Raw genomic sequence first — 114,150 nt, 5'->3', positions numbered from 1 at the left:
GTTATTACAGTTGAAAGTTGAAAAAATACCCGGCCCAAGCGCCACATATTAATCTCAAACGACTGGAAACTCAAATATCCATAGAAAAAAATGAAAGCTCCATAGTTTCACTGATTTGCTCAATAGATGACGAACTACAGTAGAACGTCGATTATCCGGGGGCGGATTAACCGGCGGGCGCCTTAACCGTGCGCATAAATGAGACAGCTATTCAAACGTACAGCGAACATTTGCAGCAATAGTCAAGTGAACAACCAGTTTTTGTGCAGCTCTGTAGTGTCTAGTTGTATTTTCGAAATTCATTTTTGGTCATGAAAAGTTGTTCAACCTTTAGTTATTGATTAAAATAATATTCTACTAACGATTTATTGATTAATTCAAGATAAATTAATCATAAAACTAGTGGATTTTATAATTTTTATATGAATTTGACATTTCTTGGACCATTATCCGTGCAAATCGATTAACCGGCAACCGTCCGGTCCCAAGCTGTCCGGATAATCGACGTTCTACTGTATAACGCTCCACTGGTTGGGTATCCCATCAACAGATGGCGCCACCAGCTTTTGTTTTAGAATGGCTATTTTTAGAATGCATGAGTCGTTCACCGACTGTTAGACGAAGTCTTTCTATATTCCGTTTGGGTAGAGAGCTTGGGTCGTTTAGAATACGTTCAGTGGTCGTTTAGTGGATTTGTGGCACTTGAGGTGTATCTAAGGGACCGCCTGTTTTAGGTTTAGCCTAAAAATCTAATGAAAGGAAAAATGAATGTAGTTTTGATAATTGCGAAATAAAATTCGAGAAAAGTGATACGAGGGTTCTCGAATAACCAGCTGTCAGAAGTGCTATTCCACCACCTGGTGTCATATAACTTAGCTCCTACACAAAGCTGTTCTTGGGCATGTTGGTCCTTGGGAATTTTTCCATAATTTATCGCTACCGTGGCCTCGCACCTATACACATTGTCATGTGCGAGCAAGGTGGATTTAACCGTAGAGTTGGCAACCAGATTTACACACGTAAGTTGGCAACCGGCATACCCGGGTATTCCACACGTTTTGATGCAAAAAATTAACGATTTTCATAGGTAAACAATGCTTTCTATATTTTAATGCTGTAAGCAAGTAGTGCCGACCATATATTCTCTTCTATTTCATTTATTCATTAAGTTTTTTCATTTTATTATAAAAATAACGGTCAAATTGAAATTTGGAATCGCTTGAATTTGACTCGAAAATAAGCACAATACGAAAAGAGGAAGAAGAGAAACGTCATTCTCTATACAAAATGTATGGAATACCCGGGTATGCTGGTTGCCAACTTACGTGGTAAAGTTTAAAAAAAATCAAAATAAAATACTTGCAGGCTGTTTAAAATTACAACTTTTGCACCAAAAAATCATAAATTAAAAGTTGATGGGCTACGGAAAATTTCAGGTGAATAAAAGCAATGAATCAAAAGTTATTGCAGTTCGAAGTTGAAAAAAATACCCGGGTATCCGGTTGCCAACTTAAAGGTTAAAAATATCACGTGTGGACTCTAGTGCATTTTGACTATTCGTCACTTGACGTAAGGTCCCCAGGATTCAAACTTTGTTTACATTTATTAAATTTGTTCATAAAATTTATCTACCCCATTTTTTGATGAAATATTCTTTCAAAATATATTTTGGACTTTGCCAGTTCTTATTTAACATTATAACATGGATTAAAGTGTGTTATTTTGTGTTATTCCGTGAATTTATTCTATAAATCATTGTGTTTTCGACATTTTTGATAATAAAAACTAAGAAATCATATTTTTTTTAAATTTTCATATAGATTCCTCATTATCTACGAGCCGCATGGACAATTTACGTGAGATTAGAACTCTTACTCACATGATTTTAAATTTCGTGCATGAACAAATCATCAAATCTTTTGTTAATATATCTCATTTTTTTCGATAAATTCAATAGACACACAAAAATGCACGTAATAACAAAGAAATCTGTTCTATTTGCTATGCTTTGTGTGCGGAAACCATTGGTTAACGGTTTTAAAATGACGTAAAGTCCCTCAAGTATGGCGACCCCCCAAAGGCCCTTATCCACCACCTGATATTTTTAGTCCACCTTGATGTGCGAGGTATTGAATGTCAGCGCGTTGTCAAAAAGTGCTATATGATCCATTCCTTTCTATTCAACATCTTTCTTCCCTTTCTGCAGCGATCTTTCTGCTGTAAAAATAAATTCACGTTGTTGTTGTTAATCCCGATATTGGGGTATAACATTCGATTTGGAGATTAAAGAACAATGTATTAACATAGACTTGCAATCGGTAGTGACAAACTCTTTATCGCTGTAGTGAAACCCCTTTTTTTGCGATTTGGCAGCATAGTTACTAGTTACGAAGCGGCGTCATTGAATGAGATTTTCAGAACCTTTAACAAGCTATTCATAGGTTGCAAGAAAATAGAAATCCTTGCGTGTATGGCAGTAAATTCATCATTACCAAAATATAGTAAAATATAGCGAATGGCTATATGTTTGGTCGAATGAAAAGGAACCAATGCGTTCCTGTTACATGGAAATCAGACAGCTGTGCTTACTGGGACAGCAGTAAATTTTTGTCATCTTCGCCTTCGTTTTTGTGTTGTTGTAAAAGAACAGATGTTTTCTTTTTACACAAAGAATATATGAACCAGAAGGAATAGGAGGAAAATAGCAACAAAAATGTCGTATTCCGTAGTAGAATACTATGGCGAAAATTCAAAGTATCAGTGTGGATATTGTAAGCAGTCGAGTTCGTGCTCATCTTACGGTAAAACAATCATGTTCTCTTACATGGAAATGCACACGAAGTTCATTGGCATTGACTATTTATCTATTCCGTAGGGATGTGGGCTCATAAGCTTAGTTGTCAAGACTACCAGGAGCTGATTGACCGGGGTTGGCGCCGGTCTGGATGTTACTGTTACAAACCCATGATGGACGTAACATGCTGTCCCTCGTACACAATAAAATGTGATGCGATTAATTTTCGGTTGAACAAGTCTCATAAGAAAATCATAAAACGAATGAACAAGTTTTTGCGAGACGGAATAAAGGAAACGTCCGAGCAGGAAGCCCAATCGAACATCAACGATATAGGTACCCATCTTGGGAGTGCATGTGATCAAGAGCATACAGAAGTACCTAGCATGCAACCGCACGTACTTGATCCGGATGTGTTGAACACGCTTACACATGTTAACAGCGAAAAGCGATCATCCTCTGCTGACGACAAAACGAGCGCATTACCTATCCCTACCTTAAGTGGGGTGGTAAATTCATCAACGCATACGAGCGATTCAAGCATAAGTAATCAGCCAAAGAAAGCAAAACTAAGGCGCATTGAACGCAAGCGTGAAAAATTGCAGAAAAAAGGACTATCTGGCGCAGACATTGAACAGCTGATGCAATCCAATAACCAAAAAAGTGCGGAAAAATCTTTAGAAGAGTTTCTTTCGGAATCCCCACAGGATAATGACAGTCCAGCGCATCGCTTAAAGGTAGGCACAAATGAGTACATAAAATGCAACGTCATCGTTGAGCTAGTCTCATTTCACTTGCTGATGATCTTAATAGTGTTAATTGATTTTTTGTTAGAAATAGCTGTTGGTAGTCATAATACGCAACAGTTAGCATTCAATACTGTATCGAAGAATTATTAAAACATTCAATTCATTCAATTAAAATAGTCAATTTAGCACATCTTCGAAGATTCGCTATGGCGCTGAACTTTTATTTGTTTTTAATATTCTTTTTATTGTTTTCAGGTAAAACAAGTAAATGCAAATGATGGTGCTACCGCCGCAACATTCAAACTTTACAGTTTATACCAACAAAGCATCCACAATGATCCAGCATCCAAATTGAGCATGGATCGCTTTAAGCGGTTTCTTGTAAAGTCTCCCCTGAAGGTAATTTGTGGTAGTACGATGTGTTTTAATTTAGAATATTTGTTTTGTTTTCTTCTTTTCTTTAAAAAACAATCGCCTAATGTTGCATAGATCGTGACGCTTCTTACTTCGGGAGTAAAATTCCAAGAGAGCTTGCATGTTTCTTTTAATCTGTATAAAAAGTATCAGACGGCCATTCACAATGACCCACCCGGTGCGATTGAAGACTATCTGGACTTTTTGGTGAAATCGCCATTAAAGGTACTATTTGGTTTATTTGCACTCTTTTGTTTGTAATTCTATGCTCTGTGTTTGATGCTTTCCATCATTACAACATTGTTTCTAAATTTTTGAATACGATTTTAAATTATTCTAGATTGTATGTGAATCTGGTTTTATAATGCTCTTTTTTTCAATGATGAACGCCATGTGGATCGTAATCGAGCAATATATTGAGAGTTATTTTACCAAAAAGGGTCACAACCACAAGTCAGATTTTAGGTGCCACAAACAATCCATGTGGCTTAAATATGACTAGACTAGGAGCATATTGCGTTCAGTAGTGACAGTTTATGCCTTTGGCGACTATTACGTCACTTTGAAATAACAAAAAAAAAAAACGAAAATAACATGCAAAACTTTTAGTCAAGCCGTAATACTGAACATCCATGTCTGTTCCCGACGTACGTCGATTTGTAGAAAAATAGTTTTCCTAATAGGGCTCTATTTCTAACTTTTTCAAAGTTGAAATATAATTAAGGAATATATTAAGGACGAAGCTTTAAGGATCTAGCTTCAATAATAGACAGCTGTAGAAATTGGACATATTCAGTTAGTAATTTCTTATCAAAACGAGATTTTTTATCATCGGATAACATTAGATACCATGTGGAATGGGGTTATCCCTGGTCTCGTTGTGGTAATAATTCGTCATAGTTCATAGTTTCAAATCTTCATAGAGTGTCAGTGTGTTGTTATATGTACAAAAGTACAATCCGTTCCTCGATTTATGTGGATATTAAAGCTACACGAATACCTCGACAACGTATAAATTTCGTAGCTCAGCGACAGACGGTATAAAAAGCAACAATTTAATTTAAAATATGAAATTTTCGGAACTGCTTTTAAATTCTATTTTTACTGGTGTTATTCTTTGGCAAACAAGTGCATTTAATGGGTATATACATTGTTTTTTTTAATGGATTCCATGTTAAACATAAAACTTTAACAATACAATATGATAATCAGTTAATTAACATTCTTTCTGCCTATGTTGTCATAAATATTAGGTAAAAGTATTTTTTAACTGCTAATATTTGTTGGAGTCGTGCAATTTGCTCTTGGATGAAAAATTTAATGGTGATATTATTTTCTTTTTTGCGTATTCATTTAGTATGCATATTCAAATGCTTAGTCAATTAGTTTCACTAGGTAAATGTTTCGTGAATGGTTATACTTACTTTGCTATCAGATGCTACAACCGCTTCGCGTTGTAGGTCTTTTGCAAGAGTGTCAAAAATTGCTTTCGATTTTGCGCCCCCCCCACTACCCCCCATCATTCCCTTCGACAGTCTAGCCAAGCCTATATTTCGGTTATAGTCCTAGTCTCACAGGAAAAGGGTAACATTCCATTTCACTGATTATTTTATTACATACGTTGCATTATATATGATCATAGCATTATATATGAGACTAGTGGTCTGCAAACTTTGTCCGAAAAAGACCCAGAATCTGTAAATTAAACTCGTAGGGTGCTACGCAAGAGCCAAAAAGTGTTGTTGTGATGTTGTTGTTGTTGGAATAGTTTAGAGCGGCTTTGGCTCCTACGGAGTTCTTTCGCTTCTAGTAAAAGCCATGTGATGTCAAAAAGATCCGTTATTTTAAATAAAAAGAACCCCACGCGGCTCACGACCCGTACTTTGCATATCAATGTCATAGACCCTTCCTACTGACGTTTGGTTTAATCTAGAAAGGTTACCATTGATAAGATTGTCTGAGTTAAATTCAAAACAAAACGGATCAATTTGAACTGAAAAGGAGCTTTCAGGGTAAGACTACGTAAAAAACAACTTGAAAACAATTTGTTTTCAAGTTGTTTTGTTTGTTGTGGATTTAACCGTAGAGTTGGCAACCAGATTTACACACGTAAGTTGGCAACCGGCATACCCGGGTATTCCACACGTTTTGATGCAAAAAATTAACGATTTTCATAGGTAAACAATGCTTTCTATATTTTAATGCTGTAAGCAAGTAGTGCCGACCATATATTCTCTTCTATTTCATTTATTCATTAAGTTTTTTCATTTTATTATAAAAATAACGGTCAAATTGAAATTTGGAATCGCTTGAATTTGACTCGAAAATAAGCACAATACGAAAAGAGGAAGAAGAGAAACGTCATTCTCTATACAAAATGTATGGAATACCCGGGTATGCTGGTTGCCAACTTACGTGGTAAAGTTTAAAAAAAATCAAAATAAAATACTTGCAGGCTGTTTAAAATTACAACTTTTGCACCAAAAAATCATAAATTAAAAGTTGATGGGCTACGGAAAATTTCAGGTGAATAAAAGCAATGAATCAAAAGTTATTGCAGTTCGAAGTTGAAAAAAATACCCGGGTATCCGGTTGCCAACTTAAAGGTTAAAAATATCACGTGTGGACTCTAGTGCATTTTGACTATTCGTCACTTGACGTAAGGTCCCCAGGATTCAAACTTTGTTTACATTTATTAAATTTGTTCATAAAATTTATCTACCCCATTTTTTGATGAAATATTCTTTCAAAATATATTTTGGACTTTGCCAGTTCTTATTTAACATTATAACATGGATTAAAGTGTGTTATTTTGTGTTATTCCGTGAATTTATTCTATAAATCATTGTGTTTTCGACATTTTTGATAATAAAAACTAAGAAATCATATTTTTTTTAAATTTTCATATAGATTCCTCATTATCTACGAGCCGCATGGACAATTTACGTGAGATTAGAACTCTTACTCACATGATTTTAAATTTCGTGCATGAACAAATCATCAAATCTTTTGTTAATATATCTCATTTTTTTCGATAAATTCAATAGACACACAAAAATGCACGTAATAACAAAGAAATCTGTTCTATTTGCTATGCTTTGTGTGCGGAAACCATTGGTTAACGGTTTTAAAATGACGTAAAGTCCCTCAAGTATGGCGACCCCCCAAAGGCCCTTATCCACCACCTGATATTTTTAGTCCACCTTGATGTGCGAGGTATTGAATGTCAGCGCGTTGTCAAAAAGTGCTATATGATCCATTCCTTTCTATTCAACATCTTTCTTCCCTTTCTGCAGCGATCTTTCTGCTGTAAAAATAAATTCACGTTGTTGTTGTTAATCCCGATATTGGGGTATAACATTCGATTTGGAGATTAAAGAACAATGTATTAACATAGACTTGCAATCGGTAGTGACAAACTCTTTATCGCTGTAGTGAAACCCCTTTTTTTGCGATTTGGCAGCATAGTTACTAGTTACGAAGCGGCGTCATTGAATGAGATTTTCAGAACCTTTAACAAGCTATTCATAGGTTGCAAGAAAATAGAAATCCTTGCGTGTATGGCAGTAAATTCATCATTACCAAAATATAGTAAAATATAGCGAATGGCTATATGTTTGGTCGAATGAAAAGGAACCAATGCGTTCCTGTTACATGGAAATCAGACAGCTGTGCTTACTGGGACAGCAGTAAATTTTTGTCATCTTCGCCTTCGTTTTTGTGTTGTTGTAAAAGAACAGATGTTTTCTTTTTACACAAAGAATATATGAACCAGAAGGAATAGGAGGAAAATAGCAACAAAAATGTCGTATTCCGTAGTAGAATACTATGGCGAAAATTCAAAGTATCAGTGTGGATATTGTAAGCAGTCGAGTTCGTGCTCATCTTACGGTAAAACAATCATGTTCTCTTACATGGAAATGCACACGAAGTTCATTGGCATTGACTATTTATCTATTCCGTAGGGATGTGGGCTCATAAGCTTAGTTGTCAAGACTACCAGGAGCTGATTGACCGGGGTTGGCGCCGGTCTGGATGTTACTGTTACAAACCCATGATGGACGTAACATGCTGTCCCTCGTACACAATAAAATGTGATGCGATTAATTTTCGGTTGAACAAGTCTCATAAGAAAATCATAAAACGAATGAACAAGTTTTTGCGAGACGGAATAAAGGAAACGTCCGAGCAGGAAGCCCAATCGAACATCAACGATATAGGTACCCATCTTGGGAGTGCATGTGATCAAGAGCATACAGAAGTACCTAGCATGCAACCGCACGTACTTGATCCGGATGTGTTGAACACGCTTACACATGTTAACAGCGAAAAGCGATCATCCTCTGCTGACGACAAAACGAGCGCATTACCTATCCCTACCTTAAGTGGGGTGGTAAATTCATCAACGCATACGAGCGATTCAAGCATAAGTAATCAGCCAAAGAAAGCAAAACTAAGGCGCATTGAACGCAAGCGTGAAAAATTGCAGAAAAAAGGACTATCTGGCGCAGACATTGAACAGCTGATGCAATCCAATAACCAAAAAAGTGCGGAAAAATCTTTAGAAGAGTTTCTTTCGGAATCCCCACAGGATAATGACAGTCCAGCGCATCGCTTAAAGGTAGGCACAAATGAGTACATAAAATGCAACGTCATCGTTGAGCTAGTCTCATTTCACTTGCTGATGATCTTAATAGTGTTAATTGATTTTTTGTTAGAAATAGCTGTTGGTAGTCATAATACGCAACAGTTAGCATTCAATACTGTATCGAAGAATTATTAAAACATTCAATTCATTCAATTAAAATAGTCAATTTAGCACATCTTCGAAGATTCGCTATGGCGCTGAACTTTTATTTGTTTTTAATATTCTTTTTATTGTTTTCAGGTAAAACAAGTAAATGCAAATGATGGTGCTACCGCCGCAACATTCAAACTTTACAGTTTATACCAACAAAGCATCCACAATGATCCAGCATCCAAATTGAGCATGGATCGCTTTAAGCGGTTTCTTGTAAAGTCTCCCCTGAAGGTAATTTGTGGTAGTACGATGTGTTTTAATTTAGAATATTTGTTTTGTTTTCTTCTTTTCTTTAAAAAACAATCGCCTAATGTTGCATAGATCGTGACGCTTCTTACTTCGGGAGTAAAATTCCAAGAGAGCTTGCATGTTTCTTTTAATCTGTATAAAAAGTATCAGACGGCCATTCACAATGACCCACCCGGTGCGATTGAAGACTATCTGGACTTTTTGGTGAAATCGCCATTAAAGGTACTATTTGGTTTATTTGCACTCTTTTGTTTGTAATTCTATGCTCTGTGTTTGATGCTTTCCATCATTACAACATTGTTTCTAAATTTTTGAATACGATTTTAAATTATTCTAGATTGTATGTGAATCTGGTTTTATAATGCTCTTTTTTTCAATGATGAACGCCATGTGGATCGTAATCGAGCAATATATTGAGAGTTATTTTACCAAAAAGGGTCACAACCACAAGTCAGATTTTAGGTGCCACAAACAATCCATGTGGCTTAAATATGACTAGACTAGGAGCATATTGCGTTCAGTAGTGACAGTTTATGCCTTTGGCGACTATTACGTCACTTTGAAATAACAAAAAAAAAAAACGAAAATAACATGCAAAACTTTTAGTCAAGCCGTAATACTGAACATCCATGTCTGTTCCCGACGTACGTCGATTTGTAGAAAAATAGTTTTCCTAATAGGGCTCTATTTCTAACTTTTTCAAAGTTGAAATATAATTAAGGAATATATTAAGGACGAAGCTTTAAGGATCTAGCTTCAATAATAGACAGCTGTAGAAATTGGACATATTCAGTTAGTAATTTCTTATCAAAACGAGATTTTTTATCATCGGATAACATTAGATACCATGTGGAATGGGGTTATCCCTGGTCTCGTTGTGGTAATAATTCGTCATAGTTCATAGTTTCAAATCTTCATAGAGTGTCAGTGTGTTGTTATATGTACAAAAGTACAATCCGTTCCTCGATTTATGTGGATATTAAAGCTACACGAATACCTCGACAACGTATAAATTTCGTAGCTCAGCGACAGACGGTATAAAAAGCAACAATTTAATTTAAAATATGAAATTTTCGGAACTGCTTTTAAATTCTATTTTTACTGGTGTTATTCTTTGGCAAACAAGTGCATTTAATGGGTATATACATTGTTTTTTTTAATGGATTCCATGTTAAACATAAAACTTTAACAATACAATATGATAATCAGTTAATTAACATTCTTTCTGCCTATGTTGTCATAAATATTAGGTAAAAGTATTTTTTAACTGCTAATATTTGTTGGAGTCGTGCAATTTGCTCTTGGATGAAAAATTTAATGGTGATATTATTTTCTTTTTTGCGTATTCATTTAGTATGCATATTCAAATGCTTAGTCAATTAGTTTCACTAGGTAAATGTTTCGTGAATGGTTATACTTACTTTGCTATCAGATGCTACAACCGCTTCGCGTTGTAGGTCTTTTGCAAGAGTGTCAAAAATTGCTTTCGATTTTGCGCCCCCCCCACTACCCCCCATCATTCCCTTCGACAGTCTAGCCAAGCCTATATTTCGGTTATAGTCCTAGTCTCACAGGAAAAGGGTAACATTCCATTTCACTGATTATTTTATTACATACGTTGCATTATATATGATCATAGCATTATATATGAGACTAGTGGTCTGCAAACTTTGTCCGAAAAAGACCCAGAATCTGTAAATTAAACTCGTAGGGTGCTACGCAAGAGCCAAAAAGTGTTGTTGTGATGTTGTTGTTGTTGGAATAGTTTAGAGCGGCTTTGGCTCCTACGGAGTTCTTTCGCTTCTAGTAAAAGCCATGTGATGTCAAAAAGATCCGTTATTTTAAATAAAAAGAACCCCACGCGGCTCACGACCCGTACTTTGCATATCAATGTCATAGACCCTTCCTACTGACGTTTGGTTTAATCTAGAAAGGTTACCATTGATAAGATTGTCTGAGTTAAATTCAAAACAAAACGGATCAATTTGAACTGAAAAGGAGCTTTCAGGGTAAGACTACGTAAAAAACAACTTGAAAACAAATTCAAACACTGATTGTTAAAATAAACCAGTGTGGCAGATATAATTAACAATTTTCCTTAATATAAGCTACTTTAGTAGTATTTATCTTGTTTTTAAATCAGCACCAGTAAACGTCGTTCCTTTTAATCATGAAAACAGTAACATTATTCAAAACGCGATGTAAAATTATACATCCCCCCTCCTTCTCTGATTCGTAGCCTTACCAAGGATTCGGGACTTTTCATCAACAGTATTGGCTGGACGATCGTTTGATAGCTGTTGGAGTGATTGATGTGCTACCCAATTGCGTCAGCTCGGTATATTTCTTCTACGATCCTGAATATAAATTTCTATCGCTTGGTACTTATGGATCATTGCGGTAAGTTTTGGTAACTTATACGCTTATATCAAAGTATCATATGCAAACTAACTTGTAATACTACCTTCCCCGGTATTCCAGTGAACTAGCGTATACACGCTCGCTCTATAAAGAATATCCTAGCATTTCAAACTATTACATGGGGTTCTATATTCACTCTTGTCCTAAGATGCGTTACAAAAGCAATCTTCAGTTTTCGTATTTACTTTGTCCGGAAGCATACACTTGGCATTTGCTTGATAGAACAGTTGTAGCGAAGCTAGATGAAAACAAGTATAGCCGGCTTAACGATGATCCTACAGCGCAAGATACAAACAAAGCTACCGAACAGGACGTGAACGATGTGCTCCTAATTTTTGGTAGATCCTGCATGACTTATACTCAGTATCTGGTAATTTATGTGGTTTAATTATGTGTTTTTCTGTTGAGTATTTCATTTGATGTTTATCATTACAGACGGTCGTGGGCAAGGAATTGCCTATATTGTTCGAATATGCTCGCCTGGTGGGAAAAAGTTGCGCAAAGAAAATGATGCTTTATAGGGTATAGAAATGTGCATGACACCGAAGAATGATGAAAACTGCATTGCTTGCATAAGCTGTTCCTTAAAGTGTGTTGAATTTCAAATAAAACCTAAATGGAATGTTTACCGTATTGAGCATTTTTTATTGCTAAATGTTGTTGCAATTGTGATGACATGAAACCAATTATGAACACAATTCTTATGATTTTCGGTAGGCAACGTAGTGGAATATCATATATTATTACATAATATTACACAAAAAGGGGTAATTTACAAAGTTTTGTCTATTACTTTACACTTAGGACTTCAGGCTCTGTAGATACTGCAGCTGGTTGTTGTTTAATTTCGTTCCATTTCTGAACTTTACCGGAGCCAAATGCAATAAAAAAGATACCGGAAACGATGTAAAACCCAGCGGTAAGCAGAAACACATACTTCCATTCGTCCATAGTATTCTAAAAATACAGATATAGGTAATAAATATGATCTACTAAACGAACAACAAGGTATGTAAATACAGGTATTACCTTTTCCGATGTGAAGAAAGCTACTGTCATGGGTGCTAGGAATCCTGCCGTCGTTGCAAGAAAGTTCATCATGCCATACAAAGTGGCAGCAAAGTTCGGTGCCAAATCCTGTGCATTCACTAAATTAGTAATCGTTGAAGCACCGTTAAAACCGAGACAAGCTATAATGCATGACACGGTGACGATTGGATTCTGTGCGATAAAAGGAAGTGCGATCAAGAATGCTCCTGGCAGGAAATGTGCTGTAAAAGACGACTCAATCATAATTAAGTATGTCCAATATAAGCAGTTTAAGATGACTTACAAAACACGATGAATGATTTTCGTAGAGCAGTGACAGTCATTGTTTCATTCCGTCGCAAACCATCACCTATGATTCCGAAGAAAAATCCCGAAAACATGCGTGCCAAATAGGGTAAGCTTGAGAGGAAACCAGCGTTGGTTAGGTTAAAGCCAAGTACTTCGTTAATAAACTTGGGTGCCTGTGTAACGAAAAAGTTAAGCCCCCAAAAACTACTGTAATGCGATAGAACAAGTGCTGCGAATGGTAAAGATGTGACAACTTTTCCCAGCGGTGGCTTTGCCTTAGTTTTCGATACTGTACTACCAAACGATGCTTCTATTAGATCTCGTTCCTCCTTTGTGATTGTTTTATGATCTCTTGGAGAGTCAGCAATCAGCCAAAACCAAATAACTCCAACCAAGGCAGACAACAAAGCAGGAACGTAAAATGCGTAAACCCAACCGAAGTGTTCTGTTAGCAGGCCAGCAAACGGCCATGTAATGACAGTGCCAAAGGTGCTTCCTCCTGCAATACAAGCCACAGCTTTGCTTTTCTCATTCGGTGGAATCCAGCGTGAGATAACGTTGTGCAGCGTGGGATACACAAATCCGCTGAGAAAACCAATCATAAAACGTCCAGCTATGACACACCACACATCGATGGCGGCAAGTAGAGGAAACAATGCGGTAACAATCGCACAGAGAAGGAATGAATATCCAATCAAGCGCTGAGGACCATATCGCTCTGCAAGCGGTCCAGCAGGAAGGGAAGTCAACAGGTAGCCATAGAAGTAGGATCCAAGGATGTGGCTTTGTATGTTTTGTTTCCAATCGTAACGAGGACCGTAGTCGGGCACGGCTAGAGTAGGTACGACAAGATTATCATCTTTGGTGAATGTTTCATTGGAGTGTTCCTGATTTGAGGAGATCGCGATTGTACTGCTCGTTATAATGAAACTGTCGTTTGATACGGTTGGTTGTATCATTGCCAGAAGATTTATCGACATATGCACACGTAGCATGAACGATGCCGTACATGCAACAAATATCATTACTGTTACTATCATTCGTTTCGGGAACGATCCTTCATAAAACGGGATTAAAGAGTAAGAGAGAATTTATTAGTCAAATGTAATATAATGCTGTATTTATGGTACATACCCTTGAAAACATTGGTACTAACTATCATGTTCGCTTCGGTTGAATGTGATTAAAGGTGTAAAATCAAAACTTAAAAATACATTCCTGCAAAGGGAAAGTGCAATGTTAATATCAAATTTGTGTTGATGTTTATACAGCTGATCAAGACATGTAAAGATATGTTCCTCATTGTAATCAGTTTTCTTCTTCTGCTTCTTCTTCGTCTATTGAGTCTATTGTAATTATAACTATTATTGTTATTATTATTATTATTATTATTATTATTATTATTATTATTATTATTTATTATTATTATTATTATTATTTATTATTATTATTATTTATTATTATTATTATTATTATTATTATTATTATTATTATTATTATTATTATTATTATTATTATTATTATTATTATTATTATTATTATTATTATTATTATTTTTTTTTTTTTTTATATTATTATTATGATTATTATTATTATTATTATTATTATTATTATTATTTTTATTATTATTATTATTATTATTATTATATATTTTTTATTTTCATTGTTTATTTGATTATTATTTATTATTTATATTATTACTTTGTTACCAAATTGCTTATTTTGCGACAAAAGAACTTTAGAAGCTAATGTTTCTCTAAATTAAATTAAAAATATGTTTTTTTTATCCTTGTTTAGCTGGATTCCAAAAATTTCAATCGAAACTTGGCGTGTTTTACACCAAAAGCGTGTACAATTGCGTGTTTGCGTGTTTAACATATTCACATTTAAATTTATACAATTCGCTATAAACAAATGCTGGCGATGCGTTCACGGTGATGTTATTTGAAGTATATTATTATTGCATGTGTTGCAAATAGTTGTCCTTTCCTTTCATTTGGCATCTTTTATTTGTTCAAATTTACATTACAAGGTTTCCAACGATTTTTTGGTCAGTTCCCATGATTTTTTGGTGCGTTCCCACGATTTTTTTTATCGTATCCCATAGATTTTTGGTTCGTTCCCATAATTTGTTGGTATTATCCGATAGGATATCAATACAATTGGACCAAAAAATCTGAGAAACGGCCAAAAAATCGTGGGAACGCACCAAAAAAATATGGGAACCCACCAAAAATTGATGGGAACCAACCAATAAATCGTGGGAAACCCTGTATTACGGTTTTGACCGTATTTTTGGTAACTGATGCATAATATATTTAAAAAATTGAGATACATCATCACAACAGAAAACACAAAATTGCATCACTAAAGGCAGTGATTACCGAGCGTTAAAATACAAAGAGAAAAAAATACGTTTTCAGTAACTTGTTATTTTATGCATCAAATGAAAGGTACTTGATGCTTTTCAATAAATGTTTGTACAGTTCGTATCAGTATTTCATAAGCTCATATATTGTATAATTGTAGTTACAGATAATTTATTAGTCGTAAGAACGATTCTGAAACCTTTGAAACAGTTAATTTAGCGTATTGTGGAATGCAGCTCGTTTAAAAAAAGGCTGATCAATTTTTACAATATATGTTGGACATTGGCAGTATTAATATATAAATGTGCTGCCATTATTTTCAATGTCATTGTCGTATATAATAACTAAGTGCAAAACATTGAATAGGTCAATCAATCACTTGCTCAAATTTGATTGTTAGTTGTGGTGAAATTTGTCATAGCCACTAACGGATGAAGCATGACCAAACAACGTTCGACATAAACGATGGTATAATGTAGAAACCTCTAGCGTACAGTATGACTCGGACACAGACTGTAAAAACTGTACAGACTGTATTAAATCTCTCTTCTAAAAATGGATTTATATGATACCTAATGACATGATTTCGATGCATAGCACGACTTATTGCACGATTTGGTGCTTGCTGGTGTAATAATTGTTGTAGCATTTTATGCTGAGTTATCAGATTCTAATGACGTGTACCATATTGTTCAGCAATACAATATGGCCGAAACCATTCTAATATTATTTTCAAAAATACACAATAGACTGCTGTTTTCTGGGATATTTTTATGAAAACGTAAGGGGGTTGCTGTAAGTGAGTTCTTTTATTTTTTTATGTATGTATGTACAGTAACTTTTATTCTAGGATTGTAGGAGATATAAATTTTTGGATTCACAGTCTGCCGGTGCTGAAATTAATGTACCCAGTATGATAACAATGTACGATACATATATAATTAGTAATTAGCACCTTCCAAGTTTCACGAACCAACATTTTGATGGCAAAATTGATGAACGTTTTGTTTAATCATTATACATCACACCTTAAACCAACAAGTAGTTTCATATGTTGAAATGCACATCAGTAACTCATTCCAAATATGACAGTATTGCGAAATATTCGTACTTGAATAAATACTTAAGTAAAAGGAGAAACGGCCATTACGGCAGGGCGCTTTTGTATCATGTTATCGGTAGGACTTCTTATTATTTTTTTTTCTAAAATATCACATTAAACTATTCTCTCTGATATTTTTTAAATATCTCATTTTATTAAATCAAACAAAAACGATTGGTAAGTTTTATGCACATCTTCGTCAGCACTATCCAATGCAACAATGCAGGTTCAATGGACGTATGTAGCCGATTAAATTGACATAACATGCATATATGGTCACTAAAAAAACTGGATCCTGCAAAGACTTACGTAACCTCATCCTTGAAGATCGTGGGACGATGGAGGTCAATCTTGTTTAATGATTTGCAAATCAAAAGCAAAGAAGCAAATCAAAAGCAAAGCGAAAACAAATGTAGAAGCAGATTTTATAAAAAAAAAACTGTACTAAAATGTTGTTTCCAGTCTGAGATTGTATTCAATGGCATGCTGTTAATGACCAGTGAATACGTCGACATTTAATTCCAGTTCCGGTGCAGAATTTATAAAGGGTAAGGCCTTTCGCTTCACTAGCCCGTGGCAGTTAGCTTGACCTCCATTCATTTTGGTTACGTTGTCAACAGCCGCTGATATCTCTAAGTGAATGCCTATAATATAACTTAATCGTTTGCAAATTTCAGTTAAAGGCTTCGTATATTGTTCATGTTTTGGCGAAGATAGCAGAGAAAAACACAAATAACTGTTCGGGAACATCTCACAAGACGAAACATAAGATATTAAAAACATTAAAAACAAACAATACAACATGGTTTTATGAGCTTACACGAAGTGATTCGTAATTCACTTATCCAACAGTCTGGGTGTATTCACACACTACATTAAGCGACACTACCATAGAAGCATTGTATTCACTATTTCCCACCGTTTTGCAGTGATCGAAGATCCACAATATGTACTTGAAATCAACTGAATGGCGTGTAAAAACGATTCACCCTGGTTATTACTGAAACGTACGACGCACGGAACCGTTTGTTGGCGCGTTCGGTAGAGCAATTGATCGGGCACGCATCGCAATCCGCAACATGATCATTTTCCAATGATTTGCTGCTCTCTCGTTCGACTGTTGATACGCGCTTCTCTCTTCTCTCTGGTGTGATGCGCATGGTACTCTGAGCAACGTTATTAAAAGTTAAAATTATTTGAAAATTTTAACTCGTTGCTACGGAATGCTAGAAGCGATAATATTGTTGTGTATGTCAAATATTTTAGACAGATTAGTTTAGTTTTAGTTTTTACCTCCGCTCGGAAGCAAATTTTTGCCATAATAATATCTCTTAAGTTGAAAATCTCTCTATCAAAGCTTAAGTTTGCAGTAGAGCCTATTCATTAGTGTGATCGGTTAGGGATTTTACTATTGTTAATATGCCTCTTTTAGTTAAGACCTTTTTTGAAATTCTATATTTTTACATAAAACTATAGGCACAAATTGGATCCAGATAAATTTTGGTGCTGTTTTTGTAAGTATTATACTGTGATATTCTATAACGTAATGTTCAACGTATTGCTAAATATAAAAAAGGTTTTTTTTGATTGAACATTTTTCCACTGTTCTCACTGAGTATATGCGGCAAAAAGAGAGAAGAGAGTATTACTAGTCGATTGAGAGAATAGCAAACGACTGGAAAAAGCTCATGTTGTGGATTCAGCGTTCTGCCGAATGCGCTAACAAACGGTTTCGTGAGTCGTACGTTTCAGTAATAGCCAGGGTGAATCGCTTTTACAGGCTATGCAGTTGGTTTCAAGTGAATATTGTGGATCTTCCATCACTGCAAAACCGTGGGTAATAGTGAATACAAACATTTACGCCAGTATCTCTAGATATCGATTAAAAAGCCTAGGTGGCCAAATGGTGACACGCTACCCTATAGAACAAGATGCTTATTGTTAGGTGAAGAGCCGTTAGAGAAGCGGCGTGAAAAGGCTAAAACAATCTTTATGGCCAAACTGATAAAAGGAGAAATTGACGCACATCGCTTATTAAGCAAAGTGAACATACACGTTCCCCGCTCTAGTCCTCGTTTATCGTCCCTTTTGTATGTTGATAGGCATGACAATAATTATGCGGCAAATGAACCGATATCAGCAATGGCACGCAGTTTTAATTTATTCTATTCAGGAGTTGATTTTCACACATTTATGTCCACTATTAGTGAAGGTCTGCGCTACCATTGCGGGGCCATCATTGGCGGACAAGAATTATATAATAAAATAAAATAAATATAGTGTCTCAGTAGAGACTATTCCACCATTGTGATCGGCAACTATAAAGTAAAAAAACTTCAAAGTTCATGGCATTATTCTTTGGGATACATAAGTGTGCATAGGAATAGATTTTTTACCTTCTATTGATTTATGAATACGAGAGTTTTTGAGCCGGAGGACGATGTAAAGTTTATCTTTTAGTATTCTGAATTTAAAATATACAATAATCAAACTATCAATCCAGTGGGTATTAATTGTCACGGGTTTAACGGTAGGTGGACTGAGTCGATTTGGCCCCCGTAGACAATAGCTTGAACCGGTCTGGTACGACTCGTACGACTTAACGACATTGCCGTCTTGGGTTCAAGCTCTGAATGGACCGTGCACTCATATGCGTAGGACTTTTGCCTATCCTGCTATGTGTAATAATTCACTGAAAGCCAAGCCTACTAGTTATGTACAGAGACATGCCTTGGCCGGATGTATTGGATCTATAAACTCATTGATAACATTCCCTTGATAATCATAATATAAATAAATTTTAATTTTAAGATTTCTTTGTATTGATCTATGGACTAATAGAGCTATTTTAGAGGAAAGGAATTTCGTGCAAAATTTGAACCTCATTATATTTATATTCATATTCATATTAAATTTTTATGTATCTACCTTTTGGTTACACAAATACTTAAATAATACGTATCACCTATGTTTAGTTTTAAAATGATATTCGAGGACCTCAGGTTATCAGGAGGCAGGTACGTGCCGGTAATTATTGCTGATGAAATATGTTTTGACTAATTACGAAGCGAGGCGAAATGCTAAGCTCCTGAAAGTTATGCAATTTCTGAAATTTCACCATTTAGAAAAGGTGTTTGAATTTTGGCCTAAAAAATCGCCCTTGTACGTAGTTCTTAGGAGCTCCACTTGATAAGTTTTTTTTGTTTAATATTTTTTAATTTAGTTTATTTATCCATTATAATTTACAAACCACGTATTGTTGCGAAAGCGATAACGGTGTAAAAAATCCAATAGATGGCGCGGCTTCTTGAAACTTCGACGCCGGCTTACGTTCGAAAAAGCTTGCTAAAGGTAATCTTTCTCCCGCTCTTGGCATTCTTATTTGTGTTAAAAAGTGTAAAAGGATGGAAAAAGGCAGGCCCTCTCGGCACCAAGAGTTTACATAAAGCACAGATCGTTTTTTTATCATTAATTACCAATAAATTGGGGTTCACCCTTAATACTAAAAGAGCCATTTTTCGACCAGCTTCTTATGTAACATAATTTAACGCTACAGCGCCTACCACAACTATATGGACAGTCGTTTTTCGCGATTTGCAGAAAATACATAAGAGATAGATAAAAACTTTTTTCAAAAAAATTTCAAAAATTATTTTGAAACTGCCATGAGAACCTTATCAATTTTGTGAACAACAGTTCAAAACTGATCCGATCAAACAAAAGCGACACAAAAAGCTCAACAACGATTTTTAGCAGAATCTAAAAATTTGCTGCTGTTACATGCATAGTTAAGGAATATAATCTTAACCTGATATATTTTTCCTTTCACCATCCACTTCACCATCGATGTTCTCTTAGACCGCTACAAAGTCGCCGATAGCCGTCTGGTTGTAGAGTTTAGTCGTGAATTCGTCGCGCCGTTTATGCGGTTACCTTTCATCCGGATCTCCGTATATCCGTGCTGGTCAGATATGATAGTCAAAATTAATGGTGACTTATTGTGTTGACAATTGGTGATAAGTAAGTAAGTAAGTATTGTGTTGACACTTGTACTTATTGTCCTTGTAATCTGAGTATCCCAGTGAGGTCAAGTCCCAATGAGCCCGGATAAATGGTGTTTTAAATTGTAATCTCCTCTGTTACGCTGGATAGGTTCAACTTGTGATGTTGGAGTGTTTACTTCGATGGTAGATTGTAACAGGCACTTAATGACCTAGAGAACAGTTTTTTAACTAGGATATGGCACCAAGACTTTCTAAACATATTCTGAAATAAGATCAGATCAGAACATTTTCAAATGTCAACAGAAACAGATCGTTAATTCTTGATGCCAATGAACATTTATAATAAAATATGAATTTGCTAGAATCAGAAGGTGGAGGAGTGCTAGATAATTGAATTATTTGACTAAATCTCAAAAGCTATATCAAAGTCACCGTTATTTTGAATGTGAAGCATGTAATAGACATAAGCGTGCTGATAGGATTGTGATATCCATTATTTGAGTTTGGTAACAACAGTTATATAGGATTGGTTTGGTCGTCAAATCGCACGACTAAACAACCAACATGGTCGTCATAGATTCAAGCCCCGTGGGGAGCGAGCCCCTACGCGGTCCCGTGGTACAGTCGTCAACTCGAACGACTCAATAACATGCCCGTCATGGGCTCAAGCCCAGAATGGACCGTCCTTCCGTAGCAAGGATTGACTATCCGGCTACGTGGTAATGAATTAAGTCTCGAAAGCCGGTATAGGCCGGCACGTCCGCGTAGGACATTACGCCAAATAGAAGAAGAAGAAGGGAGCGAGCCCCATACGCTGCACTGACTATGAGTATAGCCATCAAACCTCATCGATGGCTTAGGCAGGCCAAGAACGGCTAAGATAGTTAGGCTTAATTTAAAAAAAGGAATAATTATAATTTAAAGAAAAATGTTACAAAGTGTTACAATAAACAATGTAGAAACATAATAAGTTAACATTTAATTGCAATAGTCCCTAAGCGAAAATTTGGCTTACCATGTACGTGTGGTATACAAGGAACAAGGAATAACATGTGTTCCTGAATAGAAGTCTAATTGACAAATTAACAGGATGGGTTAAACTAATGACATCCCAGAACAAATAGTGCAAATAAACACTAAAAAAATTAATAAATAAATAAAGAACCATATAAAGTTAAGAATAAGTAGAAAACCCGCTTACCGCAGTAGAATAGAAAAAGTTATCAAATATGCATTTGAACATAAAGCTGCTACAGTATATTGCGGAGTTGTTATAGCTTGCCTAAAATTATCTCCCAAAAACTCGACCAACGGAATTCCAACGAGTGTTATCGACATTAAACATACGCTCAAATATGCCACATTAAGACGTGCGTAAACTGCAGTTTTTTTAGTTGGTAGAGCAACATGATAATTATTAACCACGTTGGAAAGTGGTTGATCTGTTCAGCGGTACAAAACCTCTTATACGATTATTGTTAACCAGATATGACGTTTCATTTGTTTTCGCTGCAACCATTTACCGGAGTGTTATCGGTGTATAGTACATACAGAAGAAACAAATGTTTAGGTACATCACATTCTATCCGTAATTGAAGTAGAGTAGAAAAAAGGTCGGTAGTTTTCGGAAGAGCTTTGCACCTTTCCTTCTCGTAAACGGGATCTCCTGGGGTTTCAAGGAAACGGGTGCGAATCGTCAAAAATCCGAATTGCACGTTCCGCACGCAGTTCAAGGCACGTTGTTTGTTTTCTTTATACGGGTGAGAACAGTGTGTATCGTTTTGCACGTCGCATTGCATGAATACAACACACGACAGACAGTTTGAAAACAAAACAAAAAAGTCGAGAAAAGTGTCGTACGGGCTTTCATCGCTGCAAAAGCTTGCAGTTAAAACACTCAGGTTTGACCCTTCGCACAGCGAGATAGCTTGTGGTTTATAAAAGCCCTTGCAATCCAGCGTGTACATTTTAGTTTGAAGTCGCATGGTTTGGCCTACACGGTGCAACTGGCCGGGACGGTGCGTAACTGCAGACAGAGCGATAGAAATTATTCGGTGTGCTGCAACAAGACAACGATGATGGGTGCGAAACAATATTCTACGTGCTTAGCTCTATTGGCAGGTGTAATAGCAGCCTGGTTGGTTCTTGGTGACATTGGGGTGAATAGTGCTCAAACGGCGCCGGTTTTGTTTCTTACTGTGAAAAGTTGCAACTTTGGTATGACGAAAGTCGATCATTTGAAGTGTGGTTATTTGATTGTGACAGACATTTTAATAAGTCCTGATGGAGTGCCGCTACCATTTTTCCACGATAACAGTGAGTTTTTTTCATTTATTATAATAATAGTGTTGTGTAAAAGTACGACATTTCAAATCATTCTCTCTCCATTTCAAAAGGAATCAATATCAAGAAGTCCGGTCTGAAGATAATTGCGTCCTTTGGGGGGTCAGTAGTCCCTTCTGAGCTGTTTGCTTTTCTAACGTGTGATGATCAACGGCGAGCTGCATTTGTGAATAATTTGGTCGAGTTTACACTAGCTCATGGATTCCATGGAATTGATTTGGGCTGGCTCTATCCAGCACCTCAGGAAAGGGTATGGCAGTACACTACAAAATCGGTTCCGCCAGTATGCTTACGAACTTTTCTTTACAGGATCAGTACGTCCGATTGTTAAGGGATTTGAGACTTGCTTGCGATCTGAATGGATTGGTGTTAACGGTGACTGTGCCTAGCCGACCGTCCGTGATTGAGGTGAATTATCCGGTGGAAAAACTGGATAAGTATGCAGATTACGTTATCTTGAGTACGACGGAATTTAGAAAACTACGCAAAACATCATTCATAGCACCGTTGTACTCATGCAGTCCAGGGTCTTCCAATAGCATTGTGAGCATCAACTTATGAATGACCATTGCAATCAATTGCAACGTATAAGCACATTCTTATTATTACAGGATTACCATGTGGATCGATGGAAGATGGCTGGTCTGAGCTGCGGGAAAATTGTCATTGTAATTCAAACAATGACATTAACGTACAAGTTGTATATTCAGAATGAGTATCGGGTGGGTACACCAGCTCTGCAGCTAAAGATTCGTCCGTACTATAAAATCTGTCGGAAACTGTACAGTGGGTCGCTAGAGATTTGGGACAGCAATGTTCGAAGCCCTTATGCATTCCGTGATTTATCCTGGTACTCATACGAAAATGAAAAGTCCGTTAAAGAAAAGGTGTGTTTTGTAGTGCAGCAGGGTCTTGGCGGGTTGGCTGTGTTCTATTACGATGAAGATGATCCGATCAATATATGTGGAGATGGGCAGTATCCTCTTACAGCTATAGTGGTAGCGGCAATGAATTCACAGTACCATCCGCCTTCAGTGATTACTGATTCACAGATCTATCATTACGATTCGCCATCGTTAACGCCACTATCACAACTAGACTACCACCAATACAGTGAGGTTAACAGCAAAGACCCACTGGTTGTTTATGTAGAAGAAGAGAACCCATATGGAAAGACAGTATTGCCCTCCAAACCAAGCACTGGAACGTATTTTCCATCTAGCAATGTTCAACACAAATCGGGTCCACTGAATTACAGCATAAATAAGACGTCGTTAACAAGAGAAATGAATGATCAATTTTCTACAGATGGGTTTGAAGCGTTTTATGGTGCCACAGACTCAGGATCTGATGAGTATCATGAAGATTTTATGGATACGATTTACGGTTTAATGGAAATTGGTCAGGGTGTAGATATGACTCCTCCCCAATTATCTACAAGCAATATGCCTTCTATGGTGTTTAGCGAACCAAACCCCGTATCGCCCACCGTACAACTGTTCTCGGAAAATGTTCCCGTAGACAACTCACGGGCATGCAAATTGTTTTCAGAACATACCAATAACCATCCTCCGGGACACACTGCATGCACTGGGTGCAAAGGGTTTGGTACTTCCAAGCCATGTACACATTGCGCCTCTACGCCAGTCGAGCATCACCGAGCATGCTGTCCGTGCAAGCTGTCAGGAATTAAAATAGTCGCTACAGGAAATGCACCGACAACAACAACTACTACAACTACAACGACGACAACTACAATGGCGCCACCTGTCATTCACTTTTTCCCCATGATTCCACCAACAATGAAGCCACCTACATGTTGCCAGGGGTGTGAAAAGTGTGTCAAAATTATGGCGACCGGTAATGCCGAGGCTCCGAAAGAGGTAGTACATCCTGTACATTGCCCTTGTACAACGCCTGCCCAACATCTGAATGCTCAGCTATACTCAGAGCATTCATGCATGCCGGGAGCCAAAACTGCTGGAGTAAAAATTCAAGCACAAGCTGTTGGAGCGCAGCCAATTGTTCCATCTGCACCTTTCGGAGTGAAGATTTGTCCTCGCGATGGAATCCTTCACGATCCGCATGATCGACGCTCATATTATCTTTGCAAACGTGGCTTGTGAGTATACATGGTTAAAATATGCTACAATTTACAACCAACTTTACAAAAAAACAATAATAATACAAATAATCTTTTCTGTTACCGTTTATATTGCAGGCCCATGTGTGATGAAAATAAGTTCAGCTGCGCACACGGTTACATATTTAACGAAATGAGTAAAAAATGTGTACCGGAAGGATTGTCGAAATAGCTGCATCGCTGATTTTATTACGTTTATAATTGCTTTCTAGAGTCTGTTGATGTCACCTTCCTACGTTTGCGAAAAAAGCTTGCGTGCTGCTTAAACAATCCAGTGATTGTGTCGGTCTGTTTAGGTGAGCGTTTGCAAGTAATGTGTAAAGATAGCTGTAGATAATAAATAGTTTTACAAATATTAAACATCCTGTATCGTCTTTGAAATAAGCTGCACTACCTAACATGCATTGTTTCACAATCACTAAACAAACCATAAAGTGATATGATTTTCTTCCGTGTTATCAATGCTCTGGTCACGTAGCAATACTTTTTACCAAAAAAGTTTCAAACGTGCTCTTCGTGTGAAACATGTGGCTTTCACAGTATAACAAACAGTACTCCAACAATGGTGCCTGGAAATATGATAGACCGGATGTATTGCTTGATTAGAGCGAAAGTGATATGACTGGTAAATGTTAACGGCATACTGTACAGATGTGTATAATTTACCTTCATTTGATAAGTTGATTCGCTCACAGAGCAATACAACAAAACTCTAGAATTAGACTTGTGCCTGATGGGCACAAATTTGCTGATGTACGGCCATCCAATAAACACAAAAAAGAAACATCCATATCCATCGATACGATCCACATCCATTGGAGAACGATGAATCAAATTGTTTTTTTTTTTTTTTTTTATTTATAGGGCATACTAGACGGCGAATTTTATTAAAAAAGATTTGCTTTTTTTCATTACATTCGCCGTCTGTTAAACCACAGTAAGTAAGAACACAGCCTACTGAATTTGAATGCAGTTATCGAACTAGTATGCTAACACCAAACCTACTAAACCTACTGAACTCGTATGAACTAACCAGAATCGTATGAACCTATTGAACTCGTTGCATTCACGGACCGGGATCTCATATGCTCATATGCAGTAAGTGCTATGGAACCTACTGGAACCAAAGTAACGAGCTGGAGTGTTCCGGGTTGCATTTGATATGCCGGTAGGTTCGGGTCGACCCGCCCATCACAAGCGTACACACATGTACTAATAGCTAATGTGTATCAAGCACTCAAGAGGAATAAATGGCTTGGATCTTCACATTGGAAATTCCTATTGAATTTTTCTGTTCCATACAGGGTGCCGTAGACTACACTTCCCATCTTGTAAAATTCACTGCCTGTGTCAGTGACTTACTGGTTATATACATCAGTATAGTTAGTCCTGCTATGGGGGCAATATAAATTTGTGGTTTGAGCCCATGACCCATGACAAATTAGTTTAAACAAAATTAAAATCCAAGTAAAACAACTTTGCTAATATTACGAATTTGATTCCAATCAAATTTGGTTTTCTGTTTTTTTTAGGCACAAATGGTTTCATTTTATGAATTTCAATCCCCAATTTATAACCCACACGATCAATTATCTTCTTAGTTTCAAAAGATCTCTTTTTCCTTATGTATTTTTAGCAACACATCTTACTCGTTCCAGTATAATCCTTGTGGATACCCATATACATGACTATCTTTGTATGCTATCGAATGTAATGTCTCAAGTGTAATGGGTTATCCATCTATTACGTAACGCAAATTTTTCCAATTTTCGACCCCCTCTGCCCCTAGTGCAACAAACTGTAACATGCAAGAAACCCCACTAGTGATGGGCAAAACGGCTCCGAAGGCGGATCCGGCTCCGACCGGCTTCAGACAATTTCGAAACCGAATCCACTCCAACGACCCCAAAGCCGGCCCGGAGCCGACTCCGCTTCAATGGCTCCTGAGTCGGCTCCGCACCAACGGCTCCGCACCCACGGCTCCGGATCCGGTTTTACCACAGTGCACTAACAAAAAAACCTTTTTAATAAAGTTTTAATTGAGAAGTTCCGTAAATAGCTGAGTAAATCATGTTGAAAGGAATCGATAAGTTTTTAACATTGTGACCAAACTATAGACTTGTATGAATGTCAATAGTGCAATCATATCGGGTGTTAGCTTCTACACTTGCGAGAATGTAGATTCGTTTTTTTTGCGCTATCATACAATGCCGTTTCTATTGAACCGTTAGTCCTAACCTGTTGATCCGGAGCCGTTGATTCGCGGGCAGCTCCGATGCCGTGAATGCGAAGCCGTTGGTGCAGAGCCGGCTCCGGAGCCGTTCGAGCGGAGCCGGCTACAGAGCCGTTGGTGCGCTCCAAAACGCCCATCACCCCCCCCCCCCCCACCCACACATAAAAAATTACGTAATAGATTGAAACCTCTCTCATTTTTCTTTTTTTGATATAATTGTTTTTGAATTGAAACAAGATAACATTATATTATATTTTACATAAAGAAAAGATATCCCATACAACAATCGAATAGGCTCTGTTCCGTTTCTTTTTCAAATTTAACTACTTCGGTTCCATTCCTATATTTTCAAAACCTAAATTTGGAGGAACCACAAACATTGTTGGAGGTGTTAGCGCATTTGGACATATTTAGACTTATTTAAAGGAGTTCTGGTACTTTTTGTTGTTGTTGTTTTATTTTTTTACGAGGCTTTTTAGCATTCGCCTCTCTGGTCCTTTTGTACAATTTAGTTATGTTTTAAAAATTTCTCAATTATATATTTGGTAGCATAATTTAAGATCCCCTTTTTATTTCTCGGAACCATTTTACGGGTATTTCATTGTTATTTTGCATACACATTTTTTTATGGGATGTTCTACTGTTGTTATTTCCAAACTATGTTTATTATTTTAGAGTATTTTTGCATTGTTTTCATTATTTTTTTTCTCAAATGAGCCACTTTGAATATTTTTAATTGTACTATGTTTAAATACAAGTTACGCAATTAGCAGGTCGTGAATTATTTTTATGAAATCGATAAATAATTATCTTCTATCATAGTATTTTTTTGTAAAATACTTAATTGGACAATTTATTTGCATAAAAAATATTTTGATCATGAGATACTTATATATTCTAAATTTTGTTTTGTACGAAAGTGAAGTTCTCCATATATTAGAGTGGCCTAATTCTATTATTCCATGTTAAACCAGTTTAGTTCGTTTGGAACAAAGAAGATGGGATTCACCAAAAGTATCACGGGATTCTCAAACGACGGCAAAAATGCGAAGTTTTTGAACAATTTTTTTATGTTTTTATGTTATTATATCGACGCTAACATAACTGACATACGTTTGATACAAATATACAAATAACCAAGACTTAGGGGACTGGTTTGAATGCATATATAAATGAATCTAATATAAGTCATATAGCTAAATTTAATTCATGAGCACCATCATGAGCATGAGTTTGCCTTTCGTAGCTAATAATACTTTTTCGTTAGTATGGTTGGGAGTGTTACCGTATGACGGTAGGGTTCGATTTATCGACAGTAAATTGTCCTGAGATTCGATAGAAGAAGGAAAGAGTGTGGCAAAAGAAAGAGTTGTGTGGGAATGTAGCTTCGGGGGGTTTGTCGTAAACTTAGGTGTGTTGGAACTCTGCATTCGCTTGCGTTTGTTTCGGTTCGTTCCATTTCTGTACCTGTCCTGAACCAAAGACGATAAATATGAGCGCAGGAACGATGTAAGCCGCGGCACCAATTATGAAAACATATTGCCATTCTTCCATAGTACTCTGCTGAACGGTAAAGTGAGCTACGAGGATGGGCGAGATGAAGCCGCTAGACGTTCCGACAAAGTTAATGATACCGTACAGCGTTCCGGCAAAGTTAGGCGCCAGGTCCTGGGAGTTTTGGAGATTGGTCATCGTAGATGCACCGTTAAACCCGAGCGAGAGTGTAATGATGGCGACACAAACGTATGGATCGAAGCCAATGTAGATTAGCCCAACGAGAAACAGGCCGGGTATTATGTGAGCTGCAATTAAAATGGAATCAGTAGTTGCTCAGTCAGTCAGAAACGCACGATGGAGTGTACGAATGTACACGCACGATGGAGTGTATGGTGTATGCGAAAGGCGCACTATGGCCGATCGATCGCCTATATCGCTCCACTAAACATGGGGCTATTTATAGGTCGTCAAAGCAACTGAAAGCTGTACACTGGAATGTTTATGTTGGCAATTTCCTTGCAAAAATTGGCACCAATTATGCGTGCAAGTGGAAAGATGAGTGGTGAGTGAATTTACTATTCCATAACGATATCCGCAGCTCACTGTATATGAATTTGTTTGAAGGTATCGCTTGAGATACCGATCGAAATGCATCGGCACGAACTATATGAGTATTAAAAAGATGGGTTTCTCCGGAAAACAAGATATCAACTATGTCAAGAAACATTGTACATTTGTGCAAATGTTAGCTTATATTGTGGCACGGAAATTCTACAGCCTCGTGCCGGTGTCATTGTATACAAAACAACCGAAATGTTTGTAAAATAGCTTGAACTTGTTGTCGAGCGCCAGTTTGAGGGAGTTTTCTGGAAAAAAGCACTTGAACCTGAACTGGTTCAAGGTGCTTCACCTCATACAACATTTTCATTGACAGGTCGAAACCACGATCGTAACACGGCATGGCAACAGTATGGTTTTTTTTTGCCGTATGGTCCGTTTACAAGTTGGTTAGGATGGCGTGGATTTTAAAATGTAAATGAGCTATGAATGACCTAATGATGTTGATAAAGTATATCTTTCAGACAAAAGCGAGACAACCAGCCTTGTGATGTAGTTGGTGATATGAAACGATATGCGTAATCAACCAAATTTGCTAATTAATAATCATGGATATATGAAACATTAATTTGTTTTTTTTGATATTTCATTTTATGTATATAGTGTTATTGCGGCGTGAGACAGTCGTCGTCAACTCGCACGATTTAACAATAGGCCCGAAGATAAAGTGTAACTGTTCTGTTATTATGAAATGAGTTCTTATAAGACACTTACAGAATAAGCAGAAGGATTTGCGTATTGCAGTGACGCGCATAATCGAATTTTTACGAAGCAAATCACCCACTGTTCCGAATAAAAATGCTGCCAATGATCTTGCTAGATATGGTAGTGCCGCTAGGAATCCTGCTTTGGCAAGCTTAAATCCAAGTACCTGTTGGATGAAGAAATCATTAAGACAGTGAACAAATTGCTAAACCCGTAGATGTTTAGAGGGCTTACCTCACTCATAAATTTAGGTGCTGCAGTTATCAAGAAGTACAAGCCCCACAGGTTGCCAAAATGCAACACTAGCAAGGCCAAAAATGGTGGCGATGTAGCAAGTGATGCAATTGGTGGTAAGAGCTTCGATTTCGAGATTGTGTCGCCGAGTGACTTTTCTATATAGTCTTTCTCTTCCGCTTTTATGCGAGGATGGGTTGATGGACTGTCGGCTACAATAATGTACCATAGCACTGCTACGATGGCAGAGATTACTGCTGGAATGTAGAATGCAAAGGACCATCCGAGCGTCTCAATTAGAACGCCGACCAGGGGCCACGTGATAACCGTGCCAAATGTTCCACCCATGAGAGCCGATACGAACTTTCCCTTCTCGTCTGGGGGTGCCCATTTAGAGATGAGGTTGTGTAATGCCGGATACAAAAAGCCCTGATATAATACAATTTATAATGAAAACAAAACAAAACAAAATTAGATCATAAGTAAAAGTTATGTGAATGCAAAAATAGCAACAATGCAAGCACAGCTATTCTACTCGTATTTGATATAGCTGCGATTAGAATTAAACACTGTACACTCTTGAGGCTAAGAACAAAATAGCAGCTTATTTCGCTTTGGGCCAACCTCACTTTCACAAACATTTACAATTCACTTTGCTGTGAAATAGCTGTATAATTACGCATACAAAGAAACATGCATGTGAATGCGAGCATATTGAACTGTTTCCAAGATAAACAACAACAAAATCCAATCTTAAAGGACGGTAATGAGTATTTGAATAATTTAGTAGCAATTTCCCATAGTGTGCTACAATAATAATATCGCAGCGGCTTTCAACCGGTGGAGAATTTCGGATAAAAAAATCGCTAAATATCATGGATGGCCACGCTCTCCCCCACTCATGAACTTGTAAGGGGGGAATGCAATCCTACATGCACCCTACATGGGAAGAAAAGCTGCAAAAAGGTTGAAAACCACTGATTTATCGAGATCAAATTAAACAATCAAATTAGAAACAAAAATATAAAACATTGGTGCTATAATCATGAGTTCGTTAGGTAATTTTTACTTTCACTTATATTGTCGCTGTGCATTGCTGTTCAAATCCGACGCGATTTGGTTAAATATATTTGCTATCGAAGCCTTCAAAGAGAGTTACGATCCATTTTTGTTTGGAAATAATATCGAGCATTCAGATAGATTGAAACCATGTTTACTTACACCCAAAATTCCTAGCGCCACGCGATTGGCAATAGTGGCCCACATGCCATTGTCAGCGGCTAGGGGAGTTAATGCGGTTAGGAGTGCACTAAATGCCAACGACAGTCCAACCATATTACGTCCGCCAAAGCGTTCCGCAAAAATACCGGCCGGCAGCGACGATATCAGATAACCGTAGAAATAGGCGCCCAAGATGATGCTTTGATCGTGAGAGCTCCAATTATATCGTGGACCATACTAAAATAATAGAGAAAGAAAAGGCTATTGAATAAAATCACACACATACACACACACAAACAACCACACGCTTTGTACGGAAAAATGATATTTCGTAGAAATCATATACAAGATGAAGAAATCACCTACATCGGGGACTTTTGAATTTTCGATCATTGTTTGATTAGTTGCTCCATCAGATATGTTGTTATGGTCCAAGGGTGCAGATTGTTTGATGTTGCTTTGAATTGGCTGCACCATTGCCAATATATTGACAGACATGTTTACTCGTAACATATAGCTGATGAGACATGCCATAAACAACATAATAGACACGTTGAACCGGGTCGGTATGCGATCTGCGAGTTTATAAAAGAAAATACACGGAATGGATTAATTTAAAAGATAAGCATGATTTTTTTAACGATTTCTGCATGATGCAAAATCATGGTCGGAGTAGAATATACGTAATTGTGTGCTGGAAAGCGAGCTTTAGGAGATTGTGATTGTGGATGGTGGAGAAGGAGATTTGTGCATTTAATGGCTTTAGTTCGTTGTATTGTTTGGTTATGGCAACCTTAGCTACTGTTCTCCCTCATCTAAAGCGATATAAATTTGTGCCAATACACGTGCCAACTATAAAAAATCCATAGCAATCAGTAACAGTCACGATTTAAAACAGTAAACACGATATAGTAACAAATAACAAGTATTGACTATGTACAATACTTGTATAAATAGTGTAAATATGTCTGCATGGCTTTTTATAACGTAATTAAATGTACTATGAGTTTTATATTATACTTCTTTATATTTTTGAGGACTTTCATAAAAATGAATTACTAGTTTTGATTTTTGGTAATACTGACTCATTATTGGGGAATGGAAGGGTAAACTTAAAATGCCAAATGCCAATTGACTATTTCTGTTATTATTTCGATTATAACGTAACACGTTTTTTGTATGAGCTGTGTTATTGCCATGATTTGATTTCAAAGAACGATGCAACTGCCACTTGAATAATACTTGAATGCCACTTGACCAATACCTGTATTTACTAAATGAACACCTGTATTTACTAAATAAACACAAATACATCCTGAATTTTGTTGCTGCACAAGTTTATCACGCACTTAAAAAATGTCGATATTTTTCAAGCCGCGCAAAGCCTAAAACCGGGCTCGTGCACGTCTCACGGGATGTTGCAAGTATGTGTCTACATTCATACCGGTATACATAAATGATTCTTCGTTGCGTAAGCTTGTTTAGCCGATCATTGCCTCCGGATGACAAGTTTACGGTCACTGGTGTGCTATCAATTTGATTGCTCAAATCGAAATAACACGAACTTTGAATAGTATGTGTATGTTTGAATAGCCAGTTAAAGTGAAGGCTAGTTTGAGCTTCGTCGAGCTAGTTTTGCTAAAGAAAACGGGAAGCTGATGCCAAAGTTGCCAATGTCCGGAATGTCGTAAGAACGATATGTAATGTGATTTAAGTCAAGCAAGCACTGTTTGCAGAGATGAACTGCTGTACACAATAAGATTTACAATAATCAAAATGAAAGGATTACGAGTATAAGATGATTGCTAAATTAAACTTAGTAGAAAAATGTAACCGTAGTTTACACAGTCTTGTCGTTGTAGATGTAAGAGCTCTCGCATGATGAGGGCAATAATAGGCTTCAGCACTTCTATTCAGCACATTCTTTGTTTGTACTTCTGTTTGTGTTGGCACGGTTGATTGACCCTATTCTAATCACTTACAACGATCATAAGCTGATGCCTTTGGGATAATGTTCGGTTAATGCTTAAACTATGTTTCGTTATTGGAACAAATGAATGGAATTGGCCATAATTTCTTCCAAACTAAGCATTAAGCAAAAGTATAAATGTTGAGTGTTGAGCAACTCATAGCATCAGTCAATAAGTTGAATCAGTCCATCATGCACCTGATTTTAGGTACTCTTCTTACGTTTGCGGTGCTAATCCACGCTGCACCCGGTCCGTGTGAATTGCCAAGCTTATCGGAAGTTGGCAGCCAGTATTTGGTATTTGGGCAGGATTGCAGACAGTACGCGTATGGCTACAATGCTGGATCATCGGCTAAGGTGGAATTGAAGAGCGCAGATGGCACGGTATACGGTGCCTATCACTATATCGATGCCAACAACGTTACCCAGAAAGTGAACTACACGGTAAATGACGTGGATGGGTTTGTGGTGGAAGCATCTAACTTGCCTGCGCCAGTAAAAGATGATGTTTCCGATGCTTTAACAACAACAGAAGTGCCAACCACACTGCCGTCTGTTGTTCCGGAGCAAGAAACAACTCCGTTCAAACTAGTGCGCGAGTCTAGTGTCAATCAATCCAAGGATCGTGATATATATTTGAAACCAATCCTTTCCGTATGGTTTCCTGCCAGTTCGTACAACCCTGACCATGTCGTAGTGCAGCACGCTGAACTTTCAGCATCGATGCAAGAACACGATAAAAGAGTTTGAAGGATTGTCCTGGGTATAGTACACCACGGTGTTACAAACAAAACAAATATATAATTCAATAAATTGTATGGTCAATGTTCATGTAGTACGAATATAGAAATTGTATCGTGAATTGTTTAATAACGATTTAATGCATTCGAAAATGCAAAATATGTTATTCCAGTTTCAATATATGTTAAAAATATAAATTTTATACAATAATAAATTAAAACATCATAAATAAATGTTTGATCTTACCTATCGCTTTAATGAAATGGACTAGCAGCCCGTACATGCTTAAGGTGTTGTTGCTTTACAGATGATTGAAGTTTGTAAAAAATAATATTAACGCTAAATGTTCCACTAAAAAGAATATACACCTTTTTGTATGTATGCGTTCACTTGTTTAACACAATTTTTTCACACTTTTAACGAACTACGAATGATCAGTCACGCACGGAACGTGTCACACTTGAACGCAGTTTATATACCTCTCTCAGCCATGAACTGACGGAAGATTCACCATCACGTGCGTTATATTATTTTATTTTGCGAACCATTCAATTCAAACGCGTTTAGAATTGATATTAAACGAACGCGCGTTCGGATCCGAACCAGCTGCCCATGGCTCCTCACGCTTTACCGGCAATTCGCACAGTTGAGGTCAGTTGCCTCGATCATAGCATGAACTAGTCGATGTTGGCAGATTGTCGCAAAGTACTTGGCTGGTGCACTCTACTGTGACAAGGCGTAGGTAGTGGAAGTTTCTGAAAAAAAGAAAACATAGGACAAGGAAATATTAGCAATACTTAGCACCTTGCGGTTTCATGTTGTCTGCGTTTGATGAATGTTGTTTTCCTTAGGCTATGCTAATAAACTGTTTCTCAATCAAACCATAATCTTTGCATCTGAAGGAAGCTAAAAGCACGCTACCTACTAACAGGTCCAACCGATGGCTTGGATTTTTGGCAAAGGTAACAACATTTTGACGTTATTGTAGGGCACAAGCTTTGTTACTACATTTACGAGGCTGAATGCAATGGTGTATAGCGATGCCATCGTAGCCAGGGTAGATAAGCGAACAGGTAATACAGGAAGCTAGCAAAGAAGCGTAAAAATGTCATTAGAAACGAAGGTTTTTGCTGTTACCCGTAGGCACAACGCATCTTTGCAATGTTAACCTTGCAGGTTAGGTAAAACCTTATTACAGCCTTGTTATTGTGTGTGGCATTGCAGAGCAGATTATTTAGATGAGTACGGTCCCGATGCGACAATCGTATGATAACGAGTGGTAATTCGAGCATGTGTGTAGCAATTACTTTGGAGCAATGGGCTTCACGGTTTCACGCACCGGATGAATGTTTCCGTAGACGCTCAAAAGTATGAAGTGTTGAATGTATCGTTCATTAAGAACACTGGTATAATGTTATAACTAATTTTCAACACTTCATGTCAAGCGTTTACCACAAACTTATTGTATCATGTACAACCATTTTACTTTTAATAAGGGTATTTAACAACGATAACGCATATTTCGTCACCTAGATTAATACGTGCAAGTATACAAAGATTACACTGTGCACTATGTAATGGCTTGCGTTACTAGACATTTCCATAAAGCTGAATAAACAAACAGCATTATGGTCATAAAAGAGAGACACTAACGAGATTACCACAGAGTACCAAACCATCCGTGATCAACCAAAGATTCATGTTAAGGACAACTAGGCAGTAAACGTACAACAATACGAAGGCCAGTTTAATCTAATAGACAACTTATTAAGCAAATTTGTCATACACTGTAAACTATTACGAAAAATTTGTAACGGACAAGGCAAAAACATTGTAAATATGTGTGTTTGGTTTGTAATGAATGATTTAGTAAACTATGTAGGACTGGGAGTTTATTTATACTGAGTGATGAGGTTGCAAATAACAGCTTTTCTGTTTAATGAACGGGTCAAATGCGACTGAATATTAGTAGTATGCCGGAAGCCCACCCTAGTTGCTAATTAAATTATCGGTATCACAAGCTTGAATGGCTCCCGAACAGGAAGATGAGTGAATCAGTAGCAGTAGATAATCGCAGCTATGGTCGATGATAATCTTTAGACCGTTGCAAATAACTTTTAGAGTGCTTTCCCAGCTTTGTGTTTTCCGCGACCGTGATCGTTCGTTAAATTTAACTACAATGGCGAACGTGATATACACTGGAATGTTTTGCTTCCAGAACTATTCACGCAGAAATCACAAACAAAATGTACGGTAGGAAAGTAATGTTACATTTTTTTTTTGTTCGCAGAAGGAAATATCTTATCATTTAGCAATCATTTTTGGAAAGCAAGCTCACTAATTTCGGCTTATAAATAACATAATGAATCACAAACGTTACCACAAAGCTGCTGAATGATTAGTTATAGAAAAAAACGTATTGCCCTACAAAATCTGAAGCACTTCAAACGCACACTTCATGTTAACACAATTGTCACTCTAACAATCTCACTAACGGATCGCAACGATCGTACAATGTAGCGTGCTGATCACAAACAGACTGATAGCGAAAACTTGCTACCAGACAGTTATATTGGCGAAAAAGCTTTCACGTGTGCGATCTTCGCTGGTTGCTGTCGTTGTGGCACTGAATGTGCTAACCGATATCGCCGTGAGCGAATGTTTATTTTTTTCTTCGCGAAACTGGCTACGGACCTAGTCTGTGGAGTTGTCATACACACATAGGACATCGAATGAACCCACAGCGTGGAGTGCGATTTTTAAATATAACACTAGCTTCCTACGCTTCCATGCTTTATTTTCGAAAGAAAGTTTTTACGAGAAAATCAGGGTTAAAGTTTCATTTAAAAATAAGTTAATCACTTTTATTTCATTACGTGCCATATTTGTGATTTGTATTGATTTACAAATTTGTTTGAATAAGAGAATATTTTATGATAAAATATCACATATGTAGCATTCGAATAAAGATAGCTATTATTAAGATATTATGCAATACAAGCAGATAATAATTAATTTACAAGCAATTAATTATTGATGGACAACAAACATGTTCCTCTTTAGTGTGTGGGCTACCTAGTCGTGATGAACACACATGTTTTAATAAAAATAAAACTTGGATTGAATTAACTGGCCGGTGATATCAGCTAGTAGCAATTCATAACCACTCAATGCCAAATCATGCGCGTTTTGGAAGCGAACCTAGTATATTCGTTCCGTTCCTTAAACAAATTTTTGAACGTTTAGCAGGTTCGGTAGAAACGGTAGCTTCAGTCAAAACGGTTGGAGCGATACGTTTTCAAGCTTCATACCGCAGTCTTGGCATTGGCTAAGACAGATTCGGGAAGGGGTCCCGCGGTCTTGAGATAAAGTGTGAAACCCTGGAAGATCAGTTGGAACCAGTATTGCACACGGAAACCTAAATTTTGTGCCACTCTTTGCATTCGATGCACGTGATATAGACGAACGTATCAACCGAACGTATTGAACCTACCCGTTCCGTTTCGTTTTGAAAAAAATCTAATTCCGTTCCTATTTTGTGGTTAAAAATTTCCCATCACTACCGCTAACACAGTGTTAACAAGCAATGCGATCTTTTCTATCAGTGACATGATTGGTTTGCCCATAGTGCTACCACAACAGGTAGTACGCGAATCCTATTGCAAACGGATTTTGAGATGGAAATGTGTCTAAATTTGACAGTTGGTTTCATTATTTAGATTTTTAGATTAGAAAAATTCATTTTGATGAATGTTAAATTAGTTTATAAATAACAAAAAATATCATACAATGGTGCAATTATAGTTAATGTTGTGGTTAAAGCTTACCACTTCAAGCAAAATTATACAAATAGTGAAATTTCTCGAAGAGCATTTATCATTTTAATTTCATGTGATATCAACACCACAACACATGGATATCAACACCATCGACCATTATTCAAATCTCTCTTGCTTCGGTGCTGGTGGTTTCCATTGGAGTTTAGTATTTAACACTTGAACCGACGGGCTTTTCAACCTCACTAGAACCGCCAGATGGGACAATTTTGTCCCATTAGTTATGTGTAAATATTTGGACATGTTTATTATTACGTAAGGGTTTCTTGTGGATAGTTAATTAATTAACATTATAATAAGGTATAATGAAGCTTCATTAGTAACTCAATCAATGATAAAATTGAATTGTGATCATATGAACCGCATACCAAATATATCAAAGCCAGTTTTCTGTAGAATAATATAACATTACAGAGCTTCTAGTGATAAACTCCTTATGATAATTATATTATAGATAATTATTGCTTACAGGGTTGAACCACAGTAAATCTAGGCTTACAGCTATACATTATTTAAACAATCTTATCAGTTGATTTTATGCAGTAGGGTTTTATGATAATGAAACAAGTCTAATGTTCAAAGTTGTTTGGGTATAGGCAAACGTATATGACTGGCTTTAGAAACAGGACAAGGTTTTTTTCGAAAACAAAAGGTACACCTAGATTAATTACTTCAATCATCTAAAACACATCTTTGTTTCATCAGAACCTGGCTCACATGAAACATGAAAGTTCTTTGCCTAGCTTGATAAGAAAATCGCGTCTAGATATCTTTTCTGTTGTAAGTTCTTTGCACAAAACCCAATCATTGATTCCCGCCAAATCCATCCGGCCATCTTCTACTAGCACTATTCACGGAGTACTGTCTACGTATACTTTCTACCCAGTGCTGCCAAACTTGCCAAAATGACGGATGTGCCACTCGTTGACAGCAGATATACCAGCCACTACTACGTATTTTGCCTATGGGACAAAAATGTCCCATATGGAGGTTCTAGAATAAAAAGGATTTTTAAAGAACCATATGGGATGCAATTATTTTTATTAGCGCATTCGAAAGATCGTTCAAAATAAATAAAAGTCAGAAAATCTCAATCGTTTGTCACGACGGCAAGCGGAATAACACACCTTTTTCGAGTGTGATGGGACAAAAAAGTCCCAACGGCGGTTCTAGTGTTAAACAATCGTATCCCAAGTGCCACAAATCCACTAAACGACCACTAAACGGCTTCTAAACGACTCAAGTTCTCTACCTAAACGGAATATAGAAAGACTTCGTTTAGCAGACGCCAAACGACTCATGCATTCTAAAAATAGCAAAAAAGCTGGTGGCGCTATCTGTTGGTGGGATACCCCAACCAGTTGGAGCTTCATCGCTTGGAGGAGAGCTTTCTCATTTCCTCTGTACTGTTGTATGGTTTCGCATTGAAGTTATGCATCGCTAGAACTAGAACGGCGATACGATTGTTTAAATACTAAACTCCAACGGAAACCACCAGCACTGAAGCAAGTGAGATTTGAGCAATGGTCATTGGTGTTGATACCCACGTATCTAACCACACGACCATTTATATAGATTTTTGCTCAGAAAGTTAGAAGGCTATATAGGTCATAATAAAATGCAACTTGTCGAAACACATTGCAAGAAAAGGATAGCAATATAATGATGAGTTGTAATACGCCATCTATTGATCAAACCAATGAAGCTGTGGAGCTTTCATTTTTTTTTTCTATGGATATTCAATTTTCCAGTCGTTTAAGCTTAATCTGTGGCGCTTGGGATCACTGTTCTAGTTCTAGCGATGCATAACTTCAATGCGAAACCATAAAACAGTACAGAGCGAATGGGAAAGCTCTCCAAGCGAGGAAACTCCACTGGTTTGAGTATCTCACAAACAGAAGGCGCCACCAGCTTTTTGCTATTTTTAGAATGCATGAGTCGTTTGCCGTCTGCTAAACGAAGTATTTTTATATTCCGTTTGGGTTGAAAGCTTGAGTCGTTTAGAAGCCGTTTAGTGGTCGTTTAGTGGATTTGTGGCACTTGGATTTATTGGCATTTAAGAACTTAATAATGCTGGTTAAAATAATAACCATTTTCAATATAGTGAAATAGCTCAGGGCTTCAGAGATCATAACAGCTATCGAAACTCATGCTCATATCTGAGAATACTGCAGTGTTGAAGACGTTTGTAAGGTTTTCTTTTGGCAGTTGCAAATTCAAATTTCAAATTCAAAACGAAATTGTTTATGGAAATATTTCAAAGGCATCTAATTACTGCTAAATGCACTGCTAATCGCCTACAATTCGCCTTCAATTCGCCGGCGATTAGAAGGCATTTAAAGGAAATTTGCGGGAAGGTTACGAAATCCGGAAATACGAAAATTCGAGATACGCGGTATTTTGCGACCGTTCGGTTCTCATTAACATCTTAACGACCGCCTGTATTCTCATGGTATGGAACTTTGGTTTTGCAGATTAGCATCCCCTCCTCTACCTCATCTGTAAACCTACCGAAGACATCTGAAACTCCTACCGAAAAATACCCTACCCGCAAATTTCCGTTGAATGCCTTCCAATCGCCTTGTAATCGCTGGCAAATTGAAGGCGATCAGCAGTGCATTGTGCAACTGTCACAAGAAAACCTTACAAGCGTCTTCAGCACTGCACTGTTGTAGTGTTCCCATATATATGAGCGTGAGATTCGATAGCACGATTTATGTGTTATGTTCTCTTGCGCCAAGATATAGATAGCTTGCCACCATCTTAGCTCTTAGCCACCGTTACAGCCGTGAAAGTTTCGGTTGAAATCTTTATTCGCCTTTTAAGACGACTAAGGCCTTAAATGCCTTCTGTATGCCTTCAAAGCCGTTTAATGCTGAAAGGGTACTCGTTTTAAGTGATTATCGAAAGCGGATGTTATATCTCCCCCAACCCTTTAGCTTTACCTGTGAAATATGTCGCTTGTCAAATAGTTCATTTCGCTGTATATTTTACCTCTTTTGTCCTTGCGGTAACTGCCAAATAGAGCAGTGACATCGCTTTTGGTTCCGAACCGAGAAAGCGTGTGTTCAAATCCTGATTTTTATGATCTTTTTTCTGTGTTTATTTCTTTTTAAATTAATATTTTCTTACTATAATTAATATAAACAAAATTTATGTCAAGCAAAATTAAAATAATACCTTTGTAGCAGATGTACTGCTAACAGTAGGTCAAATCTAACTTAGCATTGCCAAACGCCAGGTAAAAAGACGTTAACCACCAGAAGCGCAAGCGCATAGCCAGCAGACAGGTAAAGAAACGTTAAACACCAGAAGCGTAAACGTTCTCGTGTTTTACCCCAGAATATAAATAAGGAAAACGCGCCACAGATAAGCACAGATAAACTTCCGTAAAAACCCAGGCATAAACAGGAAATCGTTCGCTGCATACACAATGCACGGATAGTTGATAAAACACAGGCACGCTAGGTATAAATTAAGAAACCCCTGTAAAAAACCCAAATCCGGAAAACCAAACGAAAGCTCACATTTGACAAACATCTGGTTGCCAAATGTGTCACAACTTTCACACCATATTTCTTATAAATAAAGCTCGAACTGATGGCGAAGTCAGTTCACCTTCCATAGACACGTAGATCACTCGTGTTCTGGTGCATCTCACCAATTTGCAGATTCCGCCGAAGGCTCTGCCCAATTTGATAACCACTTTTGGTTATCAGCTGTTCAGTCAGTTGACCGATCAGCATTACCCTCATCGAAGTAAAGTGCACGTTTGCACTAGTTCCACCCAACTTCTCCCACGGTGTCCGATTCCGCCTCGGTCATCAACTCGACGCGCAAGGTCGATTCAGTCCGCGATTCCGCCGACATAGCAAGTGCTTCTTTTCGAACTTACCCGGCGCTCTAGCACCAATCGAACACGACATCGAACATGAAAAATGTATGGGATTTGACATGTTTGTCTTGTTTGTTTTGTTTGTGTCTGACAGTGCACCTCCATATGATTATATGGGTTTGTTCGTGTCGGATGTCGTGTTCGATTGCTGCTAGAGCGCCGCCTAAGTTGGCAACCGGATACCCGGGTATTTTTTCAGCTTCGAACTGCAATGACTTTTGATTCATTGCTTTTATTGACCTGAAATTTTCCGTAGCCTCCCAACTTTTAATTTATGATTTTTTGGTGCATAAGTTGTAATTTTAAACAGCCTGTAAGTATTTTATTTTGAATTTTGTTTAACTTTACCACGTAAGTTGGCAATCAGCATACCCGGGTATTCCATACATTTTGTATGGAGAATGACGTTTCTCTTCTTCCTCTTTTCGTATTGTGCTTATTTTCGAGTCAAATTCAAGCGATTCCAAATTTCAATTTGACCGTTATTTTTATCAAAAACTGAAAAAAACTTATAACTTACTATATAACTATATAACTTACAGCATTAAAATATAGAAAGCATTGTTTACCTATGAAAATAATAATACCGGGAGGAATACCCGGGTATGCGGAATGGGAAATACGGGAATACCCGCGTATGCCGGTTGCCAACTTACGTGTGTAAATCTGGTTGCCAACTCTACGGTTAAGGGTGGTGGCAACACTGATCAGATGCGATTTTATCGGACGAGATTTATATGGGATTTGACAGATAACGTCGGACGTGCGATTTCGATGTCCGACGTTATTTGTCAAATCCCATATAAAAATTTGACAGGCCGTCCGATAAAATCGCTTGCAAAAAAGTGTTGCCATCGCCCTAAGAGAGCGGTACTTGTTCCGACGCAATGCGTTGCGATTTTGCCAAAATGTATGGTATTTCACAGACGCGTGCGTTAACGACGCCCGACGCAGCGTCAAAGTAGAAAAAATTCTATTCCGACGCACGACGTGATGTGTCTGTCAAAATAATTTAACCATATCGGGTGAAAATCGATATTTTTTCACGTTAAATTGTTTCGAGCGCAATTTTGCTTGTAATTGGACTACTAAATAATTTTATAAACAAAACAAAATAAATGTAGAGAAAATAATTGCGTAATTTCTGCAAAACAGGTGTGTGCGGGTCAGTACACAATATGCAAAAAACGTGAACATGCTTTGCACTATTTTTGGTACAACTGGAAAGGATTTTACAGTTGTTATTAAACATTATAATCAGTTGTAAAGCCTATAAATAATAGGCATTATTGCTGTTTGTTAATGTTTTTCTTTGTAAAATGCGTTGACACATCCATGCAGAACGCAGCGAACAGATACCAGCTTGCGTCACGCAATGCGTTGCGATACGCTGCGTCGGAACAAGTACCAAGCCCTAAGTGCTCCCACCGAAAACCGCAAATAAAAGATCTGGCCACACTGTCTGCCACTGTGCCATCATCTAGCTCTTTATGAAGTCAGCAACGATTTGACAGTTGCTGGTTGGGATGGAATCAAAACAAGAAATTTGTCTTTAGTGATTTACGCCTTTAGGTAATCTACAAAAAAAAAAAAACTGCGCTACAGCGAATTGCTGTTCGTTTGTGTGAGGTGCAGTGTTTGTGATAATTTGTGTACTGCTTCGAATAAAGCCGTAGTTGCCTGAATATTCGCCTTGTCATATCGCCGCCCGTATGAGGCTAGGCCAATCTCATGAAAACAGATAAGGGGTCTTATTTTACTTCATTACTGCCCGGTTTAACATTTCAGTTGTATGGTAAAGCTCTTTGAACGCAGGCCATTTAAGAATTGAAGGATTGAAGAATTCTACATATAATTGTGTAAAATATATTTGAAGTTTTTTAAAGTTTGCTTTGAATTTTGCAAGGAAATGGAATTAGACGGAAACGCAGTGTTGGCTAAGTCGTTACGGGAACAGGTAAGTCACGATATCCAGAGCATGAACGAATGATTTAAGATTGAAAGTCTATCGTATTCATCACACGTATTCCTTCCCATACCATACGAAACGTACTCCTGTTATCGGGCAGTAACGGCTCCCTTGCGGTATGCATGCTAATCTTTCTGATAACGTAAAATAGGCTGAGTTAGTGTGTAGAAAACAAAATTGTCAAAGGCCCCGTTATTAATTGTTCTTTTTTGTATTTGTTTTTTTTTCGTAAGAACGAATTTTTCTGACCGTTTATTGTTAACTGCACTATTGTAAACTATAATTTAGTTTACTTGCAGTAATTTGCATTAAATGTTCTAATTGATTTACAATTGTTTGGCAATTTAGGGCATTGAATATGTGTTCGGGATTGTCGGAATTCCAGTTGTGGAGCTGTCAATGGCGATGCAGGCCGAAGGGTTGAAATATATCGGAATGCGGAACGAACAGGCAGCATGTTATGCGGCACAAGTATGTGATGGACCCAAATAATAAAAAAATGGATTCAATAACAGTTACATTTACTTTGCAGGCTATTGGTTATTTGACCGGCAAACCGGGAGTGTGCCTTGTTGTATCCGGACCTGGTTTGTTGCATGTAACTGGTGGCATGGCGAACGCGCAGGTAAACTGTTGGCCTCTATTGGTAATCGGGGGATCGACCTCGCAAGACCACGAAGGTATAGGTGGATTCCAAGAGTGTCCTCAAGTGGAATTGAGTCGACCATACTGTAAATATGCGGCAAGACCACCAAGTGTGGCCTTAATACCGATGCACGTCGAAAAGGCCGTACGATTAGCCTGTTATGGAAGACCCGGCGCCGCTTACCTAGATTTTCCCGGCAATCTGTTAACGGCAAAGATAATGGATGAAGTGTTACCGGTGCAGTACACCCACTCGCCTCCACCAGTACCATTTCCAGACCCAAAGCTTGTTGCAGAAGCGGCACATCTTCTATGTACCGCAAAGCGTCCTTTAGTGATCGTAGGGAAAGGAGCAGCATATGCGCGTTCAGAGCTGCAAGTTCGTCAATTAATACACCAAACTAATCTTCCCTTCCTTCCTACACCCATGGGAAAAGGAGTCGTGCCAGATCTTGATCCACAGTGCATTGCACCTGCTCGTACCTTAGCATTGCAAAAAGCCGACGTCGTGCTATTACTAGGCGCGCGTCTGAACTGGATATTGCATTTCGGTAGACCACCGCGTTATAGTTCGGATGTAAAAATTATTCAAGTAGATGTAAATGCAGAAGAAATGCATAACAGCGTACCGAGCAAAGTAGCGATTCAATCACACATCACACCTTTTACTGAGCAATTAATTGACGCACTTGCCAAAAATCATTTCCGTTTTGGTTACGAAAATGCATGGTGGAAGGATCTGAAGGCAAAGTGTGAGACTAACCGGAAAATAGTCGATGCAATGGCACTAAATGTGGAAACTCCTCTGAATTATTACGCAGTATTTCATCATTTGCAGCAGTACATTCCCAAGGATGCCATCATCGTTAGCGAGGGTGCCAACACGATGGATATTGGCCGAACCCTTTTGCATAACAAGTTCGCCCGGCATCGTCTGGACGCTGGTACCTTTGGAACAATGGGAGTAGGACCTGGTTTTGCAATTGCTGCAGCTCTTTACTGCAGGGATCATTGCCCAGGCAAGAAAGTGATTTGTGTGGAAGGAGATTCTGCTTTCGGATTTTCAGGAATGGAAATTGAAACGATGGTACGATATCAGCTTCCAATAGTGATAGTAATAGTGAACAACGGAGGAATATACGCGGGATTTGATAAGCAAACATATGATGATATGCGTTCTGGAGGAGATCTGACGCAAGTGTGAGTATCTACAGTAAACAGTATAAATCTTATGTTAGATGTAGGAAGTAAAGAGATATTAAACCAATTGTTTTCCAAATTTAGAACTCCAGCATCAGCATTGACGCATGAAACACGTTACGAAAATATGATGAGTATGTTTGGTATGAAAGGCAATTTCGTGCGCACCATTGCAGAGCTGCGGGCTGCCGTCAAGGATGCACTAACGGCAACAGACCGTCCACATATTCTCAATATTGCAATCAGTCCGCAAGCGGACCGCAAACCGCAAGATTTTAAGTGGCTTACAGAATCGAAGCTTTAATCAGGGAAAGAGTGACTATATGGCATATGTTAATCGTTGGTGTTGGGAACTATTATTAACTGGTGGGTACTGATGGGAAAAGTACTAAAATTGTGAATGATGAAAGTGGTTAGAAAGCGAGTGGGAGAGGGTTGCTAGGTGGTTGATTTTTTTTATTGCGACTGAACCAATCTCGATATATTTAATCTACTATTTTATGTGGCCTAAATTAGCCGAACATATTCGTTTTGCTAGGTGCGGCAGATTTTTTTATCACTTTAGTTGGGTTAGTTGAACAGAACAGTTTTAATTGGGATTAAAAGGAGTCAGTATAATAGAATGTATAAAAAATCAAAAGGAAATAAAGGATATTAAATTTGAAATTTGGCACCATACTTTGCCCAGTTTCTAAGACGTTCTACGTTCATTTGACCCATACGCCATCGTTGAGATTCTTGTTTACGGTTGCAGCGATTAAGAATAAGCTTGCCATTCATCCCATCGGCATCAAAACAAAAGCTTTTGTCTTTTCCAACATAGATTTGTCGTGTGTCCTGTTTTGTGAGAAACGTAAAAATATCAGAATAGTGTAGCGTTGCGCAGTGGGAATGGTTTATAACAATGTTAATGCGAATATGATTATCACAATGAAAATTGATTTTTAGTTAGATATAAGTATCAGGGAAGCAAATTATTTTTGTTCAAGTGAAAGTAGTGTGTGCAATGCTCTTACCACGTCATACTGAAATAATTGATTGCCTTGGAGATTATGGCATTGAAATAACTGCAATTCGGCGCCAACTGAATGATTAGAAGCATCAACACAGTTCGACGATCGCATGGCTTTGATGTCACGGCGCCAAGTGAATCGAAAGTGCTGTTCGGCTCGCTCTGGCATTGTCTTATTTTTGACACATAATGCTAAATTGACACTGTTTAAACTATTACTTTCTTCCACGCAAAGGTTCATAAAAGCTACATTTTGTATAGCACCGGAGGCGAAATCGTCCGGCTCTACTGGAGGGTAGTGATCAACCAAATCAGGAACGACTTCCTTCATGAACCACCGAAAAGGCTTACAATGCAGCTCTCTGCGCAATTGTTTCATCTTTGAGAGATCTCCTGCGTCTATGGCGTACCGGATAGGATTTTTGGCATACACATATTGTTTATATTCGTCCATCCATACTTCGGCGACTCGTTTATGATTTTTAGCCACAAAATCGTACGTTTTCGTGCTAGGAAACGGCGAATAGCTGCGATAAATATGCCCGACTCTGGAGCAAGGGGCATCCACCATGCGACCACCGCACATCCATATTTTAAAGCTTAGCTCATACTGTTCGGCACCCCATATTTCGAGCATGTCATCATACCCTCCTAACTCCCAGAAAAATCGTGCACTGATTGCAAAGAGCCCCCCGGCCATTACAGGGCTGGGGAATGGTTGGGTTGGATCTTTCTTATCTTCCGGCCGTAACGGCAATCGTTTGTACAACATGTTCCAGTCGAACGCACCGCGGGCTCCTTCGTCCTGTGCTACGAACTCAAATGTATCGTCTTTAATAACATCTATGAAGGGACATACGCAGGTTCGATAGCTTTCAGTGATAGGTTCAAGTAACGGTGGTAGCCAGTTAATACCGACTTCGACATGTGAATCCAGGAACAGCAACACTTCTCCTTTGGCAACTTTTGCTCCCGATAGTCGCGCTGTGATAAGTCCGTTGCGCTGCGGTAGATGAATGACGCGAACCAAGGAATGAAGGTGTTTTGCAATGTAATCGTCCAGAGGCTGTTTGAGAAAAGGTTTCGTACTACCATCGTCAACAAGAATGATTTCTTTAAGCAAAACTGGTGGTGTCTGGCGTAAGACACTGTACACGGTACGCTGTAGTGTGGACCAATGTTCGTCGAAAAATGGTACTATAATACTTGTCTGTGGCAATTGTTTTGAGTAGTTAATGCGATGACACCTGTAACATGAAAGAAATGAGTCATTAATGAAATGATTGTAGTTGTGGAACGATGTATTATAATAATTTTGGAATAAAAAGCTGTGAAATGTTATCGCTTTGTGTGCTCAATCATCGGCAGGAAATTATTGAAGCCTACATATTTCAAACGAGACATACAGAATAATTTACAAATTTTATTGGTAATACTGTTTTACATTTATCACATAAAATTCGCCCCGTAAGTCTTCCATTGCTTTAACAGTTTCAAATTAATCGAGCCAAACCTCCATCGCTGTGTGATACTTTTCGTGTCACAAGGATTCACATACACTTCTTTAGCGTAAGGATTACTATCGATGCACACACCGTTCCGCTTGATTTGCTGAGTTTTCTGCAATGACATATTTAATGGATTACAAGGTATAAGTAAAATATTTCCAACCAACTAACTTACATGATCGTATTGGAAAAATTGGTTTCCCTGATGCATGTGGCACGTAAAAATGGTTACCGGCGAACCTGGTTTACTTTGTGGTACATCGAAGCAGCCTTCACCATATTTATGCTGGATATCACGATGCCAGCTATGTACAAAATACTGATTATGATTGGTAGGTTCAATTAAGCTGTTGGAACAAGGATACAATCCAATAGGCTCACCACGACCTCTTTGCATCGTGTCGATGCACAGGCTAGAGTCCGCCACGCTTTGGATGGACCCAGAAGCATATGGTTCCGGTTCAACAGGAGGATACAGCTCAATGATTTCTGGGGCCACTTCCTCCAGAAACCATTTGAAGGGTTTGCACATAAGCTTTTCCCGAATCGTTTTCATCTTAGTCATGTCTCCGGCATCTGTTTTAGCATAGCGTTCTGGATCACGATCGTAAATGTATTGCTTGTATTCATCCATCCATATTTCAGCGACCCGTTTGTGATTTCTTGTGATAAAATCGTATTTTCTAGAGTTTGGAAATGGGCTATACGTTCTGTAGATATGACCGAAACGAGAACAGGGCGCATCAAGCATACGGCCACCACACTGCCATATTTTAAAACTAATCTCGTACTGCTCCGCACCCCATATGTCAAGTTCCTCATCGTAACCACCAAGTTCCCAGAAGAAATCAGCTCCAATAGCGAACAGCCCACCGGCCATGACGGGGCTCGGGAATGGTTCCGTCGGTGAGATTCTGTCTTTGTTCTTGATCACAATGCGCTTATAATGAAACGTCCAGTCAAATAGTCCCCGGCCTCCTTCATCCTGAGGATGCACGTCGAACGTTTGGTCATCGATGACGTCGATTAACGGGCAGACGCATGTTTTGGGGTTTTCAGCTATTGGTTCTAACAGCGGGGGCAACCAATTGTATCCAGCTTCGGTGTGAGAGTCGAGAAAGATAAGCACATCACTAGAAGCAATCTTCGCCCCGGCAAGCCGTGCCTTGATCAAACCGGTACGTTCGGGCTGCCGAACAAGCTTCACCTTCGGGAGGTTTTGCTTAATGTAATCTTCGAGTTTGTTGTGCAGGAACTCCTTCGTGCTACCATCGTCTACGATAATAATTTCCTTCAGTAGATAGGGCGGCGATCTGTTAAGCACGCTGTGTATAGTTCTAAGTAAGGTACTCCAGTGTTCTTCATAGAAAGGCACTACAACACTGGCGATTGGAAGGTGACTGCGGTAAGATTTCAATTTACAGCTAAAATAAAATATTCGATAATAAAATGTGTTACCTACAATGAAACCATCTGTAATCAACACTTACGTATGTACTTATTTATGTATATATATATATATATATATATATATATATATATATATATATATATATATATATATATATATATATATATATATATATATATATATATATATATATGTGTATGTAGTCCACGGTCGTCGTTAGGAGGTGTTTTGTTGTGGTTTTGTAAATAATACAATATTACAGCAGTTATGCATGTTTGAATAGGTTAAACTTAGACACTCAATCAATAAACGATCAATCTGATAAACTAGGTGACACGTTTTATAAACATTTAAAATAATTGTAGGCTGTCTCTTTATACGCTGCGAATCGTTTACAATAATAATAATAATAATATAAAAGTATGATAATAATATATATATATATATATATATATATATATATATATATATATATATATATATATATATATATATATATATATAATAATAATAAAAGAATTAAGTTTTTTTAATTCAATTGAATTCAATCTAACAGTTCAAGTGATTTCTTGATACGTTTTGTTTGCAACTAGATTGTTCCCATTAACAAAAGCTTCTATTAGAGCACAATTAAAATATTAAACTGAATATTACTTCTAAATTTATAATAATACCGCACTCACTTCTTAATTTTTTTTCACATTACACAGGTTGTTTGTTCGGAAAACTGGGATGTCTTCTAATACTGCATGGGCTTGAATAAACACGATTGAAAGTGGTACTGCACTTGAAAGAAATCAATTGTTCGCATTCGTGCGATCGTTAGCTCTATCTAAGTAAATAGAATGGTGTTTTATGTTACAAAAAAACCTTCGAAAAATGTATTTTTGCAGCAAAACACGTTTAAAGTACTAATGATTGATTGTCCACGTAAACAATTTTTGTCGGTATGGGTCTTGAGTGCTGAACTTGTTGCATTGATAAGCGTGAAATGTTGAAATCAAAGATACCACCTACCTCGGATGTCTTAAATCGGCTATCGAGCGATTAATGCTGATCTTATCGCTGAGTAGAGCGTTAAAGCCATTCTTGTAGTATAGCTCTTTCCGAAGTTCGCTAGTGCTTTCTTCTGGGCTGAGGGAAGCCGGCTTGCCTTGCTCACCAGGGCCAACACGATTCAAATCATTCTGAATTTGCTCGTAGTTGTGGTAATCAATTTTCTTAAACTCGCGACTTTTGTGTGTCACATCAGCAAAATTCTCCTCAAAATGCCCAAACAAAGTTTGCTGCTTTCTATGACGAAGCAATAAAACTAATAACACAGTGGCAGCGATCAACAGCAAATATCTGAGCGGGTAGAGAAATGTGAATGCTGAACGAATGATAGATCTTATTCGTGCTTTACGAGCTTTGAGGAGTTTGTCATCCATCCTGAAACTGGAAAAATGGCAAATTGAATACTTTGTGTAGATCGTGTATTGTTTATGCGGTGAACACTAAACCACAAATGACTTCGGCCGCAACTCGCGCAAACCATTCGACTCGACACGATACATGCTAGGAACAGTTATGTCGTTCTGTTACGTCGACGATAGCACACTGATAATGTTTTTGTGTGATAGCTACGCATACCAGATATTCGGACAGCTGTTTTAAAGTGCTTGTTACCACATCTACTCGCGACAAGCTGATGTTGGATATCGGGCACGAGTTAGTGATAGTGTTTACGTAGCCCTTCACATTTAACATCCAGAACCGACGAAGTAAGCTGAAAGAACACGTTGGCTTTTTGTACATGTGGTTATTGTTGTGCTTTATTTTTAAATTAAGAACCGCGTTAGTTATGTATTTACTATACTCACTTTTTTGCATGATTGCAAATGTGTACGTGATACCCAGTGGATAATAAAAATTCAAATGGAGCATCTGCCAAAAATATGAATGGAAAATATGAGTTATTGCTTTATGTATAAATTTTGTGTTGCATGTGTCGTTACAAGTTCATTTTAATTGTGGTTATAGGATGTATAAAAATGTATATAAAATATTTAATCGATTAATTATAACCTGAATAAGAGAAACTCCTTTAAACTGAAAAAATTGAATGTGAGGGAATATAAACTGATGATTCTGATCATTGTTATTAGAAAAGTTTTTAATGTCTAGTAAAAATTATATTTATCTAATAGATTAGATATACAAAATACAAACACACTGAAATAATCAACGGCTCTGAAATATAACTTGATAGGAACAAATTCGCAAAGACAATTTTTCGTGTGTGGCTAAAAAGAAGAAGAAGTATATTGTTAATAAATAAGTATCACTGTAAAATGCTTGCGTCATTAGTAGCGACTGTCGCATGGGTAGACGCTAGTTGGGTGCATTTCATCATTACAGTTTTCGTAAGAAACGTGGTATGGATATATTGAATCTCGTATCATGTAATTCCCAATGAGCATAATTATGTTCTGCATGATTGTTCCTGATAATCAAAATCCCTAGAGATGCATGAATGTATCGTGTCTGATCTAACAATATAAAATGGTTTCGATTACGTTTCATTTAAAGCTTGTTATTATTCCTACAGTATACGAAAGACCAACGTATCGAATCAAATCATTGAAACCCAATAATAATCGCAAGAGCTATTTTAGATTCTTATGACACATATGATCATCTTTAAAAAAAAATCCCACTCATATATTTGTTGTGTATTAATACATTCTCTGTATGAAAGTCATCGATGAAAGTCATCAAACGACCAGTGTATCTGAAAAATATTATAATGAATTCTGTAGAATATAGTATAATAATATAAATAATATAATAATAAAAATATTAATAATAATAATAAATAAATAAAGTTACTGAGAGCCGAGCCCATTAGTGGCACAGGCAGGCCTAGACCGACAACGTTTAAGTATTTTTGAAAAGGAAATATTTATTGTCGGATCGTTCTCTCTAATAAAAAAAACAGATTCTAAAATTTTAACTTCCAGATGAATTTAACATTAAGATTAAACAAGAATGTTATACACAATGAAAGTACAAAAGTTATTTGATATTATTAATAATAGAACATATTTTTTCTATTCACAAAGAAACGGCCGTATTGCATAAAAAATGACTATAGAATGTAGAAAATATAAATTATTAGAAGATTTGTATAACTTTTTAAATTGTTACGATAATGCTTTTAGAATCCACGCATAAAAGAAGGAAATCAATATTGCAAAATCGGACAGCTCTATTAGAATTGCAAAATCTTCTATTAAGCCACTTGTATAATCTTGGAATACCGATAGTACCAGGACACCCTTTACACGGTTTAACTTTTGTTGTTCATGTCTTAAAATTCTGTACCATTGTTCTGGTAAAGTACAATTTAAATGAACGACTCACACAACAAAATGCCCGTTGAGGGTTCAAGTCTAGAAAGGACCTTTCCCCCGTAACAAGGACTGACTATGCAGCAGCGTGGTACTGAATAAATCTCGAAATCCTATACAGGCCAGCATGCCCACTGTAGGACGTTACGCCAAAGAAAAAAGCCAGGCTTTTCTTAGGCTATGAACATTTTCATATCTTCATTTGAAGACATCATCTTTTTATCTCTAAAGACACCAATTTCTCTTACATATATCGTGCAACCAGAGTCATTCTATCAAAGTTGTCAATCGATTTACACTTTGCTGCAGCGGCTATGTAAAATTTATGCATTGCTTAACTTCCTTGTGAGATTCGTAAATAAATTCAAAGATATTGCTCATGAGTTGTATTAAAGCATAATGTTTTATTCGTTCGCAAAATTTCACCTAATATTTAACCACAAATTTTATTTAGTCGTGAACCTTGTATGCCGTTGGTTTGGGTACTGTAAACCCTACCTTTTGTCCGTTTATAACTTTGTTAACCTCCCCCAGTGCAAGTTGTACAGCAATAAATATGGTTTCAATCCAGTTCAGCTCATTTTGTGCGATTGGGCAGGTTGAAACTCTATTTGTGCTGGGGTCGGTAGCATGAGTTTGATGTAATACCAGCTTTTGGTAATGGGCCGAATTGTAGTTTGTGACCCTGGCATCGGTTTGAATTGAGCGCTTTCCCCTTTGGGTTCCCATTGCGCCTAGAACTTTTCCTAGCAATTTTCGAGCCACTGCAACACAATAGATAGTTAGAAAAATATTTTGTTAAATGGAAATACAATAAATGATACAATGTACTGATTAATTGTTTACGAGGTGCCTGTTTTACATTCAGTAGCATGAAAATGTAAGTGAAATATCAATAAAAAAAGTGATTAACAGACCTTCACTATTTTTCAGTTTTTCAACGACAGAACCAGCAAAAACCATGCCCTTCTCCGCAATTTTCTCCACGATTGCACTTGCCTGGTTATTGGCTGCTCGCTTTTCCTTGTGCTGGACATTATTCTCCGCTGCCGCCTGTTGTGGATGGATGTGAGGCAAGGAACAATAAAATAAAAACAAAAAAAAAAATGAATGAAAGGCAGTCCGACCAGTAAGATTTTCAGGATCAACCATTAATCAAACTAACATGTAACTAGATTGGAAAGTCCAACTTACCAGCAGGATCAACGCTCCAAGCATTAATAGTGCAATCGTTGCCTTCATAGTTGCAAAAACTCTTTCGGAATGTTTGGTGTAACTGTTTGGAAGGTGTTGTCTCACTTTATATAGAGAAAATAATCAAAGAGTTATGAGGTACCATCGTGATATTGACACCGCGAGTAATTGAATTATTCCGTTCGATACGGTTTCTACTTAAAATGATCGAAGCATGAAGGCAGCAATTAAAACTCACATGTTTTACGTAAGCCTGGAAAGAGATGTAATCTTATGTATGCGAAAACTACTAGCCTGTTGTTTTATTCGCCTGACATCACAATGTAGGTTAGATGGTAGTTTCTAAACCTACGAAAAGGTAGTTTTAAAGATATGAATGAATACAAATAAAGCAGTTCATGGCAATAATATGAGCCAAACAGTAATTTATAAATTAGTCCAGTACACCTTTAAAGTTGACAGAAAACTTTAATTATATATTTGAAGTAATTAATAGCTTTCGTCATGATTTGAATATTATTTTCCGAGTTCAACACAAATGATAGCTAGTATTTTAAAATAATTTAATAATATACTTCACCTATAATGAATTAACAATGTTTTACTCTGTTGCTATCAGTGAAATGCTGAACCAAGCGACTTTAAAACATTCGGCGTACTCATAATTGCGAACAGGCACAACTTTAAAAATATTCGGCGTCAAAACGTCTCCCATTCTTGCGACCAAAATGTACGAAAAAGTATTTTTTGTTGGATAAAACCAGTTCATGTCATGACCACTGTACAGGAGCCTGCTGTGTTCGTACATGTGTCCACTATGTGCGCTCTTTTCTATTTGATAGCATTTTTAAGCAATGTTTTATGACCGTGCCTGAAAAATGAGCCCCTTTTAGGGACAATGCACTAAAATGACCGGGAAGTGGCACTGGTTTTCATATAAGCTCAAAAGTTGAACAAACCCTTTGTCTAGACTCTTGAGTAAGCCGTTACGTCGACGTGTATGTGATTGCATCGATTTAATTATCACGAGGCCTAATTTGGATAGTATTTGGATTTTAAGTAACTGAGCTGCACAGCGTAAATGTTTGGAATGTTATAACCGAATATGAGACATTTAATCTCACACTTATCATCGCTAAGTTAATGTTAAATTGATATATTTTGATGAATATAGTAATTACCGATTACACGCGACAGACGACAGAAGATATCAACCTTCTACCCAATAGTTTCTCATTCGTGAGGTAAATACTGGTGTACATAGATTTACCTTACCTTTCTTCCTTCTTACCTCACAAGCATAAGCTTCTTCTATTTGGCATAACGTCCTACGCGGACATGCCGGCCTATACAGGCTTTCGCTAAAAGTTCCGCTAAAAGTTACGCTGCGGTAATACCTAGCCAAAGCCTAAGGAATTTCTGTCGGTGGTATGATGGTGTCTCGTGGTACAGTCGTCAACTCGTACAACTTAACAACATGCCCGTCATGGGATCAAGCCCCGAATGGATCGTGCCGCCATACGTAGGACTGACTATCCTGCTATGGAGGAAATCAATAAGCCCACTGGTAGTTGTACAGGCAAGCCTTGACCGACAACAGCCAAAGAAGAAGAAGGAATAATGGTGTTGCATGCTTTAAGAATAATAACTGGTGTGGATTTCTGGTTTCTACCAGATAAAATTGCTGCGATTTGGAATATTAATTTGGTAGTCATTTTTGGGTTAATATTAAAAGACTAGTTCATAGCGTCTGGTCCTCCGGGGCTGGTGTTGGTCGAGAATAATTTTGCATGGAATAATGGAACATTACCTAGGTCTGAGTTGTTTCCTTGGTATGTAATAGACCAAGAGCTAATGATTAACAGAAGTAGACGGGGGCATTGGTATTACGGCGCGAGAGGTGAAATTCGTAGACCGTTGATTAAAGATGTCCAAGTCGTGGAAAGATATTGGGTTTCGTGAAGTGTCCAGCGTGGAGCGAGTAATAGCATAACGCATGACTGCTATTTTTACCGGTGTCAAAAAATAAAAAAAATGTATTGCTTTCGTTCTCGTTCTTTCACCAGTTGTTTGCTTAATAATCACGACAACTCATTCATGTAATATAACTTCTGAAAATATAAACAATACAAGTTACAGAGCTTAAGATCGGCAGTAGTCATATTAGATCCACAAGGATGCGCACGATTGACCATTTATTTTGTTCGTGAATTTAACCAATTTTGTATATATTATGCCAAAAATGTTCTCAAATGCGTTGTTTTACTTTCAGTTTCGATGCTGAATTGTTGAATTATTCGAAAATTACCCTTTTAGTGCATGAGAAGTGCCCATCTTATCATTTACAGTGTCCGTCTTTACCTACCTTTCTCAACTTTTTTTTTAAATTAGATAAACAACAGTTAAACAAGAGCGCAGTTTATTTAAAACAGCTTCCTCTTATGTTTTGTCGATTATTTTTTATTCAGGAGAAACGTTCCAAAAAGGCCGTTTTGCTAACTTATTGATGTCAGATATATAATCATCAAAATTGAATTAAAATACATAAAACATATTTGAATTAATGTAAATATAAATGCACCTGTATTCCGTTGTGTATAGCCAGCCTTAGGATGAACGTAGTTCACGAATGATGCAAATGAACAGTTGCGCATTCATTTATTTATTGTTTGTGTCGTCGGCATGGGAATACAATTATCACAGATAGATAAAAGTAAATCGTTTCCTTTCATTACGAATAAAATTCGTGTTGGACACTTTTAATTATATTGCTTAACAAATGGCAAATGCTTCGCGGCATGTGTTTGCAATAGGTTTCTTAATAATAATAGTTTTTGAAATTATATTGAACTCATAATACAAATTAATAATTATCTATCTATTGGTGTATTGTTATAAAATTGTATGAGGTTGATATTTCTTATATAAGTACCAAACAGGCAAAAAGTAATAAGAATCTGGATACTCTCTACAAGTGTCCGGGTAATTCTCTTTTGCAATGCGTTAATGGTGTGGGTGGTCTAAAGAGTTCTAAAAAAAAAGAAAAAAAAAGCCATTGCGAAAAATGCTGTTGCTTCTTCTGAATCATTCAGTTTACGAAAGCGTCGGTATCGATGTGTTGCTCAATGTTCGTGAATCGAAGCTGGAGCATCCTTGAGTTTGACGTATGTTAGCAAATGAGAAGGCAAGCGATAATGTTGGGTAGGAGATTGTCATGCTGTCAAGAAAGGTCGCTCTCAGCAAATTTGCTCCAGATATACAAATGCGCATGCGCTTACGCTCGGGTTCCCGTTCATTCATATAAAAGGATTGCTGAATCTGGCTGTAAAGGACATCAGGATATAAGGAGGTTTGTGCTGCTGGTCAGGTTATTCCAGTCACGACGCTGAGTGGTTTGCACAGTGGATTCCAGCTGCTTAGCGGTAGTGTTTCGTTTAACGTGCAAGTGCATGTCCTTTTATTATATTTGAAATGCTCTGTATCTGTTGTATAAAATAATAGTGATATATAATTTACGTGGAAAAAGTGAGAATACGGAAATATGAAAAAGTGCGCCGAGATTTTGTGAAAATACGAAAGGTACAGGGGCTCATGGATTAGCTTTTGAGAACGCGCTATTGTAATTGTCATGCCGGTGAAATATAAAGGCAAAGAAGGAAAATCTTTTTTTATCAAGTAGCAACAGTGCTCGGAGATGGTCATTATCCAGACGTTAAAAGTATTTCGATTAAAGAATATGTATGTGTATGATGCACTCGTTTCAATTATCTACAAAACCTTATCATTGGGAGGTGTCATGTTGCTACTAGATACGTAGTCTACGTCAGACACATATACCAGCAGATTTTTATCATCCCGATTGTATTTCCGTGCTCGAAGTGGTAAATCAATGATGTGCTTGTATTAGCGATAAAATGTTGGGCTACGGTTTCTGTGGTAAGTTTAGATGACCTTTACGCGGATACGCTCTTTGGTGTGACACTTTGCAAGTGAATGAATTTGCATTTCTTTAAAAGCGATTTTAACTCGTGAATCGTGTATATATAAAACTAATATGACGTGCGGAATATATAGCGGTGCTATCTTAACAATTTTCTTCGAACAAACCAAATCGATTCAGCAAATGTGTAACAAAAAATGCAATACAATCCAGATCCAGTGAAATAGATGTGATTTTTTTTTACATTTTTACCTTACAGTTTAGTGTTTCAGTCGGTTGTGATATATTTGTATTATTTGAAGTGTAGAAAAAAGTTTGGTGCATATCTACTGCGGAAAACGATCAAGAAATATAATGGTGCGGTGCGAAATGATTTTGCCGCCAAAGCTGTTTTTTGTTCGAGCGTCGCTGCTGTTTTTCTTCGTTCTTCATAATGTAAGTGCATACACTATGAAAATTACTATACATGCTAGCGAGACAAGTCGCTTCACGAGTCTATGTTTTACCGAGGTAGAAAATATTCCTATAAAAAACACTGTATTTTGTTTGAGGACTTGAATCAACTATAGAGTAGTATTTGGATCATGAGATTTACATGACTGCATTAAATTATCATAATCATGACAGGGAGTTTACCACATGTTCTAATTAACGCCACATTTATGATAATTATAAAAAAGTACTGTTGAGATAATCATTGTCATAGAAGAAGAAGAAGAAGAAGAAGAAGAAGAACAACAACAACAACAAGAACTATTGAGATTGGGGTTTTGAGGTTTTCGATAAAAAAGGTTATTTATAATGTTAAGAAACATGGAAGGTAATGTTTTTTTGTTCGAACATTTATTATTCATCAACACTATCGAGGTTACTGAATTCATTATAAATTCCTTGTTTTTATTTATTGCTAAATTCAAACTCAGACAATCTTTAAACAATTAAACGAATGAATGAATCTATTTGTCTATCAAATGTTTATCAATACATGGTTTTACATGTGGGATTTTTGGTTGAATTCCGAGGATGTTTAGACTCTTACAGAATTTTGGATTTTTGTTGGTTTTCAATTTGTTGGAAATAGTCCGATGATTTATTTTATTGCGTATTGGTATTGATATTGATATTTTTTCGTCTTTCGTTTAAAAAATGCTAACATTGTGAGACAAAAAAGAAATAAAAATTAATAATCAAAAAGCTAACAAAAAATAAAAAAACGGATCTGTTTTCGTAGCACTTGAGACTACAAAACAAATAAAATAATATAAAAAGAAATAAAACTAAAATATATAAAAAATAGACATATTTTTACATAATTTAAATATGTTTCACTATAGGTAACCTCTCAAAATTATGAAGGAAGACGTTTAAAGCCTTGTGAACTTGAATCACTGCTAAGAGATTTGACTTATCCCGAAGAAGGGTATGAAATGCACGCTGTAGCACTTCGTAACCAGTTGAGACATATTTTGGAGCATGATCCTTCTGATCGCGAAAGTTATCAAAATCTCGAGGACAGTTCCGAAGCCACCCGTGGGCCATACGAAGACAAACGATCTTATCGTGCACTTTTGCGTGATGGTGCCGTATTCGGAAAGCGAAACGTGGGCGCGCTTGCTCGTGCGGGATTATTGCGAAACCAACCGGAATACCTCAAACGTAGCTTGGCAACACTCGCCAAGAATGGACAGCTACCATCACGTGACACAGAGTCTGAGGATACTACACCTGATGGTGAATGGAATGAGGATAAGCGAAATGTAGCTTCTGCGTTGCAATCAGGTTATATGCTAAATGGCAAACGCAACATTGCTTCCCTGGCCAGAAAGTATGAACTGCCTGGTAAACGAAACATTCAATCATTACTACGCACAGGAATGCTTCCTTCTATAGCTCCGAAACGAAACATACAGTCACTTGCACGGGAAAATGTGCTCACCGGTTATGGAAGTATATATAAGCGGAATATTCAGACCTTGGTACGCGATTGGAGTTTACCGAAGCAGCATAATAAACTATCGGAAAGTAGTGGCTCAACAAGTGACAATGGTGAGTACTGGTGTAAAATAGCTACTATAATATTTGGCAATGGGGCCTTTTTTTAATAGCGCAATCGTAATCGAATTTGCTACGATTTGATAATAATAATCATGACAATGATTGGTAACGGGGTCATGATGTAAAATAAATTCTTTATCCATTCACAGAGAAACGAAACATTCAATCATTGAAGAATGCGCAGGGACGTAAAAAAGGTCTTTGTACTACGATGAAATGGAGGAGAGCAGTCCTGAAGTTTTGGAACCTGTTTTCCAAACGGCTCCACTTGACTACGAGGAGCTTATGGACGCAATGGTGCAAACATATCCTTTACATAATACCGACAATCATCTCGAAGAAAAACGTTTTCTTGGTAAGTGTTTACTAGTGTTGTTTTTATTTTGTCATTTTTTAGCCGAAAAGTGTAAAAACAACTCGAAAATGGACTAGGGTCTGACATTATGTAGGGACATTAACAACGGCAATGTGCTAGTGATGGCACATAAAGTGAAAAGCTTCCGGACTGTATATGAACGAGTATACTAGTATACTAGTATACTAGTATTCTATACTTCTCAGTATATTTATTTGGAGGAATCTATAAAAAACAAGTATACATTTTTATTGAATTGTTACTATCCAATAGTGCACTAAAACAAAGATTGGTTAGTGAAGGACGTTATGTATGCTTGGGAAATGTTTATAACGCGTCGGATTAAAACTGGTGGTTTAATCAATTTTCTGGTCAATACAGGCCTCAGAAGAAGCGAAGACACCACCAATTATGAAGATGATAGAACGGACACGGATCTGCCATTGCGAAGCAAGCCGTTCGTAAAGCGTCACATTGCCTCGATTGTGCGCTCGGGCTGGACTCCATCGTTCCGGCCGTCGCGTGGAAATCGCTTCAGTCGGGCCGGCAGGGCGAGGTCTCACATAGTAGGAAGTTGAAACGATTCATTGTTCGTAGATGTTTAATCAAAGGAATGAACTGGATGATGGTCATGATGATGTTTGATTCTGTATGCGTAAAATTACCCTCCTTGTCCTGAAAATCCTTGCTGGAAAGAATGCTACATGCTTCCCAATGTGCCCTATATCTAGAGGAGTCAAATTGAAACCCTTGTTATGAGTGTTTCCTTAGACACCTTTTGGTCATCTTCGCAAGTTAAGCGTATAGTTCTATCTATTATCTGATGTATAGTCAGTCCGTCAGACGCTCCTTCATTGTTGAATGTGAAATTGGATTAGGTAGTAATCTTTCAAAAGCCTCGTGAATGCAAACCATACTTGGCCATTTCCTGTATATTGCTGAATGTTTATATTTTTCAATGCCTCAATACTGCCGTCACTACTAATTATTACTCTCTTTAATCTTAATGAAACACGATGTATTTGGGTTCCATAGTTGCTCTTAATTATCTGAGATTGCTGTCAATTTTTTGTGGCATCAGTTGTTGGTTAAAAATCATGGCGAGTTTAAGGTTCTTTACTGAAAATCTACTTGCCTTTCTAAAGAAACCCTCTCAAACACCCTTTTGATTAATAAACTGCTGCATCGATTGTAACTTTGCCAGACTGAATTGTCCAAATATCTATGCAACCTATGCTAGATACAACATTTTGATTATGTTTATGTTTGAAACCTCAAATGAATAATAATGTACATTCGTCTTAATAAGGTGTAAATTTACCCTTTCTCAGTTTTAGTAACGATACACACACACGGTCACGAAAACCAATAAACTAAACATTCGTTACATTAGCCCCATTGCCTAAAAATAATGTTATCGATGACACGTTTGGAAACATAGTTTAAAACTACCTTAACTCCTAGCGTTTTCAGGTATGGAAAGGCTAAATGATAGTGACAATTAAAAAAGATTTTTTGGTAGCTGGTATATTTCAGCATTCTTTTTCATCAAGCTGGTTTGGGATTTTTCTTTTTAGTGATTCATAGCAAAATGCTATTGTTCAATATCACCTGCGTTTATGATGCCACCACATGCTTGTGTTAACACTACTTTTTAAAATATTCCAACCTTCAAAAGAGGAATCCTTTAATCCCAGTAATTGTTTATTGCTAGGTTTTGTTTTACAGTCAATTGCAAGCAAATGTATTCAGAAGTATATGACTTTGAAGACGAATTCTAACTTTTTCTCAAAAATTTTCAACATTTTTGATCATGATATACAATTGATTAATGTTTAAATGGTTTTTTATTCCTCTTTTTTTGTGATTTGATGTATCATAAAATCACAAAATCAACGAAAATAAACCTCAGCACGACCTCGGAGCAGGTGATCAGCGCTTTCACTTAAATTACGATTTCATAGTTTATTACGTTATTCCTTAACATGGATGACAGAAAATAGTATATGATTAATAAAAATACGTTCGGTGTTTATAAGTGTATATTTAATTCATGATTATTTGTTTCAAATTTTAGATATATGCATGACGCTTGTAGTTATTAGTTGAAATTTTCCAACAAATACATTTTTAAGCTATGGTGCTGTGTAACCCAGTAATAGTGTAATTATGTTAAAATGTTAATATAAAAAAACATCGCAAAAATTATAGCTTCGAAAATAAGTATGTAGCTGCTATATCAGGATATTATTGTATTATGCAGAATTTGTTCAATTGCATGCGGTATAATTTATTTTTAGAAGTATGGTTAAAACTAAATCCTTTGTGTACATCCCTGTGATATGAAATAGACACTAGTTTCAAAATGTTGTAATGTTCCCACTATACAGTTGATAGTATTTGTATCCCTAAATTTGTTTAACACCGAGTAACTGGAAACTATACTAACAAACCAATATGGTGCTTCGTTTGTGTTTATTTATTTTTATTTTGTAAAACTGAAATAGGGCGAATATTACTCCCGACCCGAGCCACTACGACAACCAACCAGCGGCGTATGTAGACAATGCATACATGGATTCAGAGGTACCAATAGTTGGGGAGCTCCAGGGCTACAGTCCACGTGGGGTGCCGCGCCGCCTAGAGTTGCCGCGTTACACTGGCGAGGCCTTCGCCAGCCACCCGTACGTGCACGACGAGTTCAGTGAACGCGTAAATCCGTTCTACACGGATGATGAATATCGCTGTGCCAATCGTCTCCGTAAATTGCTATATTATCTGAAAAAGCAGTATTATCTTGACAATAAGTATATTCAAGCAACGTATGGAAGAAATTTAGGTTACTATCAATAAGAGTTTTATAACTAATTTCAACACTAAAAAACACGCACACAATTTCGTGTTGCCAAAAGTATTCGATAGCTTCGGTAGTCTACCTTTTCTTTTTAAGACAACATAATTCAACTGTTTAAAATTTGAAAAAAGATACAATTTGCATTAAAGTCTAGCTCTCTGTAATTTTCAGTTTTGAAATTATCCAATGTAATGGAAAATCTTGCCTTTATGTAAATGGTTGAGTTAGAGACTAGTGTAATCAAACTTTAGTTTCGACGGCATTAAACTGAATGTCACATAAGGTGTAACAAGAATTTGGATCCAAATTTACTGAGGCAACAAAATATCCTACTCTTTCATATCCCTTTGCTCATATCAATCCAATACAATGGTTAATAATGTAATACAAATGGTAGTGAAGGACTTTAAACATTATTAAACTGTAAAAGAAATTGGAATGGAACATTTTATTGTATAATCTACATTTTGTGGTACTTAAAATGTTTACTATAAGAACTTGAATAATAGATAAGACAAACAAACCATACTGGCTCTTTCAACAAGATGGCAATAGTGCATAGACCTATAGCGTATTACAAGAACTTTTGCAGCAACATCTGAGAAACAAGCTGAGAACAATATAACTGAAAAGCTATCATATAAAAATGTTATCTTTTCGCGATGTAAGATTCGTGTGCAATTGAATGGAATTCTAATGAAATGATAGACCTTTGAGCGGAGTCTGTCTTCCTTGGTCAAAGAAAAGGAATAAAAAGTTCAATTACTTGTGAATCAAACAACATACCAATACCGTACAAGGTTTCAATGTTGTATTTGGTGAACATCTACTCAATGGAATGTAAGTTTGTAGCGTGTGTCGAAGAAAACTAAATAGCAAAATCCTTTAAACATACCACAACGGGAAACGGTAATTGTGTTTTACAAAGTAAAAGGATTTGGTAATTTTGTTATTTAGAAGTTCTGACAACTGCTAACAGTAGCTGCTGAACAATTCGCTCAGGTCTATGAGCTAGAAGAATCTTATGCCTAAACAAATGAAACAGAAGACAATTAGTTGATGTTCTGCTCGTATTGAAATGATAATTATTCATTTGTGGTAATTCTTTGTTACAAATTTCTCAATAAGTTTGGAATTGTTTAAAAATTGTATTATTAAAATAATAATTTTTAAAAATTACATGTTTTGCCATTAACGCTTTGCATACAATGTTGTTTAATAGTTTCACGTTTGAAAATTTACATCTTTACAACATATTATGGAAGTAAATACGAGTGCTGCATCTAATGTTGTGAAACTAAAATATATAGAAAACCAATAGCGAAGAAAAGTGCTCCAAAATGAAATCAAAGTGACAATAATCACTGTAAGTATGTGTTCGAAAGCTTTACCAAGCTTTATTTAAAATGATCGAAATAATAACTGAAACAAGAAATTTAGATAGCTTAGCCAGAAAATCTACTGACTATATAAGTTTTAACACACCATCAAAGGATGTTACAGACTACTGGAAAACATAAGGATTTATAGAGCAGGAGAAAATATTGTGCATGGGAATGTATGTCTTAAAGTTAGCTGAAACATATACTTTTATATTTGTATTATATTTATATTATTTATCAATCTATAGCAGCAGTCGCCAAAGTATTGAAAAATTAATTTGTATCAAGATCATTATTTCTATAATGATCTTTTCAACTTTCTTCTTTTCAACAAAAATATCAACGTTTGTAGATCGGAAAATATAAAGCCAACACATTAATAAGGATTTAAGACAATACTGAAGGCTGAAAGTAAATCAATGTTGGTTGGTGTGTAATATGAGTAAACTGATGTGTACTTTACCAATGAAAGACAATAAATAAACTACAATATATTAATGACAAATAATAACAAAAAAGGTGAAGGTGAGCTAAGAAAATTTCCAAACAACTAGTATTAAAATTGTATGCAGTGCAAACCAGACAATAATATTTAAAATAAAACACTAAGAAAAGCATGCACAAATCCATGCAAACATGTTAGTGTTTCAAACATTGTTTATACTTGTATGTCAAGCCCCAAAAACCTCTGTATGCTGCTTATTCGTAAAGCTCTCAATTAACACAAATGGGTTGAAGGTAAACAATTTCATATATCAGCATAAGCAGTGAGTTTAAAGTATTCGATACAAATAAAAGTAAACAACGGACCTTTCTCTAAGCTAACCCAGCAATGTTTAACATTGGTTTGTCAACAAGATATTCAAAAGAAGGTGTTGATTGTGTTAGAAACAAGTGAAGAACATAACGCGCTTTGAAGGCTAACAAATGATTAACAAGGGCTGAACAGTTATCTGAAGACATGAACAATATATTATCACCACAAATATTCTTATACATATATACACATTATATACATAAAGTCAAATCAAAATCGAATATATTTATTAAACTCTTTCTTCCTAATTATATGTGCTAAGTAAATTCCAGATAAGGAACATGATCAAAACCTATGTAAGAAAACATAAAATCAAGGAATAAAAGTGCATGAAAGCAGAGACAATTACGTGTGCACATCTATTTACGAATGTATACACTTTTCAGTAATGTTTGAAAGCAGGTCTGTATAATTTTATCAAACAGGTGCTGCAATAACTTTATGCGTGTATGGCACGGATATGGTTGTAACGTTCGGCAATGTTGTCGGGGAGGCAGTTGAAACAAGTGGAAAAATTCCATCAGTTACCTCGAATTCGTTTAATCCGTGTGTTCCCCATACTGGTTTGCGATTTGAAGGTAAGGTATCATCATCTTCAGCACTGTAATCTTTTGGCAAGCTAGGTGGCATTGCAGGCTCATTCGATTTTCCCAGCAATATTGTAGGTGCTTTGTTGGCGCCGTTACCTCCTATCCAATCGAACATAGATGGGTTATTGTTACCAGAGCTGCTGACAATGCTGAATACTCGATTGTTGTTGTTTTCTCCGGGAAAATTAATCGTGATATCACTGCCATTAGCAACCAATACCAGCACAGGAGAGCAATTGGTATCCTGAAACTGAACCGAAATAAAAATGAAATAATTGGTTCGTTAGTGTTTTAATTATTACCAACCCTTCGAAAATAATTATTGTCTTTTAGCAATTTTAGTTATTTAGATAACTAAATTAGTCTTTTCGAGTATTACCAAACCAGCACAGTAACATAAGGTAAAATATGTTAAAAAATGAAGCCGCCAACGTAACATCTTTGGTTTTAATGTTTGACTTTTATTTTGAAAAAATTCTGACGGTTCTGACAAATACACTCTTTATTCTGCTTTCATTTATTATTTTACACCCTATAAACTCGAACTCAACGATGCTATGCCTTAGAAGACGGACCTAGTACTGGATAAATGATGTACAATTTCACGAGATAAAGAATAGCAGAGTGTGTATCTGTGTAACGGCGAAGATTTCTCTACCTTGATCTAGGAACAGAGCTCCGACAAAGGGTGAGTAAACTAGTAATGCAAACACAAGTAATAGGCAAATGCATAGAAACGCTTCTGGTACACATACGTTATCCGCGGCCTTGAAGATAATATGGTTTGTATTGCCGGAAGTAGTCTGACAGATTTACGTTTTAACTTTCTCTGAATAGACCCACTAAAATTTGTTTTAGATATTTTTTTGCGATTTCTAAATGCTAAATAGCAATTGCACAAAGTCTGGTCTTATGTAGTTCAGTCATTTAAGATGCTCTACTAAAACTTATGAGCATCATCGATCAAGAGAGCATTAAGAATTAATAAGATGAAATAATAATATGAGTTTGAGAACAGTGTGCTTTTGTGATATTAATAACGTTATTCATTACATTTTACTAATAGATATGTTTTTTTTTCTGTTAGTTTTCTTTTTTTATTTAGTAATTATATTTTTGTTTCAATATGTTTGTATAACATTGTATTTTATTATAGTATACATCCTGTTATGAAGATTGTTTAAATAACTATTGGGTACGGTGCGTTCCTGATGGGCAATCTATTGTTAGACTTACTCCTACTCTCGCAAAAACATGATTACAAGTTATGAGTTCTCTACAAAAAAAATTATTTAATTTTTTCGTTTCATGTTTTTCTTGGTTATAGTTTTAATGCGAGCTTCTCTTACCCTTGTACAAAAACACACCACCGAATAGCGTCGCGTCGCGAAGCTTGAAGCCAACATCGATGACATTCGATGATATTTTATGGGAAATCCATAGAAAAACTGAAAGTTTTTGATACACCGAACATTTTCACACTTCACGTTATGTCTAAAAGCATGGAAAGATTGTAGTCATACGATTTGAGAATAATTTTTTTTTTGAAATTTTCATATGCAATATTGCAATCGGCTGTTAAAAATTAAACCAACAGGGCAATGCACTAAATTGTATCGCAGTCGTCGATTTGCCCAAAAACATTGAAAGTATGTTGCGGGATCGTTACTGTTGGGATAGTTTCCTTGTGCCGGGCACAAGTAAGAACATTCGCCAAATGTGGAATCCGCTATGAAGGCAAAGTTTGCTCGCATCGGACACTTATAGATGATTGGAGCCTGACCAGTGCCATCGCATAGGCCGTAGAATCGCTGAGATTGGCCATATCGTACATGTCCAACGAAATTTCCCGAGCATTGCAGTGTAACACACCGAGAAAACGCATTCTCCAAGGCGCACAGCTCCAAAACGGCATTAAATACGTATCCAGTGGGGCATGTATAGATCGACGAGGTCTGCCCCACACTGGAACATCCGTGGTAGATGCGACAGTTGGTAGGATCTATTTTTGAATAAAAAATGGAAACAGAGTGTAGATCAAGTATTGCGACATTTTAAATTAATTCGTTACCTGGAAAAGTTCCAATGGCAGGGCATGTAAATATTGCGTTTTGTGATGCGTCGGTACAAATGTTTGGAATTGGAATAGTGGAGCAATAGTCCGTTGTCGCTCCATAGTTACAATAAGGCTGATCAGTGGGACAAGCAATCGTCAGCTCTTGCCCATTTACGGTTCCCAAGCAAACGCGAAAAGTGCTACAAGAATCACATACTAGTTGTTTCACACCGTCACACACACCGGTAATTGATGGCTGACGATGCAGATAGGCGAGTTCAGTGGGGTCCTGTCCAGTGCCAAATATACCTGGACTCACTTCATCCGTAGAATTTAAAGACTCGTCTGTAAGCTCCAGGTATTCGACAGCTTGTGATAAACGCACCACGATGGTGATAAATACCGTACTAAACAGCATTTTGCAATGGACTGAACGTAGTTGGTAATGATACCTAGTTTATAAAATGCAACCAACGCTACTTTTCATTGACATTTCTTAATCCTGTTTTCGCGGAGATGCTCACAACGCTTATCTACACGAATTGCCAGTTGAAGCGCTGTTTGTTAATTCTGTAAAGAAGGTTATAACCGCAGTGTGTAGTTGCTAAGATTGAATTTGCTATTTGCAAAACATGTATGAATTCATTGTACTTTAAAATGAAAAGTACAGCTGTTCATTTGTGCTTGAATAACTATTGTTACTATAAAAACATAGAACTCATCAAAGCTTCATAGTTAGATACTTTAGAACAGTTTACTCGGATAATCTATGTATACATACAGTATACATATATATACCTTACACTTGTAAAACACACGGCCTAAACCGAAGAGAGCTTCCAATAATGTCAAATAAGAAGAAAGGAAATGGAACAATTAAACTGAAGACACTACCTCACTTGCTCCACCTGTGGATAAGCGCAGCAAAACTTTCAGCTACACTATCTGATCTGAACCGATATATCTGGACGTGGAGTAAATGCGCCCATGGTCGGCCTCGGCTTTTTTCGATTTTTGTATGATTTCGTGAGTTTTGGACTGGCAGTGGACGTTAATGTGTCACCTCCCTGACACTATTTCTTATAATCCTATTCACTACTCGTTTTGGAAATAGCATGATATTTAATGGTTCTTAGTATTGAAACACTTAGAACGATCAAGATTTCTTATGTTGTAGAGCATTTAGATTTGTTTGTTAAGTGAAAACTCGCTATACAGAGTTTTTCAGGGGTTTTCATAGTTGTGGGATATTTTTTGACTCTTTCTTTTTGGAAATGAATTTTATATGATGGGAATTGTGAGAATCAAATTCCTTTAACATAAAATTCATTTCGTGTAAGAAATAAACTTTGCCCACACCTTATGGTGGCATGAGAATAGGTTTTAAGACTTACAACATTTTCAGATATTACACTTTACTTAATTTGATTGCATTTTTTTAACCCCACACAAACCGCAAGATTGTTGTTATTGTTTTATACAAATGCTGTATGCACTTTGACACTTGATGTAAGGTGTTTAGTGGTTTACACTCGATGTAAAATATCTCAAATATCTCAACAAAGCATATATAGTATATTTTAGTTACTTGGGAATATCTAGGTTTACCGGGCTAGCTAGTAATACATATGGTAATATCGTAAAATAATTTCCTAAATTACGACGTTATGACGCGTTCAAGTAACACTACAACTTGTTTTAATACTTGGTCGCAACTTATACAAAGTATAATATATTATACTTTGTATAAACGAAAAGTATTTGGAGATCTCTCATCATGCTATTATAATATTATTCTTAAATAAATCTGAAATGTTGCGCGTCTTGCTTTTTAATTCTATTTAAGCCGAGCAGCCTTCCAGGTTTAGATTAATAGCCTCCATGTCTAAAGTAATGTACTTTGTATATGTACTGTTAAAAAAGGGATAAAATGTTGTTCCATCAAATTGAAGAAATGTCAAACATATAAAAACTTTACCTAGATTAAAAATAGATACGTTTTCCTGATTACATGTTGCTAAATGCATTTTTCCATGAAATCTTATTTTGTAGCAACCTAAATAACTACGTCAGAGATCAGTTAAAAAATACTATCATGACTAAAATATTATTTTCCATGCTATTACATTCTCTAATCTAGTTTGGGGTATTTAAACTAATGTTACTTAAAAGTTGTATTGATTAATATTTTTTTTATTTAACCAAAAGTAGCATCTTTGACTGGTAGTAATCATCAATTTCTACAAGTATTACGTTCCTTGTCAGAATTATTGGTGAAAATGGTTTTATAAAATATTAAGTTGCTCGTGAAATACGCTTACTGCCTCGTACAATAACGCAGGGTTTGATTAAATATAGTACCTGATGGACAATCGAGCTCGTTATACACCAAACGACCATTAGATATATAGCATTGGAAATAGGAGCTAGGATTGTTGCTATTTTGATAATTACCCTGCCCTGAACAAGTGTATACACATTCACCGAAACGCGTACTAGAAGAGAAAAACGTAAATAGAGCGCCGTTTGGACACCGTAATACCTCGGTGGGTAGATTAATGCCATCACATACGACGTAATACACTCTACTCGTGCCGTAAAGAACGTAGCTAGGAACTGCTACTGGACAGGTCACCGTAACACAATTTGCTGCCGATATTTGACGAATGCATGATGTAGTGACGATATTAAAGACGTAACCCGGCGGACATGTATACACCGTTGAGGACTCACTAGCGGCTAAACATACATGATAGTTCTGACAGTTGTTGGGATCTACGGAAAAAGATACAAATTAACATGAAATGAAACTACTCATCTTACGTACACACACCTGGAAAAAGTCCACTAGCGGAGCAAGTGAACGGCCTGCTTTCTGTTGATGTTACACAAACATCCGAAGGTCGATCAGATGCGGTACCCTCGATACAGAATAAACCAGTACCACAAGTAAATGTCGTTTCAATTTCCTGCGTGCCAAAGCAAGGCCTCCGCGAAGTGCACGAATCACAAATATATGTTTTTATTCCATCACATTCCTTCTTTACAAATGCTCTTGTGTTGAGAGCAGTGCTAGTGCCATTGTCCAGCTGGCAAAATGATTCTTTGCGAATAAGAGTAACTAAAATGAAAGTTTGGAGAATGTGTAACTGCATTTTCAGACCACTCAAATACGTTTGGATACTCTTTCCCAGCTGCCTTTTAAATAAACCATATCGTTAGAATTTAAATGTCAACGTCATGTAAGATTTGTACTCTTATCTGTGCACAAGATCAATGGAGATTAACTTCTGAGAAAATGAACAGTTCAGTAAACAAAATAAATATACCGCGGTTTGCTTTGCAAAACATCGTACTGCATCGTGATGATCTGGCCTTCCAGATGCTTTATTTAATCTATTTAAGTTTGTTTGCATAACGTGCATCATGTGGATCACGTGCTACTTATTAGAGAAATGACGTTTCTCTATGTGAGATAGTAAAATAATTATGTACAATTGTGTCGGTAAGACAAATATTAAGATAAATTAGCAATCACCACGTTATCAAAAAGATGGCTTCAGTTGCCATCAGCCACGCATTACCAAAATATACTGCAAAACGGTTTAGTTAATGCTTTTTGTACACAACATATCTCTTTTTTTATTTTGTTTATCAATGTACTATTTATCTTGAATTACATTAACTGATTTATACGAATGGATGCACTAAGCGGTCACACGAGTACTACATTCGTACATTTTTGAATTGTCAAGCGAGAAATTGTATTATTAAATTGAAACTAGAACAGGATTAACAAGTAAAATTAATCAAGGATTAACAATTAATTAACAATTAATTGATTGTTAGCGGAGAGTTCTTGGTGGCCCCACGGAGCTGCTTAGTTTGCGTAGTACTTAATGCGCCCCTGATTCTTTTTCTTCTTATTTGGCACAACATCCGCTGTCGGTCAAGGCCTGCCTATACCCACTAGTGAAGTGAGCTTGGCTTTCAGTGACTTATTGTTAGCATAGCAGCATAGTCAGTCCTACGTATGGCGGCACGGTCTATGGGCTTGAACCCATGACGGGCATGTTGTTAAGTCGTACGAGTTGACGACGGTACCACCAGACCAGACCCCGCCCCTTATTACATTGGAATAAAAAGATGAAACAAGATTGAACAATTATGTCCAATGTTAGGGTGCGATGGTATATCATCTTTTATTTGGATGCCGGCCTATACAGGCTTTGCCGGTGGTGCCGATAATAAAATATGGTTTCGAGATTTATCGAGACCGCACTCTTGGATAGTCAGTCCTTGTTACGGAGTGACGGTCGATGTGAGGCTTAAACCCTCGTCATCTTAAACATGTGAACGAAACTACACTTTATATTAATAAAAGAAACTAGTTTTTTAATCGTTACACCGTGTTAATTTCAAATTTTATTCCACCTTCTAGCTTCCCGTCCACCGAGTTAATGATCTTCGTATTCCAAGTTTGCCACCACTTGACCTCTCTCCCGAGGAGGAATGACCGGACGACCCCCCCCCCTTCTTCTGCTTCTTCTCAATTGCTCTATTTTTGACAATCTTTCGTCGATCCTAGCGTTGTCCTCCGCGGGATCACTAACGCGCCGCTTTGTCTTATCCTAGCGTTGCGCTTTATAGCGTGAGCGGAACGCTTCACAAGTCGCGTGAGCTAACGACTGTACTATGAGATGATAGTATATGTAGAAATGCAGAAATGGAAGAGCCTTGAAGGTAGGTATTTTTTTAAAATTATTACTTGTTTTAGTCATCAGAAATATTCTGCTTCTATTTGGCCATATGGTCATGGCCACCAGAAGTGTAAGCAGTATTATTCTTCATTTTTTACATGTACTGCAACTGAAAATCTGATTACATTTCAAAATAATGCTAGTTAAACGTATAAAATTGCGTGCGAGCATGTTTATTGTTTCTCTCAAATATAATCAAAAACTCACCACCATGAATTTACAACAGTCACAGTGTATGCGTATTGCTTAAGTCTCAAGGTTACGACTGTATCTTTTTCGGCAAATAAATAAAAGATCTGGGATGAGATAAGAGGATTACATACTTTGATCATCTTATCTAAAAGATTCTTGTCCCTCACGACAAAACTTATAAAGCCGGTTTGCCAAATATTCTTTGTAGTTTCGCTTCAATTACCAAGGCGAGTACGACGTGATAGCAACACTAGTTTAGCACCATGGGGACAATGGTTTGGATTCTAGCGTTGTGCTGTGTAATTGCAACGGGGCTTCAGGTAAGACAATCTTTTAAATATTATTATTTATTTTACAAACTATTGACTTTATTGCTTCAGACGATAAATGCGGATGAAAACTTACCAATAGTTGTTCGAATGCATAGAACTGTGGTTGATAATACTAACACAAATCTAATCGATTCCGACGATTCTAAAAAAGAATGCAAAGCCCGTGGCATCACTTGTGGTAGCTGTACAAGCGTAATGGTAAGCATTAAAGCAGTATCATACAGTGCACTGCATATGTGTAGATTCATTTAAAAAAACATCTGTTTTTCTAATACTGTTTTAGCTTTGTAACCATGAGAATAAAATAGTTGCCTCATATGAGTGCAGTTCTGTCGATGCTCAACGACCTTACTGTGTGGGCAATGGAATGTGTACAAATATCATGGATGCACAATGTAACACGCCTAGCGAACTATGCCCTCCAGAACAATCCTATACATTTTATCCAGGTAGGTGCTGTTTTAGATGAATGTTTTAGCAGCTGATTATTTCCCCCTTTATTGGACTTATTTACAGTTCCCGGCAATTGTAGTGAATCGGTATATTGCAACGATAAAAAGTTCGCAATGAAGCAAAGCGCTCCTAGCTCATCGTACGTGTTCAATTCTTTAGTCCAATCATGGACTTTGCGTAAAACTACTGCCGATTGTTTCCAAATTAACTGTCTGAGCTCAACGATGCAGAACAAATTTTATGTATATAAACCAAATCCTCGGTTATATTTTTATTGCGCCACCTTCGGGCCGATGACGTTCGAATGTAGTGAAAATGAAGAATTCAATGAAACTAAGAGAAGGTGTGAGTTTGCTTGCAAAAAAGAAGGCAAATTTGCAATTCCGGACGGAAATGGAGGATCGCAAACGGATCGCTACTATTTATGTTTGGCGGGACTGAACGGATCGGTAAGCTCCCCGTAGATAGAAACTTTATATTACACTTAATCTATATAAATCATATCTATTACAGTACCAATTGTTTGAAACTCCCTGTCCTACTGGGCTGACTTTTCAAACGGACGATTGCAAACTACCACCGCCACCAGCTACATCATAAAATAATCTAACATTGTTGCTTAATAAATTGCATGTTTAAAAATGCGCTAGCTAGAATGCTAAGAATGATGACAAAAATACTTATGCATTTACTTGTCCTGCACTACAACTGCTTTGTGGACCGGGCTGTATCAGAAGTGACCGAAATCGGTCACGGTCTCGCTTCTCCCAAAACATTATCGCAGCCTCAACGGCGGACTCCACCGTGCCATCTTACCACCTACTACTGCTCCCCTCTGTTTGGACGGCATAAAAGGACTTGGCGGACTCGGATTGGTTTCCAAGCAGACATTATTATTATTATTATTATTATTATTATTATTATTATTATTATTATTGTTTGCTAAATCATTAGACAATGCAGGTCCCTGTGGATGATCTTAATACATACAGTGGCGGCCACCTAAAGTCGGACACCTCATATTTTCACCTTTTATCCTTTTACCACGAAAATGTTCAAACAATTTTAAGCAGTAATAATTCCATCTAAATAATGAACAACGGCATTGAGGCAATTAGGTCTTAAATGACCGGCTAGACAGTTAATTTTCACTAATAATTCATTCCGCATACTTCTAAAAGATTAAATAACTCTAAAATTACTATAATACTTCTTTTGGAACCTAGCAGCAACGGTATTTGGCAGATTAAGGCCATAGAGCGCTTGGCCAAGGTTATGTAATACGTAGATGACCACCCAAAATAGTCGATTGGCCAATAATCAAATGATTTTGGCATCATATAAGCTAATATTGGCAAGTTACGTGGTCAGTTTGCTATGCAATGGGGACTGCCCGATACTCAGTGGACCACATACTGCATAGAGATCCGAGGTTTTGCTTGCTGCTTTTAGTTGGCTTTTTAGTTGGCACGTTTTTCCATACACAAAAATCAAAGTCTATATAATACAGAGGTCGATTTTGGTCCACCATTTTGAAAGCTTGTTTTAGACAGTTAGATGAAAAAGCGTTCACAAACGATTTCAAACAACCAAACACTTTTCAGGACTAATTGTACATTTTGTGCACAAAACTTAGTGTAACTATACATTTCTTTCTCATCAACATGGCATGGAGTAGTTTTTTCAGTAATTAATCACTTAAAAACGACCACAATCAAAAATCTAGCCTCTTAGCTTTGGTCCTCTTGAACTGCACAAGATTACGTCGTAATTTCGGGCACTGATCTTGTTGTAATTGATAATTACACTATAATTCTATCTTTTTTACATTCATCAACTTTTTCAAACACGAAAGCCATTTTATTACACGGCTTTCAAGGGAGTTTTTGCGTCGTTTTGTTTTGTAAATCATTTATATAAGTTATATAACATTATTGCAACTTGTTTAAGTCGTAGGAAATATTTTCTTGGATTGCAGTCAACATATTGTGTATTTGTATGCAAATATTATCTTTCGTAATAACTCAAACTCATTTAAAGCAATTTGCACCACTACAAATAGCGTCTCTATTGGAACATTTACCCTACTCTCTTGAAATGATACTGTTTGATAATAGTCTTTTGGAGATATCTTATCTTATACATGCAATTAAGTTGTAAAAGATGTGTTGCATAATAAAAGCAAAACAGTATAAAACAAAACATTTAGATTCGGTAAAAGCTCATTGTGTTCATAAAGTGAATGTAAAAAGTGGTAATGTTACGTTCAGTTGTTTTGGTTCTTTTGATTATTGCAGTATACGGCGAGGTTTGTAAAGAAGAATGGCAAAATGTATTGTAGAATGTATCGAAAGAAGTTTCACTAACTTAAACTGATTCTAATTTCAGGAGCAAAATGCACTTCGTCAACTGATTTCGAAGCGCGGTCCTGTAGCTTTAAGTCGTGCAATATCATCTTGCAAACAGGGACGTCGACAGGATTGTGAGGACTGTTCTACAGTAAAAATTTGTAGCTACGATCAGACAGCTCTTACATCCTATCGCTGTCAAGATGTAGATCCGGCTAAGCCTTATTGTACAGGTGAAGGAATATGCTCAGAAACGCAAGAAGATGGTGCTGTGTGCAACGAAGCGAATGAATTGTGTCCGATGAATTCTCCTGGGTTCTATCCTGGTATGTTTTGGGGTACATTTAGTAGATTCTATAGATATATGAGTAACTGTTTACGAATTTTATTTACAGACCCTTCAAATTGCACTAGATATTTGTATTGTGATTCTGAAATGTTAGGATATGAGCAAAACTGTTTAGCGGTCAATAATGTGTACAATCAAACTACGGCTGCTTGCTTCCTTAAGCGCCGTTCATCTGATTGCTTCCAGGTGGATTGTAAAAATTCTCGAAACATAAATAAGTGGTTTGTATACACACCTTTCCCACAGCTGTATTTTCTGTGCTCGTCAAATGGTGCAATCATGTTCAAATGCCCGCGTGAAACTGATGTTTTTGATTTGGACCTAAAACGATGCGAGTTTGAATGTCGCCAAGCTGGAAGATTCGCTCATCCTAATGTCAGAATGTACTACGAATGTGCATTTGTTAGCACCAGCAAGGTAAGTACAAATTAAAGTATAAATGAGCATACATGGCTTATACATTCTTTTTTCCACAGCTCCAGAAGTTTGAACAAACTTGTCCACCTTTACTGGAGTTTAATGCAAAGGAACAAAAATGTCTTGAAAAAAAATGACTTGATGAGTTAATAAAGATTGATGGGATTTTTTGATGTTATTATTGAAATTGGCTACTTGTGAATAAGAGTAACACATGAATAAATGCAAAGCAAACTGTGAAAAATATGTATTTGCAGATATTTTTATTGTATTTGATTGTATTCTTAATCATAAAGAAACAGAAACATCTTTATCATAAGTTTATCATTATTACTTAGTATATATGTTTCTTTTTGTCTTTGGCACAACATCTGCTATCGGTCAAGGCTAATCTGAAACACTATCTGAAACTTACTATCAGTAACTTTTTAATTTCCTAATGCAGGATAGTCAGTCCTACTAAGTGGCTTGAATATTTTTTTTATTAAAAGCATGTTATTTAGTCTTACGAGATCATTGAACTACTGACCCGACGCTAGTCAGGAGTTTATGCTCAGAAAAATCTGAAAGAAAGTTTTGGTAGGAAAAGTATTGAAATGCATGAGAAATGTTTAAATTAAGAACTATTGAATTTTAATTTTCAAGTTGTTTATTTTTTATAGCGGATTCATATGAAAAATTCAAAATTGTATGTTCAATTATTAGTAATGCTCCGAGATTAGTTGCAAGATTTATTTTACATAGACGCTGCAGCACTAATGTTTTCTACCTTAAAGTCGTGAGCGCTCTTATAACCCTACATGTATGGCGTGCGTATAGTAGTAAATCAGACATTCAAAGTTCATTATATCCTGTACAAAAAATTGTCAACATCAAGACGATTTTGTTTCAAATGCAGCCCATCTCAAGAAAAGGTGACTCATCCCCTGCACCACATTGAGATGCGACAAAAATTATTCTGCTTAAATCAAGACGACCCAAAAAATCTTCCATGAATTTTTTTTTGCGACATTGCATCTGTCAAATCGTCTTTGTTTTAGCACGAAAGTATGTCAAACCTCGATCGTAATGTCGCGAAACGCGAGCGTTGCCTTTATGTGAAAAATTCATAAACCCGCGCACAAACCAAAAATCACGGTTGCCTCTGATTTTGTTCTAAAATTGAGAAGTTGTTTTAGAACAAAGTGCTCGCAGAAAATTTGTCGCGGTACATAAGTTGGTCGTCTAAAAGCACTGTGACTGGCAGATCGTCCTCTCATACCGTACCATCAAATATTGTTTTGTTTTACTGCATAAAGTGTAAAGTTATTTATTTTTATTTTTTTATGTAAAGTTATTTATTATTTTTTTAAAAGTTAACTTTATTAATGTCCATATTTAATGTTTTGAATACCATTATCGCAAAATGACCATCGCAAACAAGCGATAAATTATATTGGCATGTGAGAGAGCCTCCACATGTACCGGGCTCATACGGTACTGTCAAACTCTCCATTCAAAAACGAACGGTACGGTACGCTAGTCAGTGACGTGTGAAGGTCCGCTAAGTATGCCAAGCTTAGGCACGGGTCTATAAAAATGTTGCGGGAACATTTTTTGCCAAATCGTATGAACGAACTGTCAAACTAATGTTGCGGGAATATTTTGTTGCAAGAGAAACAAATCGATTTGTTTCATGTTTATTTGTTGCAGGAATATTTTCGGTCTTGTTTGTATACCAAAACGGATAAAACATAATTTCAACTTAATTTTACAATGTTTTTGTGAGCAAATCCGTGCACATTAAAAAAAAAACAGAGAAATCCAGAAAAGTTGTCATTGAACAAATCTTGCCGCAACATGTATATAAACCCGGGCCTTATTGAGTGCCGAGCGTCGCACGATCAGATAGTGTGGAACACAGCCGATCGAGCAGAAGCTCCCGGCAGGGGCGCTCGGTGCAGCTGGTGCGCGGCCCGCACGTATCATTTTAAAGTGTTTGCTTATTATATATTTTTTATTATTGTACGTATTATTAGTGTTGTAAACAAAGTATAAAGAGCAAAACCTCAAATCTAACACATTCTATATAACCAACCGTGAAAGCATGACTGGTTACACCTCTCTGATTCGACTCACGTTTTGGATACGACCACTCTTATCTATTAAGCCGTATGTACAATGTACATATAGCATATTTGATCGCAATATGTCTAATCGTATGGATGTATATGCTAGTGAGGTGCATATTCCATATTAAACTTAACACCTCGCGCTTATCATTTGGATGCAGCTTTAGCGATTGTAAAGTTCATTCGAAGATGATGATGTAAATATAGCTGGCTCCCTCATTCGGAACAAAATCGGTATTATACAATCTTGATAGAGACAACTCTAGATTCGTTCAAAATTTTGCTGACTCGAGACATTGATTACAAATTGATCTGAAATAGCTTGGAATGTTAAAACAAACTGCAATGTGAAACGCAATATCTTATCTTACTATTAAAAAAAATAAAATAATTTTGAATATTTCTACGCATGGTGTATTATTGTTCTTTAAATGTTTTGGCGATGTTATGGAAGGTAGCGCTTGTGTAATGTTTCTCTTCTTCCATTTTGTGCATTTTGTTATTCCCAGAAATTTTACATAAATACATGATAAAAATCCAATCTGAATGTAATTACATACAATTCTTAAGGATTAAAAATATTTGTTAATTGTGATTAAATATTATAAGTAGTAAAACTCTAAAGTAAATCTCTTTCCGTAGCTGTAGTCTGACGCTTTGGAAAGCTGCTCGACAAAAAATGGTCTCCTTTTGAGACAGATAATGCAAATGTCCTTTCGATCAGTTAGATATTTCAAACGAGAGACAAATCAAGATGTTCAATACGAATTATAATAGAAAATCAGCTTTTTTGCAACTTTTTCCGTAAGGGCTTTGGCATCACTTCATGGATATCGATTTTATCGGAAGGCCTTTCAAAATTTTGTATGGAATTTGATAGATAACGTTGGACGTGCGATTCCTTTGCACGACGGAGTCAAAATGTTTTGATTCCATTAGAGGCTACGCAGTTATTATGGTAAATATAAAAAAATGGTAAATATAACAACATGTCCGTCATGGGTCCAAGCCTGACTTACTATCCTGCTATCGATTCAATTATATAAGTCACTGATAACCCAACCCATTAGTGGCACAGGTTGGCCTTGACCCACAATAGTTGTAGATCCAACGAAAAAGAGAAAAGTATATCAAACCTAATAACATAAAATGTTACAAAGTAATGAAATAATGAAAAATACATTATTAAATCCAAAATCAGAATTTGCATTGCATTGCAACAACAACAATTTTTTTTCGAAGCCTGATAAAACCTCGTTTTTTTACTAATGATACACCCACCATTTCACATTTGAAAAAAATTTCCTATATTAAATTTTATAAGCTGTTATATATAAAAATGTAACAAACTGTAATAACTGTATTCAAATAGGAATTCAAAGTAATTAAATTAACAAATAGTAGAAGTAAAATACTAAGTTTATTTTTTCCTCTAAATGCTGATGTACTGCTGATAATGAACATACCTGTTATCTTATCAAGTCATGTTAGTCCATAATGCTAACATCATCTTGATGCATCGGCCAAGTAGTTGCTATAAAATAGATTGAGTGCGAGGGTATATTGACAAGTCAAATTTGGTGAAGCACATGAATGATGTGGAGTGAACGAACAATTTGGTGGTGTATTGTTTTTTTATGCGTGAAACAGGTGAGTGCAAATTGGTAATGCTTTCAATAGTACCTTAGGTTTTGATAGTTTCTTATTACCTATATTTTAAAAGGGAGTTTCGCAGAATGTTTCGAGCTTGAGTAAAGTGAGTGAAAACTGTGAATCCGGAAAACGACAAGACTGTGCTGATTGTCGCACAGTGAAAATTTGTAGCTATGATCAAACCGTTTTAACAAGTTACAAATGTCAAGATGTGGAGCCTGATAAGCCTTATTGTGTTGGAAGTGGTATATGTTCTTCAGAATATGATTCAGAAAGCGCCTGTGGTGTGGCAGATGATCTGTGTCCTTCAACAAAAGCTGGATTTTATCCAGGTTTGTCTAACGCAATATCAGGAATGATCAAAAAGTTGATAATAGTAGCTAATTTTGTTCAAATATTTTCCCCCTAGACCCTTCCAACTGTACGCAGTATATTTATTGCGATGAGAAAAAAATAGCAACGCCTGTGAGTTGTCTTGCTGCCAATAATGCCTATAACCATTCGTCTTCATCGTGTTTCCTTCGAAAAGTGCTAGACGATTGCTTCCAAGTGAATTGTGAATTGCTGCAGAATCGTAATAAATGGTTTATTTATAAACCATTTCCTCAATTTTACTTCTTTTGCTCAATGAGTGGCCTGCCTGTGATGTTTGAATGTCCTCGCGAGTTCGAGGTGTATGATGTGAAACTGCAACGATGCAAGTTTGAATGTCGAGAAAGTGGTCGTTTTCCGTATCCGGGAGATAACAAAAAATACTACGAATGTGTCTACGTCACACCTTTCAAGGTAAGTGAGCATGACTAGACAGAGCGTATAATTTTGTTACTGATCAATGTTGTCCTCTTTATTTTCCGGGCATTTTTTTTTAGTTGGAATTGTTCGAGCAGCGGTGTCCATTGCAGCTTACATATGACGAAGAAAAAAGGATCTGCAATGTAAAGTGAAATGACAATTAAATAAATTGTGTTCATGGGTAATAAACCTAACGTTACGATACCTTCGTAAAATATTGTTGTTAATTAATATAGTTAATCTACAATATGGTGGTACAATTGTTAAATGGTATCCGTTGATTTAATGTGCGTTGCACGGCACTCAATAATCTGATATTATATAAATCTATGGACAGGTCATGAAGATTTCACAATATATATTATTCATCATTTTAACAAAGGAGCCCCTTTAATCTTCAATTTACACGACTCAATATTCTGATTTCTAAAAACGCTTCCATGTTTGTCAGAATGATTAGAAACAATTCACACATACTTATTGCGATGTAAAAGTAGGGCTGACGGCAATTTCAACGCAAACAAACGGGCGAATAAATAGCGTTTGTAGCGCTTTTTCCGCTGATTTGAATGATTTCAGGTTTCAATATCAGAAAGCATTCACATCGTCAATAACCATGGTGAAATATAGAACGGTGTGCCTGTGCCTAGTACGTGATTTGAGTTCGATCGTGATGGAATAGTTTAACTTTCATAGAATAACAGTTCTTTTTTATTCTGCAGATGCTCGTACTAGGTGCATCCGACGGGCAAGGTATTTATTCGGACTATCTGGATACAAATCTTTTTGACCCGCAAAGCTCTTCTGAGGAAATGATATCGCCGGATAATGACGTGCCAAGTTCATTATGGTACAGTACTTCATACAGTTTACCACTCTCGCCACAATTTATAGATAGAAACTTGACTGGAAGCTGTACTAATACTTCCACGATCGTGTGTACCGGATGTCGACGCGTGCGCGTCTGCATTCCAGGGATCAGTGATCAGTCATTGCTGCCGGAAAACAATTGTCCCTCGGGCACGTTCTGTAATTCGATCGATGCTGGTACCAGTGGAGCATGCCTGGCTACTGTAGATCCCTTGTTTCCAGAGTGCAGATATACAACAGGAATCGGCGAGGGTAATGGAGCAAATAGTGGCAACAAAGTTGGTTTACTTTGCACGGGATTGGGAGTATTTCCCGATCCCCAGGATTGCATGAAATTCCACTACTGTACATCTGTTGGAAGCTACGCCCGGTTGTTCAAATGTCCGTCGGGTTACGTATATAACTCGAAAAAGAAAACCTGCAGCAGAAACACTCAATGTCAAACGATACGATGTCGTCCAAATGGAAGATCTATATTTATACCGTTTCCACAGGATCCTACATACTATGCGTATTGCAATTACAACCGTCACCGAAATCGACCAGTGTTGAGGAACGTGGTGGTGTACAAATGTACCGATGGCTCGGAATTTAATGCATTGTCTAATAGCTGCGTATTTAAGTGCTCGAGGGAAGGTTTTTTGCCAAAACCCGGCGATCCCACGAAATTTTACTGGTGTCGAAGAGTTAGTGGCAATTTGTTTGGGTATGAGCAAGTGTGTCCAGGTCTGGGATCTTTATTTAGTGCCAAGCTTGGAATTTGTTTACCACCACTTGTCACCACCACTACGGAGATGTCGCAAATGATGAGTGAAAGTAGTTCCACTACTGAATTAATCGAGCAGCAAACAGAGAGTTCAAATTTACCAACCGGGTCAGACGAACCAGTGCAGTTTCCCCCTTGGCCTCAATGGTCCTCATTTCCCGTATTGTTGTAATATGTAATGTTACCATTGTGAAATTGATAGTATATAAATGAAATAATGGTGGATAATGGATAATGGATTCTTTCGTCTCATCTAATACCAATTATCTAGTCTGGACAGTTCCTCCGTTAGCAAGGATTGAGTATCTGGATGCTTAGGAAAATAAGTTTATTGATCAATGTGTAAGTCTAGTATTTGCGCGTTGAAGCCATCAAGAAATTAAAAAAATGATTTAGTAGTGCTGCTCATTTAAATTCTATGCAATATTATCAGTTTTTATATTCATCACCAGATTAAGTTGTTCTATCTATTATCATGGGCTAAGTGCACAATACAATAAACAATTTGAATTCATTGTATTTTGTGTAGGATTTATGCTGATGTTTATCACTCCTTTCAGAAAAAAAGATAAAATAAATATGTTGTCAGAGATTTACAATTATTTTATAATTACCGTTCCAATCGAAACAAAAAAGAAAAGAGAAATCTTGTTCCCGCATTATCCATAATTGGAGCGTGTAGTTGTCAAATGATGAAATCGACTTAAATCTATCGGTGTGATAAAAAGTTTCTCTTAAAAAAGTCATTCAATGTAATCGATGCACTTTATAAAATTTGGGAACTAGATAGTCGTGGGTCATACAATTCATTTCAAGATCCGACCCGGAGTCGGTTTCGAGACTGTTGGAATAAATTCGGCCCCGGCGATCCAGCGGGTGCGCTAGGTCGGTGTCGGAATCAAATCCAACCGGCGGATGCAACGAGTTCGGGTCAACCGAATGATCAGTGAAGTGCAAGTGCAATCCGTGCAATCCGTTGGTGCAGCGAGTTTGGGTCACGCTAAGGAAGTTTCAGTCTGACCCGTGTTTACGTCAAAATGGTTAAAATTGTACAGACGGCCTTACCTAACCGATCAGCACCATATTTAGTCGAAATCTGATCACATAATTATTATAGTTCCATCAACCAGTTTATATAAATAAATACGAAAAAAGAGCAATATTTTAGGAGAAAATAGTTAATTTCGACATACGCTGAAATTCGACACACGGTTTCTTCGCGGTCAGCTTTTATATCGATTGTCGGGGACACCCTGTGTGATGAGCTGCACATGGTTTATGCAATACTGCTATGAATGATCGTTTGCATACTTTTAGGCGTTTCATTGTGAATATTGTCCAATTCAGTCGTGTCAAACATTCTTGTGTGACACTACTAGTTACTAAAGGGAAGGATTAAAACAACTATTACAGAATTAATATTTTTTATTTTCTTTAACGTTTGACTTACGATTTATAACCTATTTTCAAAACCTGCTTTTTTATAAAACCCGCGATTTATAGACTGTTTCGCAAATCTTTTTTCGACATTTTAAAAATGTTGGCACATTGCCAATACATTTTGGAAACTATTCAAAAAATTGTGGACAACATTTGTGATACTAATCAGTACTTAGTAATAACTAAGCAATCCTTCTGTTGGAGTTGGAGGTATAAGTTATCGTCATCAATTAATTATGAGACGGATTCAAGCATGTAAAAATCATTGGAAAACTACTACATAATCCATTGAAACCAGGTATTTCTTTGAAAGGGAAAGATTAGACTAAAATTTGTTACCGAGCTACACAGTTCACCGCTTTTACATATTCAGAAAACGGTAGTTTTCTGAGTTTAAAAGTTCTCGGAGAAAATTATACCTTTTTGACTCATGAATAGACAACAGTAAAAAAAGTTTTTTTACACCTTAAAATCGTGTAATGCTTCAAAATATATTTACTTTAAGCAAAAATTGTAATAAAATTTTGATTGAATAAAATTTTGACCAATAAATTTCATCAAAGTTACTTTTTATGCACAAACCAAATTTTCTTTTTGTTGAAAAGCATGACATACAAATTATGCAAAAATTCGAATTTTCGGTGCGCATCAATGACGTAACTCGATAACAGATGCATCAAATGGGTCAAATTTTCCACAGCAAATTATAAAAGCTTTATTTGTAATTTGTTGGAATTTTATTTCCCTTGGTAAAGTTTTTCAACTAAATGAAAATAATTATTTTTATTCAAAAATTTCTTTTGTCAAGACTGAGGTGCTATGATGAAACGTTTAATTAAACTGGTGGGGTGCAAATGATTTATTTGTTTCCATTTCGTATGCTAGGTTTTATTTTGTTATCGCGATAAGGAATATTTGGAACTTACTTTAAGCTAAGTGCTAACACTTAAAGCTAAGTGTACAGTAGGACAACCGTGCTGGAGCTACGTATGAGACAACTTTATCCTAGAGGCAAAATAAATTAAAAATTGCCAAATTTGGCTAATTATATTCTAGAGAGTCCTAATGCAAACGCTATCACTTTAATGTCAAGTAATTGGTATTTGTCCCAAATCGGGTTCTCGGAAAGGATGTGGCAACCTTTGTATATAGTCTACTTGTCAGGATCTCAATTTGACAATAAGGAGGTGGGAATTGACATTATCGTGGCTAAATGATATTTTAGTCAATAATGGTTGATGTATTGCGATGCGAGCGTAAGAGTAGCGAATATCACGATAGCTGATCATGACCAGTATTTGTTTGGATAGGCGGTTGGTGCTTGCTGCATTGGGTGATATTCTGCTGCGGTCGTTGTCGTGACTGGTGGTGGGCAGCCAACCAAATTGGTGGCATACGCTTGCCCTGGATGATGTGGTGGATAGGACTGACTCCATGGAGTTTCCTGTGGCGCAATAGATGCTGTTACCGGGGCTGCAGGAGGTACTTTAACATAGTTTTCAGCCTGATTACCAGAGGGGCTTAATTTGATGGAATTTTCATGCGCCGGCTTAATATACTCTTCACTCATCATTTTGGTGTATTCTGATGGAAGGAATTCTGTAAATAGAACAACATTTTATCTTACTTAGTGCACTCATGCGATCAATAGAGAGTCAAAGCTTTGTATTGAAAATCCTTAGGAAAATCGTTACCTTGATTATTTTGGTGGAAGCCCATATGGTTAGTAGAAAAGTTTTGTCCTCCAAAGTGACCGTGCTGGAAGTGACCAGAGGTAAATGTCGATGGATTTTGTGCAACAAACTCATAGTTAGCTGCTGCCGCCATTTGGTATGAATCATTCGACGCTACTCCTGGGTGGTATTGTGACATTGGCAAAGAGCCCAAGCTACTTAGCGGTGTGGACATTTGTGCTCCAGCATGCTTGCGTAGCCGTGCGCGGCGATTGCTAAACCACACCTGAATACGCGCCTCGGTTAGGTTGGTGGTGGAGGCCAGTTCCTCACGTGTATACACATCCGGATATTGCGTGCGCGTGAAGGCCTTTTCCAGTGCTTCCAGTTGTTCACTCGTGAAGGTGGTCCTCGAACGCCGTTGTTTCCGCTTCAGTAGTATTCCCGGTTCCGATTCGGTGTCGCTAGAGTCCGATCCGCGTCCTAGCCGTTGACGAAATAACGAATATATGACAACCGGCACCGAGATGAAATGAAAAGAGAAAAGAGAAAAAAGTGTATACGAAATTAGTCACTGATATGGACGAATGGTTGTGCTTGTACGGTAGCATAATGTGGCGTGTAATTGAAATCAGTTTGAATTTTAGCCCACCAACAACTCAACCTCAACATCGCCAGATGCCAGATGGATAGTATTTTAGGAAACAAGAAGAAGAACACTATACTGCTGTTGCCGTTAGTGGTTTCTATGTCGTTGGTGAGTGGTTATCCAAGGTAATAAAACTGTGGTAATAAAACTGTATTAAGCTGTTACAGAGCTCGTTGTAGTGTAATTTGAAAGATTTTTTTTCAAATAAATAAAAAAAAACTAACAGAATTTGTATTTTTTAAATAAAAAAAAAAACTACTACTAATGTGATTATGTAAGGATATCTTTTACTATTTGTGAATCTTAGACTATTTGATATCTTAGACGAATAAAATAATACGAAAGACGTACATTCCTGTCGTTCCTTATCACCTGCGCTTCCTAATCTTGCCGGTGCAATGTAAACACAGAAGATCATTGATGACAACTATTGAGATATCACAAATGGTAAATTGCATTCGAGAAAAAATGTATGCAACAATCTTCATTTGCGTGAACATGCTATGTTTTGTATGCATACATACAAGATAATTACAGATATATTTTAACATATGTATTGAACAATCAAGGCACTCATTGTCGTTATCAACAATGTGGGAATGTAGTTGTGAAAAACAACCTTAGAACAGATATTCATTGTTCCCCAGCGAAAATATATTCCGTACTAATTCCGGCTAGTTCTGGAAATCAAAGACTATGGATCAAAAAGGGATTTCCTGGAGCTATTCTACTTGTTTTATATTTACAACATCTTTTTTAACACTTAAAATTTGATTACCAATCTTCTTATTTGCTACAAAAAAACGGAGTAATTGGGATCTTTTTGGGAATCACGTTATCATGGCGCGTAATCACAATAAATCTGGAGGTGGTCCCGTAGTACAGTTGTCAACTGCCATGATTCATAAAAACATAAAACATAAAGTATGTGCATATTACAAAATAAATCTAAAAGAAACATTTTTTTTATTTTTGCTCCAAAAGATACTTTGCGATCGATTGTGAAAAGAAATAACAGAATGATTGGCTTCAGTTAATAACTCATATCAGGGGGATGGCTTGTGAGCCACGATTTTCCATTCAGGTTAAGTATGTTGGATGTTGATACACACTTGTGATCTGTAAAAGCTCCTTTTTGTATAAGAAACAACAGCAGTATCATTAGAGTGTCACAATATTCATGAATCACCTTTAAAGGCTCTCCGATTTTTATGATCCTTTTTTGGCTGTGATGGCTTTGTTGCAGCCTTCATCAGCGGTCAGGATGGCGTGTTCGTTAAAAAGCTATAAAAACGAGCGGACCATTAGTGTTAGCTGGTCGGTTTACGAAACAAAACAAAATTTAAGACTTTCTGTGTTTGTGGTGCAGCAGTTGCAGCTACGCGATCAATAGCAAATGATCAGTGACAGACAGAACGCTTCCCGCCAACAACGGCCGTTACTATCGTCCTGAGAAGAACCTGAGCACGTTAGAGTTAATCTGGAAGCAAAATAGCTTTTTCAGATAAGAACACTCAAAACAAGCGACAGAAAAGAAAAAGCAAATTGGTTTGCCCAGACTGCATGGCATTAGGCGTGATGTTAAGAAGTTTTGTCAGAAATAAGACGCGCTGAAAGTGTTTGTTATATTCACCATATTTACACAAGTAATCTATACGCAGCCTACATCCAAGAACAACATGTGATTTTTACTTTGGAGTTGAAAGAGAGTGTAAAGCTTATGGCTGTCTATTATTGTATGTGTATCAAGGAGTGAAATATAGTTACTGCTGACAAAATGTTTCTATAACAATACATAGAATACTCACTGAATGAAAAGTAATAAATACAATATGCGTTACTTGAAATTGTTGGCTATTTTTCAAACATTGATGTGTACATGTGGATGTAATAACATAGTAATACTACAAAATGTATTTCAAAGTATTTAGGATTGTTGTGCAACTAATATATTCAATCAAATTAGAAATAATAATATAACTCAACAGTAATCAAACGAATAAATAAAATACACAGAACGAAGATATAAAAGAACTTAGTAATACCACAAACTGTATTTTAAAATATGTAGGATAATTGTGCATCTAATTACATATACTGCATCTAATTCTACATGCATATATATAATATATAATTGAACAGTAATCAAATGAATAAATAAAAATGTTCAGCACATTTTTAAAGATACTCTTTCGTTGCTATATTGTGTATTGGCTTCATTACATGAAGTTGAACAACGTAAAGGCATTCGAAATACATCATAAACATTCGAAGAAACAGCGAGCGAGTCATAATCGGATATTGGATGTCATTTTTCAGTAATCAGTGCAGCAAGTACAGGAAGTTGTGACCAGCCCTGCAACCATGTGGGACACCATCCCGCACAACACCTTCGGTGTCTGATCGTTTGGCTTTTTTTATTCTTTGGCATTCTCTTCGAAACATCATCCTTGGCACCAAGACATCGGGTACAAGCGTCACTAGGTCTGACGGTCGGAATCCCCTTAATAAATTATTATAAGGCTAAAAGGTTTCGTTTACCAATTTTTCATTCCATTTCGCCGCGACGGTCCGTCTATGGCGATGGCGGATGAGCCCTCTGCACTTGAGCAGTCTTGGACCTAAGCTTTTGAAAACGAAGTACCTTCATTTATTAGGCTGTTCGTCGGCTCTCTGGCTGATTCGGACATTCCATCGCGTAAAGTACGAACAATCGAATAGCAGGTCCGAAGAAAGAGATCGCTTTTGAAGTTCACCGCCCAAGTAATATTGGCTTCGGTATCATGTGACCCATTGTGTCGGTTGACACTTAGGTACAATTTTGCGGTATTAGCTGCTGTAAACTCACACTCATTTGTTAGTTGGTTCCTTTCATGAAAGGATTTTTCCTCATTTGTTCAGCATTGGGGGGGGGGGGGGGGGGGGGGCAGAAATAGGAGTAGTATCGCACGGTATGATCAACACAGGAGGATAGACAAGTGTCCAAGGAACACAAAAAGAAACAACGCCGTGTTAGTATAGTTGGAAGTAACGATAAAGGTCGGTATCTTTTGACCTAATTTTAGGAAATGGTTTACATTGGATCGATTGCGGAAGTGTAGTGAAATCTAGATAAATCAGACTCTTGAATTTGTTTAATTATGACGAAATACCGTTAATGTTGTTACAAGGTTTAAAATACACAAAATTTCTATTACTAATTACTTTTTCTTTTACTAAAGTCTTTAGAGTCCAATAAGTCTGGACTAACATATATTTTAACGTATGAATTAAATATTTTACAAATTAAGATCAAGTCTAGTGAATTCTAAAAATAAATAACATGTAACAAATATTGTGATAAACGTTGTTAATACCGATATTGAATAGAAGAAGCTTGATTTTTGAATGAAGTTTGATCTTTAAATGACAAAACAAAAATGTTTTTTACGAAAATTATCGTCAAAGGTATTACTAAAAAAGGTGTTACACGTTAGGGTTAAATATTATTCACACAATAGTTCAAGTATTTATCTTTCGATATGACTATTGCTGTACTGTGTAGCTACCATTATTAAGATCAAAGTTGTTTCCCGTCATAGAACTTTTGACCTGGTTTCAAAATATGTTACCGACACTCTTCAAAGGGCGAGAATTTAATTTACAACTTTGTTGAATATGTGATCCTGCTCCATAACAGAAAAGGTTGGTTGAGCAACTGGATACATATCCTTAATGCTCGAGACATCAGAATCTACGAAAAAAGCGTGATGCAGGTTGCGATAGTTCGGTTGATGCGCGATGTTGTAGCAGGTGCGGCGAGTCACTCTAAGATTAATGGTTCTACGATTACTCATCAAAATGTCTGACCAAATTCTGTTCTGTTCGCGATGTGTGGAATTAAAATAATAAAAATTCTACAATATCTTACAAGTTGAATAAGTAATCAGATAGACTATACGAAAAGTTGTTCCTATTTCTTTCACACTGTTGAATAACAAAGAGAAACGCTGTTAAATAGTCAATGTTTTTTCTCTCTTAATTTTGTTTATGGTCTTTGCTTTACAGGAAAGTTACTTATGTTTTACTAGAAGTGCAGTTTACTGTACAATGCAGTTGAACGAACTACGATGTTTTGCAATAGCTAGAAGGTAATACATATAAACATTTAAACTATCAATTTGAGCATTTATTACATGGAAACAAGAAATTTTTAAAAAGATTTTTAGAGATTTTGTTGAAATAGCCTACGTTATCCAGATAGGAGAGACAATCCTGTTAGGAGAGACATGTACTAATTTATTATCATGTGTTTTTTTTCGACCACCGACGCGTTTCTTACAGTAGCTCTTCTTCGTTTGCAGTAGAGCAGTCGTTTTATGCTAGCCGCATCGTACCTTTTGCATTTGATTGTTAAAGAATTCTAGACACAAAACCATCCGTTTGTCGTCATACCGTCTCGTATTTCTATTACAGGATCCTCTTATGTTCCGTTACATCACACATCAACCACCGAAAGTCGAAGTCAACCACCGAAACGAAAGTGTATCCATCGTTCAAGAGCATTAGGCTGTGTTACTGCTCTAGTTTTCAAAGTTCTATCTGCAGCAATGCCGCATCAAAGAGGTTTGCCGCTGAAGGATACTATCGGTTACAAAAATCGGGAAATGATGTTGTACGACAACCTTTTGATTATTGTCACCCTTCCCGGGTGACTTTTGAGTAAAAGATCCCTAGAAAAAAAAAAAAAAACGCCCTAACATCGTTGGAGGTAAATGACGAAAAGAGAAAGAATCGGGCCTTTGCCACAAATCGTTGTTTGAACCAGGAATCCGAATCACGAAGAGGGACTGTTTTCACCGCACAGGAATATTTGAAAAAGGAGAGGAAAAGAAAATAAATGAAGAACATGAAAAGAAAAGTAAAACTTGTCATTCGGGTGTGAGCCTCTTCGTGTACCCTAATAGCCGCTTTGTGGTGTGACACTTTTCGTGTTTTATGTATCGTAGGCGCATTTCATAAAGGGACAAGTATAGTACAAAAGCCAAACATGTGAATGTTTGGCAGATAATTGCTACTGTAGTCGGTGTAGATCAATGATCGAGATGCATTGATTGATTATTTTCCCAATAAAAAGGCCTTTTGTTAGAGGAATGTTATGAATATATGGATCAAGAATAAACACTTCTTCCCTAACTTTATTTTTTTACACGTATGCTGCACATTCAGTGTTGCAACAATTATTTAAACGCCCAACCAAAGATACTCATTCATGGCTAAGACAAGGAGGATGTTGAATAAAATAAAACCTCGTCCAAACTAGTAACAGTCGGAGCATCTATCGCAAAGCTCACCCATTCAGTCGCAATCGACTGGTCGGAAAGAAACCAAGAAACAGTTATACATATTTGTATATTTGTGTGGATGTATGGAGAACTAAAAATACGCAAGTGTTGTGGTCGAAGAAGACGGTTATATTATACGTACGGTTATATTTCATTTTGTACGAATTTATTAGTAAACAACCAATAAAACCTAGCTTTATTTTTAACGATTAAAATTATGTAAAAATTTTAATCATGAAATGTTTGTAAATAATACATTGTTGTACTGAATTGTTTTTTCTCTGTTTCTTAGATTTTTTGAGCAGATGCAGCCAGTCGCATCCTCGTATTATGTACAAGGAAGCTGCTTGATGTAGAATGCAATAAAACATTTGTTTTACTTCCCAGCTGTGCCGTACAAGGTTTCTCTTCGGTTTTTATGTTTGTGATACCACCATGATAGGCGAATCATAGTAGGAACCTAGACAGGTGTTTCAAGCTGCAACTGTTCGACAAATCAACTTCCGGACATCCGGAGTAAAGGTGAAACAATTCAGAAGGGGAACCGATTTGTTTAAATGAAAAGTATGGTCTTCTCAATTGTTCATCGTGCTTATGTGACATACAAATGCTCTGCGGGAGGGTCGGAAAGAAACAAAGATTAAATGGACTAAGAACACAAGCCGCATGAATTGTTTGCCTTCATGTGGCAATAAGCATTGTTTTTCAATGCCATCATAACAAACGAATAGTTGAAATTAGTCAATGCCTAGCCTTTGTCGGTTGATATTATTTCAACAAGAGATGAAGAGCCAGTTTTACTCGCAGAAGATGTCGATAAGAATAACAACAATTACTCAGGAAACTCAGCAATAGGTTGTGCTTATATCCATAAAACCAACAACCAGCTGTGGACCACCCAGTAATAATAACAGTAAAGACAGTTAAACATTCCATTTTCCATCTTGAGAAGCGTAGAAGCGTATTAACCATGTTGATTCAGTTTGATGATAGCAAAATTGAATATAATTCAAGTCTAATCTAAATCCGAGTATAATTAAAACGATCGTAAGTATCTACATGGATTTAAAAAAATAATGTATGTTGGTACGAGAAACGTTGCTTTGAATACTTAATACTTCAACATGTGTTCATCACGTAACAAACAAAGGTATTTATGCAATGGCTGCTACCCCACATGACATTATGAGTTCTATTTGCGGCAAAAACTTTGTTTATCTCAAATCTATTCTCATTCAACTCTCGTTTTCAAAAGATGCATTCAGCGAGGGATGTGCGGGGACGTTAAGCGATGAAGGCAGTTCGTGCTCAGAATTTTAGTGCAAAAGCAAGTATACTACCGACTAAAATACATATGTATAAGAAAGCCTTGAAGAAAATTAAGTACCACCTAAAGTGCATAATGCTATCACTGAGGTCTTGTCACTCAATGACGTCAGAGGCAGAGGAATGTTATATGAGTAAGTTTTCTGAATGTTGCTTTATTTTTTAATATACTTTTCATTCCTGAATAACAAAAGCCTTGTATTTCAAATGCACATTTTTGTACATTTAAAGGTGTATGTTTTATTTTGTGCGTTATTTAATAAACATTCACACGTGTTATTGCAGTTTTCCTATTTTAGGTTAAAAAAAAATTATCCTATTCTAATGCGCTGCGATGTCATATGCTTAATTTTATTATAATTATGTTATTAACGTGATATTTCATAACGTAACATATGTAAAATATGCGTGAAAGATCGTAGTTATTAAAAAAAATCATTTCGTAGCCATCATGCAATTGTGCTGGTGTGTACAACTCATTACACATTTTTTTGTGAAATGTATTTTGGTATCAATTTTGCTGAAAGTGCTGAATCTTTCATAACGATGGTGCTATGAATGTTACCTCTATAAAACAATAAACACTCCCAGGTAATGTATTACTTACCCCCAAGAATACCGTGTATGCTGTAATCCTTTCGACCATCGTCGTCTTTCCGTCCTGGATCAACGCCACCCCCTCTCAGAAGTCGGCTTATTGAAGAAACACTGGGAGGATCCGTTACTCCTTCCTGAAATGAATCCAACCAAAGGGTAAATCATTAAATCGTTTCAAAGCAAACAAGCATGCTACCTATAAAGTTTGTTCTATTTGATTCTCATTATTCTGTTTTCAAATTTACGTATTTTTCAAACTGTTCATGTCAAATCAAATGAAAAATATTTACTTTTTCTTGCATGGAGAATTCTTCACGTTACCTAAAAAATGTATTGTTTTACGCCACCGTCCGGGATGAAGTAAGACAAAAAAGAACACTTCGGATAGAAACCGTATATTTGTAGGTGCTAAACCTTTTCACAGCTTATAATTAAATTTTCCCACTTTTCAACAGCACCATCATGAAGCTGCTCAGGATTGTTTTCCTCGATTGTTTGGCTTGCTTCCCATTCCGGTTTGTTTCATGTTATGTCTTCAATGGCGTAGGTTTTATGCTTATTATTTACTTTACGAATTATAGAATCATTTTACAGCCATTCTATTTAGAAGGTTTATGATTTTTTTTTCTTCTCTTTTCTTCTTCATATTACTAAAGCTATGAATGCTTAGGATGTCTGTTATCACCATAAAATGTTACTGAAATGGAACAGAATAATCTACACTTATATTTTACTACTTGTGTTCTATTACTATTACTATATACTATTGATTACAAGTAATCTTAGATAGTAATTAGTAACAAAAAGTGATACACAGACAAATTACACATTTACATCTCGTACCAAACGATGATCAAGCACCTGTAGGTTGTGTGGCTCTTTGGCGGTAAATATTTCAATTAAATACTACAATCGGGGTTAGATCCGTTGTCAAATTCATTTCGGCCAGACGGCTCTAGGAAAGCGAAAGGATGTTAACCCAACATTTCGAATCCAACACGAACCAAAGATTTATACCGTGGCACTTCTAGTGCTTCTCTGTAATGCGCCTCTACAAAAGAAGTTTTCGAAATACCTCGTGCCTTTTCTGTTATCCTTCCGTTTGGATCTCACGTTCGGTAATTAAATGATAGTCACGATAACACCTATTTGGTATTCATCGGGCAGGTAGGAAAGTCAATCAATGATGAAAAGAAGAACGAAAACAGTCAAAATGCTGTGGATAAAGACACAGAGCAATAAAGCGAAAACGAGACTGAAAGTGTGAAACAAAGAGTTTGAGATTTTAATCGTCTTAAACTCAATATATAGTTAGAAATTTCTAAAACAAGCAAGTAAATTAAAATAGGAACATGGTGTTAAGCACGCCTAGAATACAAAACGTTCTTGATTGAACGCTTAGATCCAATGAATTTGGTCTAATTTTTTAATCCTTAGGCAATGAAAACATGAACATGAAAATATTGTTATTTTGTTGTATGATCAGATAAGTTATCTTTAGGAAATGTCTAATCTATCAATCATTATGTGTTAATTACTTCTTAAGTATGTTAAGTATGTTTCAGGTTTATAATTGCAATAAGGCGCATTAGTACCTCTATTTTCACGTCAACACATTGCAATGGTTCGTGTTCATAATTATAGGTTCTTTTTTACGTACATCTCAATCCAAAACGTATCAGCTGTGGTCGATGCTGGTTAATCCATACCAATCAACTCGCCAACTCTCTTCAAGAAAAGGCTGTACAAGCGTAAGGAAAAATAATTGCTTAATAAACTACAGAAATTCACATGGGTGTCACAATGTTGTGTCCTTGATACAATTTTGAATTATAATGCGGTATACAACAGTAGCATTTGGATAAGTTTTTTTATGAATTAGTCAATCAAACAAGTTATGTGAAGTATAAAATGCTTAAATAAAGAAATAAATATATTCATAAAACGAAGGTGAAACATTATTATTAATTGTTGTTGTTTTTTTATTTTATGATTCGACAAATAACTTTACACATTAATATTCTTTTCTAATGCTGAAATCTGTATCTTTTAGTAAATGTACATTCGCTAACATTGCTTGACTTACTATTTCAATTAAATAAATTGAGAATCACTATCGCTTTAGAAAGCAAAGTGAAAAACAAGGGAATATGAATGAATTGGCAATTATTTAATAGCTTGAGTAAAATCCTAAGTTTGTATTATAGTACAAGATACTGATAAAACAATTAAACAAGGCAAAGGCCAATAACTCAAGTCGAAATCTGTTCAAAGCGACCTACCTAATTAAGTTGTTAATAGTGACAATACTGGCTCAACGGATGAAGGGATCAAAAAGATCGAAACAACATAAGAAAAAAATATCTCCGGTCTATCTGGCATACGATGGATAATGTGCCTGAACATGCAGAGCGCGATTGTCATCTTAAATATATTTTCATACTCGATGATGGAACGCGTTATGAAGGTTAAGTTCTCATGTCGGATTTAATTTTTCTTTGTTTTTTGTGTTTGTCCTTCACTCTTTTTATCTTTGAAAACGCTGCAGCAGAGCATGAGCAAGTATTTGAGGAAGAAACATGCGGATTTGCGTAAAAGAGTTTGCTGTACATGAAATATACCGTTTTCCTTCATTCTGGCAATCGTAAGCTGTCCGTAAAATTACGATCGGCGATGAGTAGAAACGCGGTACGGTGCACATATTACCGAATGACTGCTTTTTGATGGCACCAGCGAAGCTGTCGCTTAATGTAACTAAGTGTTATTTATTTTGCGACGCATTTCAATAATTTCTTTGGAATTAGTGACAGATTGGCAAGATATTAGCAGCAACACCGTTCTTTAGTTTGTGACGGCTTTAATTGCAGAACTAAATTACTTTCTTTGAGAATATGCTGGGTTAATAAGGTTGATGTGTGCAATTACCCATCATGAGTAATAGTTCACAATGAAAGATGAAACTGCTATTTCTATATCAAGATCCCATTATATGCAAAGAATTATTTAATTTACAGCTAAATTTCATGTCAAAATGTGATAATTTCGTATGACACATAAATAAATCGAGAAATGTGACAGTTTACAATTCATAGTTCAATATTTGTTAATATACATTAAAATAGTTAATATTGAAATGTAAAATATTGATTTCCAGTAAGTGGATGGTTTAGAATAAAGAGGCATTTACCTGCCGGTAGCCCACATCAGGTCCTAGTTGACCAGAATGTTTATTATCGCTGGGGTCGTCCGAGCCGGCCGTCTAGAATGGTAAAAGAGCAGAAAGGGAAAAGTTCTATTCCATAATCTTATTTTTTCCTTCATTTTATAATTTATTGTTTGTTGTCTTGCACTGCCTTTCTCTACCTATTCACTGAAAGGTTTGATGATTCTTTTGGTGTTGCCGACTGTACGCACTCCCACCAACCACACACAAACTCGTGAAGTAGAAGGCGCGAGATTGACATGACAGCTCGAAAAAAACTTATCTCACCAGCTAAGATCAATGCGAACCAACGAGACTAAAATACCTTTGCTCCAATTCATCGAACCATGCACGAGGAGCCACCGCCAAAATGCTAGTTTGGTGTGTGAATGCCAGCATCGTCGAGGTGTCTCGTTGACGTTGTGTGCCTATCATTTCAGGTTGATAGAAAACAAATTTCCTTAATCGGATCATCGTAGTGTAATTTCTTATGTACACTGCGCGACTCGTGAAACTGGTGTGTGCCTGGTAGCGGTATCAGAGACTTTCTTGGAATGATTGTCAGTAGTCGGCAGATTATGTGTTTGATCGGTGATGTGTGATCGCGACCGTTCAATTCCCATCTGGTTACACACTAAAACTAGCGGTGGCAGTTTCATTCATTTACAGGAATTGGAACGGCTTGTAAATTCCTTTAGAAAATATCAAAAATAGCCGTATATCTAAAGGACGGCATAGATTAAAGTTGAATCTGTTCGATCTGTTTATAAAGATAAGCCTCGCAGGGCGGGTCGATCCATATGCGATGGGAGTGGAATAAATTAAACTGTTCACACAGAATCTCATTTAGAATCAATCAAATTCAACGGATCGATTCTAGAGAGCGAGCGACTCTTAAGTTTTCTTCTCCCATTTTGCCAGCTGTTTTACCTCTGATCAATCCTACCTAACATGGTATGTAGAGCGTGTAGACGAATATCGGGATCCGGCGAACAATTGGATGTATGTATTTTTAAACAATCCGTGACTAAATATCAGATACGCTACCGGAATTTCCTTTGGGTGAGAAATGTAACACGTTTCGGTGTTAGACGTAATACATCCCTCCCAGGAGATCGTTTTAATGGGTCGCATTGACTGGAATTGGTGGAGCTTTTACGCCTTTAGACCTTCAGACCGAAACCGTGCACAAAGAATTTCATTCACCACTTCATACATCTGGATGAATGTTACGTCATGATGAGTCACGGTAGTAGATTGAAGTTTCATTGTCGAAACACTTTGCTCTGGAAAACAAATTATGTTTACTTCAAACAGCCGCCACAGGTCGTGTGGCGGTGCACGGCATAGCTCCGGTGGATTGATCGAGTGGTTGTGAATGATGTTTGTATCAGTTAAATTGCAAAAGTCTGTGTGGATAGACGGCAGCTTTGGCTGAAATGATGAGCTTTTTTGTCAATTTTCAGCTCGTCTTACGTCTCATTCTCGCTGTTGTAATGTGTCCTACTCTTTGGGAGCATTTTCTCACCTTTTTCTTCCCTTCGGTAGCAATGATGATCTTCCATATCATCATTCATCACAATTCGCCGGGTAAACCTAATATTCCACATGTAGCTCCAACCCGTCCATTCACGGAAGGAGCGTAGTACTGATCAGCCGCCAAAAGGGACTTTCGACTACCGAAAGCGACCCCAAGAGCTATTCATCATTGACGAAAGTCATTAGCGGTATCTGGGAAGTAGTAGATTCGGGCACCCCAGCAAATTAACACTCGAAAATGATTCCTAATTTTGGTTCCCTCCCCGTAGCTTCTTACGCAGCTAAAGCGATTGCTGGCATGATGGCTACCAAGACCTCCAACCGCAAGCACGGAAGAGATTGATCAACAGAAAGCATCATTGGACATTTGTGTGGGGCTTTGCCACGTTTTCTTGCTTCATTGTAATTATACGGCGCAACCTATGTGTTAGACAACAGCGGGGAAAAAATAACTTGATATTTGGATCAAATGCTCGGTATCGGTGGTAGAATTGACTGTGTTTATTTGAATGGAAATTAAAATATGACAAATGACGAATAATAATTGAACTTCAACAAATCTGCACCACCATCCAAACAATGCAGGTCGATCTGTCCAGTATAATTCGACATACCTTCATTTGATAGCAGCCAGGAGAACAAACAAACTGTTTTCCCCTCCTGACAATCTGCATAGAAAGCTCCATCCTAATAGATGGATATCAAATTCAAAATCATAAACCCACCTGTAGTCTTTCTAGCCACCTTGTGACCCCGCATTCAGATAAAACAAAATTAATAGAGCAAACGGCGAGTTTAGTACCGGTCATTATGTTCAAGCAGCTTCGTTACTTTCAAGTACATGAGTTGAATATTCGATCAAACTATGTAGAATGGTTTGTTTTAGTAACACAAGTATCAGAAAAAGATCCAAGGTAACGTTTGCATACTGTGGATATTACCAGCATATTAATTGATGACGAACAAAATGTACTGTTGTGTTTTTGTACCATTTCTGTTACATTTGTGTAACCTGTGTGTTATTTATGTTTTTAACATTATCATATGTGTCCATTGTATGAAGAGAGAATCGATTAAAACAGAATAATGACAGCAGCATGACTGGGCTATTCGTATTATTCTAAAAAGCAACTGCTCATGAATAACCTTCTATGATGATTCAAAGAGTGTTACTTTATTTCGGTGCTTTTATTTTGGTTTGTATTTTTATATTCAATAACTATCAATAGCTATGCCGGTGGTACATTATTGCAAGTAATCTTTTTTTATTTCAAATTTATGAATGAAATTAAGAAAATGAAAATTTTTTAAATGTAGCGTAAGAAAAACATAAGAAAATCTGAATTTGGTTGTTTTAAAAATGTTTGAAGCTTTATATTTTTTATTAACTCAGGAGGGACGGCTTTGCTGTATTGCTTAGTTTGTTGCTATATTATGTTGTTGTCAAATATTATTTTAATGACAAACAAATTATAATTGAGTGTCCGAACACCGAACACTGAAATAAAAAAAAAAAACAATTTTTAGCGCTCACGCAATAACGAAAATAGGATCGTAGCTGTTAGTATTTTTATGACAAGAAAGTTAAAAATATTAGGCGTATATTTCAAACAACTATAGTGTCCGTGATGCTTACCTTTATCAACTTTTCACGTATTTCCCAGCTGAAAATTCCTGGATTCATTTTTTTCATATCTTCGATTCTAGCTTCCACTTCCGGTGTCGCTACTTTTGGTTTAGATCCCCCTATTACTCCGGGACGAATTGAACCGGTTTCTTGGTAGCGGTTTAGGATTTTAGATACACATCCATGAGAAACGCGCAGTTGGCGTGAAATCACACAGGGTCTCACCCCAGAAGCGGCCATCTCGACGATTTTCAGCCTAATGTGATTTGGCAACGGACGTCCGTTGATAAATACTCCTCCCAACTGGTTCACACGGCCTTGACCTGAGAACGAAAACGAGGAAAGAAAAACACACTGTGACTAGAGAAATGCTCAGTGAAAAATGTAAATCGCTTGCAATTTGTGGAGGATAGTTAGGTTTGGGTTCGCCGGTTGTAATACTTGTACGATATTGATGAAAGTGTTAGATGCTAGTTATTAGTGATCCCAAGGTACCTGTACAATCATTTTGACGAAATATCATATTTTATTCCAGCAACTCATTAACTAAAACGGAAACGAAGGATCCCTTCAAATAATTACATCAAATTCAATATTTGTGTATATGTTTTTCCCTTTTTTACAATGGGAAATATTCGAAAGACTCCTGTTGTCGCACAGGATTCAGGAACATAGGATTCTTACATAAACCCCCAGTAAACCCCCTCTTTGGGCCATCTACACTTTCCCATGGGTTCATCTTTCGGTATGCTTCTTGAGAAAGGGCTGTGCATTAGCATTACATCTCGCTATTGCAACATGGACCAAATTCGCGAGACAGAATAACAGTCCTGAATGTAAGTACAATAAATTTATCAACTGTTACAAATATTGTCTAGAAGTCATATTATTATTTTGCTTTATGACCTACGAAGCCCGATTTCACAAAGTTTCTTCAAACATTCTTAAAGTTCGGTAATCATATTTATAAAAAATTATTTACACAATCATTCCTTCACATTCATCACAATATTACTTTTAGATTGAGATTGCTTTTATGTGGTAAGAAAATGGCAGTTCCTTTGCTTATGTTCATCCACGCCTTATATTGTTTGATACAGTTTTTATACTGTGTACTGTAAAAACAAGTTTATTGATTATTTAAGCGCTCATGAACATTTCGAAGCTCATGAACATATCAGCAAGCACATTACCTGATTAATTGTAACTGAGATTTTAAGCATCGAAACGGCTTCTAATTGTTTTAAAGCAGTCTTACTGGTCCTACAAATGCCACCTAAAATATTCTAAGGAATAAGGTGAAATATTTTTTTTGTACTCCAAGAATAATTGGACATCGTGTTATGTGTTCGGTTATTGTCCTGATGCACAGATCGATTAGACAAAATGGATTAATGCGTTTTCAGTATCGCTAGTTATTCACAAGTTTTGCCGGTTTTCAGTAACATTTTTAATACTGAAAGGCATACAGTAAATGGTTGCACTGAAAATCAGTAATAAAAAGTCATTAATAATCAGTAATATTATCTATTAATGAACTGTTTTCTTCACCTTACTGTAACAGGAAGAGAAAAATTGCTATATAGACTTCTAAACGGCGGTACTCTGGTACAGTCGTTCCGTTGAGAACACGACTTAAAAACATGCCCGTCATGGGTTCTAGTCCGTCCGTAAGAGGTGAGTATCCAATTGCGTGTTACTTAATAAGTGTTGAAAGTTGGTGAAAGCACATATGGGATAGTAAACAATGAACCATTCGTTGATCACTGCGGAGCATTGCTTTTTCTATACACTTTTTTATACATCCTACTGTATTATTACTTTTTACGCAAGGAACGATTACAGCCATATTTCCCTCCTACTTTAGTTATATTCAAGTACTGTTGAGGTAAGTAATGACAAATAATTTGGTATCATACACACATGCAAGACTTTTTAAATTTTTCTTTTTTTAACTCAAACCGCAATTGCGAACACTTAAGATTGAGCTCTAACGTTAGCACGTTTATGAGACACTAAGTTAAAAATAATCCCTACAATCATTTGTTGTAAAATAATACATCAATATTAAGGACTAATCTTTACTCGCTACAAAATTGCGTGCTGATGATCATCGATTAGCAGTTGTTTCAGCAGACAATTTTCAGCTGCCGCACGCCTGGTGTGTAGAAAATTGGAAAATGTATATGCATTCTTCCATCTATTCTTTACATCACATTGTATCTGTAAAAGCTGACACGAGCGACGTGAAAGATGCAAAAGCACTTAATTGACAACTGTTCTATGACGTCACGTATGGACGAGAGAAACTTGGGTATACATTCCCTCTCTTTCTGCTCTCCTATGCTCAGTGTGTGAAAAACGATTGTGTATGCGTGTGTAGAAAAAGATGATCTTATTCCAGGAGCCATCATCGATCGAACCGGATCGATCGATGCAGGAAAACATCTGGTCCAAGCGTGAAAAATTTTGATTTTCCGGTTTTCCATTTCTTCTCGCCCCCGGTTGACCGGGTTTGTGTCGGACCGATTCGTCGGAATTCAGGTATGGCTAATTTGTACACCATATGCCTTACTCCGGATCACCACGGCGGCAGTAAGCGTCCGCCGTCCTTTTCTGCGCCTTTGATGCGCCTTTGAAACTCGCGAGAATACTTGCCGCTGCGTGTGGCGTTGAATACAGAGGATACATGTAGCCAGTTGGAATATTAGAATGATCAAAGTTAAAAAAAGAAACCTTTTTCATTTTTCACATTCTTCATCCATAGGAAGCATTCTTATCGTTCATCGTCTGATGTTCGGGTGGTGTATATCTTCACGGTGGATTTGCGCTTCGACACCTTTACTGATATAAAAGGAGGCACAAGCCGAATAAAGCTTCTCCAACTGGTAATTGGTAGTAATAGTGCTCGAATTTAATTAAGTGTTTCGTTTTAACATAATATTTGATATTAAAATTTATATTTCTTCTAGACAACAAGATGTGGTATTATTTACCAAAACTGATAAGGATACGTCAGAAATAAAAATGGGGAATAAAAATGTATGTAATGTAAATGTAATAAATTCAACAACTATAACTGTTTTAGTATTATTTTGGCCTGTATGGTGGAATATCATAAAATTTTCACTACATAAAATTTCAAAAAAATAATAAATTTGTTTATAAATTTTATAGTTATCAAATTCAATCAATGTAATTAATGGAATAATTAAATGAAATAGCAAAATGATGAATGTTACGTTCGTGAATAGATATTTAAACAAACCAATTAGTTATTATATAGTGCTTTGTGTGATATATTTAAAAGCTAACAATTTAACAATAACGCTTTATTGACAATTTTTTTATATTATAATATAGCCTGGCTGGGGTGAATCATGAAGTTGAACTACACTATTCCACTCCTTGTTATTAAGCTACACATAAAGGAATGTTTACAGTAACAATAATCTTTGCGAGTATCATGCTGTTTAAGTATAATGCTTTTTCTTTATACACTTTTCAAAGCGTTTAGTCGACTCCAAGTATCTTAATTGTCACAAAGTGAATTTTTGAAACAATGATTCTGCCCTTTTGCTCAATAATGTTTTATAAACAAATCATGTATCCGGAATGCAAATGTTGTTGCTTGCAATGCGTAATATTGATTATTACGAACTGTGTAGCGCATTTAGAAATACTATAAAAGCAAAAATTAATCTACAAAAGGTACTGGTCTTCCGAGATTCCTTAGTATTTAATTATCAATAATACTGAAAATTCGGCGGCGTTAGGATTTTTTTCATCTTTGGCACAACAACCGTTATCGGTCAAAGCCTGCCTGTACGCACTACTGAAGTGGGCTTGAACCCATTATAGGCATGTTGTTAAGTCTTACGAGTTGGCGACTGTACCATCAGATCGGTTAATAAATTACTGGATACAAACCTAACACAACATTTGCAAAAATGTATGAACTGAAACATAGTGATTGAAAATATTACAATTGCCACCACTCCTTAACTTTGGCCATGTATCAGATTCTATAAGTTAGTTCAACAGTAGTGGAGTATATTGTTATTGATTAAAATAATAAAATAAAGTGACTAAAGAGTAAATCACAAATGTTGTCTTACCTTGAAAAGGATAACCACTAAACAGTGGTCTCATGTTGAGGGAATTTGCGCCAGACATATCCATTATGTTTGAAAGCGCACTCGGTTTAGACTATAAAGTTTGAAACAGTTTTGTTTTTATTGTACACAGAATAAGTCTTTGTTTACTTTTATCACAAATAATTCACCTCAACTTCTAATGAGTTTGAGTATCTAGTTACATTTATTGCATAACGAGTCACTCTACTTCATGTGTGCAGCTGCCGTGAAGTCCATTGCTGGACATTATTTTCATTAATTAATTTTCATCATCGTAGTTGTATCAGGATGCAAGGATGCCATTATCAGCTTCACTGAACACTATTATTTGCGATTGCATGCATTAATGCACTAAAAACTGCACATAAACAACTGGCATTTCAACAATCTGACAACACGCAGCATTCATTTCACAGTGTCATCCGAAAACGTAAAAACACTTTCATGTGATGCCGGTTCTGAACACTTCTTTGCATTGGTTGCACTCTCATCTACTCTTCTCAACATATCATTCCTGATTACTCGCCACTCCAACAGATCGGTCTTTGATGAAATTAAATTAATTAACATAAGCAACAAAATTGCCACCAACAAACACTATCATTAATGTAGCAATCAACTTGCTCGTGCTGCTGTTAGGAGTTGCATGCTGCGCAGTGGCCTGAGAAGGAGGCTGAGATCAATACTTATTGCTCTGCGTGAAAGTGCAAACACCTTTACCGTAACTCTCGAAACACACTTTTACGATTGATTTTCTTACGCAAGCGCCGGAATCTGTATGGATAGGAAACTAAGGCAACAAATGCTTATGAAAGGTTAACGACTATTCGCGAACGCCGCAGAAGATATCTTTGTTGTTCTTCTGTAACACTTAACAGGAACTTTAAATTTCAACTAAACAAACTTTGGTAAAACACGAAAAGATCCTTGAATGAAGCTAGTTATCACAATTAAAAACACTTATCATTTAAAAACTTAATCCCCGAAACACAACGGAACTAATGATCACGTAGACAGTACCGTCGGTCCACGGTCATCAGCAAGAAGAATTGAAAAACTCGCGCATACAAATCTTTCGTCACAGAAATCTCGAAGAGCGCAAAAGCGCGTTTACTCAAAGCGATTCCCGGGTTGCGACGGGAATTATGCTTGATCGTGAGTTATTTCCGATCGCGCTTCAAGGCGGCTCGAACGTAAGGCGTTCGCACGAACGCGACCGTTTGCCGAAAGTATTCCCAAGGAACTGGTTGGCCACGGACGAGGAAACAAAAATACTACTCGCTTGTTTCTCGGCGGCAAGCTGCGATTCCGCGCCACACTCATACAACCACGTGTTGTTTGATCGATGGGAGGGAGTTGCTCATGTCGAATGCTCCCACCTTTTGTGAGGCTGTGATGGAGATGAAGCGAGTTCCCTTTCTAACACACGAGAGCTACCGAAAGTAAGGGCGAGTCACAAGTATGCGTTCACCCTTCTTCCAAGCGATCTACAGGCTTGGGTCCTACGCGACATGAGACCGAATGCTTCTTGTGCGGTACGGTATTAGCAATACTTTAACTACCAACAGCGAATGAAATATTAAATCGGAACTGGGGTCCTTCCCTTTTGCACGAGTTTAGGAAGGGGACAGATGAACCCTCGAGCGTGAATCCTATAGCACTGCCACTATGTAGCGCTCCTAAAGGACCCTTTGCCCACTGTTCCTGAGCATTTGAATGAAGGAAATTGAAAATAGAAATAGTTTTGGCTTACACAGTTTCTACTCTTGCGCGGGGGTTCAGGGAGCGCGAAAGGGAGCCAGAACTGTGGTAGGCGATGATAGGCGACAGCCGGAACACGGCTATCAACGGGATAATATGCTAGTGTAGGGGAAGAAGTATCGTAGTTTGGCTGAAAACTAAAACAAAACATAATGCCCAACATCAGCTAACGCGGGCTAGACCGGCACACACAAGGTAATCACAAGGGGTTGCTATATTGATGGTGCGGCAAAGAGAAGAGTTTCGATCGACAATGACGGTGGTCGATTTTTTGTGGAGGAATAAAAATAAAATAGGAAAAAACTCCGCCTACTTTTCGTAATCCACGGGCTACTGAAAATCGACGAAGCTAGCTGGATATCTTTATAGACGTAAGTTGCTTTACTCGAGTTGATGTTCGTCGGCATAGGTACGATTTGGGAAGGTTATTTATAGATTTGGATGAGTACCAGAGCGATACGCCAGCGTAGGACCGATTACTATAGATCTTCATGGCGACAACTCTTTTTTCTTATAGAACACAAGATTGCATCGAGATCCATTTAGCACAATGATTAGAGAATTTAATAGAGTGATCAGTGTATACGACTTTAACATTTCAACAAGCATATTCATAAAAATAGTAAAAATGAAGAAACTAGGACTTGTGTTATTATATACTACTGTATTTTATCATTGTTCGATTAGTGTGGAGAAACAAACCTCGAGAGGCATGTGAGATACATATTACAAACAAACAGCCATGCTAAAGGTTTGTTGCTAATAGTATGTGGAAGACGAATACCAACTGTTGCACGGTGAATGCATGTATTATCATCAGAAGAACTTACCAATTCCATTTTCTTCGAAACTCTTTAAAAAAAGCTATAATACTATGTGTGACTGCCAAGTGCACACTCACACATGCTTCGACTACCAAAATTTTAAAGCAAATGATAATTTAATTTATGATGGCGCACAATTTATGTTTACAGGGTGTGGGACATTCATTCCCTGATTCAACTGTTGCCTATGAGATCTTGTTGCTGATTGTGCTGCCAGATTGAAAGATATTTATGTGACACTTGGCAGGCTGTGGAACGACCCGTGGTCTTCAACTGCCCATCTTTGTCCTGCTTTTCAAATCAATGTTGCCAACGAGTAGAAATGATGCTGGCCCAAATTTAATGCAATTAGGCTCAAAACATCGAAAAGCTGAAAGATGCATTTGATAGTTGATATCAATTTAATTTTATAACCTCTGACCAAAACTAATGGAATTAAAAAACAGCATTCATAGGGGTTAAACACATTTATAAATTTATAGAAATTGAGACTAAAATAATATATATTTGTATCTTTGCTATAAATTCAACAACTATGGCAATAAAATCAGTTAATGGGGCCCTTTCCGTTTGAAATTCTTAGCCTGAAATTTCAGCCTATCAGCTGTTTGCATTGTATAGCAGTTTTCAAGCAGCTATCTATGTAAGTATAATATACAGGTGGGCTTATCCCAAGGTGTATGAAATTAGAAGGCTGATTTTTTGACTATTCAGCGAGTAAAGAGTGATATTTAGATATTTTTGAGTAAAGAGTGTTTTGAGTATTCGTCAAGCCTCCAGAAAGCTCGTTGGAGCAAAAGTTTTCACTCATTCTGTCAAAAAGTGATGTTCGAAATTGGTTATAAAAAATGCTATGAGACCACCTGGACTACATACACTTTGATTCCAGATTCCATCACCTGATCTCTTGAATGCACCTTGGGATAATTGTAAACAACACCGTGTTTTCGAGCAGGTACTCGAATCTAATTCTAGCTTTGTGGCTAGAATATACTAAACTGAAAATTGCAGGCTAGTTTTTTGTGTGGTTTTGTATGAAGTAGTTACATGATTTCAGCCTCCAACTGTCAAACTCCATACAAAAAACTAACTAGAATCGTGAAGACCCCCAATGTTAGCATTCAGTGCGTACTCTCCTTGAGATTGTATGACTACTGTATAAAATAACCAGACTAAAAGCAGTTCAGGGTGGTGATCTATTAAATTCCTATAAGAAAGTAATAGATCAGATCTCATATGGGGGCTTTTCCCGCGTAGCAAGGAATGTCTATCTGGTTACTAAATTAAACAGTCCATAACCACGCATAAGTATTTACTCAAACAAGATAGGTTAAATTTGTCAAGATCATTGAGAACAGCAGGCTTTTTAGTTTTTATAAATTTTATAAATTTAACTTTGGTAATTTAATAAGGTGGGCCGGACTGGTGGTGCAGTTGTCAACTCGAACGACTTAACAACATGCCCGTCATGGGTTCAAGCCCCGAATAGACCGTGCCCCCATACGTAGGACTAACTATCCTGCTATGGTAACAATTAGACACTGAAAGCCAAGCTCACTTCACTAGTGGGTACAGGCAGGCCTTGACCGGCAGCGATTGTTGTGCCAAAAGAAGAAGAAGAAGAAGAAGAATTTAATAAGGTATAAAGCTAATTTTGTAACAATTATTAATGAAAATAATAGCCCAAAGTGTATGTATTTAGAAAGCTGATTGTTATCGCTTCTGGTTCTGAATGAAGATTTTAAGAGTGTTTTGTGTATTCGTCAATCTTTCAGAAAGCTTGTTTGAATAAAAATTTTCACTCATCCTGTCAAAAAGTGATGTTCAAATTTGGCTAAAAAAAACATGTTATGAGACCACCTGGTCTACATAAACTTTGATTCTAGATTCCACCACCTGATCTCTTTGATGCACCTTAGGATAAATGAAAACAACACCTTATTTTGCCATTTTTTCGAGTATGTACTCGAATCTAATTCTAACTTTGAGGCTAGAATAATTTACTTAGAAAACTTTTCTTACAGAACTTCAGAAAAAAAATTACTGAATTTTTTTTGAGCTGAAGTTTCAGTTATCCTTTCAGTAAAAATAATGTTTACTAAATTATTCAGTAATGTCCGGTACTCACCAAAATGACAGCTCGTTTACTGAAATCTCAGCAATTCTCATATTACTGATTTTTCAGTAGTTGGTAGCGATTAAAAATGATGAAATATTTCTTTTAAATGGTGTTTTTTTGTTGATGCGCAGAGATTGCCAGTACCTCAGTTCATATTCATATGTGTTTTATGTTGTTTGATACAGTTTTTATACTGTATTTTGCCGCAACAAGTTTTGATGGTTGAGTAAGCGCTAACAGACACTACGAAATTTCAGCAAGCACAGTAAATTGTAGCAAAGATTGTACACACTAATACGGCTGCCAATTTTTTAAAATTAACTCCGTAAGCCGAAATATCATCTTAATTTTTATCGGGGTGCCTGTAGGCGCCTATCAAATCAACTTTTTGCACATCATGAGCACACCGCGATGTTTTGTTTTGATGTTCTGACTGACAGGACGATTTGACAGAATGAATTGCTCATTTTCAGTAATTTGTTTTACTGATATACAGTGAAAGACTAATTTGACACATATTTTACTGATTTTCAGTGAAATGCGTATTACTGAAATGCATTCAGTAAATTATTTTGCCGAAAGTCAGTGACATGACATGACATGACAAGACATGACATTCATGCTGAAAACCAGTAAAATATTCTATTACTGAACCATTTCAGTAAAAAGCTTTACAGAAGCCGGATGAGAAAATTTGCTATGTAGACTGAAAATTGCAAACTACTTCTATGTGTGGTTTTGTATGAAGTGTTTACATGATTTCAGCCTCAAACTGTCAAACTCCATACAAAAAGCTGACTAGAATCTTGAAGGGCCCCATTGTTAGTAATATTTTTGCTTTCATTTCGTTACTTAAAATTAATTTAGTAGGAATTGGACAAGTATTTTTTACAGAATATTGGTTACAATAAGTATAACTAGCTTAAGTATAAGTAAAACTTACATAAGTATAACTGGACAGCTAGGACTGAGGATTGAATTTGAACCACAATATGCAACATTAATATTGAAATGAATAATGTGATCTCTTGGCGAACTTTTTGATTTTACACCATCTGACACCTTACACCTCGCAGTGAGTTTTTGTGGCTCAAGAGCTTTAAGGAGTAAAATTAGATTATTTATCCATACAGCGTTTCTTTAGCCAGCTCAACATCGAAAACGAGCAATTCAATCCCGTAATATACATTTCAACAATAAAAATGGAAACTCGAATGGTCTGTCATTAATTTCTCGGTATACGCACGACATTCATTTGAAAATATTGAAAAGGAATTTTATGGATTGGAAATTAAGCATACAGTGGTCACCTGTTGCAGTTTGCCATCAATGGAAGTAATATGGCTTTTTGTATGTCGTACAATGGAAGTTGATATTGAGGTAACTTTATTGATTCGTATACCTTCCCTCGCGTTGATATGCGCTTTGCTTTATTCATTGATCAGTTACCACATTCCAACCACTGTTCGAACTGATTAGTTTTTCTAGATGCCCTATTCTGACTCTGATATCTCCTTGAATTGAAAGGTATGAGATCATCATTCAATTCCTTAAAGATCAGATTCTGAGACGAAGGAAACCTTAAACAAAAGCTATTTACCGCACCCAATGTATCTTGGTTGGGAAGAAAGGCAATGAATATATGACGAGAAGATCTCCTCTAGCCACTGATCAGACAACAGCAGCCATTAGTGTTTTGCGTAATGATCGAAGTAATTCAAGTAGCAACAGCAACTAATGATCCTCCGTTCAAAATTGCCACAACAATAGCGTGTACCGCCAGAGCCTGTGTGGAAGCAGTACGTTCACAGAGCTTATTTTTCATTTCATAAGAGTGTGTTTGAAATATCCGAACAACCAAAGAAGTAAACAAAATTGAACCACCAGTATGTTAGTTGCTGTAAACAATTCATATTTTTCAATCTAGACATCTGAATTAATATATACAAACGTTACAGACAAAAGCAAATTTGGAAAGGTATAATTCAAAAAATGTACTTCCCATAAACATTCCCGAGACCGTGAACAGTTTCTAACCCTCTTGAGGCAGGCCAAGACCGCAAAGCGATAGTAGTACCGGATAAGTAAGTCAGAAAGTAACTAAACATGCTGGAGAAGTTTTTTTTTTAATGTACTTATAGCTCAAATATTAGGTAGAGTAACCGATATACTCTGAATGATTATTTGATTATTATGATTTCATAGGAATTTCATATTTTTGGGAAAAACTATACAAATGACCAAAACTAATGCCACCAAAACTCCATTTCCATTTTTCATTCTATTTCGGATATTTTTCCAACCAACAGATCTGGCCAATCATTGATTGGCAGCCATTACGTCGATAGATTTGATGATAAAGAGAAAAGCTCAAATAAGTAGAGAAAGAAGCACCACTGCAAACAGGCAGCACAGTAGCTGTAGAACGTTGGGTGTTCCTAAGTAAGGGTAGCTTTTGTGTTGTTTCTTTTGTATTCAAGAAGCAGCTAGAGTGGTGGAGTAAAATGTATGCAATGTTCAATAGAATTTCCTTTCCGTTGGTCGCTTTTGGAATAAATGAAAATACAATACAGGTAGCAAACGGTCATATGAAAAAAAATTTACCAAGTTACTCCTGAACCACGTTGCTGTATCATTCACAAAATTGCGTGAAAATAAGATCGTTTTCCTCGACTATTTACGAGTTTATTTAATGAAAAGACTGTTTTGGAAAGAAAAAAAAACATATTGAAAAGGTTATATGTTGAAATATATGGGTCTCGTGACAGTCGTATGACTTACCAACTTGCCCGTCATGGGTTCAAGCCCGGTATGGACCGCGTCCCCCACACGTAGGACTATCCTGCTTTAGGAATTCAATAAGATACAGATATCTACGATCATCAAGGGCAAACGGTAAGCTTTGACCGACAAGGGTAAGTGCGCCAAAAATAAAGGAAGGAAGAACGGATGTTGAATTATGCAAATATTTGTAATTTATAATTCCTGAATTGAACCTCTTTTTCATAACAAATGGTCGAGCTATCTTCATTGCAAGGAGATGAATTTACTGAATATTTAGCGAATGATGGCCACAACAGGTATACGACCAAAAAATGATCATAATTTTATTTTTTTTGCTAACTAATTTACCATTTAAATAAAACGACAACATTTTGTTTATAAAATACGAAACTATGGTACGTTGTAAAAGTATTATTTTTCATTTAGGTTTATTTATCTAGGAACATTAGATGTAAAACATTTCGTAAACATGGATCAAATGATCAGTCTGTCTATAGACTTACTGACTTACTGTTAAGACTTACTGTTATTGCTTTTGTTTGAATTACATTTCGAGGCATTAAAGACGAGTAAGTCGAAGAAATAAAAAAAAATATGCTAAAATTGGCTACTATGGAATCATCCGTGTTAGTTTATCTAATAATAAGATTTATTATCCAATAAATCAACATGAACCCAGTAGTTAGTAATTGCTAGTAGATTATGAAAAGAGGTGAATCAAGTTATTGTTTATTGTGGCAATGATCTATGATCTAACAAATAGATATCTTTCTTAACACCACACAACACTACACAAACCTAAAAAACTATCCTTTCAATCAAAAAGCTATCCTCTTCTATTTTACAGCATTTGGTGCAATTTTGATTCCAAAAAGCCTTTTACAAGCATTTTTTATTTATAAAAAGTAGTTTTTAAACTCTTTTCCTTGCTTGGCGATACACCCTTGGGAAATTGCTAGCGAAGCATTCTCTACATAAGATGCGATAGTGTTGTGCCAGGCAAAAGAAACAAATCAATCATGTGTAATTTGCACTCTATCGATCAGTTCACTGACGATGAAGATGAATTGCATTGAGTGGGCGGATAAAGTTTTCTATGAAATCTTCAACCACATTCAGATTCGAATGCATTCAAAAGCAGATCCCAAAGTACAGGATGCATTCTTGTACCCGGTGCAGTTTGATGCTACCACAATTCTGCTACAATATAAACTCTTTGTTATTGTTTCGGGCTGTCACCTTCGTGCTACTGTCGTGTCTCTTCTTTATTCCAAGTAGACTGACAACCTGTTTTGAGTGATTGCTTCCCTGGGGAAAATGTTGTAAGAGCTTCTGTAACACTTTTCGGGTGGTCGAGATTTATGCTTTTAAGATACATTGTTTGAATTAGCAATTCAATACCAGTGTTCATATTTTGCCTAATTTTTAACAAACTTTTTGCAGTGATACATTTACTATGTCTATATCATACTACCCATTTTCTTTTTGTTAGTACCACACAGTTGATACGAAAGAACAGTCTAGATGGAAATCGAATCAGTCGTGCTTCTTAAAAATTGGTACGCATATCTTATAAACTCTTTTAGAACATGTATTTTAAGTAAAACTGAAAAGTTTATCAATTACAGAAAATCAATATAAATAAACTTGAACTTGAAAGCTACTCATGAAATAAGATGAAAAAACGAATTGAAAGTATCTTAGTAATTAAAATTTTATCATAAAATATTATTATTGTTATGTTTGAAGGGCTTTACATAGCTCAAAGTTTATAATTAAAAAATATTTCACACAATAAACGGCTATTTTGGAGGACAGGAAGTGTAGTAATCTCATATTGATAATTTACATGATTACAACCTGGTAGTTAAAAAATATTCATCATCTAGGCTATATTTTCCATACACAATTGACTGTTACATTCATCCATATTGTATTTCAAAAATTGTGTACAGATAAAGATTGATTTCAAAATGGTTTTGTTTAAATTTTTATGTTTGGAATGAGTAAAAACACTTTTAATACATTTTAAAACAACGATTCAAAATAT

The 114,150-nt window shown here is 36.7% G+C and overlaps 15 protein-coding genes and 1 pseudogene across 38 annotated transcripts; 8 read left to right on the top strand and 8 right to left on the bottom strand.

Annotated features, from left to right (window-relative positions):
• The first annotated feature begins 2,031 nt into the window (after positions 1 to 2,031).
• On the top strand, positions 2,032 to 7,339 carry LOC121598999 (arginyl-tRNA--protein transferase 1-like). 7 transcript variants are annotated; one of them, XM_041926413.1, is made up of 6 exons: positions 2,032 to 2,801; positions 2,876 to 3,531; positions 3,799 to 3,942; positions 4,033 to 4,182; positions 7,101 to 7,173; positions 7,254 to 7,339. In XM_041926413.1, the coding sequence occupies exons 1-6, from the start codon at positions 2,714 to 2,716 to the stop codon at positions 7,268 to 7,270; spliced, it is 1,128 nt and encodes a 375-aa protein (XP_041782347.1). In that variant the 5' UTR covers positions 2,032 to 2,713; the 3' UTR covers positions 7,271 to 7,339. The 7 variants fall into 7 exon arrangements, with proteins under 7 accessions (XP_041782347.1, XP_041782344.1, XP_041782349.1 ...); XM_041926410.1 differs by having other exon boundaries at positions 3,799 to 3,924; positions 7,101 to 7,334; XM_041926415.1 differs by lacking the exon at positions 7,101 to 7,173 and having other exon boundaries at positions 7,254 to 7,334.
• Positions 7,340 to 7,759: 420 nt separating this feature from the next.
• On the top strand, positions 7,760 to 12,056 carry LOC121598997 (arginyl-tRNA--protein transferase 1). 4 transcript variants are annotated; one of them, XM_041926402.1, is made up of 7 exons: positions 7,760 to 7,848; positions 7,923 to 8,578; positions 8,846 to 8,971; positions 9,080 to 9,229; positions 11,247 to 11,407; positions 11,489 to 11,798; positions 11,864 to 12,056. In XM_041926402.1, exons 1-7 carry the CDS (start codon positions 7,761 to 7,763, stop codon positions 11,954 to 11,956), a joined length of 1,584 nt encoding a protein of 527 aa, XP_041782336.1. In that variant the 5' UTR covers position 7,760; the 3' UTR covers positions 11,957 to 12,056. The 4 variants fall into 4 exon arrangements, with proteins under 4 accessions (XP_041782336.1, XP_041782335.1, XP_041782337.1 ...); XM_041926401.1 differs by having other exon boundaries at positions 8,846 to 8,989; XM_041926403.1 differs by lacking the exon at positions 8,846 to 8,971.
• An 86-nt stretch (positions 12,057 to 12,142) lies between these two features.
• Positions 12,143 to 19,782, bottom strand: LOC121598998 (putative inorganic phosphate cotransporter). 3 transcript variants are annotated; one of them, XM_041926406.1, is made up of 5 exons: positions 19,488 to 19,782; positions 13,901 to 13,984; positions 12,762 to 13,823; positions 12,458 to 12,699; positions 12,143 to 12,385 (listed from the first exon to the last, which is right to left on the bottom strand). In XM_041926406.1, the coding sequence occupies exons 2-5, from the start codon at positions 13,926 to 13,928 to the stop codon at positions 12,218 to 12,220; spliced, it is 1,500 nt and encodes a 499-aa protein (XP_041782340.1). In that variant the 5' UTR covers positions 13,929 to 13,984; positions 19,488 to 19,782; the 3' UTR covers positions 12,143 to 12,217. The 3 variants fall into 3 exon arrangements, with proteins under 3 accessions (XP_041782340.1, XP_041782339.1, XP_041782341.1); XM_041926405.1 differs by lacking the exon at positions 19,488 to 19,782 and adding an exon at positions 17,058 to 17,271; XM_041926407.1 differs by lacking the exon at positions 19,488 to 19,782 and adding an exon at positions 17,157 to 17,271.
• On the top strand, positions 18,005 to 24,899 carry LOC121598996. Of its 2 annotated transcripts, XM_041926400.1 has the most exons (6): positions 18,005 to 18,070; positions 22,363 to 22,557; positions 22,638 to 22,834; positions 22,894 to 23,127; positions 23,196 to 24,706; positions 24,806 to 24,899. In XM_041926400.1, exons 2-6 carry the CDS (start codon positions 22,461 to 22,463, stop codon positions 24,897 to 24,899), a joined length of 2,133 nt encoding a protein of 710 aa, XP_041782334.1. In that variant the 5' UTR covers positions 18,005 to 18,070; positions 22,363 to 22,460. The 2 variants fall into 2 exon arrangements, with proteins under 2 accessions (XP_041782334.1, XP_041782333.1); XM_041926399.1 differs by lacking the exon at positions 18,005 to 18,070 and having other exon boundaries at positions 22,180 to 22,557.
• Positions 24,900 to 27,183: 2,284 nt separating this feature from the next.
• On the bottom strand, positions 27,184 to 36,568 carry LOC121599894 (sialin-like). Of its 5 annotated transcripts, none has more exons than XM_041928015.1 (8): positions 36,326 to 36,568; positions 34,867 to 35,031; positions 34,192 to 34,700; positions 31,602 to 31,810; positions 31,236 to 31,472; positions 30,015 to 30,443; positions 29,790 to 29,946; positions 27,184 to 28,762 (listed from the first exon to the last, which is right to left on the bottom strand). In XM_041928015.1, the coding sequence occupies exons 3-8, from the start codon at positions 34,226 to 34,228 to the stop codon at positions 28,368 to 28,370; spliced, it is 1,464 nt and encodes a 487-aa protein (XP_041783949.1). In that variant the 5' UTR covers positions 34,229 to 34,700; positions 34,867 to 35,031; positions 36,326 to 36,568; the 3' UTR covers positions 27,184 to 28,367. The 5 variants fall into 5 exon arrangements, with proteins under 5 accessions (XP_041783949.1, XP_041783951.1, XP_041783948.1 ...); XM_041928017.1 differs by lacking the exon at positions 36,326 to 36,568 and adding an exon at positions 35,115 to 36,280; XM_041928014.1 differs by lacking the exon at positions 34,867 to 35,031.
• A 6,622-nt stretch (positions 36,569 to 43,190) lies between these two features.
• On the top strand, positions 43,191 to 46,156 carry LOC121599382 (2-hydroxyacyl-CoA lyase 1). Its single transcript, XM_041927137.1, has 5 exons — positions 43,191 to 43,248; positions 43,583 to 43,633; positions 43,994 to 44,116; positions 44,178 to 45,490; positions 45,575 to 46,156. The coding sequence occupies exons 2-5, from the start codon at positions 43,586 to 43,588 to the stop codon at positions 45,792 to 45,794; spliced, it is 1,704 nt and encodes a 567-aa protein (XP_041783071.1). The 5' UTR covers positions 43,191 to 43,248; positions 43,583 to 43,585; the 3' UTR covers positions 45,795 to 46,156.
• On the bottom strand, positions 45,950 to 54,769 carry LOC121599384 (putative polypeptide N-acetylgalactosaminyltransferase 10). Its single transcript, XM_041927139.1, has 6 exons — positions 54,588 to 54,769; positions 50,924 to 51,347; positions 50,439 to 50,858; positions 48,229 to 49,434; positions 46,507 to 47,749; positions 45,950 to 46,327 (listed from the first exon to the last, which is right to left on the bottom strand). The coding sequence occupies exons 2-6, from the start codon at positions 50,956 to 50,958 to the stop codon at positions 46,145 to 46,147; spliced, it is 3,087 nt and encodes a 1,028-aa protein (XP_041783073.1). The 5' UTR covers positions 50,959 to 51,347; positions 54,588 to 54,769; the 3' UTR covers positions 45,950 to 46,144.
• On the bottom strand, positions 53,203 to 54,238 carry LOC121599383. The gene is made up of 3 exons (XM_041927138.1): positions 54,008 to 54,238; positions 53,731 to 53,866; positions 53,203 to 53,577 (listed from the first exon to the last, which is right to left on the bottom strand). The coding sequence occupies exons 1-3, from the start codon at positions 54,053 to 54,055 to the stop codon at positions 53,264 to 53,266; spliced, it is 498 nt and encodes a 165-aa protein (XP_041783072.1). The 5' UTR covers positions 54,056 to 54,238; the 3' UTR covers positions 53,203 to 53,263.
• Positions 54,770 to 57,326: 2,557 nt separating the features above from the next.
• LOC121599292 lies at positions 57,327 to 65,750 on the top strand (annotated as a pseudogene).
• A 3-nt stretch (positions 65,751 to 65,753) lies between these two features.
• LOC121599291 lies at positions 65,754 to 66,603 on the bottom strand. Its single transcript, XM_041927000.1, has 2 exons — positions 66,380 to 66,603; positions 65,754 to 66,250 (listed from the first exon to the last, which is right to left on the bottom strand). Exons 1-2 carry the CDS (start codon positions 66,437 to 66,439, stop codon positions 65,828 to 65,830), a joined length of 483 nt encoding a protein of 160 aa, XP_041782934.1. The 5' UTR covers positions 66,440 to 66,603; the 3' UTR covers positions 65,754 to 65,827.
• A 524-nt stretch (positions 66,604 to 67,127) lies between these two features.
• LOC121600280 lies at positions 67,128 to 68,692 on the bottom strand. Its single transcript, XM_041928728.1, has 2 exons — positions 68,072 to 68,692; positions 67,128 to 68,002 (listed from the first exon to the last, which is right to left on the bottom strand). Exons 1-2 carry the CDS (start codon positions 68,472 to 68,474, stop codon positions 67,554 to 67,556), a joined length of 852 nt encoding a protein of 283 aa, XP_041784662.1. The 5' UTR covers positions 68,475 to 68,692; the 3' UTR covers positions 67,128 to 67,553.
• A 922-nt stretch (positions 68,693 to 69,614) lies between these two features.
• On the bottom strand, positions 69,615 to 71,255 carry LOC121600282. The gene is made up of 2 exons (XM_041928729.1): positions 70,890 to 71,255; positions 69,615 to 70,831 (listed from the first exon to the last, which is right to left on the bottom strand). The coding sequence occupies exons 1-2, from the start codon at positions 71,209 to 71,211 to the stop codon at positions 70,374 to 70,376; spliced, it is 780 nt and encodes a 259-aa protein (XP_041784663.1). The 5' UTR covers positions 71,212 to 71,255; the 3' UTR covers positions 69,615 to 70,373.
• Positions 71,256 to 73,202: 1,947 nt separating this feature from the next.
• Positions 73,203 to 74,435, top strand: LOC121600029. The gene is made up of 5 exons (XM_041928295.1): positions 73,203 to 73,328; positions 73,389 to 73,538; positions 73,624 to 73,789; positions 73,857 to 74,242; positions 74,307 to 74,435. The coding sequence occupies exons 1-5, from the start codon at positions 73,272 to 73,274 to the stop codon at positions 74,391 to 74,393; spliced, it is 846 nt and encodes a 281-aa protein (XP_041784229.1). The 5' UTR covers positions 73,203 to 73,271; the 3' UTR covers positions 74,394 to 74,435.
• A 1,553-nt stretch (positions 74,436 to 75,988) lies between these two features.
• Positions 75,989 to 77,153, top strand: LOC121600031. Its single transcript, XM_041928296.1, has 4 exons — positions 75,989 to 76,101; positions 76,182 to 76,467; positions 76,537 to 76,907; positions 76,967 to 77,153. The coding sequence occupies exons 1-4, from the start codon at positions 76,051 to 76,053 to the stop codon at positions 77,042 to 77,044; spliced, it is 786 nt and encodes a 261-aa protein (XP_041784230.1). The 5' UTR covers positions 75,989 to 76,050; the 3' UTR covers positions 77,045 to 77,153.
• Positions 77,154 to 80,568: 3,415 nt separating this feature from the next.
• LOC121599765 lies at positions 80,569 to 84,987 on the top strand. Of its 4 annotated transcripts, none has more exons than XM_041927830.1 (5): positions 80,569 to 80,668; positions 80,742 to 81,003; positions 81,081 to 81,457; positions 81,541 to 81,644; positions 82,186 to 84,987. In XM_041927830.1, exon 5 carries the CDS (start codon positions 82,186 to 82,188, stop codon positions 83,269 to 83,271), a length of 1,086 nt encoding a protein of 361 aa, XP_041783764.1. In that variant the 5' UTR covers positions 80,569 to 80,668; positions 80,742 to 81,003; positions 81,081 to 81,457; positions 81,541 to 81,644; the 3' UTR covers positions 83,272 to 84,987. The 4 variants fall into 4 exon arrangements, with proteins under 4 accessions (XP_041783764.1, XP_041783763.1, XP_041783762.1 ...); XM_041927829.1 differs by having other exon boundaries at positions 81,541 to 82,112; XM_041927828.1 differs by having other exon boundaries at positions 81,541 to 82,112; positions 82,168 to 84,987.
• Positions 84,988 to 85,588: 601 nt separating this feature from the next.
• On the bottom strand, positions 85,589 to 107,389 carry LOC121599764 (protein gooseberry-neuro-like). 5 transcript variants are annotated; one of them, XM_041927823.1, is made up of 7 exons: positions 105,681 to 105,872; positions 104,595 to 105,549; positions 100,486 to 100,799; positions 97,296 to 97,367; positions 94,119 to 94,242; positions 86,234 to 86,695; positions 85,589 to 86,138 (listed from the first exon to the last, which is right to left on the bottom strand). In XM_041927823.1, the coding sequence occupies exons 2-7, from the start codon at positions 104,656 to 104,658 to the stop codon at positions 85,825 to 85,827; spliced, it is 1,350 nt and encodes a 449-aa protein (XP_041783757.1). In that variant the 5' UTR covers positions 104,659 to 105,549; positions 105,681 to 105,872; the 3' UTR covers positions 85,589 to 85,824. The 5 variants fall into 5 exon arrangements, with proteins under 5 accessions (XP_041783757.1, XP_041783758.1, XP_041783759.1 ...); XM_041927824.1 differs by having other exon boundaries at positions 104,595 to 105,402; XM_041927825.1 differs by lacking the exon at positions 97,296 to 97,367 and having other exon boundaries at positions 85,590 to 86,138; positions 104,595 to 105,872.
• Positions 107,390 to 114,150: the final 6,761 nt, after the last annotated feature.

Source organism: Anopheles merus, chromosome 3L (assembly GCF_017562075.2).
Source record: "Anopheles merus strain MAF chromosome 3L, AmerM5.1, whole genome shotgun sequence".
In the NCBI taxonomy this organism is placed as follows: domain Eukaryota; kingdom Metazoa; phylum Arthropoda; class Insecta; order Diptera; family Culicidae; genus Anopheles; species Anopheles merus.
Note: the sequence above shows the minus strand (reverse complement) of the source record. Positions and strands in the feature narration are given on the sequence as shown.

Bases quoted from the DNA above. Each gene is read 5' to 3' on its own strand.
- LOC121599383 (XM_041927138.1), bottom strand. From the start codon at position 54,055: ATGAAGGCAACGATTGCACTATTAATGCTTGGAGCGTTGATCCTGCTG. The intron at 53,867-54,007 runs GTAAGTTGGACT...CATCCACAACAG, and splicing joins TTGGAGCGTTGATCCTGCTG to GCGGCAGCGGAGAATAATGT. The intron at 53,578-53,730 runs GTCTGTTAATCA...ATTGTGTTGCAG, and splicing joins AAAACTGAAAAATAGTGAAG to TGGCTCGAAAATTGCTAGGA.
- LOC121598998 (XM_041926406.1), bottom strand. From the start codon at position 13,928: ATGATAGTTAGTACCAATGTTTTCAAGG. The intron at 13,824-13,900 runs GTATGTACCATA...CGTTTTATGAAG, and splicing joins TAGTACCAATGTTTTCAAGG to GATCGTTCCCGAAACGAATG. The intron at 12,700-12,761 runs GTAAGTCATCTT...CGTCTTTTACAG, and splicing joins AAAATCATTCATCGTGTTTT to CACATTTCCTGCCAGGAGCA.
- LOC121598999 (XM_041926409.1), top strand. From the start codon at position 2,714: ATGTCGTATTCCGTAGTAGAATACTATGGCGAAAATTCAAAGTATCAG. The intron at 2,802-2,875 runs GTAAAACAATCA...TCTATTCCGTAG, and splicing joins GAGTTCGTGCTCATCTTACG to GGATGTGGGCTCATAAGCTT. The intron at 4,183-7,100 runs GTACTATTTGGT...AATGACGTAAAG, and splicing joins TGGTGAAATCGCCATTAAAG to TCCCTCAAGTATGGCGACCC.
- LOC121599291 (XM_041927000.1), bottom strand. From the start codon at position 66,439: ATGTTACGTTGGCGGCTTCATTTTTTAACATATTTTACCTTATGTTAC. The intron at 66,251-66,379 runs GTAATACTCGAA...ATTTCGGTTCAG, and splicing joins TATGTTACTGTGCTGGTTTG to TTTCAGGATACCAATTGCTC.
- LOC121600282 (XM_041928729.1), bottom strand. From the start codon at position 71,211: ATGCAGTTACACATTCTCCAAACTTTCATTTTAGTTACTCTTATTCGC. The intron at 70,832-70,889 runs GTGTGTGTACGT...CTTTTTCCGTAG, and splicing joins CGCTAGTGGACTTTTTCCAG to ATCCCAACAACTGTCAGAAC.
- LOC121600029 (XM_041928295.1), top strand. From the start codon at position 73,272: ATGGGGACAATGGTTTGGATTCTAGCGTTGTGCTGTGTAATTGCAACG. The intron at 73,790-73,856 runs GTAGGTGCTGTT...ACTTATTTACAG, and splicing joins ATCCTATACATTTTATCCAG to TTCCCGGCAATTGTAGTGAA. The intron at 74,243-74,306 runs GTAAGCTCCCCG...TATCTATTACAG, and splicing joins TGGCGGGACTGAACGGATCG to TACCAATTGTTTGAAACTCC.
- LOC121599384 (XM_041927139.1), bottom strand. From the start codon at position 50,958: ATGGTTTGCGCGAGTTGCGGCCGAAGTCATTTGTG. The intron at 49,435-50,438 runs GTAGGTGGTATC...ATTTTATTTTAG, and splicing joins GCCGATTTAAGACATCCGAG to CTGTAAATTGAAATCTTACC. The intron at 46,328-46,506 runs GTAAGAGCATTG...CTCACAAAACAG, and splicing joins AATTATTTCAGTATGACGTG to GACACACGACAAATCTATGT.
- LOC121599894 (XM_041928015.1), bottom strand. From the start codon at position 34,228: ATGTACGGGCTGCTAGTCCATTTCATTAAAGCGATAG. The intron at 29,947-30,014 runs GTAAGCCCTCTA...TTCATCCAACAG, and splicing joins CACCTAAATTTATGAGTGAG to GTACTTGGATTTAAGCTTGC. The intron at 28,763-29,789 runs GTAAGTGTCTTA...TTTTAATTGCAG, and splicing joins CAAATCCTTCTGCTTATTCT to CTCACATAATACCCGGCCTG.
- LOC121598996 (XM_041926399.1), top strand. From the start codon at position 22,317: ATGATGGGTGCGAAACAATATTCTACGTGCTTAGCTCTATTGGCAGGT. The intron at 22,558-22,637 runs GTGAGTTTTTTT...CCATTTCAAAAG, and splicing joins ACCATTTTTCCACGATAACA to GAATCAATATCAAGAAGTCC. The intron at 24,707-24,805 runs GTGAGTATACAT...TTTATATTGCAG, and splicing joins TATCTTTGCAAACGTGGCTT to GCCCATGTGTGATGAAAATA.
- LOC121599765 (XM_041927828.1), top strand. From the start codon at position 82,080: ATGGTGAAATATAGAACGGTGTGCCTGTGCCTA. The intron at 82,113-82,167 runs GTACGTGATTTG...ATAGAATAACAG, and splicing joins GAACGGTGTGCCTGTGCCTA to TTCTTTTTTATTCTGCAGAT.
- LOC121599382 (XM_041927137.1), top strand. From the start codon at position 43,586: ATGGAATTAGACGGAAACGCAGTGTTGGCTAAGTCGTTACGGGAACAG. The intron at 43,634-43,993 runs GTAAGTCACGAT...TTGGCAATTTAG, and splicing joins CTAAGTCGTTACGGGAACAG to GGCATTGAATATGTGTTCGG. The intron at 45,491-45,574 runs GTGAGTATCTAC...TTCCAAATTTAG, and splicing joins GGAGGAGATCTGACGCAAGT to AACTCCAGCATCAGCATTGA.
- LOC121600280 (XM_041928728.1), bottom strand. From the start codon at position 68,474: ATGCTGTTTAGTACGGTATTTATCACCATCGTGGTGCGTTTATCACAA. The intron at 68,003-68,071 runs GTAACGAATTAA...ATTCAAAAATAG, and splicing joins TGCCATTGGAACTTTTCCAG to ATCCTACCAACTGTCGCATC.
- LOC121599764 (XM_041927823.1), bottom strand. From the start codon at position 104,658: ATGGATATGTCTGGCGCAAATTCCCTCAACATGAGACCACTGTTTAGT. The intron at 100,800-104,594 runs GTAAGACAACAT...TTTCGTTCTCAG, and splicing joins TAGTGGTTATCCTTTTCAAG to GTCAAGGCCGTGTGAACCAG. The intron at 86,696-94,118 runs GTAAGTAATACA...GTCAACGGCTAG, and splicing joins CATACACGGTATTCTTGGGG to GACGCGGATCGGACTCTAGC.
- LOC121600031 (XM_041928296.1), top strand. From the start codon at position 76,051: ATGTTACGTTCAGTTGTTTTGGTTCTTTTGATTATTGCAGTATACGGC. The intron at 76,102-76,181 runs GTTTGTAAAGAA...TTCTAATTTCAG, and splicing joins TTATTGCAGTATACGGCGAG to GAGCAAAATGCACTTCGTCA. The intron at 76,468-76,536 runs GTATGTTTTGGG...TTTTATTTACAG, and splicing joins TTCTCCTGGGTTCTATCCTG to ACCCTTCAAATTGCACTAGA.
- LOC121598997 (XM_041926401.1), top strand. From the start codon at position 7,761: ATGTCGTATTCCGTAGTAGAATACTATGGCGAAAATTCAAAGTATCAG. The intron at 8,579-8,845 runs GTAGGCACAAAT...TATTGTTTTCAG, and splicing joins GTCCAGCGCATCGCTTAAAG to GTAAAACAAGTAAATGCAAA. The intron at 9,230-11,246 runs GTACTATTTGGT...TCTGATTCGTAG, and splicing joins TGGTGAAATCGCCATTAAAG to CCTTACCAAGGATTCGGGAC.